A 144179-nucleotide genomic window follows, 5' to 3' on the forward strand; every position below is an offset into this window, starting at 1 on the left:
AAAAAAAAATCTGGAGGGAAACACAAGGTAAATTCCCCAATGGCAGTGTACATACAAAACCGTGCTCAAGCAAAAATGTAGATAAATCTCAAAAGCACAATTTTGAGTGAAAGACTATAGGCTACAAGGGTTACCTACTATATGATTTCATTTGTATAAAGCACAAAACAAGCAAAATTGGTCTATCCAGGTTGAAGTTAGGATAGTGGATACCCTTGGCAATGGTCATGACTTTAAGTAGACAGTAGAGATCTTCTCAGTTGCTTATAATATACTCTTTCTTAATTTCTGTTTCACTGTGTTCAGTTTCTGAAAATTCAATAAACCATTAAATTCTGATCCATGTACTTTTCTTTGTATTACAATTTAATAACAATATTTTTAATCAATCAGATTATCTTAGGTTATGTTCAAATTCCAATAAGATTCCAGAGAACACGTTGAATTCGCATATAAAGTGTCCAAGCAGAAAACAAGTTTGCTAGCCTTAAAACCTTATTATGAAAGTTATGACATCTTGAATTCACATATAAAGTGTCCAAGCAGAAAACAAGTTTGCTATCCTTAAAAACTTAATATGAAAATTATGACATCTTGAATTCGCATATAAAGTGTCCAAGCAGAAAACAAGTTTGCTAGCCTTAAAAATTTAGTATAAAAATTATGATTATTTTGTTAACCCTGTGAGTTTGATTTTAAATATCATTTTGTGAATGGTTTCCTTTAATCCTGGCATTCTCGATGTAAAAAACAGAAAGGAAAAAATGTCATTTTAATTTCTTATACACATAGAAATGGATATTGAGAAATTTCACTTGAAAATTGTACAGCAGATCTAGATAAGTACATATTGATGCGTATTTCTGTGGTTTATTGTGTGATTCGAATTTACTTTTAAAGTAAGTAGTAATTTATGTAGCCAATAATGATTTGTATAGGTTATTAAAAATTTATCCTCAGTATGAATATTAAACTAGAAAATGAAATACATAAAAATAAATATAAAATGGCATATATTTATTTCATCAACTGATAACCATTATTAAACATTTTTCACCCTCCAAATTTGTTTCTATGCAACTAGACCCTTTGGTAAACTGTGTCAGAAAAAAGGAAAAAAATCTTTGAAATGGGCCAAAAAATATTACTAAGAGTCTTGTCAAGTACACCATTCAGAATTATCTGTGCCTGTCATTGTACTTAAGTTACTTTACCAGTCAGTAAGTTGTAGAATACTGGCAATAAAGTAAATGACCTTTGTGCAAAGAAAAACTATTTTAATCCACTGGAGATGCTATTGATTATTGCACTTGTATATTGATCAATTTGGAATATTTTGTAAAGCAATTTTAGCATTGCTTATGGCTTACATAGGTTAATGTGTTTTCTAAATTCTTCTTTGAATTAGTTATAATAACCTATAGGTTCCTAAATTAGTTGATGTTAAAGCATTTGAAACAAGTTTATATTTTTATGAGTCATAATTTTATATTTGAAAGATTCATCAACATTAGCTTTTTTAACAAAATAGGTCATGTATATATTTTCATGTCATTAAATACATATTGGCATCATTTCTTTAGTGGCTCCATAATATTCCATTGTATAGATTTATCATGTCCTGTACCATTAGTCACTTATGTCACTGCCAATTTTTATTATAAAGGCAATAATTAAAAAAATAAAAATTGCAGCTACTCCACTATAATGTAAACTCTAGGAAACATTTTTTTCTGTTTTCTTTTTTAACCTATCTATTGCTGTGCCTGCAAAGGCTCTTAGAACATAATACATATAAGCAGCTATTAACTGTGTTGAATATATGAAAGAGTACACTTAAAACCCAGAAATGTGCATCAGAAGCTATGTTTCATCTGTCACATTGACAAAATATAAAAGCATTTACAATATCCAGTGCTGGCAAGGGTGTAGAAAGGAATGGTATCACCCACTCTTGATAAAATTCTAAATTATGGTACATTTTCTGGAGGAAATATGACTGTACCTAACAAAATGTAAAATGTGACTATCTTTGGAATCAGTATTTATATTTCTGAGAACTTACCTTATGGGAGAAAAGTTTAACTTCGCATGCAGATACACAAGATACCGATTATTACAGCATCATTTATAACAATGAGAAGTTGGGAGCAATCTTCATGTCAATCAATGAATTGTTAGTAAAGAAATACTAGTATATCCAGTATTCATGAATTCCAATAAGTGATATAAAAAGAGTTATGTACAAAGATATTTAAAGGTTCCCATATATATGATTAAGTGAAAAAAAGTACATCATAGAACCCAATGTATAATGTTATATGACACTAAAAAAATGCTTCCTGTATATGGATAAAAAAGAAATCTTAAAAGAAATATATCAAACCTTTACTATGATTATTTCTGACGGATAAGATGGGAAAAGGATCATGAGAGACGTTTTTTTCCACAATTTATACCTCCATATCATTTTAGTTATTTTTGTCATAAACATTAATTGATCTCCTAAATAAAAAGAAAAATAAATAATTTAATATCAAACTTAAGAATTTAAGACCATGTCATCCTCAAACATGCTACTCCTGGATATTGATTATTTTGAGTTAAAGACACTTGAAAAAATACAGCATCAAGACCACTCTGACTTTCCTTCTCTTTCTTAAAAGCAAGTGATGAGATTCCCATGTGAAAGATGTCCTCTCTACACCACAAGGAAAGTATCATTTTTTTTTTTATCATCAAGGATGGGACACTGGGCAGGTACTTAAAAATAAGTACCTGAGAGGGGCCCTTCCGTTTTGATTGTAATTGATCCTCAGAAGATTCTTCTCTCCAGGGTTTTAATAGAATTTCCATATTCTTGAAGGGCCTTTTGGACCTGGCCTAAATTCCAAAAAGGGGGGTATAGTGAGGTATGTCTGATATCCTGTTTCTTTTCACGGCCTAAATTTGTTTTTCAGGCTTCTTATTGTCAATTAAATGTTCTAGGCCAGACAAGAAGCATGGTGGGCAGGCACCCATTTGTTCTTAAAACACTTTTTAAACAATATAAGAGACAAAGACTAAAAGCCAAAAATAAGGTTACACATCAAGAAAAACCAAGAGTATAGCGTCAAGTTATACTGGAGAAAATCATTGCTTTTATATACCTCTAAGATGAAATATTTCAGCAACAGGCCATAACAACTGTTAGAACCAGAGGATAAAAAAATCACAGAAGCTGAAAAAAAAGCTAAAGAAGAGAGTCATCCTCCTCTCCTTTTTATGAGAAAATGGATAATAAGCATTTGCCAGTGAATGAAATACAACAAAAGGAGTATATTTATTAAAGTCTATAAGAGGGTGTAAAAACAGAATGACAAGATGATCATTTTGAACTTTAGAGCAGAAAACAGACAAGGCAGTACCAAAAATCGGAGGTGGTTTAGAGGCCCCCTAGAGTGGGCCTCTAACTCACAATACGTCTCTAGAGTAGGCCTCTAAACCACAATATCCAATGTCAAAAACCCCAGAGCACGTGGGGATGACCAACACTGAAGGTGGAACTCTAACTCACACTTCTAGAATGAACACTCTTGCAATCAGGTGTCCTGCCTTCTACAATTGCCCAAATGCAGTTAATGGGGAGCTAAAGCAAAAACTGCAAATGAAACATATATTTCAGTGTGGAAGGTAAATTAAAATAAAATTTCCAATCAAAAAATTAAAATGGTGTTAGAGGAGAAATGGCTGAGAGAAGGGGTGACAAGGACAAAGCTGATCCATTGTGCAACTGTTCAGGGCACTCAAATGGCAGGGGATTTTGAATGGACTACCAACCAAGGTCTTATTTCCAGGCTCACCCAATGTTGAAAGGGGGGCAGATGGAACACTTACCCATCCACAGGAGTCAAAATGATACTGACCTGTCTCCAATGTGGGGCTTAGGTGAAGGTCTCCACCCAAGCTTTACAGCTTGGGCTGGCTCAGCTGCCATGAGAGGATTGGCGTATGATCCTGTAACCAGCCAGCCAGAATGGTGGGTCTTTTTATATGAGGTGACACTGTGGCTGCTTGCCCATCTGTCTGCTCAGATCTACTTCCACCACCTGCCAGGAAAGATGATGGCTCTGAGAAGAGCCTTTGGCTAGAGTTACAGCTCTACAGTGTTATGCCTCATCAATCATAATCTTGCTGCCTCACCATCTCACTGTCTCACCAATCATTGCCTTTCACCTTCTCTCCACCCAACTGTTTCACCAATTGACGCCTCTCGCCATCTCACCATCTCATTGTCTCACTGATTGCCAGTTGCCAACTTGTCATCTCGTCAATCACCAATTGCCATTTTACCATTTTGTTTCATCCCTTTTTGATCACCAAGATGATACAGGACAAGTGAGCCCCAAAATTGAGACTTAGCCTGGGAAGTTTCTTGGCTTCCCTCAGGAAAGAATACAAGGGTGAATCAGAGGTGAGAGAGGGCAACTTTTATTGAACCAGTGCTGCTCCTTGCAGAGCAGGGCTAACCCACAGCCAGTGTGCCCAGAGTTGGCAGCATATGGGCTGTTGGCAGTTGCATTTATATCCACTTTTACTTACATGACAATTAAGAGGCAGATTACTTAGAACTTTCTAGAAAAAGGGAGGAGAGTCTCTGGAATCATGTAAGATAACTTCTGGGCCACTGTCATGGTCCATTGCCATGGCATTTGTAAACTGTCACTGTCCCAGTGGGAGTGTCATTATACTAATGAGCAGTGAGGGCAACTAGATGTCACTTTCATTGCCATCTGCAGCTTTGGGACAGCTTCCTCACTTCACCCTGAGAGTCAACCAGATTCTGCTTCAATTAGCAGGATCATTACTGGAAAACAAGTCTTGCCAGCCTCCTACCTTACTGTTTATAAATTAAATTAGATAAATTTGTATGCTTTTCTCCTGATAATCTGTCTTATGTTAGTTTAACTCTTAGGCCCAGTTTAAAAAAAAAAAATCTAAGAGTGTAGAAGTAAATTCTGCCACCACTCGTAAGACATTGGTTAAAAGAAAATGTACATAATTCAGTTAGCACAAGAGAGATTTTGAAATTTTCAGTCACTGCTTTTCAAATTTATGTCTCTTATTAAGCAGAGGGTCATGTATATTATCCAACTCAATAAATAATAGTTCAATATAGTGTAAACTATTTTTCTCATTAAAGATTTAAAAAGTGTAAAAATTGCAGCAGCTAGGGATAATGGTATATTCTCTCCTGGATTTTGGAGCTCCACAGATTTGTGTTTTGAGTTCTCTCAGTTTCTTTGAGCAAATTTCTGATCCAAACTGTCTTTGGAAGTCATGACAGAAACTGGACTGGGTCCATAATTGGATTTAATTAAGGAATTAACTGGCTTGGATCCAGTTAGAGGCCTCTTACATCTGAATGGGTCAGAAAGAAACAGATAGTAAATGGTAATATTGCAGAGGGTATAAAATTTGGCTTTTTGGAAATTCACAGGGGTTTTGTCTTCTACTCTTTTGTTTCATTTTTCTTACATGCTTAGATAGGAAAAAAAAAAATTGGCTAAGTTAATCTAGGAACCTGAGAGCAAAGCCAATATCTTAGGTAAAAATGGGATTCTTAATTTCTGAAGAACTGAGCAGAAAATTCTTACAGAAATGGCAAAATCTTTCTAAAGATGACTTCCAGTAGAATGTTCCAAAAGAGCAAAACTGCACTGAAGTGCGTTTGAAAATGAGAGTTCCCAAATTAGTTTCATCTAGGGATGCCTATTGACGTGCAGAAGCTTCTAAAAAGTTTTCAGTATTTTTATTTAAAGACTTTACATAAGGCAAATAAAAACTTGAGTGACTAATTGATTAAAAAAAGGAATCTGCCTTGCAATTTTTCCTGATGGCAATGAGTGACAGGATTAGGCATGTACTGGACCATGGCAAATGGGAAACATTTTCTCCTCAAAGGGGAAAAATTGAGAGCCGATGGGATTGCTGGAAAAGACTCCTTCATGACTACCAAGCAGCCACCTGAACTTTTGATTCAGGTTCGCTACAATGGGTGGGTTTTTCTCTAACCTCCTTGAGCTAATCACCTGCCACAGGCAGGGTGCTCTCTCTCTGTGCAAAACAGTTGAGGGAATGATAAAATTCCCTATATCTTGGAAAGTTTTAATTAATGAGAAAAATGATTTATGAGACTACTCTTAAGCTGTAGTGATCTGGTAAACTTTGTGGTATGAATTTGTCTTTTTGTGTTGTTCTGTCACGAAAGGGGTACCTTATGATAGAACATGAGCTTAGCTTTCCATAAGCTCACTCTTCAAGATGGCCCAGCAAGCTAGTCAGTAACAAACTTTGCTGCAAGTCTCTGAAACAAACAAAAAACTGGATGAGTTCTCCATCTTGTTTTATGTCCTTAGGAGCTTGATCTTGTAACTACATTGTGGTACTTTCTCTTGGTCTTTGCCATCTAGGGAACAGGAATTTGGTGGTTCATGTAGCAGTTAGCTCTACAAATTATCTTGAGTAGTGGAGGCGGAGCTTGCAGTGAGCCGAGACTGTGCCACTGCACTCCAGCCTGGGCAACAGAGCAAGACGCCGTCTAAAAAAAAAAAAAAAAAAAAAAAAAAAGTCATTGCAAGCTCGAAATTGACTGCTCTAGACTTCTTCCGGGAAGAGCAATGGAAACTTCCCAATGCTCCTTTACCTCAGCAGCTAAGGCTTTGCCATTTCAAAATGGTGGCCTGGGTTCAATCCTGGCTTAGGGAATTAGTATATTTCTTGTTGATATCTGTGTGACCTTTAACATTTGTTGATTCTCTTCCCCTCCATGAACAACTTCTAGGTTCCCTTCTTAAGTTTTCCTTTCTCTGAGCTACCTTTGAAGATTCCAACTTCTGTAACAACTGTTTACCACCTCTTTGAAAATAACTCATACACTTGTACACTCATGGTTAAGCCATAACCTTTTTTAAAGCTTGTTAGTTTTACCCATGAGGTTAATTTTGGTAACATTTAAAAGCCAGGAATATTTCCTGTTTGGCCTGGCTAAAGAAGGGTAATAAGAAATTTACAAGGAATTTTTTTTTTTTTTTGCAAGCACTGTAGTTAAAAGTCAGCTTAATTAAAAGTGGCTATCCAACCTCTACGTATATTTTAAGAGATCTTTTTTTGTTTTCTTTCTCTTCTTGAATCTTATTTTTCTGAAGCAAAGGGTGTTTTCTTTTCTTCTCAGTGGACTGAATTGTTTTTATTTATTTTTTTCTTCTTGCCACTCATAATGCACACCTGAGAGGACCTAAGATAACTTCTAATAGCATGGGACTCCTTGGGAAAAACAGAGTAGCCACCACAGATCCTGTTTTAGGAAAAACCTCTGTTTTTCTTGTGAAACCCCAGGAATTGAAAGTATATAGATCCCTCTCAAAATTTAAGGCTGTGTTCTGTTTTTCATTGTGTTATCTGTTAAGTTTGAGTTAAGGGATTAACAGAAATTACTTCTCATTATGAGAGAACTTTTGTGTGTAATAACTGGGTAGGAAATGTACTTTTAGGGATGGCTAATTGCATTTATGTCAGATACTCAGCTCTTTGCATGTTTGGGTTAGAAATGCATATGCTTGGCCACCTAGAATGTATGAAAATGTTCCCACCTGGCACTGAGAGATAAGACTCCCGTTGGTAATAGGCTGATTGTAAGATGGGCTGATTGCAAAATCAGCTGATTGGCTGGGTTGCCATGCAATGAAATGCAAGGTAAAAGCATTACACTGTCTTCTCCCATAGCATTTCTGTTTCAGGGGATCTAGAATGTGATATAAAAATGGGACCCTTAATTTTGGAAATCTGTTTTTGTCTTCAAGCTCTGCCTGTTTATAAGGCCCTAGAAAATGCATGCTTTTCTGGCCCTCTTCCTTGAAGAACTCCATCTTGAAGCCAGTAATCCATTTAAGAAAGTTAAAAACTGGCAAATGAAAAATCTGACAACTACTGGATCTTCTTCTGTCTGAATGCATAGTTATATATGTGTTGTGTTTGTGATGTTTATATAAAAGAGCTCTAATTAATTGGCTTAAAGAAAAAATAAGCAAATTGATTTCAAATCAAATAATTTAAAGACTTTGTCAAAAAATTAAAACTAATGCTTTTTACTCATGTGACTTAATAAGCTTTCAGAAATAAAGAGCTTTAAAAATTATTGGTAATATAAAGACATTTTGTCTAAATCAAGCAGGTCAGATATTAGGTTTGCTAAATGATTTTAGGTAATAAACTGCTTTTTTGGCTTTTAAAAATTCTTCAACTCGCCGCTTTACAGCTTGGTAAGGTAAGGTCTGGGACGCATGGAGTTACCCACGCCCCTAGCTATGCTGGAAAGAATCAGACCGTGTCTGCATTTCGGTCTGGTGACCTAGGCTCCAAACCTAGTATATAATTAAAATCACTTGCTTACTAGGCTTTTCATCAAAGATAAAAATTGCTAAAAGTTGACATTGTAACATGTGACTAAGACTACTAAAAAATGTTGTACATGCAAGGTGTGTGAAGAAAGTGAAATATGCTTTTAATAAAAGATTATAAGAAGGCATGAAAATGTAAATTTTTGCCTGGTTTAGAGGATTAAAGGATTGTTTTAAATCAGATAGGATAAAGCTGAAGTTTTCAGTCAGTTATGAAGGATTCGAGAAAAATTGATCTTGTAAAAAATTCTGTGCAATATATATTAGCTAAATTTAAAAGGGTATTATTTTTTTTTCTGTACATTGAACATTGGAATAAAAGCACAACAGGGAACTGATCTGCTCTTTAACAAAAATTTGTAGAGGATTAGAGAAAGTTTTTGAGCATCTCACCTTATGGTCAAACTGATTAAGATTGACAGATTTATCTATAAGGTTTTATTAAAGATTGGAGTTGACATTAGAGTACACTAATAGAAAGGTGAAATTTGGCTTTCTTTCTTGAACCAGATACTCATGTAATATTAAAGAATAATACAAATTTTTGTTTTACTTTTGAACAAAATACTGAACAAAGAAAAAAAGACAAGGGACAGATTGTTTTGAAAGCTAAATTGTCCCTCTCTCAATGAGTAATGATTTATGCCTTTTTAAGGTTTTTGGGTCATTATTTTGACCAACTGAATGACTTATGGTGACCTGGAATTCTGTTTCATAATATCAAGTGGTTTAAACCTTTAACATATTTTATAGGCTTTCCAAAATCAAATTTCAGCTTCGAAATAGTCTTTTCTGACCTCTAACTTTGGGATGCTACAGAGAACCCTTGAAGCATCCAAAAGAGAGGTAAACAGGATTATTTAACATGTTAAGTTACATGAGAAGCATTGTCGAAACAAAAAATTATGTTTCACCTTCTTTAGGTTATAGTTTAGTGAATGACATTAACAAATGTTACAAAATTGTATGGGATTGCCAAAATTCAAATATGTCTAAGTATATGTTATCAATCATAATTATGGTTATTATGTTAAGTTATTGTAGGCCACAGAAATAGCCAAATTTCCTTGTCAATTGTGCTTTTAACTATAACCATTTAAAGTCATTTCCATATTAATTGCTTAATGCTAACACAGTGTCTGAAAACGTCACAAACACACAAAATCCTACAATATAGTGTCTTCTAGGAGGTTCTTGAAAAGATGGAAAGAACCCTGAAAGCACTCTTGAATACAGATTTCTAATAACTCTAAAATCATTATCATTTGGACTGAGTAAGAATTCCTGAAACTTTAATGAAAAGAAATTGTCAGGAGGCTTTCATCCTTCTAGATGGATATCATTTGTTAGGTCCTTTTTCTATGATTTGGATTCAGAGAAGCAATAATTAGAAATGTATCTCCCATGATGGGATCTATTGCAGATCCTACTGGAAAGGCTATGGTTACACAACAAACTTTAAATTCTCTTGGGAAACTTCTGCTAAATAATAGAATTCTTCTAGATTACTTTCTGGCTAAACAGAAGTATCTGTGCAACTGCCAGCCCTTGTGGACAATGGAAAAATATATTACATCAGGTATTATAGAGATCCAGTTGTAGGGGATTAACAAAGAGACTGCTTAGTTAAGAGAGTAGACTCTATCAGGCTCATTCTTTTGTCTGTTTGATTTTAGGTGGTTTAATTTATGGGGACCCTGGGTTAGAAGCATACTCCAAACTCTTGACATTATCCTCCTGATAGTCATAATAGTAGTCTCCCTGGTGTGTTGCATTTCCTAAAACATTTTAAACGTTTGCATGTAACCATCTCTAGAATGTGAAACAGTCTCTCTTCAACTGGCATGACAAGAGCTAAAAGAAATGTGTGACCATGAGGACATCATAACCTATGAATGACATGCTGAGACTGGAACCCCAAAATGACGGTAACTGAGATTGGTACTAAGGCATTAATTTTTGGTCACACTTTCACCTAAGTGAGAACCTGACCAAAAAGGGGGAATTTATTTAAACACAATTATGAAAGGTTATTGTTTTGGACTGAGCTCATGCACTAGGCCCCAACAGACAAAACCAAATAATAATGGAATCGTTCATGCTAAATGTGATGTAATCAAACTGAGACTTTAAGGAAAAGCATAGGTTCTGGAACAGACATGGTTTTGTATTTCTCCTATAAACAGTGTTTTCCAGCATAAGGAGATAACCTCTACTCAGTCCTTGTTCCACCTTGCAAAACCTATTGTTTTACTATTTCCCAGTGGGTTTCTAGACCAAATAAGTACATTTACAATGGTGATAGTGACATCAATGACTAAGGTTTTGGTCGATCTCACAAAATTGAGAAAATTACCAAATGGGGAAATTGTTAAATCAAGTTTAGCCTAAAGCTGCCTTCTGACGTAATCAAGTTTGGCCTAAAGGTTTCTCCGTACATCTTGAACTATATCAAGTGGAGGTCTAAGGAGACCATTGCCTACACTTGTGCTAATCAATGATATTTGGCCAATTAAATGTAGCCAATTGTTCAAACCATGTTGAAATAAGGCAAATGCTGAGCTGTAACCTATCCAGCTGTTTCTGTACCTCACTTTCATTTTCTGTACTTCACTTTCCTTTTCCTCTCCATAAATCTTCTTCTACCACATGGCTACATTGGAGTCTCTGAGCCTACTGTGAATTAGAAGTCTGCCTGATTTGCAAATCATTCATTGCTCAATTAAACTCCTTTAAATTTAATTCAGTTGAAGTTTTTTTTATCACTAGTAAAAAATATATCTCTATTCTGCATATTCCTTGATTTTTTCTGGGAAAGATATTTCTCACTTGACTATTAGTTTACATTAAATGTAAAGTTAATCATAATTATACCACAGATATTAGAACTGTGTTATAATTTTACATAGTCATTTATTAGTAGACATATGTTATTTTGTATATATACATAAACATTTTTTCAGAAAAACAAAGTTTCATTTTTAAATGAAGAATTTTTAGACATATTTGCTGACAAAAACACAAAATACAGATAGCTAGAAAATCATTATTATATTTCTTAAAATAAGAAGAAAAATATTCAGTTTTAATATGAGAATTTTGTCTACAATGCATTCAGTTCAGTTTAGGTATTGTCACCTACTGCCTGAATAAAATACCACACATCTTTCTTGAACATTGAAGGTTCTTTTCTTTCCAAACAGAACATTCTTAAATTTTCTCAACTCCTTCATTTAAATTATTCATTTATTTATCATTAGAATATGAGATACTTTCATACAGAAATAATTACTTTTTCAAATGTAAATCCTTCTGCTGAGCCCAGTAGAATTCAATTAATGTCTATCAAATTGAATTAAAGCACAAATTCATGGTAAAAATATAATTAGTTAAAAGATTTGTTTACCTATTTTTTCCTGCACTTCTTACTCGCTCATTATATAATATTTATGTAATAGTATAACATACATTAAAGCATACTTAAAAAGTAAATCATTTCAATTAATAGAATGTATTATGTCTTCTCCCTGAGTTCAAATCCTAGTTCTGCCCCTTCCCCTTCTCTAGTTGTGTAGCCTTTGATAAATTGTTCAGCCTCTTAATGTTGCAATTTTCTTATTTGCAAAATGGGGAGCACAAAAATGGGTCCCACCTTATAAAGTAATTATGGCAGTTATATGAATTAACGTATGTACATATATATTTATAGTAAGTGTTTTATGTGTTTGTATTTAGTTGATGTTTGAAAAATGTTTTTCACATATAAACTGTGAATAACTAGAAGCAGAAGACAGTTGAGGTTCCTTAACAAAAAGCATATTACCATGAGAAAAAGAAACAGTAGTTTATTAACATGTATATCTCATATATACATAGATGCTATCTTGAAAAATGAATAATGTCAAAGAGGTGGCCTAGAACTCTGATGTGTTAGCATCTTCAAGTGAAACAAACAAAAACGGGTATAGAGGAGGCAAGACATGGAACAGTAACCAGAAAATGCATGATAAACAAGAGTAAGGTTTGTTATGCAGTTATAAGTTAATGCCTTCTCTATTGATAAGAGTCTCTTGTGATTTCATCATCCTTCTTTTCTTGGTACATAGGAACCCTTACAAACGGAGATTTCCTTTAAAAGTATAAAATTTTCCTTATAAAAGGGTAAACCGTGCTGGTTTTAGAATTTATCCTGTGTCTGCTATTTCTCAAAATAACCAGATAAAAAAATTATGCCAAAAAGGCATATTTTGATCTCCTACAGTTATATTTTAGGACGGAATATGTTGGAATCCTGCATATCAAAAGTCCATAGTTATATTAGTCCATTTTCACACTGCTATGAAGAAATATCCGAGATTGGGTAATTTATAAAGAAAAAGAGGAATAATGGACTTACAGTTCCACGTGGCTGGGGAGGCCTCACAATCATGGTGGAAGGTGAACGAGATGCAAAGTCACATCGTACATGGAGGCAGGCAAGATAGAGCATGTGCAGGCAAACTGCCCTTTATGAAACAATCAGATCTCAAGAGACTTATTCACTATCAAGAGAACAGCACAGGAAAAACCCATCCCTATGATTCGATTACCTCCCACTCGGTTTCTCACACATGTGGGAAATATGAGAGTTACAATTCAAAATGAGATTTGGGTGGGGACACAGCCAAACCATATCAATAGTTTACATTAGGATTCACTGTTGGTGTTATACATTCTATAGGTTTTGACGAATGTATAATGACATGTATCTATTATTGCAATATCATACTGAATAATCTCGGTACTATAAAATCCTCTGTGCTTTGCCTGTTCTTCCCTCACTACCCTGTAACCCCTAGCAACCACTAACCTTTTCACTGTCTTGGTAGTTTTGCCTTTTACAGAGTATCATATAGTTGGAATCATATACTATGTAGCTTTATTTCACTTAGCAATATGTATATAGATTTCCTGCATGTGTTTATATACCTTGATAACTTCTTTCTTCTTTCTTTCTTTCTTTCTTTCTTTCTTTCTTTCTTTCTTTCTTTCTTTCTTTCTTTCTCTCTTGCTCTTTCTTTCTTTCTTTCTCTCTCTCTCTTTCTTTCTTTCTTTCTTTTGACAGAGTCTCACTCTATCACCCAGGCTGGAGTGTGCTGGTGCAATCTCATCTCACTGCAATCTCCGCCTCCTGGATTCAAGCGATTCTCCTGTCTCAGCCTCCAGAGTAGCTGGGACTATAGGTGCACACCACCATGCCCAGCTAATTTTTGTATTTTTAGTAGAGGAAATGTTTCACCATATTGGTCAGCTGGTCTCGAACTCCTGACCTTAGGTGATCCACTTGCCTTGGCCTCCTAAAGTGCTGGGATTACAGGCATGAGCCACCAGGCCTGGCCTGCTCATTTCTTTTTAGTGCTGAGTAATATTCCATTGTTTGAAGACACAACAGTTTATCTATTCATTCACCTACTGCGTAACATTTTAGCTGCTTTTAAGTTTTGACAATTGTGAATACAGCTGCTATAAATATTCTTTTGCAGGCTTTTGTGTATACACAACTTTTCAGTTCATTTGGATAAATACCAAGGGGTGTGATTGCTAAATCATATGCTAAGATTATGTTTAGTTTTGTAAAACACTGCCAAAGTATTTCTCCCAATGGCTGTAATATTTTGCATACCCATCAGCAATAAATGAAAGTTACTCTTGCTCCACATCTTCACTACCATTTGATGTTAGTGTTTTTGAATGTGATCATTCTAATAGGTCTGTAGCGGTACAATGGCATTTTGGAATCAATGCTTCATTTAAAGAGTAATGATTCTTGTAGAAAATGTAGGCCTCTGGAAATAATTCTGAAAAAAATCGGACTTTGCAATATCACTCAAGTACTAAAACACTTTTAAAGTGTTGTAAATGGTGTCATAATTAAGACACAAATTATCTTATGATTTGTTAAAGAAATTAAGTAACACTTAGAAGAACATTATCATATGTGTGTCAGGTGAGATACAATGAAAAAATGAAGCCAAACTGCATGAAATAAAAGATGTTTATTATTCACAGGTCAGGGAGATTATAAGTGTGTACAAGAGGCTGATGAGAAGTCCAGAGACAGCAGGTTGCTCAACCTGTAAGTGGTAAACAAGGAAGAGAGACAGAGAGAGAAAGAGAGAAAACTTATAGAAGTATGCCCTTATTAAGGACCATAGGCATTGTTTTTTATCCTTTTCCAAAAGGGTTGTAGAATAGCTAGTTTACGTAAACCTGCATGAAGGAGAAACATATTTACAGGACTGTGGTGATGATCATTAGGTTTCACTGTGATTAGCATCTGTGGGTTGTGTGGGGTCAGTGAGATAAAAAACAAGCAGGTGCTGTTACAAACAATCATGTGGGAAGAGGAAGTTTTAATTAGACTAAAGCTGATGAGGCATGACTGGACTACAAACAACTTGTGTCTGTCCTAAAATGGATGCTGAGGCAACAACTATGTTAAACAAACTCACAGCATCTTATTACACATTACTTTATCTATATCTGTATCTATATTTATGTATATTTATCATAAATTGTGTATATAAATTTATATATAAAATCCTCTGTGCTTTATATGTATATAACATGCCTTATATGTGTATATGTATAATGTGCTTTATATGTGTATAATAAATACAGAATTTATATATAAATATATACATAATTTATTTTCTACATCTTTATAATGTTACAACTACATTATAAACCATCTAGGAACAAGTACTGCTGTTTAGAACTTTTGAGTGAAACCAAAGGATCTAGCCCAGTGTCTTGTATACAGTAAGTGCTTAATACAGACTATTAATGATGACTGTGCTAATTTGTGTATGAAAGCATACTTACATGTATTTTATATGTAGTGAATATATATTTACAAATAATTGAAACAATAAAATGGAGTTTTAATATACATCTTTAAACTATTTATAATAAACATAAATCTAAGTAATTATTCAGTAAAAGTTTAATAAAATATATTAATGTAATTAGCAAATAACATTTTCTGTCGTTCTGACATTAGAATGTATTTGTGTGCTTTGTACAATATGGCCAGAATAACTACAAATAACTCTTCATTGTTTCATTTGTATGCTTATACTGCATTTACATCTGGAAGTCCAATTGCTTAGAATCTGCTATAGGACTTCTACGGATATATTTAATAAGGACAACTTGGCCATGATGAGCTTAAATTTTGAACTGTCAGAAGCAGATGGATTAGAATGTGTGGTTCATTGATTATGTATAAATACAGATTCCACCCCCTCAGAGACTCCCGTTTTACATTCTCAGAAAAACATAAGAAAGAAAAGATCAAAAGCCACAGACCTTTTGAAACATGCTAAGTTAGCCTATAAAATAAAACAAAGAAATTATATTTCCTAGGCTCCTGTGGCTTTAAAAGTGCTATAAATTTTCCTGAGGCATGTTTGAAGCAAGCATTCCTAAGAAGCTTAATAGAAACTCTTTTAAAAAAACATCTTTCCATCCCTCCTTATTTTCTATGATTTATTTTGTTTCTACTCATTTAACAAAATAGTTTTTCATTTGTCTGTGTATAAAAACCTTTTATTTCAGAATTTTCCATTGAAGATTCTATTATGTACTTATTGTATGCTACTAATTATCAAGTAGGCACAAAAATTTACTCAATTTAAAATTTAGAAATATCTAATTTTCTGTTTTCCTGTTGCCATTATTTGCTTATAGTTTTACTAAGTTTACAAACAATATTAAGTATCACAAAATTTATATTTTTGACAGCTATTCGTAGAAGCAAAAAAAGGCTGTATTTTAATAGCATATTTAATTACATGTCATAATATTTTTACATGTGGACTTGATTATTTGCATTAATTGTGTATTATTGAATTATGCCTGATTTTGAGTTATAACATAATAAGCCTTTTCTTAAAAAGGTATGCGTTTATCCACATACATTTCAAAGCAAAAAGGGATTTTTTTCTTTTATACCTATTATAGATGAGAGAATAGAAAATCTCAATGAAATAACTGGACTTAATGAAGCACATACAGTAGGATACAAATATTACAATCTTTAATATAGTCTTTTAATTTCTCAACTTTGTAAATTTGGTAACCATCTAACAATGTGAATCTAATGTACAGCCAATTTCCTCGTTGCAGCCAAAATTTTGTAAGGAAGGTTGGAAGTGAGAAAATAATGAATCAATTTTCTTAGCCTACAAACATTTTACAATAGCATATTGGAAAATATTAGAAAAGAGTCAGTCTTAGTTTCGCTAAATTCAGCAGGTAACTTTGAACAGTCAGTCACTTTTCTGCTGCTCTCATTTTCTTCATCTAGGAAACAAATTGACAATCATATGTCAACTCTGGACAAACAAAATTTGAAATCAGGTCTATTTGGGAAAATATCACCCGAATATTTTGATATACAAGTAGCTGGCCTCATATATTTTAAAGATCTGTGTGGAAAAGCAGATAAGGCTTGGGAATTCTATCATATACTAAAGTGAATCTAGTGTAGAAACTAAAAATATACCAGAAAATAATGAGAAACAGCAACATTTAGAACAAGTGCAGAAGAAGTAAATCAAAGTTATTTATCGTGATAAAAAGATAGTTTTCAAATGTAGCAGGTAGATGCATTATGTGAAAATCACCCTTTGGAAGGAGCCATATTATATATTTAAAATTATATATATACTAATAATATATTTTATGTATATTATTATACATAAAATATAGTCTTGATTAGTTGTATTAATTGTGTTCCATTTAATTATGCCTGACTTTGAGTTATACCATAATAAAGCTCTTCTAAAAAAGGTATGAACTTATCCACATGCCTTTCAAAGCAAATAGAAATTTTGATTTTCATTGTTATGATATATAACAATATTCATTAAATATAAATTACATTCAAATATAATAAATATAATATTTCTTATAATATAAAATAATTTAAGTTATGTAAAACAGTTTATATTACCTTATTATAATATATTATATAATTATTTTATATATTTCTATTCATACATGAATATATATTTTAATATATTTATTATATATAATGATATAATGCATAAATGATATATAATAACATAAATATAGATTATACCTATAATATAATTATATTATTTTATATATTATGTTTGTAACATATTTATATTATTAAAATATAATATAATGTTTATATAATAAAATATATTATCAAATATATATTTAATAGGTTTTCAATTATGCATTTAATAATATATTTTAAATTTTATATATATATATATAATTTTTAAATAACCACTATTTATTTATCAGGTTACTAAATATTGCCCCAATACTAGTGTTGCAGGACCTTTCCTTGGTTCAGCTAAGGATAAGGTTTTTTGTCCCATGGCCATGAAAATTCAGGCTGGCAGACAATTTAAATGGTGAGTGAGACAGGGTTTTCTTGGGTGAAAAGGAAGAAAAGGGGGAAACAGAGACTCTTGGCAGGCCAGAGTTCCTGCTAGAGAGCTTCCTGCCCACTGTTCGAATTTCAGAATCCACACAGTTTTGTGGATATCTATCAGATCCTCTTGATGTAGTGCTGAGTCCAGGTCCTGAATATCTTTCTTAATGTTCTGTTTCAATGATCTGTCTAATGTTGACAGTGGGGTGTTAACATCTTCTACTACTATTGTGTGGGAATCTAGGCCTCTTTGAAGGTCTCTAAGAACTTCCTTTATGAATTTGGTTGCTCCTGTGTTGAGTGTATATATACTTAGAATAGTTAGATTTTTTTTAGTTGAATTGAACCCTTTACCATTACGTAATGATCTTCTTTGTCATTTTTGATCTTTGTTATTTTAACGTCTGTTTTGTCAGAAACTACAGTTGCAACTTCTGCTTTTCATATTTTCTATTTGCTTGGTGGATTCTCCTTCATCTCTTTACTTTGAGCCTGTATGTGTTATAGCATGTGAGATGAGTTTCTTGAAGACAGCGTACCAATGGGTCTTGGTTCTTTATCCAGCTTGTCACTCTGTTTCTTTTAATTGAGACATTTAGCCCATTTACATTTAGTGTTAGTATTGATATATGTTTATTTGACTTGTTTATGTGATTGGTTTATAGTGTCACTCATGTGTTTACTTAATGTGGTTTTGTAGTGGCTGGTAATGGTCTTTCTTTTCTATATTTAATACTTCCTTTAGGATCTCTTGTAAGGCAGCACTAGTGGTAACAAATCCCCTTATCAGTTGCTTCTCTGAAAAAGATTTTATTTCTCTTTCACTTATGAAGCATAGTTTGGATAAATATAAAACTCTGTGTTTGAATGTCTTTTATTTAAAAATGTTGAATATTGGCCCCCAATTTTTCTGGCTTGTAGGTTTTCAGCTGAGTGGTCCACTGTTAGTCTGAAAGGCTTCACTTTGTAGATGACCTGGCCTTTTTTCTAGCTGTCTTTGACATTCTTTCTTTCATTTCCACTTTAGAGAATCTGATGATTATGTGTCAAACCAAACAGCCATAAATTTGGTCTCTTTACGTAATCTCATGTTTCTTGGATTTTTTATTTCTTTTTATTTTTTATCTATTCTTGTCTGCCTGTATTACTTCAGAAAGGTAGTATTCAAGCTCTGAGATTCTTTCTTTTGCTTGGTCTATTTTGCTACTAATATTTGTGATTGCATTATAAAATTCTTGGAGTGTGTTTTTAGCTCTATCAGACCAGTTCTGTTCTTTTCTATACTGGCTATTTTATCTATCAGCTCTTGCAATGTTTTCTCATAACTTTTAGCTTCCTTGCATTGGGTTATAACATACTATTTTAACTCAGTGAACTTCATTTTTATCTATATTCTGAATTCTACTTCTGTCATTTCAGCCACCACAGCCTCAGCCTGGTTTTGAAAACTTGCTGGAGTGGTGATGTGCTTTTTCAGAGGAAAGTGATCATTCTGGCTTTTTGAGTTTTCAGCGTTCTTACACTGATTCTTTTTCAATTTTGTGGGCTTATCTGTCTTTAATCTTTGAGGTTGCTGATCTTTGTATATTTTTTTCAAAAACCTGACCACTTTTCCATAAGGCTGCTGTGATATGCTGGGGGTCCAATCCAGTCTGTAGTCACCTCATATTTTCTAGTACCTGAAGGTATCATCAGTGAAGGAGGTGAAACAGCAAAAATGACAACCTTTTCCTTTCTCTGTAATCTCTGTCTCAGGGAGGTAAGCACCTGTTGCCATCTTGAATACACCTGTAGGAGGTTGTTGAAAATCCCAGATGGGATTTTTTTGCCCAGTTAAAAGGAATGGGATTGGACACCCACTTAACAAAGTAGTCTGGCCAAAATTATGTTGAATACCTGTGGGGTACTGGGCATCCACTTCAGTCCCTGATTACCTCAGACACTCTAAAGCCTGAAGGCTGAAACAGCTAAGTCACCCAAATAGCAAAGATTGTGGCCTGCCCCTCTTCCTGGGAGGCTTATTCAAGGGAGGTCTGAAACCTCTGTCAGCTGGGGAACACCAGTGGGGGTAGTTGTATAACCTCATTAAGGGGATCCACCTGATGATGAGAAACAGTGTTGGGACCTGCTTAAAAAAGCCATCTGGCCATATTTTCATGGGGCCGCTGTGTTGTGCTGGGTACTGTTTCACTCCCAGATGGTTTGTCCTCTCCAAATCCTGAAGGTTGGAACTGCTAAGTCACCCAGACACCAAAGATGGTGGCCCACCCGTCCCTGTGGGAGTTCCATCTGAGGAGTTTCCAAATTTCTGTAGGCAGGGGAACACTGGTGGGGATGGCTGGAGGCCCCAATTAGGTGGTCCTGCCAAGTGAGGAGTAATGGCATCAGGGACCCACTTAGAAAAGTTGTCTGAGCCTGATTTTATAGAGCAGCTGAGATGTGTATGGGTACCACTTTTGCCCCAGCCAGCTTGGGCACTCCAAAGCCTGGAGGCTGGAATGACTAAGTCACCCAAACAGCAAAGATGGTTTTTTGCTCTTCCCTCTGGGAGCTCTGTCTTAGGGAGTTTTCGAATCTCTATTGGCTGGAGAATACAGACAGGGGTGGCTGGAGGCCCCAGTTGGAAGGTCCCACCCAGTGAGATGGAATGGATTTGGGACCTGCTTTAAAAAGTAGTCTGGCCACATTTTGGTACAGCAGCTGTTCTGTGCTAGGGGATCCCTTCCATCCACAGTTAGCTTGGGTTCTCCAAAGCCTAATGGCTGGAATGGGTAAGTCTTCCAAACAGCAAAGAAGGTGACCTGCCCCTCCCACTGAAAACTCTGTCCCGGAGAGTTTTCAAACTTCTGTTGGCTGGAAAACACTGGTGAAGGTGATTTGAGGCCCCAGTTGGGAGGTTCTATCTAATGAGGAAAAACAAGATTGAGAAAAGATTAAGTAAACACACTGGCCACACTTTCGTAGAGCCGCTGTGCTTGTACTGAGGTACCACTTTCACCCCAGTCAGCTAGGGTTCTGCAAAGCTCAAAGGCTGAAATGACTAAGTCACCCAAATACTGGGATTCAGACTCTTTCCTTAGGGGTATGTATGGAGGTCTAACCTTCTGCTTTGCAGGAGTTGCAGATACTTTTGCTGGGAAGACAGGAGCTGGAGTAGCTAAAGCTCCCAAGTATCTGCATATGTCTGAGTGTCTTCTTTGCCAAGACCCCACGTAGTTCCACGTGTCAGACTTGACAGCCTTCATGAAGTGGATTCACGAGATGATCTCCTAATTCAACAGTTGCAAAGATCCATGAGAGAATTGTGGTTTCCCAGGGTCACACATTCACTCACCACTTCCCCGGGTCGGGGAGGTTTCCTTGGCTCTGCATCACTCCCAGGTGGGCCGTTGTCTTGCCTTGCTTTTCTCCATTCTCCATGGGTCAAGTTGTTTCCTTGATTAGTCCCAACGTGAGTACCTGAATGTTTCAGTTGAAGGTGCTGTATTTATTTGCCCTTTTAGTTCCTCTCCATGAGAGTCACATATCCTAGCTGTTTCTAGTCAGCTGTCTTGGCCACCTGTCCCAATAATTATACTTTAAACACGTTTGGAATGAGTAGATCTTACTATAATGTAATAACAATCAACTTTATTTAGTTTATGACAAACCTAGTGAAGTGGGTAAAAGAGTTATTTTTCCTTATTTATAGACCAATGAATTACATTGAATAAATTGGAGATCCTTAGTTTCTCTTCAAAAATGCAATTAAGGAATACATGTTGAGAAATACAAATACAATTCTAAGCTGCTCGAATGATTGAATAGACCTCTCCTTGTCCAAGGGGACCCCAGAGAAACTGTGGAAGCTGCGTTACCATTAAGCTGTTTTTTCTAAAGGCTGAACATAAACCAGACCTTTGAAAAGACTCCACCACTAATTTCAATCAACCCAACTGCCTGCCTGCTGCCCATCCCTGTTGCAGTTTTGATACAACAACTGGCCAGCATTCTTTTCTTCTAAGAGACTAGCAAACACGGAATGATTCTGGCCAGTCTATGGAGAATGAGCAGTGAGAGTTTCCATGTCCTCTGCTTCACCTTTTGATGGCAGAGGCCCAAAAGCTCCAACCCCAGATTATACTAAGCCCACCATTTTTTAAACATGGGACCCATGAAGGGGTATGGTGGTTTTGATTTGCATTTCCATTATACATCTTTTCATATACCTGTTGGTCACTTGTATGTTATCTTCGAGGACATATCCATTCACTTCCTGAGTCCATTTTTTTAACTGTTTTTTTTTTTTTTTTTTTTTTTGCTATTGAGTTATACTAGTTATTTACTAATTTTAGATATTAATCCCCTGGCAGATAATGGCTTGCAAATATTTTCTTGCATTTGTTAGGTTGTCTCTTTATTCTATTGATTGTTTTCTTTGCTGTGCAGAAACTTTTTAGTTTGATATAGAATTGAAATCATAATATCTATCAAAGAGACATTGGCACTTCCATGCTCATTGTAGCAGTATTCACAAAATCTAAGATATAGAAACAACCTAAATGTCCATCAGCAGATGAATAGGTAAAGTAAGTGTCAAATATACATACAGTAAAATACTATTCAGCCAAGAAATTCTCTTATAGGTGGCAATATGAATGGGTCTGGAAAACATTACACTAAATGAAATAAGTCAGTTACAGAAAAATATATACTGTATGGTGCCACTTATATGAGATATTTAAAAGAGTCAAACTCATAGAAACAAAAGTAGAATAATAGTTAACAGGGAGTGTGAGGAGGGAAAAGTGGAGAATTGCTATTCAAAGTCTAAAAAGTTTCAATTATGCAATATGAATAAAGTTTTAGAGATCTACCATACAAATGTATGCCTATAGTTAACAATACAGTAGATGCTTCATATTTATGGGTACTGCATCTGTGTATTCAACCAAGCAAAGATCAAAAATATTCAAAAACAATAAAATAATATGCATTAAAAATGTAGTATAACAACTGTTTGCATACCATTTACATTGTATAAGGTGTTACAAGTAATCTAGAAGGATTATTTAAAGTATACAAAAGGATATGTATAGGTTATATGCAAATATTATATCATTTTATATAAGAAACATGAGCATCCACAATTCTGGCATTCACAGATGTGGAGTGGGTAAGGGACCTGAAATCAATGCCCCATAGACACTGAAAAATGGCTCTACTACGTTGTGTACTTAAAATTGTGTTAAAAGGGTAGATTTTATGTTAAGTGTTCTTACCACAATTTTAAACAAAAGAAATAACATAAAAAAGAGTAAATTTTTAGTATTTAAAATAATATAAGCTGCTATGGAAAAAATAAAAGCAAGGTAAGGGTAATAGGAAATATTTAGTTATATAAATAAAGATAATTAAGGAAAACTTCATTGACAAAGTAATATTTGAGTAAAGACTTGAAGGCAGGGAGGGAGCTCTTTAGGTAAATATCTTATATTTGGAGGAATAATATTTCAGGCAAAGGAAACTTCAAGTGTTAAGTGCCTGATGTGGAAGCATACACTGTGTTTTCATTGAACAACAAGAAAATCAGTGTGAAGAACAAATTAGTAAGAGTGGTAACAGTACTCAGATCACAGAGAGGTTTGCACACCTTTTTAAATATTTGGTGTTTACTCAAAATGACATGGGAAGACATTTAAATGTCTTAAGCACAGAAGAAATATAATCTGTCCTATGTCTTAAAATGAAAATGCTGGAGGCTGTGTGGAAAATAAAGAGTAGTAGAGATAAGGACAGGAGTAGGGAGACCAGAAAACTGACTCCAACTTTCTTCCAGGAAAAAAAAATATGGTGCCTTGAATCGGAATAGTAGCAGTAAAAGTGGAGATAAGTGTTGAAATTGGGATGCATTCAAAAGCAGAACTTAAGGAATGTGCAGATGGATTGAATGTAGAGTTTCAGAGAAGTAACGACAACCAGGATTACCCCCAAAGTTTTTGGCCTGGGAAATTGAAAGAAGGACATTTTTATTCACTAAGAGGCAAAAGACTTTAAAAGGAGCAAGCTTAGGTGGAAACCAGAGTTGACTTTTATTAACTTTAGTAAAAAGTCAAGTGAAGTCAACTTAGTTGATGTTTACATGTGCTGATGTTGAAAAGGCTAAGAGACAGCCAAGTAAAGACATTGAATATATAGTTTCATAAATAATTTTGAGTTCAGGAGAGAGGAACACACTGAGCATTTAAATATGGTATGGTATTCAATTCCATGGGACTAGATGAGGTCACCTTATAGATGAGGTGACCAAGAAGAGTGGCTTTCACTTTTGATCATAAATTATAATTAAAAAGTACATTTTATATTGTGACCCAGCACATATGAAAAATACTTGTTTTTATTAAGTACAATGAAATGTAATATTTCCTGTTCTATTCCCCCACCCCTCATCAACCTAGTTCTGTCCCACAAGATTTTATGACTCATTAATAGATGTCTACCTAGAGTATGAAAAAAAAGCCACCTACAGAATTCTTGTCAGTACAAAAAAGGACTGTCTGAAGATTGTGTCTTGCAGCATACTTATTTTTAAAGGTAAGGTTGATGCAGTACAACCAGGCAGAAAGATCTTTAGTAAGAAAAAGGAGCCTCTAATGAAGTAAGAGAAGAATGGCATCTAGAAGCCAAAAATGAAATTTTCTTAAGAAAGAGAAAGCTATGAACTGTGTCCATTGTTATTATTAGGCTGTGTAACGTGAGTAATGAGAATCGATCACTGGATATAACAGCACAGAAGCAATGGGTTTCCTTAGTTAGAGCAGTTTCGTTGTAATGCTGATTACAATAGCCTTATTTGCCTGGGCATAAGACAGAATAGTAGGAGAGAAAGTGGAGACAAAGAGCGAAGATCCTTTTAGGGAAATTTTATGTAAAGAATATCAGTGAAATGAAGTGGAAACTGAAAAAAAAAGATGGGGAGTCAAGGGAAGTGATCTTTTTGGCATGTTGTGTGTTTTTAACACGGAAGACACACACACCTAAAAAAGTCTTTGAATAGGCAAAAAGACATGGCACTTTTGCACAGAACTGATGTATAGTAGTAGGTGGCAAATGAAATTATATGGACCCCAATAAAATAAGATGATAAGTGAGAAAGGATGAAAGCATGAACGGTATTTTACATTGCTTCTACATTCATAGTAAGTAGAAAAGCATTTTCATGAGCTGAAAATAGAAGGAGAAAAGGTGTTGAAGGTTGGAGCAGAGAGGAGAAACTGTGAAATAGTTACCTAGATTCAAGAACAATGGGTGAGGTAAATGGAGTAGGACTGCTAGACAGCATTAAGGTGCTCCCTTATGGTTAGTGGTTATATCCATATTCATAATATAACTGTTCATCTACTTTTCTGTTTCCTTTCTCTGCTTCTCTCATTCTCCACTTCTTCTTGTTATATATTCATATATTCTTGCTACTTCCAAGTGTAATCTTAAAGCATAATTCTATCATGCCATCATCTTATTCATTTTTTTTAAATTTTCTGGCATGGATTACAAAATAAACTATAAAAAGATGATTGTCACCTCTTAGTTTTCAAGGTTGATCTTTTACTTTTTTGACTATATTCACAATGCTAGTTCAAACAGGATTACTTACTGTTCATAAAAATGCCACTCATTGGTTGGGTATGGTGGCTCATGCCTGTAATCCCAGCACTTTGGGAGGCCGAGGCGGTCAGATCATGAGGTCAAGAGATTGAGACCATCCTGGCCAACATGGTAAAACCCCATCTCTACTAAAAATACAAAATTAGTCAGGCATGGTAGAGTGTGCCTGTAGTCCCAGCTACTTGGGAGGCTGAGGCAGGAGAATCGCTTGAACCTGGGAGATGGAGGTTGCAGTGAGCCGAGATCACGCCACTGCACTCCAGCCTGGTGACACAGCGAGACTCCGTCTCAGAAAAAAAAAAAAAAAAAAAGCCAGTCATTATTACCTCCTTTGCATACAGTGTCTTCTTATTGCTGGACATTTGACTTTTTAATATTAACTATGTCTGTTATCACCGCATATATATTATACCTCACCCAGTTAAAAATTGTATTTACTTTTCTTTTTATCCTAGCAACCTCTGGAGAATAAAAATCAGCATGGATATTGAAACAAATGAACATAACCTCACAACATCTTGCTTTATGTCTGCAACACCCATCTGTTGCGATTATATATGGGATTTCCTTATTAATGCTGAATATATGATATATAAGTACTGCTTACAACCCAGAGGTTGAGGGGAAAGAACACTCCATAGGGTAAATTATTGATCAGTAAGAGACTGGAAGATAAATTATTCTCCCTTCATATTTAGACAGATTGCTTTACTATGTAATAGTTTATTCAGCCCCCTTTGAAGACAGTCCTGGTGATTGATTGATTTGTGTTACTCAGCTCAATAGCACACACTTATATTAGTACTTTCTTCTTTCCTGATTCCCTTTCTACCTTTTCACTCCTGCTTCCCTGGTACTTTACTACCAAAATAGTGACACTTATGTTTTTGCCTCACGTTCTGTTTCCTGAAAAACTCAGGATAATACAATACTATTATTTGATCTTTACAACAACCCTGTGAAGAAAGATATATCATTATCTCCATACAATGCATAATCAAACTGAAACACAGAATATGTCAGCGATTTTCCTAAATTATTTGAGGTATTCAGATATTAGAACTGAGTCTCCTGACTACAGCTGCACTGCTATTTCTACAATTTCTACTATACATCTTCAAGGCCCACTTTTAGTGCTCTGGATTCCTACTTAGTGATCGCTTCTCTCCGTAGGTAAAAAATAATTAACTTTAATTTTGTTAAACATGTTTTGAAGTATCAATTTATTTGTTGGTGAGGCTACCACTTCCACTGTATTGTTAACTGAGAGAAATATCTTTATTGCCCATAATGATCAGCACAGTAGACACTAAATGATTGTCTCAAAATAGAGAATGTGTTAGTGTTGAGGAAGTGAAATGAATAAATGAATGAATAAATGGATTAAATGTCCCAATCTTTTCAACCCTTGACGTATACACATTTAGAGTTCATATTTTTATATTATTTTCAGAACAAGTAAACTAAAAATGTTTTATCTCAATAATATGAATATTATTAATATTCTCATTATGTCTCAATATGAACATTATTAATATTCTCAATATATCTCAATAATATAATATTATAAATATTAATGTAACAACATTAATATTAGAAATCCATTCAAACTGGGATTTTTATTTACTTAGAAGTCCGTGAATGCTTTTAAAAATATCTATGGTCTTAGATTCATTTCTTGGAGATTTGTCCTAAGCAATTTATAAAAAGAAGTTTTATCTACAAACATCTTTACTGTCACAAGATTTATAACAATGAAAATTATGGAAATAGAACAAATATAAAACAATTCGTGAAATGAAGTAAATATTAATAAAACCAGTCAATTTAATAGCATGAAACCAACAAAAATTATATTTGTGTAAGTTAAAAACTACAGAAATATAAGGCATATTAAATTTTTATACTTTGGAATCACAAGTATGTAGAACAAAAGTACAAACAGGAGAGACAGAGAAAGATGGCTGTATAGAAGATTTCATTGATCACCACCCCCTTGCAGAACCAACAAATTTAAAAACCGTCTACACACAAAAAGCACATTAATAAAAACTAAAAATCAGGTGAGCACTCACAGTACCTGGTTTTAATATTATATCACTGAAATAGACACTAAAAATGGTATAAAACATAGACTGGAATCACTGATGCCACCGTTCCCCCTTTGCTCAGCAGCAACCATGGTGTGAAGAAAAAAGCTATGCACATGGGAGAGAGAGAGTGCAGTGATTGTGAGAACTGCCATTGAACACTGTGCTTACAGTGGAAAGCAAAACCAGAAGAAACTAAACTGACTGGGTTGGTTAAGTTGCCAACCGATGGAGAAAACATTTAAACCATCCTAGGGAGAGGGAAAGTGTGCATCCTGGTGGTCAGAATTTGAGTATGAATAAGCCATACAATGGGCTAAAGTGCTCTGGGATTCTAAGTAAACTTGAAAGGCAGCATAGACCAAAAGGAATGAAACTCCTAAGTAAGTCCTGGTGCTGATCTGTGTTCAGAGCCAGTGGACTAAACAAGCATGCAACTGACTCAGACATCAGCAGGGATGGCTAAGAGAATGTTTGCACCACTGCTCTAGCAAACGCAGGCAGCATAGCTCCTGAGTCCAAAAGACACTTCTTTCTCTCTCTTGAGAGGAGAGAGAAGAATAAATAGGACTTTGTCTTGAATCTTGGCTACCAGCTTAGTCACAGTAGGATAGGTCATGGGTCAGAGTCATGAGGCCCCCGTTCCAGGTCCTAGCTCCTGGAGGACATATCTAGACACACCATGGACAAGAAGGAAACCAACTACATTGAAGGGAAAGACACAGTCCTGGCAAGACCCATAACCTGCTGACTAAAGAGCCCTTGGGCCCTGAATAACCAGCAGCAATACCCAGGTAGTACACCAAAGGCCTTGGGTGAGACTTTGAGACTTGCTGGCTTCAGGTTACACTAAGCAAATTCCCAGCTGTAGTGACTGTGGGGCAAGAGTCCTTCTCCTTGAGAAAAGCAGAGGGAAAAGTAAAGGGGACTTTTTTTTGCAACTTAGGTACCAGGTCAGCCACAGGGTTATGCAGCACCAAGCAGGCTCTTAGGGTCCAGAATTTGAGGTCTTGGCTCGTGGATGGCACTTACGAATCTTCCTTCAGCCAGAGGGTAGTCCACTGCCTAAAAGTGTGAATCCCAGGCCTGGCAGCATTTACCACAAGCCGAATGAAGAGCACTGGAGCCTTAAGTGAACATTGGCAATGGCCTGGCTATACTCTCTGTGGGCCTGTGGTGGTGGATGGCCACAAGGGGAGGCTTGTCTGCCTGTGGAAAGAGTCTGCCTAAGGGAAGAGTGAGAAAAACTGTGTCTTTTTGTTTGAGTGCTAGTTCAGCCATACTACAATAGAACTATGTCTATTGTTTAAGGTTTTTGTAAATGTCTAAGGTTTTTGACTCCCTGGCTCCTAGATGGTACCTCTGGACCTGCCCAAGCCTGGGGAGCTCATCAACAACAAGGGAAAAACACAGGCCTGGCTGGCTTTACCATCTGCTGATTGTAGAGACCTAGTGCGTTCACAAACATAGGCAGTAGACAGGGAGTGGTCATAGCAGATGTTGGGAAAGACCCAGTGATATTCTGGCTTCAGGTCAGACCCAGCACAGTCCCTTTGGTGGTGCCCACGGGGTTGCTTGTGTCATCCCATTCACAGCTCCAAGTGGCACAACACACACACACACAGACTTTGTTAGTCATGTTGACCATTTTTTCTTGTACTTAATGGTCATTTGTATATCTCCTTTGGAGAAATGACTATTCAACTTTTTTGCCCATTTATTACTCAAGTTGTTTTGTATTTTCTTGTTACTGAGCTGTAGTTCTTTGTATGTTCTGGATATTAACTCTTTATCAGATATATAATTTGAAAATATTTTTCCCATTATGTAGGTTGCATTTTTCTTTCTGGTAGTATTTTTAATGCAAAAATATTTTTAATTTTAATAAACTTAAATTTATCTATTTTTTCTTCTTTCGCCTGTGCTTTTGGTATCATATTTCAGAAATTATTGCCAAATCTAATGTTACAAAGATTTTCCCTTACGTCTTTTCCTGAGAGTCTTATGCCCTTAGCTCTTACATTTAGGCATTTGATCAATTTTGAGTTAATTTTTGTATATGGTATAAGGTTAAGTATCAGACATGATCCTTTTTCATGTAGGATCCTTTTTCATATCCAGCTTTCCCATCACCATTTGTTTTCTCAATTCAACGACTTTGTCTAAAATCATTTGCCCATATAGGCAAAAGTTTATTTCTGGGCTTTCTATTTTATCCTATTGGTTTATTCTACAAACAGAATGTTTCTTTTCCCCTCAAATTTATATATTGAAATTCTAACTCCCAACGTGATGAAATTAGTTGGTAGGGCATTTAGAAAGTAATTATATCATGAAGTTTGAGCCCTCATGAATGGTATTGGGGCATTAGAAGAAAAGGTTATAAGAAAAAAGGTGAGAAGACTAGCTTGCTCTTCACTCCCCATTTCTCCTCTCTCTCTCACTCTCTCTCTCTCTCTCTGCCACGTGAGGATACAAGAACTGCCTGTCTGCAAATTAAGAAGTGTGTCCTCCTAAGACACCAGTTTTGCTGGTACCTTGATATTGGGCTTCACAACCTTCAGGCATATAGCTAATAAATTTCAGTCATTTAAGCCACCCAGTCTATAGTATTTTGTTATAGCAGTCGAACAGATTAAGACAGAAATTGGTACCAAGAAATGAGCTGCGGCTGTATTAAACACCTAAAAATACCTTTGGAACTGGGTAATGTATAGAGGCTGGAAGAGTTTTGAAGTACACGCTAAAAACACCCAAGTCTCCAAAGAGACTTTTAAAGGTAATTATAATGAGGGATCAGAAAGAAAGAGGAGAGCTGTAGATAAAGCATTTGTCTTCTTAGAGAATACATAAATAATAATATACAGAATGTTTGTGGAACTGTGGATGGTAAAAGCCATCCTAATGAGGTTCACATGAAAAGGAGGAATGCATTAATGGACAATGGAGGAAAAGCAATGCTTGTTATACAGTAGCAAAGAACTTGGCTAAATTGTGTTTGAGTTCCAGTGTTTTTTGAAAGGTAAAACTGATGAGCAATGAAGTTCAATATTTACCTGAGGAGATTTCTAAGTGAAGTGTTGAATGAGCAGTCTGTTTTTCCCAATTGATTATAGTAATATGTGAGAAGAGAGAAATAAGTTAGATAGAAAATTATTTTTATATATAAATTTGTTTTCTTTATAATTTTAAGTTCCCAGGTACACATGCAGGATGTGCAGGTTTGTTACATACGTAAACATGTGCCGTGGTGATTTGCTGCACTTATGAGCCCATCATCTAGGTATTAAGCCTGGAATGAATTAGCTATTTTTTCTGATGCTCTTCCCCTACCCTCCCTCAGCTGGCCTCAGTTTGTGTTGTTCCCCTCCCTGTGTCCATGTGTTCTCATTGTTCAGCTCCCACTTATAAGTGAGAACACACAGTGTTTAGTTTTCTGTTCCTGCATTAGCTTGCTGAGGATAAGGGCTTCCAGCTCCATCCATGTCCCTGAAAAGGACGTGATCTCATTCCTTCTTGTGGCTGCATAGTATTCCATTGTGTATATGTACCACATTTTCTTTATCCAATCTATCACTGATGGGCATTTGGGTTGATTCCATGTCTTTGCTATTGTGAATATGCTGCAATGAACATACATGTGCATGTACATTTATAACAGAATAATTGACATTCCTTTGGGTATATACCCAGTATTGGGGTTACTGGGTCAAATGGTATTTTTGATTCTAAATCTTTGAGGAATTACCACACCATCTTCCACAGTGATTGCACTAATTTACATTCCCACTAACAGTGTAAGAGCATTCCTATTTCCCTGCAACCTTGCCAGCATCTGTTGCTTCCCGACTGTTTAATAATCGCGATTCTGACTAGCATGAAATGATATTTCATTGTGGTTTTACTTTGCATTTTTCTAACGATCAGTGAAGTGGAGCTTTTTTTCATGTATTTGTTGGTCACATAAATGTCTTCCTTTGAGAAGTGTCTGTTCATTTCTTCTGCCCACTTTTTAGTGGAGTTTTTTTTTTTTTTGTAAATTTGCTAAAGTTTCCTGTAGATTCTGGATATTATATCTTTGTCAGATAGATGGACTGCAAAAATTTTCTTCCATTCTGTAGGTTGTCTGTTCTCTCTGATGATAGTTTCTTTTGCTGCACAGAAGATCTTTAGTTTAATTAGATCCCATTTGTCAATCTGTGCTTTTGTTGCAATTGCTTTTGGTAATTTCTTCATAAAATCTTTGCCCATGCCTATGTCCTGAATGGTATTGCCTATATTTCCTTCCAGGGTTTTATAATTTTGGGTATTACATTTAAGTCTTTAATCTACCTTGATTTAGTGTTTCTATAAGTTGTGAGGAAGGGGTCCAGTTTCAATTTTCTGCATATGGCTAGCTGGTTTTCTTAGCACTATTTATTAAATAGGGAATCCCTTCCCCATTGCTGGTTTTTGTCAGCTTTTTTGAAGTTCATATGGTTGTAGATGTGTGGTTTTATTTCTGAGTTCTCTATTGTGTTCCATTGGTCTATATGCCTGTTTTTGTACCAGTACCATGCTGTTTTGGTTACTGTAGCCTTGTAGTATAGTTTGAAGTCATGTAGTGTGATACCTCCAGCTTTATTCTTTATTCTTTTTGCTTAGGATTGCTGTGGCTATATGGGCTCCATTTTTTTTTTTTTTGGTTCCATGTGAATTTTAAGATAGTTTTTTCTAACATTTTGAAGAATTTCAATGGTAGTTTAATGGAAATAGCATTGAATCTATAAATTGCTTTGAGCAGTATGGCCATTTTCATGATATCGATTCTTCCTATCTATGAACATGGAATGTTTTTTCACCTTTTTGTTTCCTCTCTGATTTCTTGAGCAGTGGTTTGTAGTTCTTCTTGAAGAGTTCCTTCACTTCCCTTGTTAGCTATATTCCTAGGTATTTTATTTTCTTTGTGGCAATTGTAAATGAAAGTTTATTTGCAATTTGTCTGCTTGTCTGTTGTTAGTGTATAGAAATGTTTGTGATTCTTGCACATTGATTTTGTATCCTGAGACTTTGCTGAAGTTGCTTATCAGCTCTTGAAGAATGATAGTGGATTATCATAAGCTTAACCAAGTGGTAACTCAGATTGCAGCTGCTGTACCAGATGTGGTTTCATTGCTTGAGCAAATTAACACATCTCCTGATATCTGGTATGCAGCCATTGACTTGGCAAATGCCTATTTCTCTATTCTTGCCCATAAGGCCCACCAGAAACAATTTGCCTTCAGCTGGCAAGGCCAGCAATGTCCATTTACTGTCTTACCTCAGGGGTATATCGACTCTCCAGATTTGTGTCATAATCTTATTAGGAGAAACCTTGATCACTTTTTGCTTCCACAAGATTTCACACTGGCCCATTACATTGATGACATTATGCTGATTGGATCCAGTGAGCAAGAAGTAGCAAACACACTGGACTTATTGGTGAAGCATTTGCATGCCAGAGAATGGGAAATAAATCCAACTAAAATTCAGGGAACTTCTACCTCAGTAAAATTTCTGGGGGTTTAGTGGTGTGGGGCTTGCTGAGATATTTCTTCTAAAGTGAAGAATAAGTTGCTGCATTTGGCCCCTCCTAGAACCAAGAAAGGGACACTATCTAATCAGCTGCCAGTGCAGCTAGAATATAAGCAGGCAGGAAAATGTGAAAAGAGAGACTGGCCTAGCCTCCCAGCCTACATCTTTCTCCAGTGCTGGATGCTTCCTGCCCTCAAACACTGGACTCTAATTTCTTCAGTTTTGGAACTCGGACTGGTTCACCTTGCTCCTCAGCCTGCAGATGGTCTGTTGTGGGACCTTGCGATAATGTGAGTTATATATATATATATATTCCATTAGTTCTGTCCCTCTAGAGAACCTTAATACATCACCTTAAGAAGCTTTTGGGCTGAGTCGATGGGGTTTTCTAGGTATAGAATCATTTCATCTGCAAAAAAGACAATTTGAATTTTAAGTATAAAAGAACCAGTGACTGAACACAGTGACTCATGTTTGTAATCTCAGCACTTTGGGAAGTCAAGGCAGTAGGATTGCTTGAGGCCAAGAGTTCAAAATTAGCATAAACAACGTAATGAGACCCCCATCTTTACAATAAAAAATATGTTAAAAATAGCTGGGCATGGTGGCACATGCTTGTAGTCCCAGCTACTTGGAAGGCTGAGGTGGGTGAACTGCTTGAGCCTAGGAATTCAAGGCTGCAATAAAGTTTGATTGTGCCACTGCACTTCTGCCTGGGCAACAGAGAGAGATTCCATCTGTAAAAAAATAAGAATTAAAAATAAATAAATCAGCCAAAACCTGAAAAATATAACTTTTTCAATCTGTTTATATTGCAAAAAGTGAGAAAGCATGTTTTAAAATATGTTATAGAGCATTGAAGGTGTGACAAAGCAAACATTTGATAAGGAGATTGAGATAAATGGATGTGAACCATGGAATTAATCAACCATCCCAGCAGGAAAACTGCCAGTTTGAAGCACAGACTCAATTAGTCAACTAAAAATACCCAGGAATAGATATCTGATTATACCAGCAGAATCACTGCCAGCTGGAAATAAAAAATTAAAAAAAGAGAAAATGTAATAAAATTAAAAAGGCTGAAACTGTGTGCTAACTTTCAAGATAAAGAGGACCTTAAAGGTAATTCAATGATCTGCAAGGCAGACAGTGCCCAACAGAAGCTAAGGGAGCAGGGACACTCCATGCCATAGGGATAGTGACATCCATGGAGCCTGTGGAGGCAATTTTTGCATGGCAGAGTGTCAGCATAGGCAGAGCCCTGGCAGAAAGCCCCATCATGGCCATAGGTCAGACACTGCAGACAGCCATGACATAGGCAGTGCCCTGCTGAGCCGTGAGGGTGACATTGCTACCTAGTGGGTCCAGAAGGCAGAGCATTGGGACAGAAAAAAATTTTTTCTCCACCCTTAAGATTTTACAGAGTTTGCCTAGTTAGGTTTTGGATGTGCTTGGAACTCATAATCTTTTCCTTCTTTCTTGTTTTTCCTTTTTGGAATGAGAATGTCTATTCCATTGCCTCTCCCACCATTGATTTAGAAGCATATAACTTCTTTAGTTTGACAGACTTACAGCTAGAGAGGAATTTTGTCTAAGGATGAAAGTCTTACTCACATCTGATTTAGATGATATGATATTTAGATGAAGTTAAGAACTTTAGATTTTAGAATTGATGCTGGAATGAGTTAAGAGTTTTAGAAATGTTAGAATGAAAGGAATTAATTTGGCCTGTGATTAAAACAAGCATTTGGTGGGGATCAGGGGTAGAATGCTGTGGACTAAATGTTGTTTTTCTCACAAAATTTATGTTAAAACCCTTAGCCCCAATGTGAATAGAAGAAGAGCCTTTGGGAGTTAACTAGGTTGTGAAAGTGAAGCGCTTATGGGTGGGAATACTCCCTTTATAAGAAGAGACATAAGTGAGTTTTCTCTCCCTCTCTCAGCCATCATTTTGATTGGGATTATGTTGAATTTTTGTACATCAGCTTTGGATACTCTACACACACTAACAATATTGTTTTCAAATTTATGAAAACAGGATTTCTTTCCATTTATTAATATATTATTTAATTTCTTTCATCAATTTTTTTCATTTATACTATAAAAATATTTTGCCTCTTTGACTAAGTTATTTCTAAGTATTTATTCCCTTTGATGTTATTATAAATAAAATTGTTTTTAATTTTTATTTCAAATTTTTCAATGTTAGTATATAGAAAGGCAATTAATTTTTTGTGGATTTTGTATCCTGCAGCTTTTCTAAATTTATTATTTTTAAAAAATTGTGTGTGTGTGTGTGTGTGTAGTCTTTTCCAATCACAATGCAATGAATAGAAGTCAACAGCTGACTGTAATTGGAAAACGTATGTTGTATGACTTAAATGTTTTTAAATTTATTGAGACTATTTCGGGGGGCCTAAATATATGGCCTCACCTTGAAAACAATCAATGCATATGTGGAAAAAAATGTACTTTGCTGTTGTTGAGTGGGGTGCTCTCTATGTCTATTAGGTCTAAATGTTCAAGGTATTTTTTAAGTACCATTTTACTTTATTGATTTTCTGCCTGGTTTTGCTGCCTATTTTTGGAAGTAGGGTACTAAAGTCTCCTCATATTATTGTAGAGTTGCCTACTTTTCTCTTCAATTTTGTTAAGAATTGCTTCTTATATTTTGGAGCTCTGATGTATAGCACATGTATGTTTATAATTGTTATATCTTCCTTGTGAATTGGTTTTTATATCATCAAATAATATTGCATTTTTCCCTCTTGTAGTAGTTTTTTTTTTTTAATTTAAGGTTATTTTGGCTGAAATTGGTACAGCCACCCCTACTCTCTTCTTGTTCGTTTGTATTTTCCATCTTGTTTTTCAATGCTTGTATTTCTTTAGATCTAAACTGTCTCTAGTAGACAGCATATAGTTTGATCTTATTTTTATCCATTCTGTCTTCAGATTGAAGACTACATTTTATATGCCTTTAGGATAATTATTGACAGGGGAGCACTATCAATACTTTCCATTTTGTAATTTGATTTGTGTGTGTGTTATAGATATTTGTCTTTATTCCTGTATTACTGACCTCCCTTGTGTATAGTTTATTTTATGTGAATACGTTTTGAATCCCTTCTTATTTCCTTTTGTGTATATTTTGTAGTTATTTTCTTTTTGGTTACCCAAAAAACATATGGTTCTTTGGTTACCATGTGAGTAATATATAAAACATCATAAGGCTATAAAAATCCATCCTAAATTGATACCATCTTAACTTCGATTGCATACAAAATTTCATTGCAGCTTACCACCTGTCCCAGTTTATGTTACTAATGTCGTAAATTATAATTGACATTTGAACAATATAAGAGATAAGAATGCCAAGTCCCTACAAAGTTGAAAATCTGCATATAACTTTCTATTCCCCCAAACTTCACCACTAATTGCCTACTGTTGGACAGAAATCTTACTGATAACATAGTCATTTAACATGTTTTGTATTTTATATGTGTTATGTTCTGTAAGTAAGCTAGAGAATGCATTTTATTAAGAATATCATAAGGAAGAGAAAATATATTTACTATTCATTAAGTAGGTTTAAATCATCACAAAGGTCTTCATCCTCACCAAGGCTAAACTGTATATCTTTATATGTTATGTAACCATTACCATTATCATATAAAGATTTTAGATTAATAATCTTTATTCATTTATAATTTAAATCCTACAGATAATATAAGTGGTGATACAAGTAAAAATTAAAATAATAACACTTATTTATATTTGTTATTTGTTCATCTATTTACCTTTTTCATTACTCTGTTTTGTACTGACATAACAGAATACCTAATACTGGGTAATTTATAATGAACAAAGATTTATTTCTTATAGTTCTGGAGATTGGAAAGTTTAAGACTGAGGGGCTTGCATTTGTCAAGGACCTTCTTTCTGTATCATCCCATGGCAGAAAGCAGGCAGGAAACAGAGCACATCTTTTAGACAAAGCAATAGGGTGCAAAATTCATTTTTAAAAGATACACACGGCCTGGTGTAGTGGGTCACGCTTGTAATCCCAGCACTTTTGGAGGCTGAGGTGGGCAGATCACGAGGTCAGGAGATTGAGACCATCCTGGCTAACACGGTGAAACTCCGTCTCTACTAAAAAATACCAAAAAAAGGCCGGGTGCAGTGGCTCACACCTATAATCCCAGCACTTTGGGAGGCCAAGGTGGGTGGATCACGAGGTCAGGAGATCGAGACCATCCTGGCTAACATGGTGAAACCCCGTCTCTACTAAAAAAATACAAAAAATTAGCCAGGTGTGGTGGCAGGTGCCTGTAGTCCCAGCTGCTTGGGAGGCTGAGGCAGGAGAATGGCGTGAACCCAGGAGGCGGAGCTTGCAGTGAGCCAAGATTGCACCACTGCACTCCAGCCTGGGTGACAGAGCGAGACTCTGTCTCAAAAAAAACAAAAAACAAAACCAAAAAAATTAGCCAGACATGGTGGCAGGTGCCTGTAGTCTCAGCTACTTGGGAGGCTGAGGCAGGAGAATGGTGTGAACCTGGGAGGCGGAGCTTGCAGTGAGCCAAGATTGCACCACTGCACTCCAGCCTGGGCGACGGAGCAAGATACCATCTCAATAAAAAAAAAAAAAAATACACACTTTTCCAATAAGTAAACCACTCCCATTATAATGATATTAATCTATTCATGAGGACAGAGTCCTCATAACCTAGTCTCCTCTTAAAGGTTCCAATTCTCAAAATTCTTGCATTAAAGGTTACGTTTCTAACACATGAATTTTTGGGGACACAGTCAAACCGTATCACCTTCTCTGGAGATGTTTATATTTTTCCTTATGGCTTTGAGTGATTGTCTAGGATGCTACTTGAAGGACTCCATTCTACTTGAAGGACTCCATTTAATATTTCTTGCAGGGAAGGTCCAGGGGTGGTAAGCTACTTCAGCTTTTGTTTGTATGAAAATGTCCTGACTACTCATCTATTTTAGAAATATAGTTTTGCCAGGTATAGAATTCCTGGTTGGAAGTTCTTTTCATCAATCTCTTTAAATATATCATGCCATTATTTCTGTTCTCCAAGATGTCTGATAAGAAATTCATTAGGATAGTCATATTAAGAGCTCTTGCATATGATGGGTCCATTTTACGTTACTGTTTTCAATGTCCTTTTCCTGTCTTTGCATTTCAGCAGTTAGATTTTAATGTGTCTTAGGGTCTCTGATTTTGTCCTACTTGGAATTCATTGAGCTTCTTGTAATTGTATATTTATATCTTTTTTCAAATTCGGGAAGTTTTCCATACTTATTTCTTCAAATGATTTTTCTGTTTTTTTTTCTTTCTCTTCACCTCCTGCAAGTTTCTGATGTAGTTTGCATGCTCATCACCTCTAAATCCCATGTTGAAATGTGATCCCTAATGTAGGAGATAGGGCATAGTGGGGAAGGTTTGGGTCATGGAGGTGTTTCTCATGAATGGTTTGGTGCCCTTCTCACAGTAATGAGTGAATTCTCACTCTATTATGTCATGTAAAAGCTGGTTGTTGAAATAGCCTGGTACTTCCTCCCTTCCTCTCTCACCATGTGACATGCTAGCTCTCTTTACACCTCCTGCCATGATAGTAAGCTTCCTGAAGCCCTCACCAGAAGCAAATGCCAGCACTATGCTTCTTGTATAGTCTGCAGAACAGTCAGCCAAAATAAACCTTTTCTCTTTATAAATAACCCAGCATTAGATATTAATTTACAGCAACGTAAAATAGACTGACATACCACCCCAAGATATATTTTGGTCTGCTTGATGATGTTTTACCTCTCTCTTCCCTCCTATTCACTTTTCTTTACTTTTTTCTTACTTCTCATACTCAATAATTTCTAGACTATAATTCAAGTTTTATGATTGTTTCTTTTCCCTGTTTGAGTTTGCTGCTTAAACCCCCTAGTGAATTTTATAATTGAGTTCGTGTCTTTTGCAGCTCCAGAGATAGTTAGGTTTTTTAAATAATTTCTATCACATTGTGAATATTTTTCATACATAGTTTCTAATTTCTTTTTATATTTAGTTTATGTTTCATTTTAACTATTTGAGTATATTAAGAAAGTGGTTTTAAAGTTTGGTTTTTTAATTCCAATTCATGTCTTCTTTTAGGGAAGCTGTCTTTTTTAGTTTATGCTGCTCCTTTAAATGGGTCATGTTTCCATCTGCTACCTGTAATGTCTTGCCCTCAGGCATATGTGGATTTGCAATTCCCTTGCAGGTTTTATGTGCCATGGAACTGGCCCTGCCTTTTGAAGCTTCTGTCAACTGAAGATAGAATTTATACTTATGTTCTTCATATGATCTTTGATGGAGATCATATTCCCATAATATATCAGAGTAATGCAGAGAATAATCTTTTAGGTAGCCCATAGACGAGTCAGAATGTTGCAAACATGTTCTACTCTGCTACTTTTGCCTAACCAAAGGAACACATGATTGCCTCATTTTCTCCTGATTACAGTACTATGACAGGGATGAGATGAAGCAAGAGTGAATAAAAATACCACAGAATTTTCTAACATATTGAATGTGTCTCTTTCTTGGCTGTGCATTCAGTTAGTGGTTATCATTCTTTAACTGGTTTCAGAATTTCTGTAATTTTTTTTAGTCAGTCTATAGCTGTTTTCTTAATGTTTTCATGGGAGAATGATGAACTGTGACTTCCTAGACTGTACCTTTTAGACATCACTCTCAAAGGCATATTTTAAGATCTAAAAAGTGCTTAGCATGACTCTCATCTTTTCAAATACATTGAATATATGAACTTAAGGCAAAAAATTTAACATATTTAGAAAAGGTTAAAAAAGGAGAAAATATGAGAGCATGCTCAAGTAACTTACTACTATGCAGACATCTGGAATTTTAAAATAGTGATCCTCCTGCCTTTGTCTCCCAAAGTGCTGGGTTTACAGAAGTGAGCCACCAAACCAGGCCTAAATTTTTAATGTGGTTGTTTGGTTTTATGCTTGTTAATTTGCTTTACTTTCTTATAGATGCTAAATGTTAGGCTTTTGTCAGTTGCATAGTTTACAAAAATTTTCTCTCATTCTGGAGGTTGTCTGTTTACTCTGTTATTTTGTTGTGCAGAGGCTCTTTAATTAGGTCCCATTTGTCATTTTTTGTTGTTGTTGCAATTGCTTTTCATGTCATTGTAATGAAATCTTTGCTGGGTCCTATGTCCAAAATGATATTTCCTAAGTTATCTTCCAGGGTTTTTAAATTTCTAGGTTTTACATTTAAATATGTAATCCATCTTCAGTTGATTTTTCTATATGGTGTAAGGAAGGAGGTCCTGTTTCAGTTTTCCACACATTGCTAGCTAGTTTATCCCAGCACCATTTATTGAATAGAAGTCCTTTTTCCATTGCTTAATTTTGGAAACTTTCTCAAAGATCAGATGGTTGTAGTTGTATAGCATTATTTCTGGGCTGTCTATTCTTTTATTGATCTATGTATCTGTTTTTATATCAGAAGTATGCTGTTTTGCTTACTGTAGCCTTGCAATATTGTTTGAAGTCAGGTAATGTGACACATCCAGCTTTGTTCTTTTTGTTTAGGATTGCTGTGGCTATTTGGGCTTTCTTTTTGGTTCCATAGGAATTTTTTTAAGTTTTTTTTTTTTTTTTTTGTAATTCGTGAAGAATGCAATTTGTAGTTTGAAAAAAATAGTATTGAATCTGTAAATTTTTTTGTGCAGTAAAGCCATTTTAACAATATTGATTCTGTCTTTCATGAATATGAAATGTCTTTTCATTCATTTGTGACATCTCTGATTTTTTGAGCAGTATTATGTAATTTTCATCGTGGAGATCTGCTACCTCTCTGATTAGCTGTATTCCTAGGTATTTTATTTTTCTCATTGTGAATGGGATTGCATTCTTCATTTGGCTCTCAGCTTGGATGTTGGTGGTATATAGAAATGCAACTGATTTTCATACATTGCCCTTGTATCATTTAACTTTGCTTACATTGTTTATCACATCAAGAAACTTTTGGGCAGAGGCTATGGGGTTTTCTAGGTATAGAATAATATAATTTTAAAAAAAGGATAGTTGGATTTCCTTTCTTTCTATTTTGATGCCAATTATTTCTTTCTCTTATCTTATTGCTCTGGCTAGGAATTCCAGTAAAATGTTTGAGTGGTGAGAGAGAGCATTAATGTCTTGGCCTGCTTCTCAAGGGAATGTTTCCAGCTTTTGTCATTCAATGTGATGTTGGCCATGGATTCATCACAAATAAATTTTGTTATTTTGAAGTATGTTCTTTTAATTATTTTGAAGTAAAGTTTCTAGTTTTTTGAAGATTTTTAACAAGCAAGGAGTTGAATTTTATCTAAAACCTTTTCTGAATCTATCGAGATGATCATGTAGTCTTTGTTTTTAGTTCTGCTTATGGGATGAATTAAATTTATTTATTTACATATGTTAAACCAACCTTGCATCTCAGGGGTAAAAACCAACTTGATTATGGTGGATAAACTTTTTGATGTGCTGTCTAATTTGGTTTGCAAGTAATTTGATACATATTTTTGCATCTATTTTTCTTCAAAGATATTGGCCTGAATTTGTGTGTGTGTGTGTGTGTGTGGTGTGTGTGTGTCCCAGGTTTTGTCATCAGGGTGGCCCTGGCCTCATAGAATGAGTTAGAGAGGAATTTCTCCTCCTCAAGTTTTTTGAAATATTTTCAATAGAAACAGTACCCCCTCTTCTTTGTACGTCTAGAAGAATTTGTCTATGAATTTGTCTGCTCCTGGGCTTTTTCTCTTTGGTAGACTTTTTATTACTGATTCAATTTTGGAACTCATTATTGATCTGCTGAAGAATTCAATTTACTCGTGGTTTAATCCAGGAAGGTTGTGTGTTTCCAGGAATTTATCCATTTTTTTCTAGGTTTTTTTAGCTTGTGTTCATAGAGATGAAAGAAAGAAAATAGAGAATGTGCCAGCTTCTAAATCCATGGATTGTTCATACTCATAATGTAGAAGATGTACAGTTAAACAGTCTCTAGACAAGTAATTTTCAGATAGCATATGTTTTCCTGAAAATTCTCAGGCAAAAATGTAAAGACTACCAAGGAAGACGAGCTCTTTCAAATAGCCTTTCTAAAATTGTGAATAAAGTTCTAAAATTTAAACTCACAATAGGGTTTCCCCAACAGTTTGATTTTCTTCTTCTATGTGTATCTGTAAATAGAATTCTAGATAGATGCTTTAATGTGACCAAATCCATTTGACAACTTTTCAAAATGTTATAAAGTGTGTGTGTGTGTGCACGTGCACATGTGCATGTGTGCATGTGTGTATGAGAAGGGAATAAAGAAGAGTAGAGAGAGAGAAAGGAATGACAATCCAGACAATCCAGTACCATATCTGATTGTAATTGGCTGTAATATACATTATCTTTATTTTGTAAGGCGTTGTGATTTTTAACTATTATAATACTATGAATAGGCCCTTAGCCAAATTTTGTGTGCAGAGTATGGTAGTAGAAATTTATAGATATAAAGATGCTCCAATTTTATAGAGTGAAACATTAAAGATTATTTACTTAGTAGCAGAACTATTGGTAGAATACAGATTTACTCCCTTTTAATATTGACCTTTTCACCTACCAATGGATCATTTGTTGTTTTCCTTGTATCATGAAACATGTCTTTTAAAAGTAAATATTGGTACAACCAGGAAGAACTGAGTTTAAGACATATTATATTGCTTGCACTCACAATGTTGAATTTCAAAAGATAATAATACCTGGTGGCATATAGTAGTATCTCAGTGGTTTTGTTTCTGTGATATTAAGCTTACTTAGTTGAAGACCACTAAAATAATATAATCTCCATAATTTTAAATGATTGAACTCTTACAGAATAAATTAAGAGTGCTATTAGTATTATTCAAGAGATTTTAGTGCATGAGCAAGTGAAATCAATGAGTAGATGTACTAAGACAACAACGCCTGACTTTAAAGGACCAGCACTTCAACTTTTATTTTATTTTCTATACTGTTGTATAAGAGTGCCTTAGTATTTCTGACAAATAGAAATTATTGGTTAGAATTTATTTTAACTATATGATGAATGATCAAATCATATGAAAGTTATTAGGTCAAAATATTATAACAGATAAGAGCAATTCCATGTCTAGTTCTAGTCAAGTCTTTGGCAGATCTATCATTTTAGTTACCTTCATTAGAAAAAATATAGAAATTATTTTTTATGTAGCAGTTTTTGACAACTGGAAATTGGGGAACCAAGTTGATTTCACTATTCATAGTATATATGTCACATTTTTACTCCTGGCTGTTGGCAATGCTTGTCAGTCATAGCCCTGTGATTTTACTGTATCCACATTTTAATACAAAATGTAGATGGTGATACTGGTTGTTGTGGTGATGCTGCTGGTGATAGAATATCGTTGCTATTTTTCCTCATGTGAGGAATATGTAATATAAAATGTTTAAGAGACTATTTTTTCTTTAGATATTTTAAATAACACACTATACTTTTTGTTCTGAAAATAGCTATCCTTTAATTTTGTTCTTAATGTATTAAAAATATTTTACAGTTTTACCTGGATACTAAATTTGGATAAGCTAATTTATAGAAAGAGTATGTGTGGTATCTAAATGCCAAGAACAACTTAAAATATATGATGTGTTTGCTTGAGTGCCAAAATTGCAATGTGCCAATTTTCTATGAAATAATATGCATTCATGTGTGGGGTCGGGGGTATGATGCGTTTAAGATGCCTCTTTTCTTCTAAGTATATTTATGTGAAAATTGTTGTTGGAGACAGCAATCTTAGTTTCCTGTCATCTTGAATGAATAATAGTCTATTATTCAGATGTAAAATGTAGAAAAGAGGCCACTCCACAACCCAAATATAGTTCAATGAGCTGCAGTATGATTGGTTGACACATCAAACATAAAAGCTTTTTATGCATTGATTTCTCTACATTCCTTGCAGTAATTTATCTAATTTGTTTGATCGATTGATTCTTTGTATTGCAGTATGCATTTATTCAATAAAGTACCTACATCATAAAATCAATATATAGTTGCATTCCTGCATTAAGTACCATTTTAGAAAGTGTGATTGAATTTTCACAGAAATTAATCAATGTGAGAGATGTATTTACTATTTGGATTAGACAGAAAATAAGAAAAAAGTCGTGTAAGTGTATCTTTTTTATTATAAAAATATATTTTTTATTTTCAAGCTCTTGTTAGCCCTTAAATTTTATAAATTTTATATAAGGTAGTTTTCAAAAGCACAGTATCTAGGTAATAAAAATTAATTATTAGTATTTTGAACCAAGTAGGTCAAAAATTATACAGTTTTTCAACTGAATGGGGAGTTGGTGCCCTTAACCTTTATGTTGTTCAAAGGCACATATACTTATGTATATGTACACATACACACACACACACATAGATGGAGAGTGGGAGAGAGAAAGAGATAAATTTTCAGAAACTGACTCAGGCAATTATGGGGTCTGGCAAGTCTGAAATCTGAAAGGCCTCTGAGCAAGCTGGAAAAGGAGACAAGATTTTCAAATTAGTGTTGAGGCAGAATTTCTTCTTCTCCAGGACACCTCAGTTTTACGTCTTAATACCTCCAACTAATTGTGTGCTATTGAGAGTGGTATACTCTGCTTAAATTTAACTGAGTACAAAAGTTAACAAAAGATGGATTGTGCAATTTGGCACCAAAGCCTGGCTAATAGGACATAAAAATTAATCATCAGTGCATCATTTAAATAAAATGGATCATTGTTTTCCTTTTTCCTTTTAAAAAAGTCAGCTATTAGTTACCAGTACACTGTGTAAGAATCATGTTAATTATATGGTTATAATAAATATATAAGAAAATAGCTCATTGGAACAACTGACTGGTATTTGGCTAAGTTGTTACATTCTGGATTGCTTAATAACCAGCCTATAAATAGAAGCTATTAATTTTACTTCAAATAAAAGTAGATTTACCAAACTCTTTTTGGGGTCAAATGGATATATCAACACATTTTTTAATAATCTCTTTTAATCACTGATAATAACATTGGGATATAAGGTTTTTTCATTTTTTTTAACAAATTCCCTACCAAAACTATTTATAGCCTTATTTCTATCATAACATAATTGAAATTTTACCCAGCAGTTTATATAGTTTTACATTTGACAGCTTTTTGTATTTGAAACACATTAGAAATTAATGATAAATCATCCACAAAATGTTATAGTTGTAATTTGTAAGTAAAGTAATATTTTAATTATCAAAATTAGTGGGATAATAATTGATTTAGCATTTTTATATTAAAAAGCCTCCTAAATGGTTGACTTTATACTTGATTATTAATAGAAATTTACATGTAAATTTTCAAATGTAGTTTTTGAAAAATATATGATAAAATACACTTTTTGGGAAATGAATTTCCAGATAACATTACTTCTTGGAATCCAAAAAAATTGTAACTTCTCCTTGTTCCTTTATGACCAGAGATTAAAAATCCTTGTTGTTACCCCTATTTTTATCAGTTGCGTTGGATAAAATTTACATCTATAAACAATATCACACTGCCTACAGAGATTATGATCTTGATATTTTGGCTTATCCTTTACTGGTTCACACATAATCTTCGAATTGGGTGATATCATATATTTTTATATTACTGTAATAATCCTCCCTATTTTGCTTTCAATCTTTCAAAGCTTTTGTTGCTTTTTCCAAATGCTGTTCATTTAGGCCAGTGTTTCTGAAAATTGTGCATGCATCTGAACCAGTTGGAAGTCTTGTTAAAACACAGATTGCTGCACTCCATTCTAAAGCTTCTGATTTACTAAATGCAGGGTGTAGTCCCAAAGTTTGCTTTTCAAATGAGTTTCCATATGATATTGATATTACTGATCTGGGAACCACAAGTTGAAAAACTATAATTTAGCCTTCCTGTTTCTTGAACTCCATGTTTTATGTCTGGTAAATGGGGAAAATCTGAGAACACTAAGAAGGAATTAGAAAACATGAGAAAATTTTCTAGATCAGTGATTTTCAATCTTAGCTACACATTAGAAATACTTATATAGCTTTAAGAAATAAGGATGCCTGGATACTTCCTTCAGAGATTTTGAGGTTTTTTAATTAATTTTTTATTATACTTTAAGTTCTGGGAAACGTGCAGAATGCGCAGGTTTGTTACATAGGTAATACAGGTGCCATGGTGGCTTGCTGCACCCATCAACCCATCATCTAGGTTTTAAGCCCTGTATGCATTAGGTATTTGTCCTAATGTTCTCCCTCCCCTTGACCCCCACCCCCCAACAGGCCCCAGTGTGTGATGTCCCCTTCCTGTGTCCACGTGTTCTCTTTTTCAACTCCCATTTATGAGTAAGAACATGCGGCATTTGGTTTTCTGTTTCTGTGTTAGCTTGCTGAGAATGATGGTTTCCAGCTTCATCCATGTCCCTGCAAAGGACATGAACTCATTCTTTTTTATGGCTGCATGGTATTCCATGGTATATATGTGCCACATTTTCTATATCCAGTCCATCATTGATGGACATTTGGGTTGGTTCCAAGTCTTTGCTATTGCGAATAGTGCTGCAATAAACATACATATGCATGTGTCTTTATAGTAGAATGATTTATAATCCTTTGGGTAGATATGCAGTAATGGGATTGCTGGGTCAAATGGTATTTCTGGATCTAGATCCTTGAGGAATTGCCACACTGCCTTCCACAATGGTTGAACTAATTTACACTCCCACCAACAGTGCAAAAGCATTCCATTTCTCCATATCATCTCCAGCAACTGTTGTATCTGACTTTTTCATGATCATCATTCTAACTGGCATGAGATGGTATCTCATTGTGGTTTTGATTTTTGTTTCTCTAATGACTGGTGATGACGAACTTTTTTTCATATCCTTTTGGCCACATAAATGTCCTCTTTTGAGAAGTGTCTGTTCATAACTTTTGCCCAGTTTTTGATGGGATTGTTTGCTTTTTTCTTGTAAATTTGTTTATGCTTCTTATAGGTTCTGGATATTAGCCCTTTGTCAGATAGATAGATTACAAAAATGTTCTCCCATTCTGTAGGTTGCCTGTTCAATCAAAATATCCCAAAATAATAAGAGCTATTTATGACAAACCCATAGCCAATATCATACCTAATGGGCAAAAGCTGGAAGCATTCTGTTTGAAAATTGGCACAAGACAATGTTGCCCTCTCTCACCACTCCTATTCAACATCGTATTGGAAGTTTTGGTCAGAGCTATCAGGCAAGAGAAAGAAATAGAGTATTCAAATAGGAAGAGAGGAAGTCAAATCGTCTCTGTTTGTAGATGACATGATTGTGTATTTAGAAAACCCCATTGTCTCAGCCCCAAAACTCCTTAAGCTGTTAAGAAACTTCAGTAAAGTCTCAGGATACAAAATCAATGTGCAAAAATCACAGGCATTCATAAACACCAATAATAGAAAAACAGAGAGCCAAATCATGAGTGAACTCCCATTCACAATTGCTACAAAGGAATAAAATACCTAGGAGTACAATTTATAAGGGACATGAAAGACTGCTTCAAGGAGAACTACAAACCACTGCTCAAGGAAATAAGAGAGGACATAAACAAATAAAAAAAATTCCATGCTCATGGATAGGAAGAATCAATATCAAGAAAATGGCCATAGTGCCCAAAATAATTCAAAGACTCAATGCTACTCCCACCAAGCTACCATTGACTTTCTTCACAGGGACTGAAAAAACTATTTTAAATTTTATATGGAACCAAAAATACCCCTATACCCAAGACAAACTTAAACAAAAAAAACAAAGCTGGAGGCATCACACTACCTGACTTCAAAGTATACTACAAGGCTACAGTAACCAAAACATCATGGTAATGGTGCCAAAACAGATAAGTAGACCAATGGAACAGAAGAGAGGACTCAGAAATAGCACCACACATCTACAACCATATGATCTTCTACAAAGCTGACAAAAACAAGCAATGGGGAAAAATTTTCGTTTTTAATAAATGGTGCTAAGAAAACTGGCTAGCCATATGCAGAAAACTCAAACTGGACCCCTTCCTAACAGCTTATAAAAAAATTAACTCAAGATGAATTAAATACTTAAATGTAAAACCTCCGACCATAAACACCTTTGAAAAAATTCTAGGCAATACCATTCAGGACGTAGGCATGGGCAAAGACTTCATGACTAAAACACCAAAAGCAATTGCACCCAAAGCCAATGTTGATGAATGGGATCAAATTAAACTAAAGAGCTTCTGCATAGCAAAAGAAACTATCATCAGAGTGAACATGCATTTGAATTTTTAAATTTCTTTGGGTACTTCTGATATAAAGCCAAAATTGAAATCCTATCTTGTATTTCAGTAGAGATTACAACTAGCTCTTCTTACTATTAGATAGAAATGACAATGGGGTAAATCACATTTTTTTTGAGAGAAGACTTTTCTAGAAATATTCACATTAGGGGGGTGGAGCCAAGATGGCCGAATAGGAACAGCTCCAGTCTACAGCTCCCAGCATGAGCGATGCAGAAGAGGGGTGATTTCTGCATTTCCAACTGAGGTACTGGGTTCATCTCACTGGGGAGTGCAGGACAGTGGGTGCAGGACAGCAAGTGCAGTGCACCGTGCGTGAGCCGAAGCAGAGTGAGGCATCGCCTCACCCAGGAAGTGCAAGGGGTCAAGGAATTCTCTTTACTAGTCAAAGAAAGGGGTGACAGACGGCACCTGGAAAATCGGGTCACTCCCACCCTAATACTGCGCTTTTCCAATGGGCTTAACAAACGGCACACCAGGAGATTATATCCCGCACCTGGCTCAGAGATCCTATGCCCATGGAGACTCACTCATTGCTAGCACAGCAGTCTGAGATCAAACTGCAAGGTGGCAGTGAGGCTGGGGGAGGGGCACCCACCATGGCCCAGGATTGAGTAGGTTAACAAAGTGGCCGGGAAGCTCGAACTGGGTGGAGCCCACCACAGCTCAAGGAGGCCTGCCTTTTAGGCTCCACCTCTAGGGGCAGGGCACAGACAAACAAAAGACAGCAATAACCTCTGCAGACTTAAATGTCCCTGTCTGACAGCTTTGAAGAGAGTAGTGGTCCTCCCAGCACACAGCTTGAGATCTGAGAACGGGCAGACTGCCTCCTGAAGTGGCTCCCTGACCCCCGAGTAGCCTAACTGGGAGGCACCACCCAGTAGTGGCGGACTGACACCTCACATGGCTGGGTACTCCTCTGAGACAAAACGTCCAGAGGAGTGATCAGGCAGCAGCATTTGCAGTGCACCAATATCCGCTGTTCTGCAGCCACTGCTGCTGATACCCAGGGAAACAGGGTCTGGAGTGGACCTCCAGTAAACTCCAACAGACCTGCAGTTGAGGGTCCTGACTGTTAGAAGGGAAACTAGCAAACAGAAAAGACATCCACACCAAAAACCCATCTGTACGTCACCATCATCAAAGACCAAAAGTAGACAAAACCAAAAAGATGGGAAAAAAACAGAGCAGAAAAACTGGAAATTCTAAAAATCAGAGCACCTCTCCTTCTCCAAAGGAATGCAGCTCCTCACCAGCAACAGAGCAAAGCTGGATGGAGAATGAATTTGACGAGTTGAGAGAAGAAGGCTTCATAAGATCAAACTACTCTGAGCTAAAGGAGGAAGCTCGAACCAATGGGAAAGAAGTTAAAAACTTTGAAAAAAAATTAGATGAATGGATAACTAGAATAACCAATGCAGAGAAGTCCTTAAAGGACCTGATGGAGCTGAAAACCACGGCATGAGAACTACATTACAAATGCACAAGCCTCAACTGGAAGAAAGGGTATCAGTGGTGGAAGATCAAATGAATGAAATGAAGCATGAAGAGAAGTTTAGAGAAAAAAGAATAAAAAGAAATGAACACAGCCTTCAAGAAATATGGGACTATGTGAAAAGACCAAATCTACATCTTATTGGTGTACCTGAAAGTGACGGGGAGAATGGAACCAAGTTGGAAAACACTCTGCAGGATATTATCCAGGAGAACTTCCCCAATCTAGAAAGGCAGGCCAACATTCAAATTCAGGAAAGACAGAGAATGCCACAAAGATACTCCTTGAGAAGAGCAACTCCAAGACACATAATTGTCAGATTCACCAAAGTTGAAATGAAGGAAAAAATGTTAAGGGCAGCCAGAGAGAAAGGTCGGGTTACCCACAAAGGGAAGCCCATCAGACTAACAGCTGATCTCTCGGCAGAAACTCTACAAGCCAGAAGAGAGTGGGGAAAAATATTCAACATTCTTAAAGAAAAGAATTATCAACCCAGAATTTCATATCCAGCCAAACTAAGCTTCGTAAGTGAAGGAGAAATAAAATACTTTACAGACAAGCAAATGCTGAGAGATTTTGTCACCACCAGGCCTGCCCTAAAAGAGCTCCTGAAAGAAGCACTAAACATGGAAACATATCCAGCATTGCAAAAACATGCCAAATTATAAAGACCATCAAGGCTAGGAAGAAACTGCATCAACTAACAAGCAAAATAACCAGCTATCATCATAAAGACAGGATCAAATTCACACATAACAATACTAACCTTAAATGTAAATGGGCTAAATGCTCCAATTAAAAGACACAGACTGGCAAATTGGATAAAGAGTCAAGACCAATCACTGTGCTGTATTCAGGAAACCCATCTCACATGCAGAGACACACATAGACTCAAAATAAAGGGATGGAGGAAGATCTACCAAGCAAATGGAAAACTAAAAAGGGCAGGGGTTGCAATCCTAATATCTGATAAAACAGACTTTAAACCAACAAAGATCAAAAGAAACAAAGAAGACCATTACATAATGGTAAAGGGATCAATTCAACAAGAAGAGCTAACTATCCTAAATATATATGCAAACAATACAGGAGCACCCAGGTTCATAAAGCAAGTCCTGAGTGACTTACAAAGAGACTAAGATGCCCACAAAATAATAATGGGAGAATTTAACACCCCACTGTCAACATTAGACAGATCAACAAGACAGAAAGTTAACAAGGATATCCAGGAATTGAACTCAGCTCTGGACCAAGTGGACCTAATAGACATCTATAGAACTCTCCACCCCAATTCAACAGAATATACATTCTTTTCAGCACCACACCACACCTATTCCAAAATTGACCACATAGTTGGAAGTAAAGCACTCCTCAGCAAATGTAAAAGAACAGAAATTACAACAAACTGTCTCTCAGACCACAGTGCAATCAAACTAGAACTCAGGATTAAGAAACTCACTCAAAACTGCTCAACTACCTGGAAACTGAAGAACCTGCTCCTGAATGACTACTGGGTACATAACGAAATGAAGGCAGAAATAAAGATGTTCTTTGAAACCAATGAGAACAAAGACATGACATACCAGAATCTCTGGGACACCTTCAAGCAGTGTGTAGAGGGAAATTTATAGCACTAAATGCCCACAAGGGAAAGCAGGAAAGACCTAAAATTGACACCCTAACATCACAATTAAAAGAACTAGAGAAGCAAGAGCAAACACATTCAAAAGCTAGTGGAAGGCAAGAAATAACTAAGATCAGAGCAGAACCGAAGGAGATAGAGACAAAAAAACTCTTCAAAAAAATCAATGAATCCAAGAGCTGGTTTTTTGAAACTATCAACAGAATTGATAGACCTCTAGCAAGACTAATAAAGAAGAAAAGAGAGAAGAATCAAATTGACGCAATAAAAAATGACAAAGGGGATATCACCATCGATCCCACAGAAATACAAACCACCATCAGAGAATACTATAAACACCTCTACGCAAATAAACTAGAAAATCTAGAAGAAATGGATAAATTCCTCAACACATACAACATCCCAAGACTAAACCAGGAGTAGTTGAAGCTCTGAATAGACCAATAACAGGCTCTGAAATTGAGGCAATAATTAATAGCCTACCAAACAAAAAAAGTCCAGGACCAGACAGATTGCAAAAAGAGGGAATCCTCCCTAACTCATTTTATGAGGCCAGCATCAATTATCCTGATACCAAAGCCTGGCAGAGACACAACAAAAAAAGAGAATTTTAGGCCAATATCCCTGATGAACATCGATGCAAAAATCCTCAGTAAGATACTGGCAAACCGAATCCAGCAACACATCAAAAAGCTTATACACCATGATCAAGTGGGCTTCATCCCTGGGATGCAAGGCTGGTTCAACATATGAAAATCAATAAATGTAATAAACCATTAAATGTATAAACAGAACCAAAGAAAAAAATCACATGATTATCTCAATAGATGCAGAAAAGGCCTTTGACAAAATTTAACAACTCTTCATGCCAAAAACTCTCAATAAATTAGGTATTGATGGGATGTATCTAAAAATAATAAGAGCTATCTATGACAAACCCACAGCCAATATCATACTGAATGGGCAACAACTGGAAGCATGACAGGGATGCCCTCTCTCACCACTCCTATTCAACATAGTGTTAGAAGTTCTGGCCAGGGCAATCAGGCAGGAGAAGGAAATAAAGGGTATTCAACTGGGAAAAGAGGAAGTCAAATTGTCCCTGTTTGCAGATGACATGATTGTATATCTAGAAAACCCCATTGTCTCAGCCCAAAATCTCCTTAAGCTGATAAGCAACTTCAGCAAAGTCTCAGGATACAAAATCAATGTGCAAAAATCACAAGCATTCCTACACACAAATAACAGACAAAGAGAGAGCCAAATCATGAGTGAACTCCCATTCACAATTGCTTCAAAGAGAATTAAATACCTAGGAATCCAACTTACAAGGGATGTGAAGGACCTCTTCAAGGAGAACTACAAACCACTGCTCAATGAAATAAAAGAGGATACAAACAAATGGAAGAACATTCCATGCTCATGGGTAGGAAGAATCAGTATCATGAAAATGGCCATACTGCCCGAGGTAATTTATAGATTCAATGTCATCCTCATCAAGCTACCAATGACTTTCTTCACAGAATTGGAAAAAACTACTTTAAAGTTCATATGGAACCAAAAAAGAGCCCACATTGCCAAGTCAATCTTAAGCCAAAAGAACAAAGCTGGAGGCATCATGCTACCTGACTTCAAACTATACTACAAGGCTACAGTAACCAAAACAGCATGGTACTGGTACCAAAACAGAGATATAGACCAATGGAACAGAACAGAGCCCTCAGAAATAATGCCACATATCTACAACTATCTGATCTTTGACAAACCTGACAAAAACAAGCAATCGGGAAAGGATTCCCTATTTAATAAATGGTGCTGGGAAAACTGGCTAGCCATATGTAGAAAGCTGAAACTGGATCCCTTCCTTACACCTTATACGAAAATTAATTCAAGATGGATTAAAGACTTACATATTAGACCTAAAACCATAAAAACCCTAGAAGAAAACCTAGGCAATACCATTCAGGACATAGGCATGGGCAAGGACTTCATGTCTAAAACACCAAAAGCAATGGCAACAAAAGCCAAAATTGACAAATGGGATCTAATTGAACTAAAGAGCTTCTGCACAGCAAAAGAAACCACCATCAGAGTGAACAGGCAACCTACAGAATGGGAGAAAATTTTCACAACCTACTCATCTGACAAAGGGCTAATATCCAGAATCTACAAATTTACAAGAAAAAAACAAACAACCCCATCAAAAAGTGGGTGAAGGATATGAACAGACACTTCTCAAAAGAAGACATTTATGCAGCCAAAAAACACATGAAAAAATCCTCATCATCACTGGCCATCAGAGAATGCAAATCAAAACCACAATGAGATACTACCTCACACAGTTAGAATGGCGATCAGGAAAAAATCAGGAGACAACAGGTGCTGGAGAGGATGTGGAGAAATAGGAACACTTTTACACTGTTGGTGGGAATGTAAACTAGTTCAACCATTGTGGAAGTCAGTGTGGTGATTCCTCAGGGATCTAGAACTAGGTATACCATTTGACCTAGCCATTCCATTACTGGGTATATACCCAAAGGACTATAAATCATGCTGCTATAAAGACACATGCACACGTATGTTTATTGCAGCACTATTCACAATAGCAAAGACTTGGAACCAAGCCAAATGTCCAACAATTATAGACTGGATTAAGAAAATGTGGCACATATACACCATGGAATACTATGCAACCATAAAAAATGATGAGTTCAAGTCCTTTGTAGAGACATGGATGGAGCTGGAAACCATCATTCTCAGCAAACTATCACAAGGACAAAAAACCAAACACCACATGTTCTCACTCATAGGTGGGAATTGAACAATGAGAGCACATGGACACAGGAAGGGGAACATCACACACTGGGGACTGTTGTGGGGTGGGGGGAGGGGGGAGGGATAGCATTAGGAGATATACCTAATGCTAAATGATGAGTTGATGGGTGCAGCACACCAACATGGCACATGTATACATATGTGACAAACCTGCACATTGTGCACATGTACCCTAAAACTTAAAGTATAATAATAATAAAAAAAGAACTGTAACACTGAAAAAATAAATAAATAAATTAACATTCTTTGAAAAATATTTAACCAAATAGTTTGATATTATCTGTAGAATTATTAGAATTATTTAAGCTTTGAAGTCAGAAAGACTCTTTATTCATTCATGCAATGTGTTTTTGAGATTGTCAGTTTTTAAGGTTCAGTGGTAGAACTAAATCTGGAAAAGAAAACAGCATAGGAACAACGTTTGCAGAAAGAACTGGTACTCTTATCAGAATATTCTATCTTTATTCATTCTAGCTGGTAGACACCAAAAAACTTCAGTTTCCATAAATAACATAGAATGTAGAATTTTCAGGTCCTGGGAGAAACTACTATTAACTAGGACTTCGACAAGAAACAAAGAATTAGTATAAAGAACATCCATTAGCTGAATATGAACATATATGAATGAACTAAGAGTTTTTTTTTCATCATGGCCTGCCGAAACCCCTATTTTTTAACATAAAATTTTAATTGTTTGGGGAACAGTGGTTTTTGACTACATGGATAAGTACTTTAATGGTAATTTCTGAGACTTTGGTACACCTGTCAAAAGAGTGTATACACTGTATCCAAAGTGTAGTCTTTTATCCCTCAGCACCCTTCCCCACATTTCCTTGAGTCCCCAACATCCATTATATCATTCTTATGCCTTTGCATCCTCATAGCTTAGCTCCCAATTATAAGTGAGAACAGACAATATTTGGTTTTTGATTCCTGAGTTACTTCACTTAGAATAATGGCCTCCAGTTCCATCCAAGTTGATGCAAAAGTCATTATTTCATTCCTTTTTATGGCTGAGTAGTATTTCATGGTGTATATCTATCACATTTCCTTTATCCACTCATTGATTGATGGGTATTTAGGGTGGTTCCATATTTTTGTAATTAGGAATTGTCCTGCTATAAATATGCATGTGCAAGTGTCTTTTTCATATAATGACTTCTTTTCCTCTGGGTGGATACACAGCAGTGGGACTGCTGGATCAAACGGTAGTTCTACTTTTAGTTGTTTAAGGAATCTCCATACTGTTTTTTCATAGTAGTTGTGCTAATTTGCATTCTCACCAGCAGTGTAAAAGTGTTCCCTTTTCACCACATGCATACCAACATCTATTTTTTTATTTTTTAATTTATGGCCATTTTTGCAGGAGTAAAGTGATATCTCATTGTAGTTTTAATTTGCATTAACCTGATAATTCATGATGTTGAGAATTTCTAAAATATGCTTGTTGGCTATTTGTATATCTTCTTTTGAAAATTGTTTATTTATACCTTTGCCTATTTTTGATGAGATCTTTTTTTTTTTTTTTTTTTTGCTGATTTGTTTTTTGTTCCTTGTAGATTCTGGATATTAGTCCTTTGTTGGATGAATAGTTTGGGAATATTTTCTCACCTAGTCTGTGGGTTGTCTGTTTGTTGATTATTTCTTTTGCTGTGCAGAAGATTTTAGTTTAATTACATATCATTTATTTATTTTTGTTTTTGTTGCATTTGCTGTTGTGTTCTTGGTCATGAATTCTTTGCCTAAGACAATGTCTAGAAGAGTTTTTCTGATGTTATCTTCCAGAATTTTTATAGCCTCAGGACTTAGATTTAAGTCTTTGATCCATCTTGATTTGATTTTTGTATAAGGTGGGAGATGAGCATCCAGTTTCATTCTTCTACATGTGGCTTGCCAGTTATCCCAGAACCATTTGTTGAATAGGGTGTCCTTTCCCCACTTTAAGTTTTTGTTTGTTTTGTTGATGATCAGTTGGTGTAAGTATTTGGCTTTATATCTGGGTTCTCTATTCTGTTCAGTCACTCTACATGCCTATTTTATATGAGTACCATGCTGTTTTGTTAACTATATCCTTGGAGTATAGCTTGAATGTGAGTAATATGATGCCTCCAGATTTGTTCTTTTTGCTTAATCTTTCTAGGCTATGTGGGTTCTTGATGGTTCTATATAAATTTTAGGATTTTTTTCCTAATTCTGTGAAGAATGATGATGGTACTTTGATGGTAATTGCATTGACTTTGTAGATCGCTTTTAGCAGTATGGTCATTTTCACAATATTGATTCTACCCATTCATGAGCATGAGAAGTGATTTCATTTGTTTGTGTTGTTGGTAGTTTCTTTCAGCAGTGTTTTGTAGTTTTCCTTGTAAAGATCCTTTACCTACTTTGTTAGGTATATTTCTAGTATTTTGTAAAATTTTTTTGTAGCTCTCGTAAAAGGGATTGAGTTCTTAATTTGTTTCTCAGCTTGTTTATTTTTGGTGTATAGCAGTGCTATTAATTTGTGTACACTGATTTTGTATCCTGAAACTGTACCAAATTCATTTATCAGATCTAGAAACTTTTTGGATGAGTCTTTAGGGTTTTCCACGTATATGATCCTATCATCAGTGAACGGCAACAGTTTGACTTCCTCTTTCCCAATTTGGATGCCTTTCATTTCACTCTCTTGTCTAATTGCTCTGGCAAAGACTTCCAGTACTATGTTCAATAGAAGTAATCAAAGTGGGTATCCTTGTATTGTTTCAGTTCTCAGGAGGAATGCTTTCAACTTTTCCCCATTTAGTATAATGTTGGCTGTGGTTTTGTCATAGATGGCTTTTGTTACCTTGAGGTGTGTCCCTCCTATACCAACTTTGCTGAGGGTTTTAATCATAAAGGGATATGCTAGATTTTGTCAAATGCTTTTTCTGCATCTATTGTGATGATTATATAATTATTGTTTTTAATTCTGTGTATGTGATATATCACATTTATTGACTTGCATATGTTCAAACATCCCTGCATCCCTAGTATAAAACCCACTTGATCATGGTGAATTATCTTTCTGATATGCTGTTGAATTTGGTTAGCTAGCATTTTGTTGAAGATTTTTGTATCTATGTTCATTAGGGATATTGATCTGTAGTTTTCATTTTTTGTTATGTCCTTTTCTGGTTTTAAAACTACAGTAATACAAGCTTCATAGAACGATTCAGGGAAGAGTCCCTCTTTCTCTATATTTTGAAATAGTTTCAGTAAGATTGGTATCAATTCTTCTTTGAATATCTGATACAATTCAGCTGTGAATCAATTTGGTCCTGAGTTTGTCAGAAATTTTTTAAATTACTGTTTCAATCTAGCTACTTGTTATTGGTCTATTCAGAGCTTCTATTTCTTCCTGATTTAATCTGGGGGGGGCAGTTATATATTTCCAGCAATTTATCTGTCTCCTCTAAATTTTCTACTTTGTGTGTAAAGGTGTTCATAGTACCCTTGAATGAACTTTTGTATTTCTCTGGTATCAGTTGTAACATCTAATTGAGCTTCTTTGATTCTTTTCTCTTCCTTTCTTGGTTAATCTCACTAATGGTTTATTAATTTTATTTATCTTTTCAAATAACCAGCTTTATTTAGCTTTTGTATCTTTTTATTTTTGTTTCAATTTTATCTAGTTCTACTCTGATCTTTGTTAGTTCCTTACTGCTGGGTTTTGGTTTGGTATGTTCTTGCTTCTCTAGTTCCTTAAGGTGTGACCTTAGATTGTTGCTATTTTTGCTCTTTCAGACTCTTGGATGTAGGCATTTAATGCTATAAACTTTTAGCACAACTTTTGCTGTATTCTAGAGGTTTTAACAAGTTTTATCACAATTATATTCAGTTCAAACAAATTTTAATATTTATCTTGATTTCATTTTTGACCTAAAGATCATTCAAGAGCAGATTATTTAATTTTCATTTATTTTCATAATTTTGAGCATTCATTTTAGAGTTAATTTCCAGTTTTATTCCACAGTGGTCTAAGTGGATACTTGATATAATTTTGATTTTTTTATTTTATTGAGATTTCTTTTCTGACTCGTCATATGGTCTGTCCTGGAGAATGTTCATATGGTAAAGAAAAGAATGTACATTTTGTCATTTCTGGGTAGAATATTCTGTAAATATCTGTTAAGTTAATTAGTTCTAGTGTATAATTTCAGTCAATTTTTTATTGTTGGCTCTTTTTTTGATGACCTGTCTAGTCCTGTCAGTGGAGTATTGGAGTGCCCTGCTGTTATTGTGTCACCATCTATCTCATTTCTTAAGTCCAGTATTGTTTTGTAAGTTTGGAAGCTCCAGTGTTAGGTGCATATATATTTAGGATCGTGACATTGCCCTGCTTGACTATTCTTTTTATTGTTATATAATGTCCCTCTTTGTCTTTTTTACTGTTGCTGCTTTAAAGTCTATTTCGTTTGATATAAAAATTGCTGTTTATGATTGCTTTTGATTTCCATGTGCATGAATTTTTTTTACCCCTTTACCTTAAGTTTATGTGAGTTCTTATGTGCTAAGTGAGTCTCTTGAAAACAGCAGATACTTGATACTTGATTGGTGAATTTATATCCATTCTGCCACTCTGTATCTTGTAAATTAAGCATTTAAGGCATCTACATTCAACGTTAATATGGAGATGTGAGGTATTGTTCTATTCTTCATGTTATTTGTTGCCTTAATACCTTGTTTTTTTTCTCATTGTGTTATTGTTTCATAGGCCCTCTGAAATTTATGCTTTAAGGAGAATCTATTTTGGTGTATTTTGAGGGTTTGTTTCAAGATTTAGAACTCCTTTTAGCATTTCTTGTAGTGCTGGCTTAGTAGTGGTGAATTATCTTAGCATTTATTTGTCTGAAAAAGAATTTATTTCTCCTTCATTTATGAAGCTTAGTGTTGCTGGAACAAATTTCTTGTCTAATAAATATTTTGTTTCAGGAGGCTAAAAACAGAACCCCAATTCCTTTTGGCTTGTAAGATTTCTTCTGAGAAATCTGCTGTTAATCTGATAGGTTATCCAACGTGATGGGATTACAGGTGTGAGCCATCGTGCTTGGCTGCTTTTTTAAAACAAAGCCATCTTTTGGTTTCACATTTGCTTTACTTTATTTTTCAATTTTTCATTTTATGCTCTTATATTTTATTTCCTTACTAACAGCAGATCTCTCAGCAGAAACTCTACTTCTGCTTATTTTGGATTTAATGTGATAATTTTTAGGTTTTTTTGGGGTGGAAACAGATTATTTAAGATTTTTTAAAATTTCTAATACAGCATCGAATGCCACTATTTTCCCTATAATCATTGCTGTAGCAGCATTTCCATACATATTTTTATGTTATGTTTTTATTTCCATTTAATTTGAGATTTTTTATAATTTTACTTATAATTTCTTCTTTGATCCATGGAATTAAAAAAATTATTATTTAATTTCCTATTATTTGGCATTTTTATCAGATAGTTTCTATTGTTTCCAATTTGACTGCATTGTAGTAAAAGAATCTGTATGATTTCAATCCTTTAACATACACTGGACCTTGTTTAATATCCAATACATAATCTATTTTCGTGAATATTTCCTATGAACGTTAAAAGGATATGCACTGTACTTTGTTGTTGTTGGATGGAGTGTCCTATAAATGTCAATTAGTCTTTCATGGTTGATAATGTTGTTCAGGTGTTTTGTACTCTTACTGATCTTTCTGTATACTTGTTCCTATCGAGTACCCAAAGAATAGTATTTGAATTTTCAACTATTACAGTGATTTTGTCCCTTTCTCCTTTTAGTTTTAATCAGGCTTTATATTAGTAATTTTTAAACTATATATTGTGCAGACACATTAGGATTTTAATGACTTCTTGATTGGTTGACTTCTTCATTAAATGAAATGACCCTGTTTACTACTGGAGTTATTTCTTATTCTGAGGTCTAAACATTTCATTTTTATATCAACATTACAGCTTTCTTATGCTTAGGGTTTGTCTTATATACCATTTACTATGTTTTTTGGTTTTAAGCAAATCTATTACTGGTTAGAGTCAATTCCTTGTAAACAATATATAGTCAAGTGTCACTTTTTAAAACAGTCTGTTAATCCTGACTTTTCATAGATGTGTTTATACAGTTTACATTTAATGCACTCACTGATATGTATAGATTGAAATTAATCATTTAGTTATTTGTGTTCTATTTATCCCATCTGTTCTTTCTGCATTTTTCTGGTTTCCTGCCTTCCTTTGAATTAAGTAGTTTTTAGTATTTTAATTTAACCACCATTATTTGCCTCCTGCTTATTTTTTGGTGATCAATCTTGCATTTATAATATAAATATAATATAAATTAACACACAGATTTTACTTTATTCTTTATGTATAATATCTGACTGTTTAGCACTTTATTTTCATTTGCCCTCTTCTGACTATTGTGTTATTATTGTCATAGAATTTACTACCACATATACTATAAAATACACAATACATTGCTAATGTTTTGTGCTTTGAGTAATTTTATTTTAAAAATTGTTTAATGAGAAAATATATCTTTTGTATTTACCCACAAAATTATTTTTTTCAACACCATTCATTTTTTAGAGCAGATAAAAGCTTCCATCTGGTGTCATTTTTATTCTGTCTAAAGAATGTCCTTTAAGAGTTTATGTAACTCGGATCTGCTGTGGAGGAATTTATTTTAGTCCCAACATAGTTTTACTTCTAAGGAACAACACTTGAGGATCTCTACTGAGAGACATCATGTATTCAGAAGGTCTCCCCATGTTGCACTTTTTAAAATTATAAGTTTTATTTTAGGTTTAGGGATACATAAGCAGTTTTGTTATATAGGTAAACTGCATGTCATTGGGGCTTGGTGTAGAGATTATTTTAACACCCAGGTAATAAGCATAGTACCCAATAGGTACTTTTTCTGATTCTCTCCCTCTTCCCACCTTCCACTTTCAAGTGGGCCCCAGTATGTGTTGTTCCCCTCTTTGTGTTCATGTGTTCTCATTGATTAGCTCCTACTTATAAATGAGAATGTGTTATATTTGGTTTTCTGTTATTGTGTGAGTTTGCTTAGGATAATGGCCTTTAGCTCCATCCATGTTGCTGCAAAGAACATAATCTAATTCTTTTTCTGGCTGTGTAGTATCCAATGGTGCATATGGACCATATTTTTTTAATTCAGTTTACTGCAGATAGGCATTTAGGTTGATTCCATATCTTTGCTATTGTAAATATTGCTGCAATGAACATACATGTGCATGTGTCTTTATGGTAGCACAATTTATATTATTTTAAGTATATACCCCAAAATGAGATTGCTGGGTTAAATGGTAATTGTGTTTCAAGTCATTTGAGGAATTGTTATGCAGGTTTCCAGAATGACTGTACTAATTTACAGTCCCACCAACGGTGTAAAAGCATGCCACTTTCTTCACAACTTCATCAGCATCTGTTATATTTTAACTTTTAAAAAATAATTGCCATTCTGACTGGTGTTAGATAGTATCTTTTTTTGCTTTTGATTTGCATTTATCTAATGATTAGTGATGTTGAGTATTTTTTTCATATGCTTGTTGGCCACACAAACGTCTTCATTTGAAAAGTAGACACTCTTCAAATCTTTTTTTGAAAGTGATCATGTCTTTTACCCACTTTTTATTATTTATTTATTTATTATTATTATTATTATTTTTTTGAGACAGAGTCTCGCTCTGTCGCCCAGGCTGGAGTGCAGTGGCGCGATCTCAGCTCACTGCAAGCTCTGCCTCCCAGGTTCACGACCTTCTCCTGTCTCAGCCTCCTGAGTAGCTGGAACTACAGGCGCCTGCCACCACACCTGGCTAATTCTTTGTATTTTTAGTAGAGACGGGGTTTCACTGTGTTAGCCAGGATGGTCTCCATCTCCTGACCTCGTGATCTGCCCACCTTGGCCTCCTAAAGTGCTGGGATTACAGGTGTGAGCCACCGCACCCAGCCGCCCACATTTTAATGGGGTGATTTGTTTTTTGGTTTTTTGTTGTTGTTGTTGTTGTTGTTGTTTTGGCTTATAAATTTTTATAAGTGTCTTATGGATTCTGGAATTTAGATATTTTCTGGATGCATAATTTAAAAATATTTGTTTATGCTATTGATAGTATCTTTTGCTGTGCAGAAGCTCTTTAATTGAGTTAGGTCCTTTTTGTCAATTTTTGCTTTTGTTCCAATTGCTTTTGGTAAATTCTTCATAAAATCTTTATCAGTTCCAATGTCCAGAGTGGTATTTCTTAGGTTATCTTCCACAGATTTTCGTTTTAGGTTTTATGTTTAAGTATTCAATCGATCTTGAATTTATTCTTGTATGTAATGTAAGACAGGGATCATTTTTAATCTTTTGCATATGGCTAGCCAGTTATCCCAGGACCATTTATTGTATAGGGAGTCCTTTCTCTATTGCTTGCTTTGATGAACGTTGTCAAAGATCAGATGATTGTAGGTGTGCAGCATTATTTCTAGGCTCTCTATTCTGTTCCATTGGTCTATGTGTATATTTTGGTATTAGTCTCTTTTGCTTATTGTAGCCTTCTAATACAGTTTGAAATCAAGTAACACAATGTCTCCAGCTTTGTTTGTTTTCATTTTTTTTTTTTGCTTAGGATTGCCTTGGCTATTCAGGCTTTTTTTTGTTCCATATAATTTTTAAAATGCATTTTTGCTAATTCTGTGCAGAACATCATTGGTGGTTTGATGGAAATAGCATTAAAACTATAATCGCTTTGGGCAATATTGTCATTTTAACAATATTGATTCTTTCCTCACATGAGACTGGAATGTGTTTTCATTTGTTTGTGCAATTTCTTATTTCTCAGAGCAGTGTTTTGTAGTTCTCTTTGTAGACATAATTTACCTCCCTGGTTAGCTGTATTCCCAGGTATTTAGTTCTTTCAATGGCAATTTTGAATGAAATTACATTCCTGATCTGAGTCTCAGCTTGTATGTTGTTGGTGTTCAGAAATGCTAGTAATTTTTGTGCACTGATTTTATATCCTGAAACTTTGCTGAAGTTGTTTCTCACCTGATGGAGCTTTTGAACCAAGACTATGGGATTTTCTGGATATGGAATGATGTCATCTTCAAATAGGGATAATCTGGCTTTTTATTTTCCTATTTGGGTGCCTTTTGTTTCTTTATCTTTCCTGATTGCTCTGGAAGGGACTTTCAGTATTATGTTGAATAGGAGTGGTGATAGAAGCCATCCTTATCCTTTTTTTGTTTTCAAGAGGAACGCTTCCAACTTTTTTCCATTCAATATAGTGTTGTCTGTGGGTTTGTCATAGATGGCTTTTTATATTTTGAAGTATGTTCCTTTAATGCCAAATTTATTGAGAGTTTTTAATATAAATAGATCCTCATGCTATTGAAAGACTTTTCATCTATTTAGATGATCATGTGGTTTTTGTTTTTAGTTCTGTTTATGTGATGGATCACATTTATTGATTTGTGTATGTGGAATCAACCTCGCATCCTAGGTATAAAGCCTACTTTATCTTTGTGGACTTGTTTTTGATGTGCTGCTGGATTCAATTTGCAGATTTTTTTTGAGGACTTTTGTATCATAAAGGATATTGGCCTGACATTTTTGTTTGTTTGGTCTCTGCCAGGTTTTAATATTGGAATGATGGTGGCCTCATAGAAGGAATTGGGGAGGAGTACCTGCTTGTAAACTTTTTGGAATAATTTTAGTGGGAATGTTATCAATTCTTTATATATTTGGTTGAATTTGGCTGTGAATCCATCTGGTCATGGGCTTTTTCTGGTTGGTAGGATTTTTGCCATTGATTCAATTTTGAAACTTGTTATTGGTCTGTTCAGAAATTAAATTTCTTTCTGGTTCAGTCTTGGGAATTTGTACGTGTCCAAGAATTTATTTATTTTTTCTAGGTTTTCTTGTGTGCATATAGATGTTTATAGTAGTGTCTGAGGGTTCTTTGTAATTCTTAATGTCCTCTTTGGCATTTCAAATTGTATTTACTTGTAATATCTCTCTTTTTTATTTATTACTCTTGCTAGTGGTCTATTTTATTGATTTTTCAAAGAATAAACTCCTAATTCATTAATCTTTCATATGGTTTTTCATGTCTAAATTTCCTGCAGTTTGGCTCTGATGTTGGTTATTTGTCATCTTCTTCTGGTTTGGGGTTGATTTGCTGTTGATTCTTTTAGTCCTTTAGTTGTGATATTGTTGCGGGAAGTCAGGGACCCCAAACAGAGGGACCAGCTGAAGCCATGGCAGAAGAACGTGGATTGTGAAGATTTCATGGATATTTATTAGTTCCCCAAATTAATACTTTTATAATTTCTTATGCCTGTCTTTACTACAATCTCTAAACATAAATTGTGAAGATTTCATGGACACTTATCACTTCCCCAATCAATACCCTTGTGATTTCCTAGGCCTGTCTTTACTTTAATCTCTTAATCCTGTCATCTCGAAAGCCGAGGAGGATGTTTGTCACCTCAGGACCCTGTGATAATTGCATTAACTGCACAAATTGTAGAGCATGTGTGTTTGAACAATATGAAATCTGGGCACCTTGAAAAAAGAAAAGGATAACAGCGATATTTAGGAAACAAGAGAGATAACCTTAAACTCTGATCGCCAGTGAGCCAGGCAGAACAGAGCCATATTTCTCTTCTTTCAAAAGCAAATGGGAGAAATATCGCTGAATTCTTTTTCTCAGCAAGGAACATCCCTGGGAAAGAGAATACACACCTGGGGGTAGGTCTGTAGACGGCCCCCCGGGTGTGGCCATCTTCTATGGTCTGTAGACTGTAGGGGTGAAATAGACCCCAGTTTCCCATAGCGCTCCCAGGCTTATTAGGAAGAGGAAATTCCCGCCTAATAATTTTTGGTCAGACTGGTTGCTCTCAAAATGCTGTCTCCTGATAAGATGTTATCAATGACAATGGTGCCCAAAACTTCATTAGCAATTTTAATTTCACCCCTGTCCTGTAGTCCTGTGATCTCACCCTGCCTCCATTTGCCTTGTGATATTCTATTACCTTGTAAAGTATGTGATCTTTGTGACTGACACCCTATTCATACACTCCCTCCCATTTTGAAAATCTCTAATAAAAACTTGCTGGTTTTTGCGGCTTATGGGGCATCACAGAACCTACTGACGTGATGTCTCCCCCGGACGCCCAGCTTTAAAATTTCTCTCTTTTGTACTCTCTCCCTTTATTTCTCAAGCCAGCTAACGCTTAGGGAAAATAGAAAAGAACCTACATGACTATCGGGGCAGGTTCCTCGATGTGATATGAGGGTGTCAATGTGAGATCTTTCTTTTTGATGTGAACATTTAGTGCTATGAACTTCCTTCAGAACACATTCTTAGCTATGTCCCAGAGATTCTGGTGTATCTTTATTCTCATAAGTTTCAAAGAACTTCTTGATTTCTCACTTAATTCCATTAGTTATTCAAAAGTCATTCAGTAGCAAGTTATTTAATTTCCATGCAATTCTATGATTTTGAGCAATTTTATTAGCACTGAATTTTATTTTTATTGCACTGTGGTCTGATAATATGGTTGGTATGATTTTGATTTTTTTGAATTTGCTGAGGTTTGTTTTGTGGCAGGTTATATGGTTAATTTTAGAGTATGTACCATATGATAATAAGAAGAATTTATATATTGTTATTTTCCAGTGGAGAGTTCTGTAGAGTTCTATAAGATCCATTTGGTTTAGTGTTGAGCTCACGTCCTCAATATCTTTGTTAGCTTTCTGCCTTGATGATCTAATAATTTAAGTGGAGTGGGTCACATTGGAGACAGAATGGCTTCTTCTCTTTAGGGCAACTGAAGATTGCTGGAGTTATGATTAAAATACTCAGGGTATTTGCTCCTTTCTAAGTCTGAAGACAGCAAGGGCGGTAGCACTGCAGTGGCAGTGGCAGAGTGGCATTTGTTTCCCTCTGGAAGTTTCACCTCGGAGAAATGCAGAACCACTGCTACTGCGAATGTTCAACCATGGGTTGGGGCAGCTGCTCTGCTGGGCTGAACTGGGGGCTCTGCTTGTTGAAGAGCAGAAGATCAAGGGCTGACAGGGATCAAAGACTGGGCTCCTCTGTATCGTGATTGTGGCATGGTGGAAGTTTGATTGAAGCCCTCAGAGTTGATGCTTCTTCCCCAGACAGTGGGCAGCAAGGGCAGAGCCTTTGCTGTGGCAGTGTCAGAGGAGATGTTGGTTGCCTCTGTGAGTCCCTACCTAGGAAACACAGAGCCAGTACAAGTAGGCATGCTCAGCTGTGGGTGGGGTGTCTGTTCTGCAGTCCTGAACCTGGGGCCCTGCCTGGTGAAAATTGGGGTGTTGGGGCTCACAGGGAAAAGAGACTGAATTCCTCTCCATATGGTGGCTGTGATGTGCTGGTGGTGCCAACATAGCAACTTGTCTCTTTTTTCCGTCCGGCAGAGGGCAGTTAGGAGGGTACCACTGCAGCTACAATGGCAGAGGGGTTGTAGGTTATCTCTGGGATTTCCTCCTCAGAGAAATGCAGAGTCACTTTCAATTGAAGTGTTCAAGCAGGGGCAGGGTAGTTGTTCTGGAGTCTCAGGTCAGGACACCCTGCCAAGCAATGAGGAGCCCGTATGAAGGCCCATATGGAGAAAAAGCTGACCACTTTTCTGTGGGAAGGCTGCACTGTGCTGGGGAATCGGGTCACTTCCTAATGGTTGCACACTCTTTAGAGACTGAAGGCAATAGTGGCAGGTGCTTAGAGACAGCCAAAATAGTGGCTGGACTCTTTTTCAGGAGCTCTGTTCCAGGGAAGTTCAGGGCTATTACCAGCCCAAGAGCCTCAGCAAGGTTTGGCTGGAGCCTCAGTTTGGGGTTCCTACTCAGAGAGGAGAAGCAGGATCAGGGACACACTAAAAAACATTCCAGCTGCTTTTCCATGGGACAGCTGCATATTGCTGGAGATCCACACCACTCCCTAATCCCCATGTACTTTCCGAGGCCTGAACGCTATACAAGCAGAAGCTGCAAGGCAGCAAAAATGGCAGCTGGCATCTCCCTCATTGAGCTCCATTTCAGAAAGTGCAGAGCTGATACCGGCTTAAGAGCCCTGGTGCAGAATGGCTGGAGTCCCAGGTCCGGGATTCTGTCCAATGAGAAGAAGTGGGATCAAGGACCTACATTAAAAAAAAAAAACAAAAACAAACAAACAAACAAAAAAAAAAACCCAAAAAACAGCCTGGCCACTTTTCCATGGGATGGCTGCGTTGTTCAGTGAATTCGTGCCATTCCCTTATCACCACATACTCCCCAGAGCCTGAACGCTATAGCAGTGGAGGATACAAGAAAGCAAAAATGGTGGCTGACCTCTCCTTCTGGGAGTTTTATTCTGGGGAACTGCAGAGCTGCTACTAACCAGAGAGCCCAGACCGGGTGGGGGCAGAGCCGTAGACCCAGGACAGTGGGCCTTAATCTTCAAAATGCATTGGTGGTGAGGCATGCAGTCTGTTGCTGGTCAGCTTCCTGGATTCAGTCCCTTTCTGGCTGCATGCTAGGGAGCCCTACCTCTTGCACTGCCAGAACTGCAACCACTAGTACTGGGATGCCCAGGGATTCAAAGCTCCCAGGACTTTAGGTGTGACTGAGCAGTGGCTCTGCCCAGACTCTATGTAGTTCTCCACGTAAGTCTGGTGGCCCCAGCTCGGTGAGCTCATGGGAGGATCACCTGAGCCCAGGTTTGCAAAGGTTCATGGCAGAAGTGTAGGTCCCAAAGGAGTCTTACTCACTTACCATTTACCCATGGTGGGGAAGTGTCTCCTGGTTCCATGTCATTTCCTGGTAGGCAGTCATCCTGTCTCACTCCTCTCCATTCTCTGTGGGTCGAATTGCTTCCTTGATGAATCCCAGTGTATTCTCCTGGATGTTCCGTTTGAATATGTGGTAATTATTCATACTGTTTCTTCTCTCCACGTGAGTGGTGTACACTAGCTGCTTCTAGTCAGCCATCTTGGCCCCTCCTCCTCCACGATGAGTATGAAAAACTTAAGTTTTTCTCAGACATGTGAGTTTGTGAATTGTATTTTTCTTACACTTCGTTGATGATCATACTTAAGGTTTTTTTTTTTTTTGTCCGATCTCATGGGATGTCATCTACACATGCACAGATTGGCATACAGCAAAGGCTCAGTGGAACACTTAGGCAGATTTATAGAACTCTTTCCTTTCCTAAATCTCTCTTAAGGATATGCTGCATCTTAAAGTTTAGCCACCTTAATCTCTCCAAACTCCACTGTCTGTTTGCTTAGCTAATCAAGATTCTGGGCCTTTTTTTGGTCTTTCCTTTTTGCCCTGCAATGCAAAAATTATTTCCAGCACAATTTTTGATGAGACAGCCAGCTCCTCTTTGAATTGCCATGACATTTTTATAGTATAAAATGACTAAATACATGTGGTTCAACTACAGGATTCTATTCTATCTCACTGGTCTATCTGTCTATAATTGGTGGCAACAAGGTACAGTCTAAGATACTATAGATTTATATTATGTCTTGAAATATTGCAGTGTAATCCTTCAATTTTGTTTTTTTAAGTATGTCACAGGTATTCTAAGTGCATTACATTTCCATATACATTTTAATTTGTTAATTTCTTCAAAACTCTGGAGATTTATTAACTTTTTACCTTTTAACTTTATCAAGGTATAATTTGCAAGTGGTGAAATACTCAAATGTTAAATACAGCTCATTCAGATAACAAAATTTACAGATGCACAATTTTTCATAAAAAATGGCATAGTATTTGTATATAACCTACACCCATTCTCCTATATACTTTAAATAATCTCTACATTACTTATGATTCCAAATGCAATGTAAATATGGTGTAAATAGGTTTCACGTTATATCACTTTTTAAAATTTGTATTATTTTTATGGTTGTATTTTTACTTTTAATGTTTCTTTAAAACATCTTTGAACTGTGGTTGGTTGTATCTACAAATGCAAAATTTGTGGATATGAAAGACTGACTACATATAGTTTGTTCATTTTTGACAATGAATATTTTTATGCCACCCACACTTTTATCAAGATATGGAGAATTTCCATACTTTCGGAAAATGTCTTCAAATGCCTTCCCAGGGAATCTTGTTCTGAAGCTAACAATTATATGATATTTACATGTACAGAGTTTTATTTTAGAATTTATAAAAAAATAAATTATATAGTATGTCTGTATTTTGTCAAGTTTCTTTATTCAGCATGACTTTTCTGAGATGCATCTCACATTATACCTAGTAGTGCTTTTTTTCATTTTGTTGCTATGCAGCATTCTATTATATAAAGAAACTTCAGTTTATTCATTCTACTTTTTGCTTTATTTAGGTATAATTGAAAAATAAATAATGACATAGGTATATATGGTGAAATGCTTACCACAGTCAAGTTAACTAACATATCCACCACCTCACACAGTTACTCTTTTGTGTTGAGAATAAAGATCTACTTACTTTCTTAGCAAATTTCAAGTATACAATACATTATTACTAACTGTAGTCACCATGTTGTATATTAGGTCTCCATAATTTATTAATCTTACAACTGAAGTTTTTTCTCTTTGATTTCTTACATTTTCCCCATTCCCTGGCCCTTTTAACCAGCTTAAACTCTCTGCTTCTACTGGGCTGGTGCAAAAGTAATTGCAGTTTTTACCATTACTTTCAATTGAAAAGCAATTACTTTTGCACCAACCTAACATTAGCTTGATTTTTATGTATTTCACACATAAATGGGATCATGCAGCATTTGCCTTTCTTTGATTGGTTTATTTTACATAGCAGAATATCCTCCAGTTTCATCTATGTTATTGCAAAGGCAGGATATTAGTACTTATAAGGGCAAATAATATTCCCCTGTGTGTTTGTATGTGTGTGTGTGTCACATTTTCATTATTAATTCACCCATCAATAGACACATAGTGTGTTTTCATACCTTGTGAATAATGGTGCAATGACCGTGGGAGTGCAGATAACTCTTCAACATGCCGTTATTATTTCCTTCGCACATATACCAAGAAGTAGGGTTGCTGGATCACATGGTAGTTCTATTTTTTTAAGAACCTCCATAATGATGTCCATAATAGTTGTATTAGTTTATGTTTCTACCAACTTTGTACAAGAGTTTTGTTTTCTACGTACCCTTGTCAACACTTGTTATTCTTTGTCATTTTTCATATTAGCCATCCTAACTGATGTGTGGTGATATCCCATTGTGTTTTTGGTTTATACTTTCCTAATGATTAGCAATATTAAGCAACTTTTCAAAAACTTGTTGGTCATCTGTATGTCATCTTTGGAAAAATATCTATTCAGGTTTTGGCCTATTTTTAATCAGGTTTTTTTTTTCTTGCTTATTCATGTGTTTGCTTTGTGCTATTGAGTTGAATGAATTTCTTATATATGTTGGATATTAACTTGTTACTGGATATACAGTTTATAATTTTGTTACTTATTTTATAAGTTGCCTTTTCATTTTGTTGAATATTTTCTTTCTGTGCATAAAATTTTTAGTTTCCTGTGATCGCACTGATTTATTTTTGCTTTTGCTACCTATGATTTTGGTGCCATATCCAAGAAATTACTCCCAAGACTGATACCATGGATCTTTTCGCCTGTTTTCTTCAAGAAGTTTTATGGTTTCAGAACTTACACTGAAGATATTAATCTATTTGGAGATACAAGATCAGAATCCAATTTTTTTTTTTTTTGCATATGGATATTCAGCTTTCTTGGCACTAATTATCAAAGAAACTGTGTTTTCTCCCATTGTGTGGTCCTAGCACTTTGTTAAAAACCAAATGACTTTAAATGTGTGCATTTATTTCTGGGCTCTCAATTTTATTCAATGTGTCTTTTTTTATGCCAATACAATATTGTTTTGATTTCTATAGCCTTAAGTGGGTTTTGAAATCAGGCAGTGTGATACCTCCAGCTTCCTTATTCTTGGTTAAGATTGCTTTGGGTATTTAGAGTATTTTGTGATTTTATATAAATTTTAGAATTGCTTTTTCTATTTTTATAAAAAATGTCGCTGAAATTTTGAAAAAAAATTGCATTGACTCTGTAGACTGCTTTAAGTAGTATAAATATTTTAACAATATTAATTCTTCCAATACATGATCATGGGATATCTTTTCATTTATTTGTGTCGTCTTTATTTTCACATATCAGAGTTTTATACTTTTAGTGTACAGATCTTTCAAGTCTTTCGTTAAATTCTTAAACATTTTAGTATTTTTTTATTCTATTGTAAATGGGATTGCTTTCTTAATTTTTTTGGTCAGTTTTGTTTTTAGTGTATATAAATGCAACAAATTTTATATGTTGATTATGTATCCTGCAACATGACTAAAATTTATCATTTCTAATAATTTTTTCATGTAATCTTTTTGATTTTCTATATATAAGATTTTGTCATCTGTAAACAGAAATCATTATGCTTGTTTCTTTCTGATTTGGATGACTTTGTTTCTTTTCCTTGACTAATGTCTCTAGCTAGGATTTCCAGTATTATGCTGGATAAAAGTAGTGATGAGAATGAGCATCCTTGTCTTCTTTTAGCTTATGGAGGAAAAAGTTTCAGCATTTCAACATTGAGTATGATGTCAGCCCTGGGTGTTTTTTATATGGCTTTTATTGTGTTGAAGTACATTTCTTTTACACTTAAATGACTAAAAGATTTTTAATCATAAAATGGTGTTGAACATTCTCCAGTGCTTTCTCTGCATCTGTTGAGATACTAATATAATTTTTATTCTTTATTCTGATAATGTGGTGTATCATAGTGGTTGGCTTTCATATGTTGAAACATCTTTGCATCCCAGAGATGAATCCCACTTGATCATGGTGTATAATTATTTTAACATAGTGTTGAATTTTTTCCTAGTATTATGGAATGATTTTTTTGCATCTAGGTTTACCAGGACTATTGGCCTTCAAATTAATTTTTGTGTGTGTGTATATCTGTCTGATTTTGAGAATGAAGTAAACTGCCCTTGTTAAATAAGTAAATATGTTCCCTTCTTTTCAATTTTTGGAAGAATTGTAAAAGTATTGGTATTAATTATTCTCTAAGTATTTGGTAGAATTCATCAATGATATTGCCTTGTGTTAGGGTTTTCTTTGTTGGGAGATTTTTGATAACTCCTTAATCATTACTGGTATGTAAATATTTTTTATTTCTTCATTATTTAATCTTGGTAGGTTTTATGTTTCTAGGAATTTACCCATTTCTTCTAGGTTATCTACTCTGTTGACATAGAATGGATCACAGCAGTATCTTACTATCCTTTGTATTTCTGTGGAAGCAGTTGTAAAATTTCTCTCATTTCTGATTGTATTAAGTTTTTCCCTTAATCTAGAAGATTTGTGTATTTTATTTATTTTATGCAAAAAAATCTTAGTATTGTTGATTTTTTCTACCATTTTTCAATGCCTATTAGATTTACTTTTACTCTGATTCTTATTATTTCCTTTTTTCTACTAGCTTTTAATTTAGCTTTCTCTTGTTTTCTTGATCCTTGATGTGTAATGTGAGTTAATTTATTTGAGATCTTCTTTCTTTTTACTATCAACTCACTCATTGACTAGCATAGAACTTTGAGAACACTAGGAATTATGCAAATATTTAGTGAAATAATTATATAATTAATTTATACTGTGTTAAAGACAGGGTATGGGCTGGGCGCAGTGGCTCACGCCTGTAATCCCAGCACTTTGGGAGGCCGAGGTTGGTGGATCATGAGGTCAGGAGATCGAGACCAAGGTGAAACCCTGTCTCTACTAAAAATACAAAAAATTAGCTGGGCGTGGTGGCGGGCGCCTGTAGTCCCAGCTATTCGGGAGGCTGAGGCAGGAGAATGGGGTGAACCCGGGACGCGGAGCTTGCAGTGAGCCGAGATCGCGCCACTGTACTCCAGCCTGGGAGACAGCGAGACTCTGTCTCAAAAAAAAAAAAAAAAAGACAGGGTATGTAATTCCATATTAACAAAATTCTAAGGAATTTCACAGGCTTTTCTCTTAATATATACTAAATAAAGCTGATAATCAATTGATTAAACAAATATTTTTTGAGTGCTACTATGTGCTAAACAGTGTGCTAAGCATGAATGAATAGAGGAAGATTCCCTCATGATTCAGTGTTTCCAAGTGTTAAGTTGAAATATCACAATCATCAAATAATACCATCAATTAAAGTACTAACAGTGAGAGTGCCTCATCCACTTGGAAATAGTAAAAGAATGTGTGGAAATTCATGCTGTGAACTTTTACCTAGAAAGAAACATGGGCATTTAACATAAAGGTAAAATAAACTTTGGATACTGGGAAAAATATGGTGGACAGCAACACATATAGGGGATACAGGTGAAAACCATGAGTAAATTTACAATGCAAAAGCGGAAGAGTATCTCTGTGATACACATTCCCATTGGGGAGTCAGGCAATCCAGGCAATGGGAGAAGTTTTTGACCATAACTAACACTGGATCTGACTTGGTGAGCAGTTGGGAGACAGTGAGAAGGAATAGCACTGGGAAGTACTCCAAGCATGCTCCAAGATCCCAATACCAATAGAAGAAGACAATTCCTAATTGATATTGGGCTGCTCAGAAGCCTGTTAGCCAGCACAGGACATAATCAGTTGTTTAGAGAGTCTAGGGATGAGGTTTTGTGATCTAGTCTCAAGCGGGAGAGGAGCCACCACGGACAGAACTGAGAGGTGAGTGTAGTTTGGGCTCCAGTTGTGAGGATGAAAGTTGACCATTCCCCTTTGTAGGGCTGCACTAAAAGAGATTTTGCCTGGGAGCAGAGATTGTGACCCAGACAGTGAGTTTTATGGCCTGGGGCAGTTTTGCAGTCTAAATACAAATGGTTTGTGACTTGGCTGGCTGTCCCAGCTTTCATGCAGCAACAGTCCATGAGAGGGATCCTTGCTGGATTAGGAAGCATGAGAGCAAAGTGGGTCTCACAACTGCCTGATAGACTGTAGAGCCCAAAGCCCCCAGTCTTTCTCTGTAATGACTGGTATGGCAGCCGTTGCTCTGCTCCTCCCTGTAGCATTGCTCCAGGGACTTCAGAATGGCCTTCCAGCCCCCATTGGAGTTATTGCTTGCACATACCTTTGGAGCATCAGAGTTCTGGCTTGCCTGTTCTAGCCCTGCCCAACTTTGTCCCTCTCCCCATCTTAGAGGCAGAGCCTGGTTCAAAGACCAATGAACATTCCATGGCCCTGCTTGTGTCCTGGAACATCTGAGTATTTCTCCTAGTTAACAAAGGTCAAGCATAAACCCTACTGCCACCACTGCAGATGGCTCTCACATGCAAGTGCCATCCGCAAGCATTTATTCTTTGTATTACAACAATCCAATTATACCCTTTACTTATTTTTAAATGTACAACTGGATTATTATTGACTATAGTCACCCTTTTTTGTTATCAAATACTAGGTCTTATTTACTGTTTCTAATTCTATTTTTTGTTCCCATTAACCATTTCTACTTCTCCTCAAGACTCCCAATACCATTCCCAGTCTCTAATAAACATCATTCTACTCTCTATATCCATGAGTTCAATTGTTTTGATTTTTAGCTCTCACAAATAAGTGAGTACATGCAAAGTTTGTCTTCATGTGCTTCACTTATTTCACTTTACACAATGACCTCCACTTCCATCCATGTTGTTGCAAACGACAGAATCACATTACTTTTTATAGCTGCATAGTACTCCATTGTGTGTAGGTACTGTATATTCTTTATCAAATTATTTGATGATGGATATTTAGGTTTCTTCCAAATTCTGGGTATTGAGAACAGTGCTGCAACAGACATGAGAGTACAGATATCTCTTCTATATATTGATTTTTCTTTTTTCTAGGTATATGCCCATCAATGGGATTGCTGGACATTATAGTAGTTCTATTTTTAGTTCTTTGAAAAACCTCCAGACCATTCTCCATAGTGGTTTTACTAATTTACATTCCCACGAACAATGTCCTAGTGTTGCCTTTTCTCCACATCCTCTTTAGCTTATATTACTGACTGTCTTTTGGATAAAGGTCATTTTAATTGGAATGAGATAATATTTCATTGTAGTTTTGAATTGCAAGTCTTTGATTATCAATAATGTTGAACACCTTTACATATGCTTGTTTCACATTTGTATATCTTCTTTTGAGAAATGTCTATTCAAATTGTTTGCCCATTTTAAAAGTCAGATTATTAGATTTTTTTCCTAGAGTTGCTTGAGTTCCTTCTATATTCTGGTTTTTAATCTCTTGTTAGATGAGTAGTTTGCAAATACTTTCTCCCATTCCGTGGGTTTTCTCTTCATTTTGTTGATTGCTTCCTTTGCTGTGCAGTAGCTTTTTAACTTGACGTGATCCCATTCATCAATTTTTGCATTGGTTGCATGTACTTGTGGGGTATTGTTCAAGAAATTTTTGCCCAGTCCAATGTCCTAGAGGGTATCCCCAAAGTTTTCTTGTACTAGTTTTATAGTTTGAGGTCTTAGATTTAAGTATTTAATGAATTTTGATTTTATTTTTGTATAAGCTGCAAGATAGGGGTCAAGTTTTATTCTTCTGCATGTGGATATCATGTTTTCCAGCACGATTTATAGAAGAGACTGTCATTTCTCCAATGTATGTCCTTGGCATATTTGTGGAAAATTAGTTCACTCTAGGTCTGTGGATTTCTTTCTGGGTTCTCTATTATGTTGTATTGATCTATGTTTCTGTTTTTACGCAAATATCATGCTATTTTGGTTGCCATAGCTCTATAGTATAATTTAAAGTCAGGTTATGTGATTCCTCCAGTTTTGTTCTTTTTGCTCAGGATAGTTTTGGCTAATATAAATCTTGTGGATCCATATAAATTGTAGGATTGGTTGTTTATGTTTCTGTGAAGAATATCATTGGTAATTTGATGGGGATTGCATTGAATCTGTAGATTGCCTTGTGCAGTATGGACATTTTAACAATATTGATTTTTCCAGTTCATGAACATGGAATATCTTTGCATGTTTTTGTATCTGCTCCAATTTATTTCCTCAGCATTTTATAATTTTTATTGTAAAGATCTTTTCCTTCTTTGGTTATTTTCTAGGTATGTAATTTCATCTGTAGCTATTATAAATGAGATTACTTTCTTGATTTCTGTTTTAGATTGTTTACTGTTCACATAAGAAATGCTATTAAGTTTACATGTAAATTTTGTATTCAGCAACTTCACTGAATTTGTTTACAAGTTCTAATAGCTTTTTGATGGAGCCTTTAGGTTTTTCCAAATATAACTCCATATCATCTGCAAATAAATATACTACTTTTACTTCTTCCTTTCCAATTTGGATGTTCTTTATTTCTTTATCTTATCTGATTGCTCTAGCTAAGACATCTGATAGTGTGTTGAATAACAGTTGTGAAAGTTGGCATCTTTGTCATGCTCCAGGTCTTAAAGGAAAGGCTTTCACTTTTTTCCCATTCAGTATTATACTAGCTGTGGGTCTGTTATATATGGCTTTTATTATGTTTATGTACGTTTCCTCTATACCTAGTTTTCTGATGGCTTTTATCATGAAGGAATTTTGAACTTATCAAATGCATTTTCAGTATCAATTAAAATGATCATATGGTTTTTGTCTTTCTATTGATAATGACACATTACATTGATCAACTTGTATATGTTGAACCACCCTTGCATCTCTGGGATAAATTTCACTTGGTCATTTGAACGATTTTTAATGTATTGTTGAATTGGTTTATTAGTAATTTGTTGAAGATTTTTACATCAATAGTCGTCAGAGATATTGGCCTGTAGCTTTCTGTTTTTTGATATGTCTTTGACTGATTTTGGTATCTGTGTGGTACTGTCTTCATAGAATAAGTTTGGAAGTACTCCCTTCTCCTCTATATTTTTAGAATAATTTGAGTAGGATTGATATTCTTTAGATGTTTGTTAAATTCAGCAGTGAAGCCATCAGGTCCCGGGCTTTTATTTACTGGAAGCCATTTTATTATGGCATCAATCTTGTTACTTGTTGGTCTGTTTGGGCTTTGGATTTCTTCACGTTTCAAACTTGGTAGGTCATATATGTCTAGGAATTTACCCATTTCCTCTAGATTTTCCAATTTGTTGGCATACAGTTGCTCATAGTAGCCATAATGATCCTTTGATTTCCGTTGTAATGGCTATTTTTTACATCTCTAATTTTATTTACTTGTGCCTTTTCTTGTTTTTCTTAGTCGGGTTAAAGATTTGTCAATTGTATTTATCTATTCAAAGACCAACTTTTCATTTTATCTTTTGTATTGTTTTTTCATGTTGAATTTGTTTATTTTTGCTCCTATTTTTATTGTTATTTTTCTTTTCCTAAATTTGGTTTTAGCTTGCTTTTTCTTTTCTAGGTTTTTAACATGCATTGTTAAATTATTTATTTGAAGTTTTTCTTCTTTTTTTGATGTAGGTATTTATCACTATAAATTTCCCTTATTGCTTTCATTTTATCTCATAGCTTTTGGAATGTTGTGTTTTCATTATCATTTGTTTCAACAAATTTTTCAATTTTCTTCTTAATTTCTTTATTGGCCCATTGGCCATTCAGGAACATCTTGTGTAATTTCCATGTGTTTGTATAGTTTCAAATATTTCTCTTATTGATTTGTAGGTTTATTTCATTGTGGGCAGATAAAATACTTGGTATTATTTTAATTTTTTAAATCTTTTAAAACTTGCTTTGTGACCTACCATGTTATCGAGAATAACTCATGTCCTGAGAGGAATGTTTATTCTGCAACTGTTGGATGAAATGTTCTATACATATCCACTGGGTTCATTTTGTCTCTAGTGCAGATTAAGTCCCATGGTTTTCGTTTGTTTGTTTTTTCTTTTTCTGTCTGGAAGATCTGTCCAATGCTTAAAGTCAGGTCTTGAAGTCTCCAGCTATTATTGGATTGAGGTCTATCTCTTTAGCTCTTATAATATTTGCTGTATATATCTCTGTGTTCTGGTGTTGGGCGCATATTGATTTACAATTGTTACATCATCCTACTGAATTGACTCCTTTAATGCTATGTGGTGACCTTCTTTGTTGTTCATACAATTTTTGTCTTGAAATCTATTTTGTCTGATATACATTTAGCTACTGCTGCTCTTTTTTTGTTTCCATTGACATGAAATATCTTTTTCCATCCCTTTACTTTTCACCTATGTGTATTTTTATAAGCATTGTATTTTTTTTTGTAGGCAACAGATTGTTTTGTCTTTCTTTTTTTTTTTTATCAATTCAGCCATCTCTGTATTTTGACTGAAATGTTTAGTCTGTTTTCTTTTAATGTTTTTATTGATAAGTAAGAACTTATTCCTTCCATTTTGTTATTTGTTTTCTGGTATGTTTTATGGTCTTCTCACTATTCCTGTCTTCCTTTTAGTGAAGGTGACTTCCACTGCTGGTATTATTTAATTCCTTGCTTTTTATATTTTGTGTATCTATTGTATGTTTTTCAATTTGAGGTTACCATGAGGCTTGCATATACTATATTATTTTTACTGGTGACAATTTAACACTGATTGCATAAACAAACAAGTAAGAAGACAACTAATAAAAAGTCCACACTTTAAGTTTATCCCCCACCTCCACTTTTTAACTTCTCATTTTTTCTCTTTATGTCTTATTGCAATGTTTCTTGAAAAATCATAGTTATTATTTTAATTGTTTCATTATTTAGTCTTTCTACGTAAGAGTGTTTTACACACCAAAATTACAGTGTTATAGTATTATATGTTTTGCTCTGTGCTATTACTAGTGAGTTTTGTACCTTCAGATGATTTTTTATTGATCAAGAACATGCTTTTTTTTCAGATTGCAGAACTTCCTTTAGCATTTTTTATAGGACTGGTCTAGTGTTGATGAAATCCCTCAGCTTTCCTATGTCTGGAAAAGTTTTTGTTTCTCTTTCATGGTTGAATAAGGCTTTTGCTGGACATACTATTCTAGGATAAAAGTTTTTTTCTTCATCACTTAAATAAGTCATACCACTCTCACCTCTCCTGTAAAGTTTCCACTGAAATGTCTGCTGCCAGATGTACTGGAGCTCCATTGTATGTTATTAGGTTTTATTTTTTTTCTCTTGCTGCTTTTTGGATTTTTTTTAAACCTTTGACATTTGGAAGTTTGATTATTAAATGCTTTGAGGTATTTCTTTTTGGGTTGTGTTCTATTTCTTGTACTTAAATATGGATGTCTTTCTCTAGGTTTGGGAATTTATCTGATATTATCCTTTTGAATAACCTTTTTACCGCTCTTTTTTTACCTTCTCTGTAAGACCAGTAACTCTTAAATTTGCTGTTTTGAGGTTATTTTTTAGATCTTAGATCTTTAGGCATGCTTCTTTTATTTTTTTTTAATTTTGTCTCTTCTGACTATGTATTTTCAGTCTGTCTTGAAGCTCACTATTTTTTTCTTCTGCTGATCAATTCTGTTAATAAGAGACTGATACATTATTCAGTATGTCAATTGCATTTTTCAACTTTAGAATTTCTGCTTGATTCTATTTATAAATTTTAATCTCTTTGTTAAATTTATCTGATAGATTTCTGAATTCCTTCTCTGGGTTATTTTGAATTTACTTGAGTTTTCTCAATTTACTATTTTGAATTCTCCATCTGAAAAGTCACGTATCTCTGTTTCTCCAGTATTGGTCCTTGATGCCTTATTTAGTTTGTCTGGTGAGGTAATTTTTTCTTGATTGGTCTTGATGCTTGTAGATGTTCATTGATGTTTCAGCATTTAAGGGTTAGGCACTTATTGCAGTCTTTGCAATCTGGGCTTGTTTGTGCTTCTTAGGAAGGCTTTCTAGGTATTTGAAGAAACTTGGGCCCCAAACTCAGTAATGCTGTGGTTCTTGCACATTCACAGTGATACCGCCTTGCTGGTATTGGATAAGGATTCAGAAGAATTCTCTGGATTATCATAATGCAGAAACCCTTGTTCTCTTACCTTATTTTCTCCCCCGCCAAAAAAGTGTCTTTTTCTCTCTCTCTGCTGAGCCACCTTGAACTGGGGATATGGGGACGTAAGCATTGCTGTGGCCACCACCACAGGGACTGTGCTGGTTCAGACCTAAAGCAAACACAGCAATGGGACTCTCTCAAGGCCTCCTGTAACCACTAACTCACTGCCACCTAAGTTAACTCAATGCCCTAGGGCTTTATAGTTAGCAGTTGGTAAAGCCAGCCATGTTTGTGTCCCTTCCATCAGGGTTGCAAGTTCTTCCAGGCCACCTTTGTGTCCAGAGATGTCTGGGAGCCAAGTATTGAAGTAAAAAACCTTGGAAATTTACCTGGAGTTCTATTCTGCTGCAGCTAAGCTGGCACTTAAACCATAAGACAAAGTCCTTCGTACTCTTTTCTCCCCTTTTCATAGGCAGAGGAGCCTCCTGCTGTGGCCAGCACCACTACTGATTCACAAACGGTTCTTCCATTCCACTGCTGATGTTCATTTAAAGCCCAAAGGCTCTCAGTCACCTTTTGATGAATACTACCAAGCCTGGAATTTACCCTTCAGGGCAGTGGGCTCCCCTCTGGCCCAGGTAATGTCCATAAATGTTGATGAAGAGAGTCTAGGGCCGGACTCAGGGACACCAAGAGTGGTGGTGCTCTACTACTGTAGCTCAAGTGGTACCCAAGGTATATGACAAAGTCCTCATTACTTTTTCCCCAGCTTTTCTCAAACAAAAGGAGTTTTTAATTACAGCAAACATTGCTGTAAATCTGCTGGGTTACATCTTAAGCCAGTACTTCTCAGAGCCCAAGGCCCATAGCATATTAACTGGGTATCGATGTTGATTATTTTGGGCCCAGGGTCTCTTTAGTCAGCAGGTGATGAATCCTGCCAGGTATCTTCTTTGACTGGGAAGCTGCAAGTTCAATGTAAAGTCTGCCAGCCTCTGTGCTCTCTCTGTACCAAGAGTCCTGATTTATCTGTGCCTTGTGGCAACTACCACTGAATGAAGTAGGAATGGTGCAAGCATTCCCTCAGCCACCCTAACTGGTCTCTCATTAGTGTTCCCCTAGCCCACAGCCTCTGAGTCCAGCTCAGCACTATGACTTGCTTAGGAATTGCTGTCTTTGTGGGCTTCAAGTTTACTTAGAGCTCCAGGGTACTCCAGCTCTCAGTGGTGAAGCTTGCCAGAACTCAAACTCTGAGTGATGAGATGGCAATTCCCCTCTGACTAGGGCTGGTCCAACTGTTTCCACCACTGGAGGATATCAGTTGAGTACAGACCAGTTCTGTTTTCTGCTGTGACAGCGCAGAACTTAGTTCAAGGTGAAGCCTCACAATTGCTGCACTCTCCCTCTGCCAAGTGCACAGATTCTCTGCACTGCACAGCTATTGCCATGGGATGGGAAACAAGTGATGTTGGTGATTCAAGATTGTCTTCCCCGCTCTTTTCAGTGTGTCTTTCAGTGATATGAAGTTAAAACCAAGTACTGTGCTTGTTCACCTAATTTTTGTTTCTTCTGATGGTGCTTTCTGTGTGAAGTTGTTAAAATTTGGTGTTCGGAGGGGGAGTAGGGCAAATGATGTAAGCTACTATTCATTTATCTTTCTCTGCCTCTCTTTCTTTTATTTTAACCTTAAATAGTAACCTAGGAAATTCACAGCTGAAATTCTATATTCTATTATTTTCTTCCTCCTTGTTTCTATTTTTTTTTTTTTTTGAAGACAGAGTCTCACTCTGTTGCCCAGGCTGGAGTGCAGTGGTGTAATATTGGCTCACTGCAACCTCCACTTCTCAGGTTCAAGCCATTCTCATTCCTCAGCCTCCTGAGTAGCTAGGACTACAGGTGTGCACCACAATGCCCGACTAACTTGTGTATTTTTAGTAGAGATGGGGTTTCTCCATGTTGGTCAGGCTGGTCTCGAACACCTGACCTCAGGTGATCCACCCACCTCGGCCTCCCAAAGTGTTGGAATTACAAGCGTGAGCCACTGCGCCCGGCCTCCCTGTTTCTATTTCTACATCTCCATGTTCTTTCTCCAACCATCAGAGAGGCCATACTTCTAGCATGTGACAATCTTCTTTACTTCACATTGTCATCTTTTTGATTCTGCGGTTTACTCTGGTAAAATTAGAGCTTTGAGAATGTCAAGAAAGGCCTATAACTTAAGCTGAGCAATAACTTTTATGCACTTACAAGAATTTAGCATCTTTTTCTTTCTTCATGGAAGGACTATTGATGAGAAAAACAAAAACAAACAACAATGTCTTCATTTGTACCATAAACTGGGTGGCTTATAAACAACAGATATTATTTTTTCACTGTTTTGGGGCCTTGGAATTTCAAGGTCAAGGGGACAGCAGATTTGCTGTCTGATAAGGGCCTGCTTTCTTGATCACAAAAGGGGCAAGGCAGCTCTTTGGGAGCTTCTTTTTTTTTTTTTATAAGGGGACAAATTCCATTCATGAGGTTCCTGCTCTCATGATTTAATCATATCCAAAAGGCCTCACTTCCTCACTTTGGGAATTAGATTTCAACATTTTTGGGGAGACACAAAATTCATACCAAATCAAACAGTAAGAATGACCAAAGTGGAGAAATACATCAGACCTTATCTCTATACCTATGTTTGTAAATCTATACAGTTTTATTTTATTTTCATTGACTCTTGTGATATATTTCTATATTTCTGAGCCAGACTGCCATAGTCTAATTCTAGTCTTATCACTTGTAAGTATATGCTTTTCAACTAGTTAATAATCTCTCAATGCCTCAGTTTCCCATTTGTAAAATGGAAATACTAATAGTATCTACATCATAAGGCTGGAAAGATTACCTGGGTTAATATATGTACCTACATGTAAAACTTTAGAGCAGTATCCAGCATATAGCCAGCACTAGATAAGTATCAACCTTTCAAATCTAAAATGTGTGTGTTTATATGTTTGGATTAATGTACATCCTGTGGTGATTAGTAATTGAGGAATTATTTAAAGCTAACTTATACAAAATCGCTGATTTTAAATCTGGTGTTTCTAATAGCAAAGACTTGGAACCTACCCTAATGCCCATCAATGATAGACTGGATAAAGAAAATTGGCACACATACACCATGGAATACTATGCAGCCATAAAAAAGAATAAGTTCATGTCCTTTGCAGGGACATGGATGAAACTGGAAACCATCATTCTCAGCAAACTAACACAGGAACAGAAAACCAAACACTGCATGTTCTCACTCATAAGTGGGAACTGAACAATGAGAACATGGGCACAGGGAGGAGAACATCACACACTGGAGCCTGTCAGTGGGTGGGGGGCTGGGGGAAAGATAGCATTAAGAGAAATATCTAATGTAGGTAATGGGTTGACGGGTGAAGCAAACCACCATGGCACGTATATACCTATGTAACAAACCTGCACGTTCTGCTCATGTATCCCAGAACTTAAGTATAATTTAAAAAAAAAAAAGAAAGAAAGAAAAAATCATATGGTAACACTGGATTAAAAAAATATATATTTACTTAAAAATAAAAGAATAAAAAATAAAATCTGGTGTTTTTACTTATTTATTTAAAATTAGAATTGTAACTCCCAATTGGATAAGGGCACTTTTTCTGATTAAAAAAGTGAATACATGTTTTCCCAGAAAGAGCAGGCACAACAAGGTTACTTAGGCAGGAGTGGAAAAGGAGGCACTTAATATAGAATTAGTAAGTGGGATGCCTTGAAATCATGCTTTCTAGAGGACAGGCAGATAGGAATTAACTAATTAGAAAAATATTGTGCATACTGCTAGTTATCACAGAAGAATAAGTTCAAACAATGACATCTCAAGTGTCAGCTTATCACTATAACATTAAGGAATCAAAGTACAGAAGAAAACAGAATGACAAAATCTGTTCTAGTTCAGAAATATAACCTAGGTATTTGATCATGTTTTCTTATGTAACAACTAACAATTTTTGTAACACTAACTGAGGATTTTGCAAAATCCAGTACTATGATATTGTAAAAATAGCTTGATTATTTATAACTGTGATTATATTCACTTGAATGACTACCCCATTTTAGATATTTCCTTTTTAATTAGAGAGTAAAAGCAAATGTGGTTGTATGTGGAATTAAAAATACCTTATACTTGAGAGAACACAGTAGCTAAAATTAATCTCCTTGCTAATTTTAAAAATAAATTATATTCAAATTAAATTCAAATGTCCTATGTTGGGTATGGCTTTTAATGGAGGCATTACTTTCGGATGTCCAGACCATAAATATTTTCTTTAAAAACTTTTAATCAACCCTGAGATACCAAGAAGAATAAAATTTATTTTTTTCTCTGACAAACTGAATTACAGATATGTTTATTTGCATTAGCAGGTGATAAGAAAAAATAGCTTTCAACACCTTAGAAAACACAAATATAGTTACAAGTGCCCCAAATAAATTAAAGAAAAATCATTTCAAAAACAACGTGAATTATAATGAAGAGACAGGAAAACCTGTAATATTGAGTGAATTCAAGTTGTGGACCCAGAAAATCAGAGACAGGTCTCTGTTAATTTAGAAAGTTTATTTTGTGAAGGTTGAGGACACATGCCCATGATACAGCCTCAGGAGGTCCTGATGACATGTGCCCAAGGTGGTCAGAGAACAGCTTGGTTTTTTACATTTTAGGTAGACATGAGACATCAATCAATATATGTAAAAAGCACATTGGTTCTGTCTGGAAAGGCAAGATAACTCAAAGCAAAGGCAGGAAGACTTGAAGTGGGGAGGGGGCTTCCAGGTCACAGGTAGGTGAGAGGCAAAAGGTTGCATTCTTTTGGAATTTCCGATTAGCCTTTCCAAAGCAGGCAATCAGATATGCATTTATCTCAGTGAGCAAAGGGATAACTTTGAATAGAATGGGAGGCAGGTTTGCCCTAAGCAGTTCCAAGCTTGAATTTTCCCTTTAGCTTCGTTATTGTGGGAGCCCAAGATATTTTCCTTTCACAAAAATAACATTGTGCAAAATGTCTTTCAGAAACAATATGGGATTTATATGTGTAAGTAAAAAAAGAGCATATCCTATCAGAGATTATCTTTTGCCTTCATTAAATATTTCCAATTGGAGATTTTCTTTACTTTGCCCCTGCCTCTATATTTTCTGTCAACTTCTGCCAGCCTCATGAATATCTGTGATCCATATTCTAATTATACGCTCTGCTCCAGGTGAAGCCCCTTATGCATATTATTGATGTCCATATTACTAAGATCAGTAATCGCTTTACCTAGAACTTACTTATACATTTATATCTAAGCTTTAATGAATTTTGTTCATTTACCCAGTTATGCCGTTTTCTTATGAACCATAAAGCTCAGAAATATGGAGCAAAGAAAAGATGATGGTAGAAATAAAAGTGCTTCCCCTGTTAGGTATTTTGATTCCTCCTATCTTGTTCTTAGATCTGTCAGCAAGTGTTCCCTAAAATCTCCAACATTCAATACTCTCACAAGCTTATTTTAAACAGTCTTCACTTCTGACCCGTAAACAGAAAAAAAAAAATTGCGAGAGAAAAATAATTCTAAACATTCTCACTTTAAACATGCATTGTTGTTTCTCAGATGAAGTTCTTAGAATCATAATTTGCAGAAGAGTTTATCTTAAAACTTTAAGCTATCATATTGATCATATCTCATTAAAAACACATTTTCTTTCAAAGTCTTGAAATGCTAGCAAGCTTGTAGGTTCATATTTTACTTTATCTTATTTCATTTGAACTCTCCCAAGTAATTTAATTTCTTAAATTCACCTTAAGCAAACTATTTTTTGCTATCTGCCAGAAAGCAGCTACCATAATCCAACACCATGGTGGGCAACGTGATTTCTCTAAAGATAAATTCATTCTTATTATCTGATCACCTCTGGAGGATGAATTCCCCATGCTGTATGAATCTAGAATATTATTAATTAAACCTATTGAGCCTGCAACATGATCAAATACAGATAGTACCTGTATAAAACCAATGGAACTGTTGGAGTCAGGAAAATATAGTTCAGTTCACCACAGGATATTCCAATGACTATAAATTAATCAGCTTGCCTTTAGTACCTCCTCCAGATCCCAAGAGAGACAATACAAAGTAGGCAGAAATTGATTTGGGCCTAAGTTTAGAAATATCTCATTCTTGGTAGATTCAAACTTTGTAATGGTAGTTTCAAAAGACATTTTCACAATTCCCACATTTCTAAAATAATTTTAGACTTATCTGAATTTTTGTATTTAAATCTCTAGAAGTTCAGAACTGAGGATTATTTGACTTAGGTTAAAGTTTTTATTTATACCACCTATATAGTGGAGATAATTCAAAGCTTCTTGTCAGGGTTTTAGATTCCAAGCTTATGCTGCTGCTGACTCAGTGACCAGAGAGAGTTTCTTAAACTTTTCAGCCTCCATTTTCTCATGCATAAAATTAGTAGTATAGCAAGAGTGATACTTTAATTATTTAACAGCCAATATTATATAGGCACTGGCCAATCGAAATAATTTCAATCAGAATAGATACTAGCCAATAGGTGTAAATCAGGTTAAGTCAGCTGGCTTTATAAATTGTATTCAAATGGAGTCATTATACTAAGGCTAGAAATGAAGTTTCATCTCCTATGACATATGTTACTTATTATGAATGGCTTCTTAAAATAGTATGTTGAGAAGAACAGTTAAGTCATATTTGGCTTCTGAAGAGAAATATTGCTCTGATAAACTAGCCACATTTTCCAGATGTATAGGAAAGTGAAATGGTGTTTGTAGTGCTCTATTATAACATCTCTGGTGTTAAAAACTTGCTTAGAGGCTGCTTAATCTTAACACACAATTCTAGCTTATTTGGTTTCTGAGATTATAGCACAGTGTCAGCTGAGAGTAATATCATGCCTCAGGAGGTGTTTAGAAATCTGGAGTTGTTAAGTAGCTAAGGGCTAATAATTTTTAATATTCTGTAAACTTTTAGATAGCCCCACACACCTGAAAACATTGTTTTATCCTAAATGTCATAATGCCCCCTGCTGGTCAACACTGCTATAGTTTAATAGAGGTTTAATGGAAGAAGCAATACAGAAAGTAAGGAAGGGGGCTGCTGTAAGTTTATATGATGACTTTCTTGAAAAGTAGCACTAATAGGAAGAGAAAAAGCAGAAAAAATACAATGAGAAAACATACACAATAAATCAAAATGCACAATATAAGATAATATAAGGAGAGTAGTCTACAAACATTGGCAGGTCCTTCAAATAGTATATTATTACAATACTGGAGAGTAATTGATTATCACATTGATTGTCTTGATTTATCAAATGATTAATTTATGTATGTGTAAGGTAAGAGTATAGAATAGTTTGTAATACATTTTCCAACAAATTTCATGCAAAATGAGTAACAGACATTTTAAAAGGCTTCAATGTTTCAAAGAAACTCCAGAAAATATGGTCATCTACAATTGCTTTTCTTCATTTTGCAGAGGAGTTCATTAAAAAATGAATTGATTCTCTACTCTTGTTCACACCTCAAATCACTACAAACTTGCTTTCACTCTATTTATCTGAATCTGCTTTCACCAAGTTACTAATAAACTCTCTAGAGCTAAAGGCAATGGACAATTCCTATGGAATGATTCCAATATTTGATACTTGTGAAAGGAAAATAAATCTTGGGATTTCAAAATCACTAAGCCAAAGGGGAAAATCAATGTGGGAACTGCAAATCTACCTCCCATTTTATTCCTAAATAAGACACTTATAAAGATAAAATAGCTATACACCTCCCTCACAATTTCCCACTAGGAAATGCCTTGTGAGCCTCAAGATCTTTATCTAAAATGGTTCTGTTGAATTTTACTCTGACAATATAAATTGACAGCTTATCTTCACAGGTGCAACACAAAAGATAAAATGCTGTATTCTGTCTGCTTACCTGAGACAAATGTATATCTGATTACTTCCTCTGATATAAAAATGAAGATTTACTGAGCTAGACAAAGGCATAAGTGACTATGCTACACCTCTCTCGAATTTAAATTGTGTATTCAGTGAAAGGCTAATCCAAGACTCAAAAGAATGCAACTTTTTTGTCTTATCTACCCACAACTTTTTTAACTGTCTTCCTCTTTCCCCATATCCACCCTCTACCCTATAAATATTAAAGCCCTCAAAATCATCTTTGGAGACAGACATAGACATGCTTCTCAGGCATGCGTCCTTAACCTTGGCAAAATCTTTCTAAACTGACTGAGAGCTGCCTCAGATACTTTTGGTTTACATACTATTGACCTCTTCTTTCTGCCTGAGATATCTTTGTCCTTGATTTCAACACCATTATTCTTTTGTTATTTTTTAATTAAATTCTTGGTTCTCTCATTCTCTATCTCCATTGTGAGTGCTTTTTGTATCTGCCACAGAATTATCCATGAACCTCTCTTCTCCTTTTACTTTTGCGTGCTTTCTGGGCAGTATTATCCATTGATGCTTCAAGTAACACTTACATATTATAATTCACATCTTCATTTTGAGTCTTAACCACTCTTCTGGACTCTACTAATAAAAGCTTAAGTCTCTTCATATCTAGATCTTTACTTCAACTGCAGAGGCATAATCCAGAGACCACCTTGGCATGTCATATGTCTATGAAAGTTGTGCAATACAACAAATAGCAACTTCTTAAAGAACTGAATCACCTAATACTTTGTAAGCCAGTGTGGCTTGAAAACCACTTATAAATTTTAGTTAAAAAACAAGAATGACATCAATGGAACAACTTTTCCAAATATATCAGCTTCTTAGAGCTTTCTGACATTTCAGCCGTGTATTAGTCAAAGTGACATGATATTTAGAAGAAGATTTGTTTATTTCAGTCTTTGGTAATTTCCTGTAAACTAATTGGCATTTGGCATCATTTTCTACATAGCTGAAAGGGGCATCAATTTAAAGATTACAAGATAAATCATTTGGGAACATTAGTCATTTTCTGAATCACATAGCTATTTACGTAATTCTATAAATGTATTTCTAATAACTACCTGTTCAATGAAAATATTGTCTAACTCTGGTTTCCTTTTATGGATTGATAATTGCTCTATAATATCTTAATAATTGGGTAGCTAATATGCTATCATGTTATTTCCTTTTGCATATATTTTTACCTTTTATGAAATACATTTCCTCCTTATGTACAAATTTATAAGTGCGTAATCATAGGCAAGATGTGACTTTACTGACTAAATCTGGTATCTACCTTTTTTAACTGCCTGATATTTTGTAAATTTATTTTTTACTTACTTACTTACTGTGATGGTTAATATTGAGTGTCAGCTTGACTGGATTGAAGGATGCAAAGTATTGTTCCTGGGTATTTCTGTGAGGGTGTTACCAAAAGAGATTAACATTTGAGTCAGTGGACTGGAAGAGGCAGACCCACCCTCAATCTGGGTGGGCACCATCTAATCATCTGCCAGTATGGCTAGAATAGAGCAGGCAGAAGAAAGTGGAATAAGGAGACCTGCTGAGTCTTCTGGCCTTCATCTATCTCCCATGCTGGATGCTTCCTGCCCTCGAACATCAGACTCGAAGTGCTTCAGCTTTTGGATTCAGACTTATACCAGTGATTTGCCAGGGTGAAGGCTGCACAGTCAGCTTCCCTCCTTTTGACGTTCTGGGACTCGGATTGGCTTCCTTGCTCCTTAGCTTGCAGAGTGCCTATTGTGGGGATTCACCTTGTGATTGTGTGAGTCAATGCTCCTTAATAAACTACCCTTCATATATACATAAACCCTATTAGTTCTGTCCCTTTAGAAAACCCTGACTAATACACATACTTATTATTTACTTATTTTTTTCAGTGTCTTTTGGAAAGGATGTCATCAGAAATTTCATCCTTATTGCTAAATTGCATGTTGCCAGAAACGTCCTAAAATTGTTTTACAGATTTTTTATAATCTTTGTCTACTTTTGTTGTTGTTGTTTTTCTGCCTAGCTAGTCATTAAATGCACAAATTTATAGGCTGTAACATATATTTATTGGTCAAAATTGAAGTACTAACAATTACAACCTAGTAGTTCTAAGAGGCTATTCTAGTGACCTAACATCATAAAAACTATTTGTAAATAGTTTCTCAGTTGATTTTCTGTCTCATACCTAACTGGTTGTCTTTTCTCACTCTTCTTGGCTATATACTCTTTCTCTTGCTGCTTTGAATGTTTAAGTGTCCTAATGCAGAGTTCTAGGACGTCTCTATCTACATTCATTTACTACGTCATCTAATTCAGCCCCATGGTTTACAAAACACGCTGTCTTCATGATTCCTGAATTCATATTTCCAGAACAGACCTTGCCCCTGAAATTCCCATTACAATATTCAACTGGATACCCAAAAGCTTCACTTATACATATAAAAGTGACTTTAAATTTAACTTCTCTGCAACTAAATCTTTGATTTCCTCCTAAATTTGCTCTGTTAACAGGTTGTCAAAGTTCAGTAAATGATACTGTTAACTCATTCAGGTTCTCAGGCCAAAACATTTGAGAAGATCCTTGACCACTTTCTTTTTCTCATCCCCCCAAATCCAGTCCATTCTCAAGGCCATTGGGCTCAGCCTTCAAAGTATATCACAAATCTGATTACTTGTCACTACCTCCACTGTTACCACCCTAACCCAAGCCACCATCGTATTTTACACAGAAAACTGCAAGAGCCTCCTAACGGTCCTTCCATTGTTTACTCTTGACCCTCTTGACTATCTATTTTCAACATAGCAATTACAGCAATCACATTAAAACATGAGGCATTCAGTGTCTGTGACACAATAGGTTTTCTCACTGTAGGCCCTTGGAACATCATTTTTATTATTTGAAATATTATTTACCTCAGTCGTGTTCTATTGGTTAAAAGCTGTACTTCCCTTGGCTCTCAGCTTGGCATCTGTATTAGTCAATTGTCCAGAGGGACAGAACTAATAGAACATATGTGTATGTGAAAGGTAGTTTATAGGGAGAATTGGCTCACACAATCGCAAGACAAAGTCCCATGATAGGCCATCTGCAAGGTGGAAAAGAAAGCAGCCACTAGTAGATCGGTCTGAGTTAAGACTAACAATTTATTATATCATCTCTAGACTTTTTTTGTTAGGGAAATGGGAAAAGAGATAAATGGTGTGCCATGAATTGAAGAGTATAATATTTCAAATAACCAACTTTCCCACTTCCATTTCCAAACATAGCCCCATCTGAAAGTTAAACGTATCCTTCTTTTATAGACAATCGAACCTCTATTATGTTCCATTAGTTAAAATTCAAAAGTATGATTGCCTTTATGTGTAGTTGATTATGGACAAAGTATCATCCTGAATATATATGCCAATGAATGGATTCTGAGACATCTAATGAATTCTTGCCATTTTGAATAGAGAAGCCATATATTATGTTATTTTTTACCTTTATAAGAGCATGAAATTTATAAAAACATTTAATCTAGTATGAAAATATAAGGTAGAATGCTGGTCCATTCTTTTGTTATAATTGTTTGCTTTGAACCTCAGATTAAGTTAATTACATTTTTCATTTCATAGTGTACTACCCTTAATACATGAATTACTCTTCTATTTACTATTAACATTTTCTCTTTCATACCATGTTCTTTCAATCTACCCTCCATAAGACTACCTATTGAAAAAGCCTCTAGAAAAACCAGTGTTTTAGGAAATAAGCATTTTTTTTTTACTTTACTTAAATGATCTCATGCTTTGATCTTTATTTTTGCCAATTTTCAGTGAGTTCCTTGTAATATTCTAGAGATTATTAATGCTTTGCCAGTCATTAATATTGCAAATATCTTCTCCCACTCAACCATCTTTACCTTAATTTTGATTATGGTATCCTTTGCAGAATAGATATCTTGAGTTTAGCATAGTCAAATCTAATAATGTTTATCTTTATGTTTGGTGCTTTTAAGGCTTTGCTAATAATAACTTTATCCACCTCTTCTTCTGGAACAGAGGCTCTTCAGATTTTTATTGCATGTTCCTTTACATGCCAAAGAAACTGACCTTGGCTTTTTCTTTTCTCGCAGCAGGATCACAAAACTCTTGACAGGTCCTCTGTGCCTTATCGATCCACAGACACCATAGAGACATCTTTAACATCCTGCCAACTCCACACTCTTTCAAAGTTCTACTCAACAATTTATCAAACTAATGTCCTCCCCCATAAATGTCCTACAGTTCACACAAAAGACACTAGCCTCTTGAGGGAGGCCTTTACAATTTTCATTGACACCAGTCCTTTCAAGTTACTCCATGCAGCTAAAATAAAGCCATCTTTTCTAAATGTGTTACTGTGTAACCTAACAGAACCTTGCCCCTGCTTGTGGTCTCCTTTCCTTTACAGGGTTCACTCAATATAAGCTTTCTCTATAACTCACAGACTTACCCACTAAGATAGGAAGAGTATTCCTACATGTGCACATAGCTGACCAAAGATGTGATCTCTGAATCTCAAATAGTCTTCATTCCCTTTAAGCTGATTGATTGAACAAAGGAAATAGACATCACATTCTAGGCTCTTTCAATTTGAAATTATATGACTTAACATATCACAATTTCCATAAATTTATTTCATTCACATTTTATCAAATTAACAATAGTAGCTCCTACCATTATACATAACTAGTTACTTAGCAGGGCTCCAATATGGTACACAAGTACAAACAAAATTGGACCTTAAGCTTACAGAGATCCGAAAGTTCCCTTGGGTTCACCCTTTAAGGAAAGCGATTATGCAGGATTACTTTCAGAGGGACTTCAATAATTTCACTTAAACATTTCATTTTTGTTTGAAATGCTTCTTTCCCAGTGCCATTAAAAAATAGCACTTGAACATAAATTTAATTTATTTAGTAAGGCTATTTTTACTTCCTGCAGAAAGGGTATACTTGCCAGAAGTTTTGCCATGAGAGTACACCGAACAAAGGAGACAGGGTCATTTATAACCTGATGCGTCCACCCTACTGCTGTGTCCGGCTTCCATTGGCTGGAACAAGACCTCACATTCTGTGTTTGTCCCAATTGTCTAGCAACTTAGAACTTTTTAAAAGAGGCAAAGGGAGAGGAGAACAAAGGAAGGAGGAAGTAACTTGTGGAATGCTGAGAAGGGTGAAAACGCTTTTAATTAAGGAAGAGGAACAAGCTATGACCTAATGCTTGCTTGGACCAGTATAAGCATGCCAGGGCAAATATTTAGGCTAAATTGTGGGAGCTAAGAACATAAAGTACATTGATTTCTTTATTATGGCTAGCAGATATTTAAGAATGTTAGCACAGGTATTTGAATACATTTTGCTTCTAAGAGAAGTTACTATTTATTTCTAATTAGATGGGGAGGAAAGTCTTTGAAGAGGAACCTCTACTTTACTTTTTACAATTTACATTTTTATTTCATCGTATTTTCAGTTTAAAAACTGATCATTATCTAAGACTAGTTTCATCATAAAAGAGTTTTGTTTTGCTCAGAAAGCACAATCTACTAGAAGGAGGTTATTACTTTATGATCAAATAGTCACCAAACTCTTCTCATGCTGCTAAACAACAAATTATGTATTGAATGCCGTCCTAAGTAAGCTTATAAATCTCTGCCCCCATTCTGGAATAGTTGCCTTTTATAGAGGACCCATACAGTGAATAAAATCCCTACAAATTATGGACCCATTTCACCAACAGTGGAAACCATTCTAACTTGAACATACACACTCCCACATACACATCTGTGCATGCACACACACACACACATACGCATCATGTTTAAAGAACATTCTCATTACTTTGAACAATTTTTTCTATGTAACTTCTCTTCAGACTTTATCTAAAAACCTGGCATCCCTTTAAACTTATTAATACTTTTTCCATCTTGGGAACTTGAGAGAATCCCAAAGATTTTTCATCTTATTACAGAAATGTAAGTTTCATAGAAAGATTCTAAATATTTTATATTAGCCAACCATTTAAAGAAGACTCTTCAACTGAAGATATACAAAATTCCTTAAAAAGAGTTGCTTTGATTAACCAAATCAGCCTCTCTGGCAATGTTTTATTCAAATTACATTTAAATGTCTATGCTTCATAGGCAAATTCTTTAGACACAGCAAATTCACCATAACTTTGCCTGTCCTTATACACACATCTACCATATAACAGGGCCTCCAGCAAGGAAAAGTAATAAACAAATTCAAGAAGGAACTATTTGTAGTCAAAAGCTGTTTCTGACCTATGCTGCATATTCATGGGCAAAATGAACAAATCTGATATTTGATGATATATTTGCTAGAATCTGGTACCATATGAGGAACTTGTTCATATATTACTGACATTGCAATTTCAATATGAGTTTTCCTGTCCTTCTACATATACCTGCCGCATAATATGTCCTGTAGATCACAATTATACACTTCTTGCTCTCAGGCACTTTTAGGTCTAGGTTGCATATTCCATATAAAAGCTAGCATGTGTGACCACTGATGTTCTCCTGCTCTTATCAAGAACATCAGATGTTTACTGAGCTTTCTGAACTTTCCTGAATCAACAACATAGATAAGTCCTCTATATCACCCAGTTTTTAAGACAATTTCAAAGGTTTTCATGTAATTTCTAAAGCATAGGTATTTATGTTCGTACCATAAACAAAAGCCCTTGAAAAGGTTCATTACATTTTTAATTGCACCCATTATTTGTGCAATTAAATTGCACCAATTAATTGCAATACTAGGTTCCCTTTCCCCATTTTGTACTATGCTGTTTTTTACAGAGATCCAACAAATGAGATTCTACTTTGAATACACAAGAAGATATTTTTTGCTTTTTGCTACATACCTATTTTTAGCTCATAAAGCAATTTCTGTTTCTCATGACTCATTAATTAAATTAAATTGAAAATTTCAATACCTAAAATTTCCAATGCTTCCCTCACATTTTTAAACAACTTGCACCCCTATTGTCCTCTCTTAACAGTTATAAACAGACCATTCCTTTAAATATATCTGTACCAAATATGAAGACTTAATGATGTCCAGGAGAATTTATACATGAGTCCTCAGAACTTTACAATAAACAAATCCTTAACAGGGTTTTCTTTTTTAATCTTATAATTCATAAACCACATCCACAAAAGAACAGCTTTGATTTATAAAATTTCACTTCTTCTGCCATCAGGTCAGGATATGTTCAGTTATGAGTAATAGCAAACTCAAAGAATACGGCTAAACAGAGAAGAATTTATTTTTATGACATGAAAAGAAGCCCAGTGGCAGGAAGTTCAGGGTTGTTAATGAGATTCACCAATGCCAACAGGGAGCCAAGATCTTTCCAACTTTCAATTCTGCTTGTCTTAGAGTGTAAAGGCTTTCATGCTCAAGGGTATCCAGTAGTCATATAAGACCTGCTGGCTTTAAAACCAGTTAGACAGGCAAAAGGGCAAAAGGTGAAATGATGAAGAGATTCTTCCTAGAGACATGTTGCCTTTTTATTAAAAATGGATTTCCTCCCCAGAAATTCCTGCCTATATCTCATTGGCTAGAATTGTGTCACAAATTCACTGCAGCTTCAAGGGAGGCTGGGAAATTAGGTATTTCTATTTGGACTCATTGACACCCTAAATAAACTTGAAGTTCTTTTAATAAAGAATGGAGTAGTGGTTTGAGCGCAATGGCTTATGCCTGTAATCCAAGCACTTGGGACGCTGAAGCAGGAGGATCACGTGAGTCCAGGAGTTTGAGGCCAGCCTGGGCAACATAGCAAGACCCTGTCTCTACATAAAAAAAAAAAAAAAAATTAAAATTAGCCAGGTGTGGTGGCATGTGTCTGTAGCTCCAGCCACTTGGGAGGCTGAGGTGAGAGGATCACCTGATCCTGGGAAGCCTGTGCTACAATAAGCAATGATTGTGCCACTGAACTCTAGCCTGGGCAACATAATGAGACCCTGTCTCAAAAAAAAAAAAAAAAAGTAATTGACTTTGGGTAGGGCCATCAATAATTTGATTATTTTGAAATTACAGTGAAGTGATATAACAATGGTAGAGAATTACATATTAAAAATTTATGGCATTTCTTCCCCTTATGTAAACATCAGCCAGCCACGTATCAAAGCCTATAGCATGCCATAGATATATAAATAGTTGGGGATTATAGATGTAGTTTAAAGGTACTTCATATTCCTATCCTTTGTCTTTGACATGTAGAAGATAGTTGACATTGGTAGATACATTGCATTCATCAGGAATTGATCTTCAGTAGCCTTTATTTTCCTTTCCTATCACAGACACTATAGGAAATCAAGAACTTTCATAAAGGCTTTATATCAGAGATTGTCAAACTTCAAAATTTTTCTGTGTCTATTTGCATTTCTTTGCATATATTGGATATAATTATTGAGTATATATTGATTCTTTCTATGTCAGAATAAGGCACACCTGAAACTTAATTTATAATTCTGTACTTTAATGAGTCAATATTTACAAGATTCTATTTTTTTCAACTTATGCAGGTAACAATAATGATTCTTCTATAATGTGGGAGCAAAACAAATTATGACATAGTATATCCTGAAATTTACATACCGATAATTTAACAGAGCTTCTATTATTTTTTTCAATTTCAAGACATTTCAAACCCATGTGGTTTGTCTAATTTTAATGCTGAAATTGTGTGATCATTGACAGAATATTCCTGATAGAAAACAGATTATCTATCAGCCAGCTCCTCTAGACTTTACTAATGGAGTTACATGAAAAAGTGTCTCTACATCATGCTGATTATATAATTTTTATAAAACACCTTTTTAATTAAAAAATAAAATATCTACATAAAACTATTTTTATTCAAGCCAAAACAAAATACCTTAAAATGGATACCATATTTGCAATTTTATCTATCATTTGAAGTTTCATTGTATAACTAAAAGACACAGTACTCAAAATTGATGTAGTCTTGCACACTGTTATACGTCCCTGTCCTATCTTAGATTTTCTTGTACTTTGCCAAGAGAAAATCCAATAAATGTAATTCCTACAATTTGCAAACACATCATACTATTAAATTTAACTGCTAAGAGTTTTTCTTATGGTTGTGATTTAGATAGGATAGAAAAGATCTTTTATCTTGGGTTCACACATGAAAAATCAGACAAATTAAAACTTACCCTATGGGGCTAATGAAGAGTGGTGAATTCAACAATGTCTTGATGAACTGAATCCAAGAAAGAAACAAACCCTTGGTGTGTAAACTGAGATTCATGGTAGCTTTTATACCTGGGGCAGGCAGCCAGGCTGGATATGATCATATTTGCCATTAATAGACAGACTATGCCGGGAAAAACGAAATCAAACATGTTTAAACAACAGTGGCCAAATCATGAAGAAAATGAACAATATTTTACTCTGCATCAAATATGTTAGTCTAATTGAAATACTTTCAGGAGGAGAGAAATTATACATTAGAACTTATAGATTCATTTATTGTTTTGGAGAGTCTATATATATTTGGGCTGATTAGTTACAATTTATTTAAAAAGTAGTAGAGTCCAAGATGGAATAGGAAAATACTAAAACTTTTATTTCATGAAGAGAATAAATTTCACAAAGATGTATATAAAAATAACTTTATGTCACAATTTTTCAATTTATTGAAGTTTACCTGACATACAATGAAAAACATATCTTAAGTATTCAGCCAGATAAAATTTTAATATATATGTGTATATTTGACATATATTTACATATATACACATGCACATAGTTATGGACGGAATTGTGTCCCTCCCAAATTCATATGTTGAAACTCTAATCCACAATATGAGTGTATTTGGAGACGTAGCATTTAAAGAGTTAAAGTTAAATGGGGCCTTAATCCAATATGGCTGGTGTCCTTATAAGAAGAAGAAGAGATACCAGGGATGCTATCTTAGAATTGGCAAATATTCCAGATACTATTCCTGAGTAACAAATAACTCAAAATCTTAGTGGCTTAAAACAGTATTATAGTGCTCAAACATTTGCAATTTGTGCAGCATGTGACTGAGATTAGCTCATCTCTGCTCTACTTGGCATAAGGTGGAATGATTTAAAGTATGGATTTGGGGGCTGGATTTATCTAAAGTCTTGTGTATTCATATGTTTAGTAGTTGATGTGTGCTGCTGGTTGAGACCTATGTCTATTCTATGTTACCTGGGCTTCCTCATCACATGGTGAGTGGGTGATAAGGACTATCATTCCAAAATAAGGAGGAAGATAGAAACCATAGTGCATTTTATAATTATATTGGAGATCAAAGCAGTATGACTTCCATCACATTATATTTTTTGAGGCAAAAGCGTAGGCCTGCCTAGGTTAAAGGGAAGGGGAAGTAGATTATACCCCTTAATGAAGAGTAGCAAAATTCTAGAAGAACATAAGAGAATGGATCTCTGATCTAAATGATGTGGCAATTTTTGAAAAATACAATATGCCATAGCAAGTTTCTGCATTTGAAGTAAAATCTTCAAACGTGTATATTAATTAATTTGGAGTAACTCTGAGAAGTGGGACCAAAAATTGAAGTGGAAAAAAAGCAAACTTCTTATTTTGAGATCATACATTTTTATATTTTTGAATTTTAAACATAATCTTCAAGCATACTTTTTAAAAATTATGCAAATAATACTGGCATTACTAAGTACAAGTATTACTGGAAGTCAATGCATACACAAATTGTGAAAGAAACTACTCGTTTTATAAATGGGTAGAATCAATTCTACTGCTCTGATTTTACAAATGAGATAATAGCTACCCATTAATGGTGGCCATCTGCTGGAATTGTCAGATATTATCTACATTTTCAGATCATTGCTGAAATGCTTGCTCAGTTGCTTACTACACAGAACTGCTGTGCTCATAGATATATACTTATATTGTTGCTCTCAGGCCACAGCGTCACGTACCATATGCAAAATGTTTGCAGAACAGCAGTAGAGAACTATAGAGAATGGCATAAAAGGTCAACTTGATTTGTTAACTTTATAGAAACGGGCAATGTGATTAGTAGGGCTGATCTCTAGAAGCAATTAATAAAGTTACTTGCCTTGTGGAATTCATTAGGCTCCTTCGCCTTCTTCTTGACTTCAGAGCCCTGTCAAAGGGATGGTTTCTTTTCTGACCCTATTTTCATTTCCAAAACAGCAATTCAAGGTTTGTCTGCTTTTAATCAATATAGTAATATGACAAATATACCTAGAACCTTCTAGGATATCAATGTAAAATGCTTCATCCCATATTTCCTTCTTTCATTAAGAGATGTGATATTTAAAACTAATAAGGTGATTTGGGAAGAAAAATATAGAAAAAAGGGCATGGATAGTAGTGTAAATAAAAAAGGCCTAAAAAGTGTGACTAGTGAGATGTAGGGGGTTAGTAATAGAAGAAAATACTTCAGTTTCACTATACAAAGGGTAATCACACTACTCTGTACTATATCAGCATTTCTCATGCTATCACAAGTTTTTTTTTTTTTTCCTCCCCCTAGGTAACTAGCACATTTACTGTCATGGGTGACAACTTTTTGAGTTATGGTTGGAGAACCTGACTTGTGAAAGCACCCTTCATTGTGCTGGAAGAAACTCAGCAGTGTATCCCAGAGAAGAATCCACATCAGTAGCATCCATTTCTCAACAGTGTAAGCAATTTCTAAAGGAAGTGTTTGGCAGTACCGTAGGTAGATGTTGGAAAATAAGTTAATGCAATTCTATGCCAAGCTGAGTTAATTCAGCACTGCAAAGTTACATAATTAGGTGTGAACCCTAAATACCTGAGACAGGTCTCAGTCAATTTCAGAAGTTTAAGAAGTTTATTTTGCCAAAGTTAAGGATGAGTGCCCACAACACAACCTCAGGAGGTGCTGACGACATGTGCTCAAGGTGGTCAAAGCGCAACTTGGTTTTATACATTTTAGGGAGATAGGAGACATCATTCAATGTATGTAAGATGTACATTGCTTCCGTCCATAAAGGCAGGACAACTCCAAGTAGGGAGGAGGCATCCAGGGTAGATAAGAGACAAAAGTTGCATTATTTTAAGTTTATGATTACTCTTCCCAAAGAAAGTAATCAGATATGCATTTATCTAAGTGAGCAGAGGAATGACTTTGAATAGAATGGGAGTCAGGTTTGCCCTAAGAAGTTCCCAACTTGACTGTTCCCTTTAGCTTAGTGATTTTGGGGTCCCGAGATTTATTTTTCTTTCACATAGGTAATAATAACCAATAACTGTTTTTTTTTTGTTGGCATATATGGCTTAAAATTTTAAGTGAAACAGAAACATTTAGAAATATCAGCTTGCTGTTACCTAAAATGGAGATACTAAATAAGAGGGTATTCTACCATTTTCCCATTCTATAGCCAATATTTCATATTATCCAATCAATTCAGACAAATGGGGCATAATTACTCAAATTATTTTGAAAATACAATTTTTAATTACTAAATGCCACAAAACAGTGAGTTTCTTTTTACTTTTTCAATGACTAGTAAAACACTATTTACAGAAATAGATATATACATATCAAAGGACATTGTATTTAATATACTTAAAGCCATTCCAGTGGTTTCTTGTGTGGTTTTGTGAAATAAAATAATATAATTTTCAGTGTTTACTTACTTAAATATTCAACATGGTAAAATATTATCTTTTAATATTTGATGGAAGAAATTTCATTTCAGGATCAATATTAAATGTTATATATGATTTACTTTTCAAGTCCCAAAGTTTTTATTAAATGGCCATATTGTAGTGCCTGTTGTTCCCTTCTTTGTGTCCATGGAGAGGGGGCTTGGGCATGGTGGGCTGCTGGTCCCGAGCCCTGCCCCACAGGAAGGCGGCTGAGGCCCCATGAGAATTCAAGCACACCCTTTGCAGCTACTGGCCCAGGTGCTAAGCCCCTCACTGCCACGCAGCCTGAGCCTCCCGGAAGGGTGTCGCCCCTTGCTCTGCCGTGCCCAGTCTCATCAACCGCCCAAGGGCTGAGGAGTGCGGGAGCTGGTGGGCAGCTCTGCCCGTGGCCCCGGCGTGGGATCCACTAGGCAAAGCCAGCTGGGCTCCTGGGTAGGGACTTGGAGAACTTTTATGTCTAGATAGAAGATTGTAAATGCACCAATCAGCACTCTGTGTCTAGCTAAAGGTTTGTAAATGCACCAATCAGTGCTCTGTGTCTAGCTAACGTAGTGGGGACTTGGAGAACTTTTGTGTCTAGCTAAAGGATTGTAAATGCACCAATCAGCACTCTGTGTCTAGCTCAAGGTTCGTAAATGCACCAGTCAGCACCCTGTCAAAATGGACCAATCAGCTCTCTGTAAAATGGGCCAATCAGCTCTCTGTAAAATGGACCAATCAGCAGGATGTGGGTGGGGTCAGATAAGGGAATAAAAGCAGGCTGCCCAAACTAGCAGCAGCAAACTGCTGGGGTCCCCTTCCACGCTGTGGAAGCTTTGTTCTTTTGCTCTTTGCAATAAATCTTGTTGCTGCTCACTCTTTGGGTCTGCACTGCCTTTATGAGCTGTAACACTCACCGTGAAGGTCTGCAGCTTCACTCCTGAGGCCCACGAGACCACAAACCCACTGGGAGGAATGAACAACTCCAGACGGGAGGAACGAACAATTCCAGATGCGCCGCCTTAAGAGCTGTAACAGTCACTGCGAGGGTCCACAGCTTCATTCTTGAAGTCAGTGAGACCAAGAACCCACCAATTTCGAACACATTACCTTACTTCGAACCATGCTACAAGGCTACAGTAACCAAAACAACATGGTACTGGTACAAGAAGACACATACAGAAAAATAGAACAGAATAGAGAGCCCAGAAATAATACCACACCCCTACAACTATCTGATCTTCAACAAACCTGACAAAAAAAAGGAAAATATTTTCTATTAAACAAATAGCGCTGGGATAACTGGTGAGCCATATGGTGAAGATTGAAACTGGACCTCTTCCTTACACCGTATACAAAAGTTAACTCAAATGGCTGGAATACTTAAATGTAAAACCCTAAACTATAAAAACCATGGAAAACAACCCAGCCAATACCATTCAGGACATAGGCACGGGCAAGAATTTCATGATGAAGACACCAAAAGCAATTGCAACAAAAAAATTTAAAAATTAGATCTAATTAAACTAAAGAGCTTCTGCACAGCAAATGAAAACTATCAACAGAGTAAACAGATAGCCTATAGAATGAGAGAATTGTTTTTGCAAACTCTGCAGCCAACAAAGATCTAATATCCAGCATCTATGAGGACCTTAAACAAATTTACAAGAAAAAAACAACCCCAGAACAAAGTGGGCAAAGGACAAACAGACATTTTCTAAAATAATACTAGCTTACTTTAATATTTTTCTTTTGCATTGACCTTTGGTTAAAGCGATTACTGTGTGTCTTTGAGATGGTTGTTCTCTATAGGATCTCACAAGATTCTCTGAATTTTTTGTTTAAAACTTGACCTCTCTGGTGAGGTTGGAAAATTTGTTATGCACAACATCTTCAAATATGCTTTGCAAGTTGCTTGCTTTCACTCTCTCTCTCTCAGTGATGCCAGTGTGTCATAGCTTTGGTCTCTTAATCATATATTTATCAGAAAATTTGCTGATTCTTTTTTATTTTCTTTATTTTTGTATGACTTAGTTGATTCAAATACCCACTCTTCAAACTGTGAGATTCTTTCCTCTGCTTTACCTGTTCTACTGTTAATACTTTCAATTGTAATATGAAATTATTGTAGTGAGTTTTTCAGTTCTAGAAGATCAGCTAGGTTCTTTCTTAAAATGACTTTTTTGTCTGTCAGTTTTTGTATTATTTTCCTGGAGTCCTTGGATTGGATTTCAACTTAATCCTAAATCTCTATGATCTTCATTGCCATTGAGATTCCAATTCCTATGTCTGACATTTAAGCCACTTAAGACTGGTTAAGAACCATTGCTGGGGAGCTAGTTCAGTCATTTGGAGATAAAAAACAATGGCTTTTTTAGTTGCCAAAGATCTTGTACTGTTTCTTTCTCATCTTGGTATATGAATGTTCCTTTAATTTTTGAAGTCGCTGTCTTTTGAATGGGGCTTTTAGCTTTTATATTACTTTACACCCTTCAGTGTTTGACTGTGATATAAGTTGGGTTCAGTCAGGTGGCTTCATTTCTAAATAATTTCATGGGACCCAGGCTCAGCTCAACACGCCTGGGCTGCATGCTCCATCCCTGAGGAGCTGGGACCAGATCCACTGCTTTGTTCTCCTACCCCTTGAGGTTAACCACTTGCTAAGCTGGAGGGGCCAAGGTGTTCCCAGTCCACTAGCCACAACACTCAAATTGGAGGTGCCAAAATAAGTGCTTTGTAGGCGCAGTAGCAGTGAGGTCTGTTTTTATGCACATATGTCAGCAGCAGCGGGGCAGCAATGTGTGTGGCATATCCTGTGCAAACATTTTTTTGTGTGTGTGTGTCCTTGGCTGGCTTTGATATCTGGGTAGTGCTGGTCTCATAGAATGAATTTGAAAGTGTATTCTTCTCTTCAAATTTTTCAGAGTTTGAGCCAGAGTCATGTTAATTCTTATTTAAATGTTCAGTGCAATTCATCAGGGAAGCCATTTTGTCTAAGACTTTTCTTGCTGCAAGTTTTTGATTATGAATTATCAATATATGTACATTTTTATTCTTTATTGTTTTGATAAGTTATGTGTATCTAGGAATTTGTCCATTTCATCTAGATTATCCAATTTGTTGGCATACCGTTGTTCATAGAACATTGTTTTAAGCCTTATATTTACTAAATCATTATTTTATTTATCCTATTTATTTTATGAAGTCAGTAGTAATGTACCCACTTTCAATGCTCATTTTAGTAGCTTGAGAAATCTCTCTTTTCTTATTAGTTAATTTACCTAAATGTTTCACAACTTTGTTTATGTTTTTGAGGAACAAACTTTTGGATACATAGATTTTTCTATATTGTTTTTCTATTTTCTCTTTTTAATTCCTCTGCTCTTATCTTTATTATGTATTTTTTCTACTACTTTTGGGTTTAGTTTCTTCTTCTTTTTGTAGTTCCTTAACATATAAAGTTATGTTGTTGATTTCAGATCTTTCTTCTTTGATTTAATGCAATTATTTACAGGTATAAATTTTTCCCTTAGCACTGCTTTTGCTGCACTCTTCTTATTTACAGTTCTGTCTACCCTCATTCTATGGTATTGATTCCACAAATGGTATTTGTGGCCACCAACATGTGTTTATAATTTTTTATTTATTTATCCTATATCAAATAAAAAGTGAAGTTACAAATAAAAATTACAACAATACTGGTTTTTGTATTTAATCATGTATTTACCTTTGGTGAAGATATTTATATTTTCATAAATCTTTAATTTACTCTCTAGCATCATTTTATTTCAACCTGAGAGACTTTCTTTAGCAATTCATGTAAGGAAGTTCTAGTGAAAATAGCATTTTTCAGTTTTGGTTTACATGAGAATGTCTAAATTTTCTTCAATTTGAAGGGCAGTTTTGTCAAATATAAAATATTTCATTAGACAGTTTTTTTCTTCCATACTTTAAATGAATCATTCCATTGTCTCTGTTCTCCAATGTTTCTACTGAGAAATCTGCTGCATCTTTTTTCGAAAAATATATACCCATTGTATATAAGTCCCTTTACTCTTGCTGCTTTAATATTTTTTCTTTGTTTTTGCCTTTTGATGGTTTTATTATCATGTATCTTATTGTGGGTCTTTATGGGTTTACTTATATAGAGTTTGTTTAGCTTCTTGGATTTGACGCTTTATGTCTTCCCTCAAATATGCAAAATTTTGGGCCATTCTTTCTTAAAATAAGCACTCTTCCCCTTTCTCTGTCTATATTTTCCTAGAACTCCCATAGTGCAAATATTGTTTTGATTAACAGTGTTTGATTTTTTTTTAGGCTCTGTTCACATTTCTTCATCCTTAATTTTCCTTTTGATCCTCAGACATGAAATTATCAAATATCTTATATTTCATTAATTATTTCTTTAACCTGTTTGAGCCTGCTGCTCATTCTGTCAGGGAAATTTTTAAATACAGTGTTATATTTTTATCTTCAAAATTTTTGTGTGGTTCCTCTTCATAATTTATATTTCTTATTGGTATTCTCATTTTGTTTATAGATTATTTTCCTGGTTTTCCTTAGTCCTTTGTTTATGTTTTTTATTAACTATTTGATTATATTTATAATTGTTTTATGTTTTTTTGGCTGGTAAGTCAGATGTGTGTCTATTTTTCAGAAAAGATTTCTGCTCTTTTATTTTCTTCCTTTGGACAGGGCATGTTTATGTTTCTGTGTATGCCTGTGGATATATTTTGTTGAAAGTTGGGCATTTTTAAAAAAAATCAGTCACCTCTCCTAGTCTTTTTGAACTGGCTCTGTGCCTGGAAAATATCCTTCACTAATTAGCTGGGCATGTTCTAGGCTGTGTTAGATCAGGTTCTCCAAACAAACAGGACCATTAGGAGATACACACACACACACACACACACACACAATTTATAAGAGATCGGTTTACAGTATTATGGCTTACAAAATTATTGGCTTACAGAATTATGGAGACCAAGAAGTCCTGCAATCTGCCACGTGCAAGCTGGCAACCCAGGAATGTTGGTGGTGCAGTTTGAAGGGCTGAGAGCCAGAGAGCCAATGGTGTAGATTCTGGTCCAAATTTGAAGACCTGAGAATCAGGAGCACCAAGGGCAGGAGGATATTGATGTCCCAGAGCAAGCAGTCAGACAGAGAGTTAATTCAAGCTTACTTTGCCTTTTTGTTCTATTAAGGCTCTCAAGAATTAGATAATGCCACCTATGTTAGTGATGGCAATCTTCTTTACTCACATCACCAACTCAAATGCTAATCAATTCCAGAAGCACCCTTAGAGATATGCTCAAAAATAATGTTTAAGAAGTTATTTGGGCATGTCATAACCCAGTCAATTTGACACATAATATCACCCATCACATATGTCTTGTGATTAGCCAAATTGAAATGATTAAGGTCTGTCAGACATTTTCTAAGTATACATCTTTACTGGCCTGTGTGTGGCTTTTTGATTCTCTCTATACATGGTTACTTTTAAATGTCTTAATCTTCTAAAGTGTTTTACCTCAGCCTCCTCTCGGGCCTTAGATCCTCTATTCCAAGTCTCCACCCATAATCTCTTGCTGCAGGCATCTGTGGGTCTTGCTCACTTTGAAGATTTTCCAAGAAGGGCCCACTGCTTCTCCCTGCCTGTAATCTGAGTTATGCAAAATAGAGACCAGTTACTTAAACACCCAGACAGGTTAGAACATTATAAATCAAATCTGCCCTACTACCTTCCATTGAAGAATGGCATTGGTAACTGGGATGCTGCCTTATATTGTTTGCTGTGGGGCTCCACCTATAATCTCTTACTCCAGACATTTGTTGGTATGTGTCCCCTTTCGTGTTCCTGGGCAGTGCCTGTGTTTCTTTCTGCCCGAGGCTTGAGTTATGCCACTTCACCTCCCCTCTACCTGAGATCTGAGTTATGCAATACAAAGACAAGTTATTCAGAAAGCCCTCAGACATATTAGAAAGTAGAAAATAAGGTTTCACTTGTAACCTTTAAATTGATACAAATATAAAATAAAATAATAATAATAATAAAAATAAAAGAAAGTAGCAAATAAGGTCTGCTCTACTCTCTCTGGCTCAAGGGAGGGAATTGGAAATTAGATAGCCACACCATGCTGGACAGGGTGTAGGACATGGTGGCCAGAAATGCAATGAAATTTCCTACTGTTTTTAAAATGGCTTTTAAAAAAATGAGTATTTGCTTTGTTGCTGTAGACCTCTGATTGTTTCCCAGGGCTCCGATAAGATAATTTAAACCATTTTATTTTCTTTTGTTTTGCTTTTGATGTCTTAATGGGGTCTTGGATCTTCCTTGTCTGTTGTTTTGCTGACAACATTACTTATTAGGTTGATTTTAAACTAATGATGATAATAATGATCTTGACATTTATGGAGTGCAAATCCCATGTTTAATTGCCTTACATGCATTCTCTCGTTTAATCTTCACAATATTATTAGTGTATTTTATTTTAAAAATCTCTCTGAAGCATGGAGAATTTAAGTAAACATCCTAAGTATACTTATATAGTAAGTGATAAAACCACAAATCTTATTTAAGCATTCCTGATACTGTACCCATTGTGCTAATGACTAGAAGATATTTCTCTTAAGGAAATGATAATCAAATTTACATGTAAAATATAATATACACAAGTTATTATCAGTGCACAGAAGAGCAAACAAAAAGTTAAATTTATTTTTTTTCCAGAGTTAAAAAAATGATATTTGTGTTGCTACACTTTATTCTAGAACCACAGAATCTCTCTCAACACAATAGTCTAGCCACATCTTCATCAGTCAATCAGAAATAATAGTTGGGTTAAACACATTTTTCACCTTATAAAATATAACAATATTTATGATTTTAAGAGTCATTATAAATCTAATATTTTATAAAATTCTGAAATACATGGAAGCTATAGCTAAACAAAATGGAAGTCTTTGGATTCCAGAAGACTTGACATCAAGTCATGATTCTGCCACTTGCTAGTTGTATGGTTAGCAGCAAGATATTTTTTCTCTGATCTTTAATTTTCATATTTAAATGGGGCTAAGAGTACTTCCCTCTTAAAACTGTATTGCTGGTATTACCAGAGTGTGGTATAATTAAAATATATATTTGCTTTTTGTCTCCAGTTTCTCACACAGTACATAAAAAACCCTTGCAATTTTCTGAGTGATAAAAGCATCTTTTGATTTTCACAACAGGATCCTTTTGACCATACCTGAGTTTATGCAAACAAGGTAACTCATTGTGGGAACTTAGATAATATTTTCAAGGGAGGGACTGGCCATGCAGGTGATTAGAGGGTTGAAAGTTTTAGCACCATCCACCAACCTCTGGGGATGAGAGGAAGGATGGTGACTGAGTTCAGAATTGAATATTCCCAATACAAAGAAATAATAAATATTTGAGTTTATGGATATGTGAATTACTCTAATTTGAACCAATTACCAATGATTTAATCAATCATGCCTATTTTACAAGGCCTTGATAAAAATCTTTTAACAATGAGTTTTGGAGAGATTCTGAATTGGTAAGCACAGTGGATGCATATGTGCTGGGAGAGTGGCATGCCAGAAGAAGTCATGAAAGATTTCCCTTCGTCCCCAATTCCTTGTCCTGTGAATGTCTTCCTTTTGGCTATTCCTGGTTGGTTTTCTTTATAATAAAATTGCAGTCACAAGTACATCACTTTCCTGAGTTCTGTGCATAATTCTTTTTTTTTTTTTTTTTTTAAACAGAGTCTCACTTTGTCAACTAGGCTGGAGTGCAGTGACGCAATCTCCACTCACTGCAACCTTGCCTCCCAGGTTCAAGCAACTCTCCTGCCTCGGCCTCCTGAGTAGCTGGGATTACAGGTGGCCACCACCATACCAGGCTAACTTTCATATTTTTAGTAGAGATAGGTTTTCACCATGTTGACCAGGCTGGTCTCGTACTCCTGACCTCAAGTGAACCTCTCGTCTTTGCCTCCCAAAGTGCTGGGGTTACAGGAGTTAGCCACTGCGCCTGGCTTGCTGTGCCTAATTCTATCAGATAATTGAACTTGAGGAGAGATTCATGGGAACTCTCAAATCTGTAGTAAGCTAAGTAGAGTGCAGTTAACTTGGGGATACTCAAGACTTGTGGCTGAGGTGGTGATCATTTTGTGGGACTGAGCCCTCAGCCTGTGGGTTCTCTATTGACCCTGGGCAGTTAGTATCAAAATTAAATTGATTTGCAGGATGCCTAGATGATCAGTGTTGAAAAAGCTTCACATAGAGATAAAAATAATAAAGTGCTAAGTTGATTTTCTGTTAGATCATAGATGCTTAATAAATCATAGCTAATATCACCTTCAGATGATTTAGGAAGTAACCAATTATTTAAACATTCCTATATGTCCTGAAATGCTCTGAGTAGGGGTGTTTTATCCAGAGTGTTATCTTATGCTATAAATAGATATATAATTTCAAAACGAAAAGACAGGCAAATAAAAATGTTCTCATTAAAATTAAACTGAATATAATTTGAAAATAATTATTGTACAGGGTACTGGATATAGACTTATATACAACTTCAGAAGGTAATTTAAAAACTATTTTGTTAATAATAAAATACTTAATTACCATTTCTTTATGGCTTATAGAAATAGAATACGAAAAATGTTTAATGTTTAATGTCTTAAAATGTTAAAAATGTTTAATGCTTTAAAATGTATAAATATTTGGATTCTGAATAAATGAGAGCACACAATAAAATTTGAGTACATTCTTTAGAACAATTATTCTCAACCAAGAGTTAGGAGGAAGTTTGAAGCGTATTATAATAATCTGGGATTTTTTTTTTCCAGTCCACAGCTCTTAGAGACTCTATTGTCTCCCAAAGTGGTGGAGTTCCTTTCATTATCACCTCCATCCACCTTCCTACCTTCTATTTCTTTAGAGAATCACTGGCATTCTAAAGCTTTGTTACTGAAAGAAATACATTATATCTCTGACATATATAGAGGTGGTAAGGAAGCTGATAATTACTATGCCTGTGTTTGACATTCTATCACTTATAAATGAGAGAAACGAACTCTCAAGTACTTACAAGGTGTAGTCACAAGGAGAAAATATAATTACAATGTCTTTAAATATCAAGATTTAAGAAGCAAGTACCTGTATATGTGAATATTTATGCATCTTTAATAAACGATCAACATGTATTTCCTCCAATTGACATATTTAAATTATTTGAACTCATAAAGAAAATGACATCATATTTTCTGTTCCTTTAAATAATATTGCATAGTTCCACTGTAAGAGTAAATATCACTAAACTTTTTTTTTAGGTATATAAGAATAACTTACAGTAAATAAATTCTGGAAACCAACCTCTTTCATAGTAACATTTTAAAAGTAGGGGGTAAAGTTAGCATACATTACCTGAAAACTTGTAATTGTGAAATGTTTAAGTCTAAATATTGTCCATTAACAGCATTCCCTAGTTACTTCTTTTCCTGCTACATTTAATACTGCTGCTTCTGTTATAATTTTTTTTCTTACTATTTTTTTTTTTTTTTTTTTTTTTTGAGAACGAATCTCCCTTTGTTGCCCAGTCTGGAGTATAGTGGCACAATCTTGGCTCACTGCAACCTCCACCTTCTGAGTTAAAGCAATTCTACTGCCTCAGCCTCCCGAGTAGCTGGGATTACAGGCATGCACCACGGCGCCTGTCTAATTTTTGTATTTTTGGTAGAGATGGGGTTTCACCATGTTGGCCAGGCTGGTCTCGAACTCCTGACCTAAGGTGAGCTGCCTGCCTCAGCCTCCCAAAGTGTTAGGATTACTGACATGAGCCACTGTGCCCAGCCTTTTTTTCTTTCACTTTTATCCTGTAGTCCAAGCCAAACTGAAAAAAAGTCCAAACTGAATAGTACTTGATAATGTATCAAACTCTCTCTCAAAATTGTATATTATACCAACCCTGATACTGAGTTAATAAGAAAAACATGACCGGGAGTGGTGGCTCACACTTGTAATCCCAGCATTTTGGGAGGCCGAGGCGGGCAGATCATCTGAGGTCGGGATTTCGAGACCAGCCTGACCAACCTGGAGAAACCTCATCTCTACTAAAAATACAAAATTAGCCAGGCGTTGTGGCGCATGTCTGTGATCCCAGCTACTTGGGTGGGTGAGGCAGGAGAATTGCTTGAACCCAGGAGGTGGAGGTTGTGGTGAGCAGAGATCGCACCATTGCACTCCAGCCTGGGCAACAAGAGCGAAACTCCGTCTCAAAAAATAAAAATAAAAAAAACATTTGGTCATAAGGTATCATTATATTACTATTATAGCAAATTTATCAAATATTATGGCTTTGTAGGAGATGTGTTGTGACTTTTGGGACAAAATAAATAAATGATTATCATTGGAAAATAAATTATCTAGAGTTTTATCTATTGTTCTTTAGAACATTTTTATAGCACCTTAAAAAAAACACCTTTTATTTTAGTTACAGTAGGTACATATTAAAAATATTTACATGAATATATTGGGCCTGAAAAATGAGCATAGTACCCAATAGGTACTTCTTCAACTCATGGCCCCCATCCCCCATCCCCCCAAGTATTCCATCATCTCTACTGCACTCATGTTATTGTACATGTTTGCTACGTGTTTAGCTCACACTGTAAATGACAACATGTGGTATTCAGTTTTCTATTCCTGTGTTAATTTGCTTAGAGTTATGGACCTCAGCTCCATCTGTGTTGCTGCAAAGAAAATAATTTCATACTATTTTATGGCTATGTAGTATTCCATGGTATATATGTATCACATTTTCCTTATCAAGTACAACATTGATGGGCACCGAGGTTGATTCTATGTCTTTACTATTGTGAATAGCATGGCAATGAACATACACATGCATGTATCTTTATGGTATAATAACCTATTTTCTGGTCAGGCACGGTGCTTCATGCCTGTGATCCCAGCACTTTGGGAGGCCAAGGTTGGCAGATCATCTGAGGTCAGGAGTTCAAGACGAGCCTGGCCAACATGGTGAAACCCTGTCTCTACCAAAAATACAAAAATTAGCTGGGCATGATGGCGGGTGCCTGTAATCCCAGCTACTCAGGAGGCTGAGGCAGGAGAATTGCTTGAACCCAGGAGATGGAGGCTGCAGTGAGGTAAGATCACACCATTGCACTCCAGCCCGGGCGACAAGAGGGAAACTCCTTTTAAAAAAAAGTTACATTCCTAGGGCATATAACCAGTAATAGGGCAGCTGGGTCAAATGGTAGCTGTGTTTTAAGTTTTAAAATAAATCTGCAATATGCTTTCTGCAGAGGCTGAACTAATTTACATTCTCATGAAGAGTATACATGTGCTCCCTTTTCTGGGCAGCCTCACCAGGATTTCTTACTGTTTTAGTTTTCAATAATAGCCATTCTCACTGGTGTAAGATGGTATCTCATTGTGGTTTTGATTTGTATTTCTCTAATGAAAGGTGATAATGGTCTTACTTCATATGTTTATTGACTGCTTGTATATATTCTTATCAGAGGTGTCTATTTATGTCCTTTGTTCATTTTTAAAGAAGTTATTTGTTTTTTGCTTGTTGATTTGTTTCAAAAAAAAAACAAAAAATAGAGTAATCAGACAACCTACATAATGGTAGAAAATATTTGAAAGCTGTACATCTGACAAGGGTCTAATATCTAAAATATATAAGAAAGTAGTTTGTCTTGGCTAACAAGAAAATCAAGGTGGGAACTTGCTCAGGGCCAACCTGTCTCCCATTCTATTCAAGGTCATCCCTCTTCTCACTGAGATAAATGAATATCCGATTGCCTCCTTTGGAAAGGCTAATCAGAAACTCAAAAGAATGCAACCATTTTTTCTCATCTACCTGTGACCTGGAAACCCCTTCCCCACTTTGAGTTGTCTCACCTTTCTGGACCAAACCAATGTTCATTTTATGTGTATTGATTGATGTATTATGTCTCCCTAAAATGTATAAAACCAAGTTGTGCTCTGACCACCTGGGGCACATGTCATCAGTACCTCTTGAGGCTATGTCATGGACATACATCCTCAACTTTGGCAAAATAAACATTCATTTTCTTTTTTTTTTTTTTTGAGACGGAGTCTCGCTCTGTCACCCAGGCTGGAGTGCAGTGGCGTGATCTCGGCTCACTGCAACCTCCACCTCCCAGGGTTCAAGTGATTTTCCTGCCTCAGCCTCCCCAGTAGCTGGGACTGCAGGCAATGGCAACCATGCCCAGCTAATTTTTTGTATTTTTAGTAGAGACGCGGTTTCACCATGTTAGCCAGGACGGTCTCGATCTCCTGAACTCGTGATCTGCCCACTCTGGCCTCCCAAAGTGCTGGGATTACAGGCATGAGCCACTGCGCCCAGCTCAATGGCAAAATAAACTTTCTAAGTTAACTCAAACCTGCCTCAAATTTTAGGGGTTTACAGGTCATTTTACAGGAACCCATATTTTTTGGAGGTTTTAATCATTTTTCTTAATTTTTGTTAGACTGAGTTGATTCGAAGAGCTGACCATCAAACTCTGAGATTCTTTTCTCAGCTTGTTCTATTCTTTTAGTAATACTTTTGATGTATTATGAATTTTTTTTTGGTAATTTTTTTTAGCTCCAGGAAGTTCAGTTTGGTTTTGTCTTAAAATGGTTGTTTTATCTTTCATCTCTTGAATCATTTTACTGGATTTTTTAGATTCATTAGATTGGGTTTTTCACTCGTGTCTGCGTGAAGAGACCACCAAACAGGCTTTGTGTGAGCAACAAGGCTGTTTATTTCACCTGGATGCAGGGGGGCTGAGTCAGAAAAGAGAGTCAGCGAAGGGAGATAAGGGTGGGGCCGTTTTATAAGATTTGGGTAGGTAAAGGAAAATTACAGTCAAAGGGGGGTTGTTCTCTGGCGGGCAGGGGTGGGGGTCACAAGGTGCTCAGTGGGGGAGTTTTGAGCCAGGATGAGCCAGGAGAAGGAATTTCACAAGGTAATGTCATGAGTTAAGGCAAGGACCCACCATTTTCACTTCTTTTGTGGTGGAATGTCATCAGTTAAGGCAGGAACAGGCCATTTAAATTTCACTTCTTTTGTGATTCTTCAGTTACTTCAGGCCATCTGGATGTATACGTGCAGGTCACAGGGGATATGATGGCTTAGCTTGGGCTCAGAGGCCTGACAGGGTTTCTATTTACTTCTGAATCACTGTGTGTTTTTTTGATATCTGGACTCTAAATTCTATTTCTGACATTTCAGTCATTTCTGATTGGTTAAGAACCACTGCTGGGGAAAATCGTGGACTGATTTGTGAGTAATAAGACACCTTGGACTTCTAATTTCCAGAGTTCTTACACTGATTCTTTCTCATCTGGGATGGTTGGTATTTTTTTAACTGTAGTGTGAGTTGAGTATAGTCAGTTGGCTTCATTTCTGGATGCGTTCAGAGGGCTAGGGATCTGTATAGAAACTATATGTGGGTAAGTTCTTGCACTTGGTTTTACAGGTCTATATATTAGCAGGATAAATTTTGGGTGTTGTAGTTTGGGCTGCAATCCAGTATATGGTGCTCAAGAGTAATGACTGGTAGTTAGGTTAATACCCAGCCATGCAGCTCTTTTGTACTTCCTTGCATTTGCAGTTATGCTCTCTGATGGGGAGAAGAGAGAGATTACCTCATCACAAGGTCCACACCTGGACCTTGATGGGGGCCTCTCAGATCATTGGCACTGTAGCCACGTTTCTTCTGTTAGGTTCAGAGGCTGCAGCAGAAAAATATGCTACACTCTCTGGACTGGTTCTTTGAAGGGATGCATGCCCTATTCCCACCCTAGATCAGGAGCCTGCACATCTTTTCCAACTCAGTTCTCTGAGGGTGGGTGATCTCAGTGCTCTGAGTGATCTTGGGGGCCCCAAGATATTTTCTTTTCACACTATAATCTTTTATTTTTGAGACAGAGTCTCACTCTGTCGCCCAGGCTGGAGTGCAGTGGTGCGATCTCTGCTTACTGCAAGCTCCACCTCCCGGGTTCACGCCATTCTCCTGCCTCAGCCTCCCAAGTAGCTGGCACTACAGGTGTCAGCCACCACGCCCGGCTAATTTTTTGTATTTTTTTTAGTACAGACAAGGTTTCACCATGTTGGCCAGGATGGTCTCGATCTCCTGACCTGGTGATCCGCCCGCCTCGTCCTCCCAAAGTGCTGGGATTACAGGCGTGAGCCACCACGCCTGGCCTCACGCTATAATTTCTTATAATAACTATTGTGTAGTCTTCTAATTGGTGTCTTTGCTTCAATCACTGTCTCCTGCTAGTCTTTCTCCAATGTAGCAGTCAGAATAATTATTAAGCAATATTAATCTCTATTTAAATGTCTAATTATTAATCTTTCCAAGATACAATATATGAAAAGATTTTCTGTCATTTCTCCATTCTCTTAATCCTCTTTACATTTTTTTTCAAATCATGTATCAAACCTGACATATATTTTCTTATATTTTTGTCTATCTTGCTAAAACGTAAGCTCTATGAGAGCAGGAACTTTGTTAGTTCAGTTCACTGCTATACTTCTGAATCTATCATAATTTCTGAGGCATAATACATTTATTACCTCAACATCTTACTATGAAAATTTCCAAAGATACAGTAAAGTTGAATAAATTTAACAATGAGCACTCATATATTGAACATCTAGATTCTACCACTAATATTTTAGTTTTAAAGTTGATTTGGGAGGTTAATTTTGTGGTCTAAAAAACGTATTCTTACATGTTGTAAGCAAAAAGGGCAAGTATTATTATGTTCAAGTCACAAATAATGAAACTAAGTTTCAAATAAGGAAAGCAGCCACTTTCTAGTTTAGTACTTTGCAAAGCTCCATACATTTATAGCATGTATCGTGACCTTGGTGACACACAGTAGTCACCTGGAAAGCTTTACAAACATTGGTGCCTGGGTTTTACTCCCAGAGATCTTGACATAATGAATCTGGGCTTGAAAAGTTTTGAAACCTCCCTAGGTAATTTCAATGTGCATTTAAGGTTGAGAACCCCTGTGTTAGTATTTTTTTAGTGGTTAGTAAATTAATGCTGAATAAACCATTTTTTCTTTGACAGCTTGAGTTCTAATTGCCATGCCATACAATTCACCCATTTGAACTGTACAGTCAACCATTGTTAGTGTATTTTCAGAAATGTGCAGTCAGCAGTACAGTTTTCAGTTACTTCATTTCTTACTTCCATTCAATCTCCTACCCACCAGCCCCTGGTAACCACTAGTCAGATTTCTGCCTCTATAGGTTTTTGTTGTTGTTGTTATTGTTGTTGTTGTTGTTTTTGCTAGACATCTCATATAAATAAATCACATAATATGTGGTCTGTTGTAACTGGCTTCTTTCATTTGATATGTTTTCAAAGTTCATCCATGGTTTGGCATGTATCAGTAGATTGTTCCTTTTTATGGCTAAATGATATTTTATTCTATGAATATGCCACATTTTGCTTATTCATTCATCAGTTGATGGACTTTTAAGAAGTTTTCACTTTTTGGCTGTTATGTATAATGCTGCTAAAAACATTTATATACTAATTTTCATGTAAACGTATGCTTTCAATTTTTTTTAGTGTATACCTAGGAGTAGAATTGATGGGCCATATGGTAACCCTATGATTAACCTTTTAAGGAAGTTTTTTTCTAAAGCAGCTCTGCCATTTTACATTCTCCTTAGAACGTTATAAAGGTTCCCATTTTGCCACATCCTCACTTATGCTTATAATTACGTGTATTTTTTATTATAACCATCCTAGTGGGTGCGAAGTGGAAGCTCAATGTTAGTTGTTCAACACATATTTGTTGGATGAATGTATCTAGAAAGATTAGAAGTACTGGGCTGTTTCCTTAAAAGATTATTTACCTTTGATTAAATACCAGAACAGGTAGCTCTTGACTTTCTGATCCTCTCTGGTTTTTCTGACCCATGATAACGTCCATATTTTTCTTGCCTTTCTCATATTTGAGTTCCAGTGAGGCAACTTCTTTCCATACCATTTGGAAAGCTGATGCAAGAGTCACTTATGTGGATTCCTCAAGCTCTCACTTCTGCTACTTATGAAAACCTAAACCTAAGCTTCTTGCATTCACTTTTTACTACCTCAGGTTGTTTCAGGGAACAAAGAGACTCAATGTGCCTGTGGAAAGGAGGTGAGAATCATGTCTTTATTTGAGGAAACAATAATGAGACCTGGATGCCATGCTGGCTATTGCAATCCCATCTTTAACCATATAAGTACATATGGACAAAACACTTATCTTATAAAGGACAGGCCAGGCACGGTGACTCATGCCTGTAATCCCAGCACTTTGGGAGGCTGAGTCAGATGGATCACAAGGTCAGGAGTTTGAGACCATCCTAGCCAATATGGTGAAACCCCGTCTCTACTAAAAAGACAAAAATTAGCTGGGCGTGGTGGTGAGCGCCTGTAGTCCCAAGTACTTGGGAGGCTGAGGCAGGATAATCTTTTGAACCCAGGAGGCAGAAGTTGCCGTGAGCTGAGATCATGCCACTGCACTCCACCCTGGGTGACAGAGCGAGACTCCATCTCAAAAAAAAAAAAAAGACAACGATTTTCATAAGAGATATAGAAAAATGAGAGTGCCTAGTGCAATGCATTCATACTTAACATGCTCATCTAAACACATATCAGACTTTTATGTTTTCTACTTTTTTTTTTAAACTTTTATTTTCAATGCAGGTTTGTTATACAAATAAATTGTGTGCCATAGGGATTTTGTATACATAGTAATTCATTTCCCAGGTAATAAGCACAGTAGCTGCATTAGTCCATTTTCACACTGCTACAAATGACTTCCCCGAGACTGGGTAATTTATTAAGAAAAGAGATTTAATTGACTCACAGTTCTGTATGGCTGAGAAGGCCTCCAAAAATTTACAATCACTGCAGAATGTGAAGGGGAAACAAGCACCTTCTTCACAAGGCAGCAGGAAACAGAGCAAAGGCAGAAGAGGCCCTTAAAAAACCATCTGATCTCTTGAGAACTCACTATCATGAGAACAGCATGGTGAAAACTGCCCCCATAATCTAATCTCCTCCCACCAGGTCTCTCCTTCAATACCTGGGGATTGGAATTCAAGATGAGATTTGGGTGGGGTCAGAAAGCCAAACCATATTCCACCTCTGGTCCTTCTTAAATCTCATGCTCCTTTCACATTTCAAAATCAATCGTGTCTTCCTATCAGTCTCCCCAAAGTCTTAACTCATTCTAGCATTATCCCAAAAGTCCAAGGCCAAAGTCTCACCTGAGACAAGGTAAGTCCCTTCCGCTTATAAACCTGTAAAACCAAAAGCAAGTTTGTTACTTCCAAGATACAATGTGGGTACAAGCATTGGGTAAATATTCCCATTTCAATTGAAAGAAATTGGCCAAAACAAAGGGGCTAAAGGCCCCATGCAACTCCAAATCCAAAATCCAGTGGGGCAGCCATTGAATCCTTTTCTTCCTTCAACTTTTATTTTATGTTCCAGGATACATGTGCAAGATGTGCAGGTTTGTTACATAGGTAAACGTGTGCCATGGTAGTTTGCTTCACAGATGCACCTATCACCTTAGTAATAAGCCCAGCATGAATTATCTATTCTTCCTGATGATCTACCTTCCCCTACCCTCACTCCCAATAGGCCCCAGTGTGTGGTGTTCCTCCCATTATATCCACGTGTTCTTATCATTCAGATCCCACTTGTAAGTGAGAACATGCAGTGTTTGGTTTTTTGTTCCTGTATTAGTTTGCAGAAGATTGAGCTTCCAGCGCAATCCATGTCCCTGCAAAGGACATAATCATGTTTCTTTTTATGCTGTATAGTATTCCATGGTGTATATGTACCACATTTTTTAAATCCAGTCTATCATTGATGGGTATTAAGGTAGATTCCATGTCTTTGCTATTGTGAATAGTGCTGCAATTGATATACACGTGCATGTATCTTTATAATAGAATGATTTATATTCCTTTGGGTATATGCCCAGTAATGGGATTCCTGGGTCAAATGGTTCTTCCACCTCTAGGTTTTTGAGGAATTGGCACACTTTCTTCTACAGTGGTTGAACTAATTTACACTCCCACCAACAGTGTAAAATGTTCTTTTTATTCTGCAACTTTGCCAGCATCTGTAGTTTCTTGACATTTTAATCACTGCCATTCTGACTGGTATGAAATGGTATCTCACTGTGGTTTTGATTTGCATTTCTCTAATGATCAGTAATGTTGAGCTTTTTTTCATATATTTTTTGGCCACAAGAATGTCTTTTTTGGAGAAATATCTGTTCATGTTTGTTCATGTCCTTTGCCCCCTTTTTAATAGGGTTACTTGTTTTTTCTTCTAAATTTGTTTCAGTTTCTTCTTGATGCTGACTATTAAACCTTTGTCAGATGGATCTATTGAAACAGATTTCTCTCATTCTATAGGTTGTTTGTTCACTCTGATGATAATTTCTTTTTTTGTGCAGAAGCTCTTTAGTTTAACTATATCCTGTTTGTTGATTTTTGCTTTTGTCACAATTGCTTTTGGCATTTACATAATGAAATCTTTGCCAGTGCCTATATCCTGAATAGTATTGCCTAGATTTTCTTCTAGACTTTTACAGTTTTGGGTTTTACATTTAAGTCTATAATCCATCTTGCATTGATTTTTGTATATGCAGTAAGGAAGGGGTGCATTTTCAGTTTTCTGCATAGGGCTAGTCAGTTTTTCCAGAACAATTTATTAAATAGGGAATCCTTTCCAAATTCCTTGTTTTTGTTAGGCTTATCAAAGATCAGATGATTGTAGGTGTATGATCTTATTTCTGAGTTCTGTATTCTGTTCCATTTCCATGTGTCTCTTTTTGTACCAGTACCATGCTGTTCTGGTTCCTGTAACCCTGTAGTATTGTTTGAAGTTGGATAGCATGATGCTTCCAGATTTATACACAAATCAATAAATGTAAATTCATTACATAAACAGAACTAAAGGGAAAAACCACATGATTATCTCAATAAATGCAGAAAAAGCCTTTGATAAAATTTAACATCCCTTCATGTTAAAATCTCTTAATAAACTAGGTATTGAAGGAACATATCTCAAAATAATAAAAGCAATATATGACAAGCCTGCAGCCGATATCATACTGAATGGAAAAATCTGGAAGCATGGCCCTAGAAAACTGGCCCAAGACAAGGATGCCCTCTCTCACCACTCCTATTCAACACAATATTGGAAGTTCTGGCCAGGGCAACCAGGCAAGTGAAAGAAATAAAAGGTATTCAAATAGGGATAGAAGAAGTCAAATTATTTTTGTTTGTAAGTAACATGATCCTATACCTAGAAAACACCATCATCTCAGGCTAAAATCTTCTTAAGCTGATAAGCAACTTCAGCAAAGTCTCAGGACTCAAAATCTATGCAAAAATTGCTAACATTTCGGCCGGGCGCGGTGGCTCATGCTTGTAATCCCAGCACTTTGGGAGGCCGAGGCGGGTGGATCACGAGGTCAGGAGATTGAGACCACAATGAAACACGTCTCTACTAAAAATACAAAAAATTGGCCGGGCGTGGTGGCGGGCGCCTGTAGTCCCAGCTACTCGGAGAGGCTGAGCAGGAGAATGGCATCAACCCGGGAGGCGGAGCTTGCAGTGAGCCGAGATTGCGCCACTGCACTCCAGCCTGGGCGACAGAGCGAGACTCCATCTCAAAAAAAAAAAAAAAAAAAAAATTGCTAACATTTCTATACACCAACGACAGGCAAGTGGAGAGACAAATCATAAATGAACTCTCAGTCACAACTGCTACAAAGAGAATAAAATATATAAGAACACAGCTAACAAGGGAAGTATAGGACCTTTTCAAGAAGAACTACAAACCACTGCTCAAGGAATTCAGAGAAGGCACAAATAAATGGGAAAAACATTCCATGCTATGGATAGAAACAATCAATATCATGAAAATGGCCATACTGCCCAAAGTAATTTATAGATTTAAGGCTATTTCCATTAAGCTATGATTAACATTCTTCACAGAATTTGAAGAAATTGTTTTAAAATTCATATGGAACCAAAAATAAAATCCTTAATAGCCATGGCATTCATTAAATATTAAAGCCCTAAAATAATATAATTTGACTCCATGTCTCACATCAAGCACATGCTGATGCAAAGACTGGGTTCCCAAGACCTGGGCAGCTCCATCCCTGTGGCTTTGCAGGGTTCAGCCCCTGTGGCTGTTCTCATGAGCCAGTATTGAGTGCCTATGGCTTTTCCAGGTGCATGGTGCAAGCTGTTGATAGATCTACCATTCTGGATTCAGAAGGACAGTGCCCCTCTTCTCACAACTCCACTAGGTAGTGCCCCAGTTGGGACTCTGTGTGGGAGCTCTGACCTCACATTTTCTTTCTGCACTGCCCTAACAGATGTTCTCCATGAGGCCTCCACTCCTGCATCAGACCTCTGCTTAGACATCCAGGCATTTTCATACATCCTCTGAAATTTAGGTGGAAAACGGGACTTTCGAGTTGATGTTGGAATATGTTAAGACATTTTGGGATTATTGGAAAGATATTGTATTCAGCTATGTGAGAAAAACATAAGATTTGGGGGGCTAGGAGTAGAAGAATATAGTTTGGATATTTTTCCCCTCCAAATCTCGTATCAAAATATGATCTCCAAGGTTGGAGTTGGGCTCTCATGGTAGGTGTTTGGGTCATGAGAATGGATTCTTCATGAATGGCTTGATGCCCTCCCTACAGTAAGTGAGTTCATGTTAGATGTGATTGTTAAAGAGACTGGGATCACCCTATTCTCTCTTTCTCTCTTTTATGCCATGTGGCATTCCTGCTCCCCGTTTACCTTCCACCATGAGTGTAAGCATCCTGAGGCTTTCACTAGAAGCAGATGTGATCACTATGCTTCTTCTATAGCCTGTAGAACTGAGTCAAATAAACGTCTTTTCTTTATAAATTACCTAGCCTCAGGTATTTCATTAGAGCAATGCACAATGGACTAACACAGAAGGGAATGTTGCATCTGGTTTCTCCTAGACATGGCCTCATGCCCCTTTCCTCTTTACTTATTCTGATCTGTATCCTTTTTCTGTAACAAACAATAACAATAAGAATAACAGCTTCTGATGCAGTGATTCAGAATGGAAAAGTGGACTTGGGAACTCCCAACACAAATATTTGAAAATTATAAATGATATTTGTGGTTAAAACAGATTGACTGAACAAGGTTTTTCACTGTGGTAGAAGAAAAATACAAATATAAAATGTGTTAAATCAAGAATGAACCCTGGGGGATGGATTTGTATTAGAGGTATTAGTATAAACTATTTCTATCTGTGTAACTGTGTGTCTATCTATGTATCTATCTATCCATCTGAACATATTCATGGAAGTGTATGTGTACATGTACATATGTGTATTAACATGCATATATTTTCTATCCCTAGCACTGAGACAACCTAGAAGCAAAGTCACTCCAACAGCAATGGGCACAACTAACACCTAAATTTTGATTTCTAGTACCATTCTATAAGGAACTAGGGGTTCCCTGACGGAAGCATCTGATTTCTGGCCTGCTGCAGTATGTGTATAAAATAAACTTAGAACATCTTGTTAGGTTGGGAATGTGGTACAATGAAAGAGGTTCTAGCTTGAAAAATGTGTCACTAGTCAAATCTGGGCAATTTAATACCAAAGTAAGTATAGTAATAAATTATAAACCAGTGGATAAAATACAAAAACCTATGAGTTCATCCTATTAATAAATAGATACATAAATAGAATATCAAGGAATAACCTATACATAGAATTAGAAAATTATAATTTTGTAACTATCACAAAAGAGGTTTCATGCAAAACAGATGCTAATTCTCAGAGAATATTTTGGGTTTTTAAAAATTTTTTTACTTCAATAGCTTCTGGGGAACAAATGCTTTTGGCTACAAAGATAGATTATATTGTGGTAAATTCTGAGGTTTTAATGCAACTCTCACCTAAATAATTTTTATTATACCTAATATGTAGTCTTTTATCCCTCAAATCTCTTTCTCTCTCCCACTTCTGAGTCTCCAAAGCTCATTATATCACTGTGTATGCCTTTGCAATCTCATAGCTTAGCTCATACTTGTGAGAACATATAGTATTTGGCCTACCAAATTTCATTCAGAATAGGGGCCTCCAGCTCCATCACAGCTGCTGCAAAAGACAATATTTTACGTCTTTTTATGGCTGAGTAGTATTCCACAGTGTAAATATACCCCATTTTCTTAATCCACTAATTGGTTGATGGACACTTAGATTGGTTTTATATCTTTGCAATTGTAAATTGTGCTGCAATAAACATTCATGTGCATGTGTCTTTTTCATATAATGACTTATTTTCCTCTGGGTAGATACCAAGTAGTGGGAATCCTGGATTGAATGGTAGATCTACTTTTAGTTCTTTAAAGAATCTTTACACTGTTTTTGATAGTTTGTACTAATGTACATTCCCACCAGCAGTTTAAAAGAATACCCCTTTCACCACATCCATGCCAACATCTTTTTTTCTTTTGACTTTTTAATAACAATCATTCTAACAGGAATATGGTGGTATTTTATTGTGGTTTTAATTTGCATTTCCCTGATAATTAATGATGCTGAGCATTTTTTATATGTTTGTTTTCCACTTGGATATCTTTTGAGACATGTTTATTCATGTTGTGAAAGGAAAATAAATCTTGGGACCCCAAATTACTACACTAAAGGGAAAAGTCAAGCTGGAAGCTGCTTAAGGAAAACCTGATTCCCATTCTATTCAAAGTCATCCCTCTGCTCACTGAGATAAATGCACTATCTGATTGCCTTCTTTGGAAAGGCTAATCAAAAACTCAAAAAAAAAAAAAATGCAACCATTTGTTTCTCACCTACTTATGACCTGGAAATCTCCTTCATGCTTTGAGTTGTCTCTCCTGAACCAACATGCAACTTACACGTATTGATTGATGTCTCATCAAAAATGTATAAGACCCATCTGTGCCCTGACCACCTTGGGCAATTCTCATCACAACCTCCTGAGGCTGTATCATGGGCATGCATCCTTAATTTTGGCAAAATAAACTTTCTAAGTTTACTGAGACCTGTCTCGCATATTTTCAGTTCGTATTTGGTGACCGATGGAAGGAACTCTGAGTGGAGGTGGCCCTGACCTTTGACAAATCTCTTATGGGGGCTTGGTACCAGCTTGAGCTATCTTTATGGCTCAAACCTATAAGACAATTTGCTGAGGCTTGGAAGCTACCCTCCCTCCAGAGGACCTCTGGTCTCCCAAAATTTGCTTGAAATCGACAGTTTATTTTGCTGTATAACCCCTTCTCTGGAGTTTTACTTACTTCCAACAATGAAGGCAAGATTTCCTGCTTCCATGAGGATGCAAAGCAGATAACTCTTTTCTGGAGTTTGAGCTCACGTCTAAAAGGGAAGGCAAGTTGGAGGTTATTTTTTCTGCTTCTAGGATGGTAGAGAGCAGTCTTCAGCCTGAGACGTATCCCTATGTAAGTAGCTTAATTGGGGTTTGGTCTCAGCTAAAGTTAAGATTAACAACCAGCTGGTCTTAATTTCTCATTACCATTATAGTGCTCAATCATTTCTTTGTTTTGCTTAACTGCTTTTGCTGTTGTTGTTGTTGTTACTTGTTTGTTTCTGTTTTGGTTGTTGTTTTCAGTCTTTTTCCCATTGGGTTTTACCAGCTCTATCTGACTTTATCAAATCTGAAGGAAAGTTCCAAATTATTGGGAAGAAGACATCTGAAGTGGCTAAATTTCTGCCAAAAAAAAAAAAACAAAAACAAAAACGGGGGTGTGGAGAAAAACGGCCAGCAAAAGAAATAAGGGAAGATTTATATTATGACTACTTAAGGGGCTTCATTTACATAACAAGGCCACCTTTTTGCTAGCCAAGCCAAACTGAAAGAGCAATGGCTGTTGCCCCATGCTGCAGTTCCACAGCTAAGGTTCTGCTTGCCTTTTTTTTTTTTTTTTGTCCGCCAGGACAGCCTATCTTGGTTCCTACATCAAGCCCTTTCTAGTTTGATACCTGTTACTTTTAAAATATTAGCAATTTGTTCTAGCTAAAATATAGCAAATAGATTTAAAAAGATTTTTTAAAGGAGCTCAATGGTTAAAAGCCAGCTTAAAGTTAACATCCAAGATGTGTGTGTGTATGTGTGCATGTGTGTGTTTGTATTAAAAGGCCTTTATTTTTTTTCTTTTTCTCTCCTTGTACCTTGTCTTTTTTTTTTTTTTTGAACAAAAGTTGTTTTCTTCTCAGCTGACTGAATTATGTTTCTCCATTTACTTCTGCTGTCTCTCCTTTCTCTTGCCACCCTCTGCTGCATGAGAGACCTAAAATAGTTTATAACAGCCTGGAATTTCTTTAAAAAAAAAAAAAAGTAGGGGGAGATGGTGCCAGACTCCCTTTTGGGGCGTAACCTCTGTTTTTCTTTATGGTACTCCAAGGGTGTAAACAGACAAGTTTGGCTCAGATCTTAAACTGCTTGTGTTAGCTGATTTTTGACTAAAATAGTTATTACAACAGAAGCTATTCTTGAGCTTTTAAAGAAGAGTGTAGTTTAGACACTTAAAATGTTTTTGTTTAAAATATTTTTTTTAATTGCACTGTAAAAGCAACATGTGGTCTAGCCTCATAAAAATTCTCCCTTTTTGGAGCCCCAGGATTCAATGTGGGCTCTGCCCAGAGCTTAGGGATCCAATGAAAAGATAGATGGTCCCTATCTAAAAACAAATGGGTCTCCTTATACAATCCTGTATTTCTATAATTTCATGTTTGGTTTGGCATCTATCTTTAATCTTTCTCTAGCACCACAAGACTCTCTCTGCACTTTGAGATGTAAATTTTGCTATCTGATTTTTCACCAAAGAGTTCCTTTAATATGCACATTTAGGGCTATCTAGCTGACAATTGCCTAGGGTAATAAAATAGGTTATCAAGAAATTGGAAATCTAAAATAGGAGAAAAAATAGAAGTCTTCTAAATCTATAAGATCTACTTCTATCTACATGTCTAATACGTCTATGCATTTATGTGTCATGTATATGATGTTTCATACTAAAAATGTATAAAGAAGTTCTAATTAACTTGCTCACAAAAGCTTAAATCAAATACTTTATCAGAAAAATAGAGGCTTTGAGCCTAATGCTTTTTAAAGTTCACATGACAAGTAAATCTTTATTAAATAAGCTGGTTTTTAGAATTTTTAATAAAATAGAATTAGAAATGGCCTCAGAATTGTCAGTGCACATTATTTATCTTTGCTATTTATCAAAATTTGTCATGAGGTTTATAAAGCTATAAATGCAGCTCAAAAGAAAGTTATTCTTGTTTATGTAAAATTTAACAAATAAGATAATATTGTTTGGTTAATGAAAATAGGTAAATCCGGAGTTATTGGCAAAAAAAAAAAATTATCTAAACTTAAATTTCTTACTGAGGAAAACCTGAAATTCACAGGTTGTAAACATAGACAACAAGGAAATAACTTTAAATAATTATCAAAGTTTTCATAAGTAACCTGGGTAAACTATTTTTAAAAACTAATTAATTAGGTAAATGTAATGGAATAAATGCTTTTAGATAATCTTGTCATATAATTTAAAATCTAAAGTTATATTAAATAATAGATATTCATTAAATGTCTAGGCCATTTGTATTTTTATGTAAGAGAACACAGTTGGAGAAACTGGTTATTTTACCAAGGTTTTGACTGGAATAGAGTGCTTTCTTTCAAGGAAACAAACTTGACTTATAGAGCCAATAAAAGCCCCTTGAGAAATCGGGCCTTATACCTTGTCTACACAGTCCCTGTACAGGGCTCCTTACCTGTACTAAGTAAAGAATGTCACTTTCTGACAGGCCTGGGAGCTCCAAATTATCTTGGGATCTCAAGAGCAGAGGAATACCACGGTGAAACCCCGTCTCTACTAAAAATACAAAAAATTAGCCGGGCCTGGTGGCGGGCGCCTGTAGTCCCAGCTACTCAGAGAGGCTGAGGCAGGAGAATGGCGGGAACCCGGGAGGCGGAGCTTGCAGTGAGCCGAGATCGCGCCACTGCACTCCAGCCTGGGTGACAGAGCGAGACTCCGTCTCAAAAAAAAAAAAAAGAGCAGAGGAATTTACCCAACTCATAGGTATTTGATGTTACAAAGCCATGGCTTGGCTCGACTTTGAAAAATTTTATCTGAGATTTCTTCTACGGAATGAAGTTTCATCAAAGCCAATTTTTAAAAAGCCTATTTAAAAAATAATTGTTCTTCCTGCAGTTTTCTATAATCAGGCCAAGTATAATAAAGCAAGTAAAATAAAATTGAAAAATGGGAAACTGAAGAGAGAAAAATTATGTTTCAAAAACTATAGCAAACTTGTTAGATTCTAGTCCTGCCTAATGTTTTTACATTTTTATTATTTTCTACAGTTTGGACTGAATTCTAATTTTTCCTGGCTATAAGCCTCCAAAATAACGTTTTTATATTTTTTCCTTCTTTCTTTTCTTTTCTCTCAATTTTTTTCTAATTTGAAACCACTGAATACTAAGCTGTGCTTTCTTAAATCCCTGCAAACAGAAGCTATACAACTTAAACTTCAGAAGAAAATAACAGCAACCTATTTACATGTATATGCCACTTTTATACCTACCTACTAATGTATGGCAGAATAATACAGCCTATATCAACTTTCCAGGATTTCTATTTTTTGTTCATTTTTTTTTCTCTCTTTCTCCCTCTATTATCTCTTCCTAGAACATTGGACTTCACAACCTGCTAAAAGTGAGTTTGTCTAATAACATGGGACCTACCTATCTAGAAATAAATGACCCTGGCCATGAGAAATAAGAGGAAACCTGAGACCAGAGACAAAAAAAAAAAAAAAAAGATTTCTCTGAAAGATTTTATAAAGAAAAGGGGAGAAATGTAAAAGGAAAATGAATCTTGGGCCTCAAAATAACTACACTAAAGGGAAAAGTCAAACTGGAAACTGCTTAGGGCAAATCTGACTCCCATTCTATACAAAGTCACCCCTCTGCTCACTGAGATAAATGCATATTTGAGGCTGGGCGTGGTGGCTCACACTTGTAATCCCAGCACTTTGGGAGGCCGAGGCGGGCAGATCACGAGGTCAGGAGATCAAGACCATCCTGGCTAACACGGTGAAACCCTGTCTCTACTAAAAATACAAAAAAATTAGCCAGACGTGGTGGCAGGCACCTGTAGTCCCAGCTACTCAGGAGGCTGAGGCAGGAGAATGGTGTGAACCTGGCAGGTGGAGCTTGCAGTGAGCTGGGATCATGCCACTGCACTTCAGCCTGGGTGACAGAGCAAGACTCCGTCTAAAAAAAAAAAAAAAAAAAAAAGAGAAAAAAAAGTCTGGGGGGCTTAGAAGAAGACAGGAAAATGAGGGAAAATTGGGAACTTCCTAGAGACTGCTTAAACTGGGATCAAAATGCTGATAGTAATATGGACCGTGAAAGCCAGGCTAAGGAGTCTTAGATGAAGATGAGGAACTTGTTGAGAACTGGAGCTAAGGTCACTTTTGTTATGCCTTAGCAAAGAAGTTGAAGGAATTTTGCCCCTGCCCTAGGATTTTGAGAAACTTTGAACTTGAGAGAGTTGAGATAGATGATTTAGTGTATTGGGTGGAAGAAATTTCTGAGCAGCAGAGTGTCCAAAATGTGACCTGGCTGCTTCTAACCACCTGAGTTTATACATGTGAACACACAAATGACCTGAGACTGGAACTTATATTTAAAAGGGAAGCAGAGGATAAAAGTTTGGAAAATTTGCAGCTCACTCATGTGATAGAAAAGAAAAGCCAATTTTCAGGGGAGTAATTCAAGCAGGCTGTAGAAATCAGCATAACTAAAAGGAAGGCAAGCAGTTATATCCAAGACAATGGGAAAAAGGCCTACAAAGCATTTCAGATTCCTTCACTGCAGCCCCTTTAATTACGTGCCCTGAGACTTAGGAGGGAATAATGATTTCCTGGGCTGGTCCCAGAGCCCCATCGCCCTATGCAGCCTCAAGACACTGCTCCCTGAATGCTAGGTACTTCAGCTCCAGCCATCCAGCCATAGCTCAAAGGGGTTCAGGTAAAACTCAGGGTGCTGCTTCAGAGGGGGCAAGCCATAAGCCTTGGCAGCTTTCACGTAGTGTTGAAGCCTGTGGGTGGACAGAGTGCAAGAGTTGAGAATTTGGATCTTTCACCTAGATTTCAGAAGATGTATGGGAAAGCCTGAATGTCTAGGCAGAAGCCTGATGCAGTGGCAGAGCCTTTATGGGCAACCTCTAATAAAGAAGCATGAAGGGGAATTGTAGGGTTGTATCCCCTACATAGAGTCCCCATTGAGGCATTGCCTAGCAGAGATGTAAAAAGAGGACCAGCATCCTCCAGATCCCAGAATGGTTGATAACGCTGGCAGCTTGCACTGTGCTTCTGGAAAAGCTGCAGATCCTATAAGAAGCAGCTGTGGGGGCTGAACCTGGAAATTCACAAGTGTGGGGCTGTCCAAGGCCTTGGGAGCACACTCTTTGCACCAGTATGCCCTGTATGTGAGACATGGAGTCAAAGTGTTACCAGGGGGTCCTTGCTCCCAGAGCTCCCAAGATGGTGGCGGGTCACTTCCAAAATGGTGGCGGGCCACTTCCCAGGTGGTGGCAAGCCTCATGTTCTCTGACCTGGGGTTCTTGGCCTCACGGATTCCAACAAAAGGAATCTTGGGCCATGCAGTGGGTGTTATAGCTCTATTAGAAGCTGTGGGTCACAGAAGAGAACCGTGGAACCCAGTGACTAGTGTTCAGCTTGATTAGAATGAACCCGGGCACTTAGCAGTGCAGGAACAATGGCAAGCCTTTAGCCCAATCGGAAGCGGCAATGGGCGCCTCACTGGATCAGGAGCACAGTGAACACCCTGCCTGATCTGGACAGATGGAAGTCAGTGGTGGGTCTGTGAGGGCGGCAAACAGCAGTGGTGGACAGCGAGCGGAAGCTCAGCTCAAGCCATAACAAACACGGACCAGAAGAGTGCAGTTGCAAGATTTAATAGAGTGAAATACAGTGAAAACAGAGCTCCCATACAAAGGGAGGGGACCCAAAGAGGGTAGCCGTTGCCGGCTTGAATGCCTGGGTTTATGTCCCGATCATTGTCCCTCCCACTGTGCTCTCAGGCGATAGATGATTGGCTATCTCTTTACCTCCTGTTTTTGCCTAATTAGCATTTTAGTGAGCTAGATTATTTTGGAGCTTTAAGGTTTAATGACAGACCTGTTGGGTTTTGGACTTGTATGGGTCCTGCAGCTCCTTTTTTTGGCCAGCTCCTCCACTTTAAAATGGAAGTATCTGTCAAATGCTTGTATCACCATTGTATCTTGGAAGTAAATAACTTGTTTCTGATTTTAGAGGCATATATAGGTGGAAGACACTTGTCTTATCTCAGATGAGATGCTTTTCACTTGCGTGCATGTGAAGAGACCACCAAACAGGCTTTGTGTGAGCAACAAGGCTGTTTATTTCACCTGGGTGCAGGTGGGCTGAGTCCGAAAAGAAAGTCAGCAAAGGGAGATAAGTGTGGGGCCGTTTTATAGGATTTGGGTAGGGAGTGGAAAATTACAAAGGGGGTTTTTCTCTGACTGGCAGGGGCGGGGGACACAAGGTGCTCAGTAGGGGAGCTTTTGAGCCAGGATGAGCCAGGAGAAGGAATTTCACAAGGTAATGTCATCAGTTAAGGCAGGAACGGGCCATTTTCACTTCTTTTGTGATTCTTCAGTTACTTCAGGCAAGCTGGATGTATACATGCAGGTCACAGGGGATATGATGGCTTAGCTTGGGCTCAGAGGCCTGACAACTTTGAACTTTGGACTTTTGAGTTAATGCTGGAATGAGTTAAGATTCTGGGGAACGGTTGAGGAGGAATAATTGTATTTTGAAATGTGAGAAGGACATGAGATTTGGAGAGGCCATGGTCAAAATAATAAGGTTTGGATCTGTGTTACCCCAAATCTCATGTCTAATAGTAAGCCCCAGTTTTGAAGGTGGGACCTGGTGGGAGGTGACTGGATCATGGGGGTGAAGTTCTCATAAATTGTCTAGCACCATTTCCTCAGTGCTCTTCCTATGATAGGGAGTGAGTTATTATGAGATCTGCTTGTTTAAAAGTGTGTAGCACCTCCTTGCTTTCTTTCTCCTACTCCAGCCATATGTTGTGCTGGCTCCCATTTCAACTTTTTCCATGAGTGTAAGTTCCCTGAGGTCTTCCCAGAAGCTGATGTCACCATGCTTCCTGTACAGTATGCAGAACCAAGAGCCAATGAGGCCTCTTTTCTTTATAAATGTTCTGGCCTCAGGTATTTTTTTATCACAATGGGAGAAGAGACTAATACAGGATATTGGTCATGAATTCTCTGCCTAGGCCAATATCCAGAAGAGTTTTTCTAAGGATATACTCTAGAATTGTTATGGTTTCAGGTCTTAGGTTTACATCTTTCATTCATCTTGAGTTGATTTTTGTATAAGGTGAAAGATAGGTATCCAGTTTCATTCTTCTACATGTGGCTAGCCAGTTTTCTTTTGTCTTGCTTTGTTTTTTTGTTTGTTTGTTTCTGAGATGGAGTCTTGCTCTGTTGCTCAGGCTGGAATGTAGTGGCATGATCTTGGCTCACTGCAACCTCTGCCTCCCAGGATCAAGCAATCCTCCTGCGTCAGCCTCCTAAGTAGCTGGGGTTACAGGCACATGCCACCACACCCAGTTAATTTTTTATATTTTTAGTAGAGACAGGGTTTCACCATGTTGGCCAGGCTGGTCTCGAACTCCTGATCTCAGATGATCCACCTGCCTCAGCCTCCTAAAGTGCTTGGATTACAGGTATGAGCCACTGCACCCGGCCTGGCTCATCAGTTTTCTAAGCACAATTTATTAAATAGAATGCCTTTTCTCTATTTTATGTTTTTGTATGTTATATCAAATATCAGTTGTTTATAAGTATCTGACCTTATTCCTGAGTATTCTCTTCTGTTTCACGGGTCTGTGTGCCTACTTTTATAAAAGTATCATGCTGTTTTGGTAAATACAGCCTTGTAGTATAACTTGTAGTCTGGTTGTGTAATATTTCCAAATTTGTTCTCTTTCCTTAGCATTGCTTTGCCTATTAAGGCTCTTTTTTGATTCCATACAAATTTTAAGATTGTTTTGTCTAGTTCTGTAAAAAATAATGTTGGTATCTTGATGGAAATTGCATTTAATCTGTAGATTGCTTTGGGCAGTATGGTGATTTTCACAATATTTATTGAGTTTCTATCCATGAGCATCAGATGCATCTACATTTGCTTGTGTCATCTCTGTTATTTTTTTTTTTTTGAGATGGTGTCTCATTCTGTCACCCAGGTTGGTGTGCGGTAGCATGATCTTGGCTCACTGAAACCTCCGTCTCCTGGGTTCAAGCGATTCTCCTGCCTCAGCCTGCTGAGTAGCTGGAACCACAGGAGTGTGCCACCATGCCTGGCTAATTTTTTGTAGTTTTAGTAGAGACGGGGTTTCACTGTGTTAGCCAAGATGGTCTTGATCTCCTGACCTCGTGATCTGTCTGCCTCATCCTCCCAAAGTTCTGGGATTACAGGCGTAAGCCACTGTGCCCAGCCTTTCATCTCTGTTTTCTTCCAGCAATGTTTTGTATTTCTCCTTCTACAGATTCTTCACTTTCTTGTTTTCTTATATTCCTAGATATTTTTATACTTTTTCAGCTATTGTAAAAGAGACTTCTTGATTTGATTCTTAGCTTGGTCATTGTTGGTGTATAGCAATGCCATTGATTTGTGTACATTGATTTTGTATTCTGGGACTTCACTATATTTGTTTATCAAATCTAGGATTCTTTTGGGGGAATCTTTAGGGTTTTATAGGTATAAAATTATATCATTAGCAAATGGTGATAGTTTTACTTTTTCTTTTCCAATTTGGATGCCCTATGTTTTTTATCCTGCTGGATTGCTGTGGCTGGAACTTCCAGTACTCTGTTGAATAGAAGTGGTCTAAGTGGGTATCCTTTTCTTATTCCAGTTCTTAGGGTAAGTCATTATATTCAGTGTGATGTTGGCTGTGGGTTTGTCATATATGGCTTTCATTATTTTGAGACAAGTTCATTCTATGCCTAGTTCGTTGAGTGTTTTTATCATAAAGTGATACAAGATTTTATCAAGTGCTTTTTCTGCCTATATTTAGATAATTGTATAATTCTTTTTAGTTCTGTTTATGTGATGTGTCACATTTATTGACTTGTGTATGTTAAGCCATCCTTGTATCCCTGAGATGAAACATAATTGATCATGACATATTATCTGTTTGATGTGCTGTTGGATTAGGTTAACTAGTATTTCTTTGAGAATTTTTGCATTTCTGTTCATGAAGAAAATTTGTCTGTAGTTTCCTTTTTTTGTTATGCTCATTACTGGTTTAGGTATGAGGGTGATACTGGGTTCATAGAATAACTTAGAGAAGATTACCTCTTTCTCAATCCTTTGGAATAGTTTCAGTAGAATTGGTACTAATTCCTCTTTCAGTGTCTGATAAAATGTAGCTCTAGATTTATCTGGCCATGGGCTTATTTTCTTCTTGGCATTTTTAAAAAATTACTGATTAAATCTTGCTGCTTGTTATTGGTTTGTTCAGGGTTGCTATTTTTTCCTCTTTTATTCTAGGAGGGTAGTATGTTTCCAGGACTTTATCTATTTCCTCTAGATTTTCTAGTTTGTGTACATAGAAATGTTCACAGTAGTCTTGAATGGTCTTTTGTATTTCTATATTATGTTGGTTGTATTTCTATATTATGTTGGTTGTATTTCTATATTGTGTTGATATTGTATGTTGGCTGTAAAGTCTCCAGTTTCATTTCACTATAGCTCATTTGAAATTCTCTTATATATTGGTTAATCTAGCCAATGGCTTATCAATTTTATTGCTTTTCAAAGAAACAGCTTTTTGTTCTTTGATCTTTTGGGATTTTTTGTTTTAATTTCATTTAGTTCTGCTCTAATCTTTATTTATTTTCATATGTTAGCTTTGGATTTGTTTTGCTCTTGTTTCTCTGGTTTTTTGAGCTGTGAAATTAGGTAGTCAGTTTGTATCCTTTCAGACTTTTTGATGTAGGCATTTAGCACTGCAAACGTTCCTCTTAGCAGTGCTTTTGCTGTTTTGTAGGGATTTTGATAACTTTTGTCACTATTATCATTCATTTCGATGTTTACATTTTTAAATTTTTGTCTTGACATTATTGTTAACCTAAAAATTATTTAGGAGGAGATTGTTTAATTTTCATGGATTTGTGGCTTCTTTTGGAGTTGATATTTTATTCTATTTTACTGTGGTCTGAGAAGATATTTGATATAATTTTTATTTTTAAAAATGTATTGAGACTTGTTTTGTGGCCTCTCATATGATGTATCTCAAAGAATGTTCTATGTGCTGATGAGAAGAATTCATATTCTGTATCTCTTTGATAGGATATTCTGTAAATATGTGTCAGGTTCTATCTCAGATACTTTTCAGTTTACACTAGCTAATATTGGCAACAATATTGTTTTGAGTGTTGTTTATATATGTAGTCATAAAGCTCACAGCTCACATTTATTTGGGGGAATATGTATTTTTTTCATTATACACAAGAAATATAAACAATGAAAATTTATTTTAATATTGATACATCTTGAATTTCATAATGGGGCAGAATAAGTTCGGTTAGATGGCAATACTGACTTGATCCCTTGTTTGAAGCCCTGCAGACTCCATCCCTAGCACCCTTCTGTGTCAGCACCTAACTCTTTTGCAAGATAAGCAGTCCCACAGGATACCAGCAGAGTGCAAGATAGTTACAAGATTCTGATACCTGATATAGGTCCAGGAAAAAGAACAAAAACTCCTTATTCCTGATGTATCTTCTCCAATATCCAGCCAGTCTGCACAAGAATCCCAAGAAATTAATAGCTACAAATTCCTGACTTGGAGCTAACAATTTTCTTTTTCTTTCTTTGTCCTACTTGCTCAGCTGGGCTCAAGTTTAGCTTATAGTGACTTTTTTCTCATTTTAACAGTAAAACACACATTTAGGTGCAGGTTTTATATGTTAATAACACATGTGATGTATGTTAGAGTTTGTAGACGCTAAGTGCATGTGCCAACTGCAGATCTGCCTTTGCATAGTTTACCTCACCAGTATTTTATAAATATGTAGGGAGAGGGTCAAGATGGCTGACTAGAAGCAGCTAATGTGTGCCGTCCTCATGGAGAGAAGAAACAGTAGTGAGTAAATACTATACCTTCCACTAAAACATTCAGGTGAACACAATGGGATTCATTAAGAAAACAACTTGACCCACAGAGAATGGAGAGAAGCAAGACTGAACAAATGCCAACAAAGAAGTGGCACTGAGCCAAGGGAGTCCCCGCCATGGGGAAATGGCAAGTGAGTGAGAACTCTCAGGGACCTACACTTCTTTTATGTATCTTTGCCACTGTTGGGTCGGGAGATTCTCTCAGGAGCCCACTCACCCAGGGCCTTCAGACTGCTATGCAGAGCTACGTGGAGTCTGGATAGAGCCACCACTCAAGCACACACAGTGTCCTGGGAGCCTTTGATCCTGGGCTTCACAGCATTAGTAGCTGCAGTTCCAGCAAAGGGGGAGGTTAGTCTCCCTTACACACTCTGTGGAAAGGGGCTGAACCCGAAGGGCTAAGCAGCACCAGTCTGAAGACTTTGCTTCCACTCTACTTCAGAGAATAAAGACTACTAATTTGGGACTCCAGCCACCTCCTACTGGAACTCTGAGGCCAGTAATAGCTCCACACTTCCCTGGGACAAAGTTCCCAGAGGGAGGGGTGGGCTGTCATCTTTGTTAGCTCTCACGCTTTGCTGTCTGTTACCTTCATGCTCTGGAGATTCTGAGGTAACTAGGGTCTTTCTGGGACCCCCAGCACAGTGAAGCTGCCTTATAAAAAAGCATCCAGACTGTTTTTAATGCAGGCCTTTATCCCAGTTCTCCTCACTGGCCAGGACCTCCGGATCTGAGAATCCAGCCATTCCTTGCTGGAGTTCTTGGGCCATCAGCAGCTCTGAACCTCCCTGAGACAGAGATCCCAAAGGGAGGAGTGGGTTGCCATCTTTACCTATTTACATACTTTGCCACTGTTGTCTTCAGCCTCTGGAGAATCCATGGCAACTAGAACTCGGCACAGACCCCCAGTGCAGTGCAGCTGCCCCACAGAAAAGTGGCCTGACTGTTTCCCATGCAGGTCCCTGTCCACACTTGTCCTCACTGGGCAGGACCTCCTGACCTGGGACTCCAGCCTAACCCCTGTCCTTGCCTTCTCCAAGGAGGAAATCCCAGATTCAATCCACAGCCCCTCCACCATTGCAGCTGCAGTAGTACTGCCTTAATTGCCTTCAAGCTGGGAAAAGAACAAAGACAATAGTCATTACACTGACCTCCAGTACAGTGCGGCCAGCATACATAGAGGAGTCCAGTCTTTCTTCCCTGAGAGCCCCCATGCCCCCTCTTCACCAGGTAGGTCCCCTGGCTCAGGAATGCAAAACAGCCACCCCAACCATTGCTGAGCATACCCACTGGTAGTGGCTCTGAGTTTCTGTGGGTAGGAGCTCCCAGAGCCAACTGACAGCCCCTCTGCCACTGCCACAGCAGTGGTTCTGTCCCATCTGACCTCAGTCTGCAGAAGAAACAAAGAGCTTGAGGGCTTTACCTGGGCTTACAGCATATCTCAGCCAAACATATGGAGAACAACCCTGTCTCTCTTCCCTGTGAGCCCTAGACACCCTTCTCCCTGACAATGACAGCCCCTAGCTCAGGCTCAGGCCAGCAGTAAAGCTACCCCCACTCACTGGCCGAATACTCCCAGTAGCAATGTCTCTGCCTTTCTTTTAGGTGGAGCTCCCAGGGAAGACGGAAATCCCCCTTGCCATTGCCTCTCCAGTGAAACTGCCCATGCTGCCCTTGGACTAAGAAAAGAGCACAGATCCTGAGTGCCTTATCCATACCTCAAGCAAGCTGTAGTTGCCCTAAGGAGAGGCCAGGCTGTCTCCCACAGATCACACACACTCCACTGCTTATCACCAGGAAGTGACCCCCAGTTTGGGCCCACAGTGCAGCCACCCCATTCTGAGCGAATCACACTGATTGACTGAAGCTTTACATCTCTCTTGGTTGGAGCCCCAGGAACAAGTGGAATAGCATTGACCACAACTGCTGCTAAGCTCCCTTTCCCTGCTGCTTCCAAGCTAGGGAGGAAAAATGAAGCCTGAGATTATTCCAGGACTTGGGTGTGCAGCCCGAAACTGCTAAGCTGAGATCTGTAACTAGCACTCAAATGGGAGAGGAGACCACATTTTCAGAGCATTGAGAGAGAATGTAGCTGCAATCAACAGAAAAAAAAAAAAAAAGAAAAACAGGAGCCACATAACAGAACCAGCACTTACTTACTAACCATTATGCCTAAGCAGCACCTACTGGATCACACACCAAAACTACATTCTAAGCATACCTTCCTTTGAAACCAAAGATAAGAATTCAGTTTCTGATAAAGGCCATGTACAAAGCCTCAACCATCTGAAAACACCAAGAAAAGGAGTCTACTGACTACTCAATTTACACTGCAGTTAAAGAAACATCCACAAGTGCAGATGAGAAAAATACCAACACACTAACTGGCAACTCAAAATGCCAAAGTGTTTCCTTTACTCAAAATGACTACAGTAGTTCCCCAGCAAGGGTTCTCAACTGAGCTGAGATGGCTGAAATATCAGAAGTAGAGTTCAGAATATGGATAGAAATGAAGATCATTGAGATTCAGGAGAACATGAAAATTCAATCTAAGGAAGAAAAGGATCACAAAAAATGATGGAGGATCTTACAGATAAAACAGTTAGTGTTAAAAAAGAACCAAACTAGTCTGATAGAGCTAAGAACACACTATAAGAATTTCATAATGAAATTGCAAGTATGAACAGCAGACTAGACCAAGTTGCAGAAATAAACTCAGAGCTTGAAGACAAGCTCTCTGAAACAAGACAGACAGAAATAAAAATGAAAAAAATAAAAAGGAACAAGCAAAACCTCCGATAAATATGGGATTACATAATGAGATAAAATCTATGACTTATTGGAGTATGTACTTGAAAGAAATGAGGAGAAAGCAAGCAACTTAGAAAACATATTTCAGGATATTGTCCATAAAAACATTCACAAACTCGCTGGGGAGGCCAACATTCAAATTCAGGAAATGCAGAGAACCCCTACAAGATACTACACAAGAAGACCATCACCAACACATCTAATCATCAGGCATTGCAAGGACAAAATGAAAGAAAAAATATTAGAGGCAGTTACAAAGGGCAAGTCACCTAAAAAGAGAACCCCTTCAGGCTAACAGCAGATCTTTCAGCAGAAATTCTGTAAGCCAGAAAAGATGAGGGGCCTGTACTCAACATTCTTAAAGAAAAAATCTTAAACAAGGAATTTCATATTCAGCCAAATAAACTTAGTAGGTGAAAGAGAAATAAGCTCCTTATTAGATATCCATACAATACTAGTTGGAGGCTTCAACACTCCATTGAAAGTATTAGAGCCAAGCAGAAAAATAACAAACGTACTCAGGACCTGAACTCAACACTTGACCACATGGATCTAATAGACATCTGCAGAACTCTTCATCCAAAAACAACAAATTGTCCATTATTCTCATCACCACATAGCACATACACCAAAATTGACCATATAATCAGACATAAAATAATCCTTATAAAATTCAAAAAAATGAAATCATACCAATCACACTCTCAGACCACAGCACAATAAAAATAGAATTCAATACACGGAAAATTGCTCAAAACCATACAATTATATGGAAATTAATCAACCTCCTCCTGATTGACTTTTGGGTAAATAATGGAATTAAGGCAGAAATCAAGTTTTTTGAAACTAATGAGAATAAAGAGACAAGATAGTTGAATCTCTGGGAAACAGCTATGTCAGTGTTAAAGGGAAATTTATAACAAGAAACACTCACATCAGAAAGTTGAAAAGATCTCAAATTAACAACCTAACGTCACAACTGGAAGAAGTAAAGGAGCAAGAGCAAACCAACCCCAGTGCTACAAAACGACAAGAAATAACCAAAATAAGGCTGAATTGAAGGAGACTGAGGCTTAAAAATCCATACACAATCAACAAAACCAAGAGTTGGTTTTTAGAAAATTAATTATAAGACTGACCACTAGTTAGACTAATAAAGAAGAAAAGAGAGAAGATAAAAATAAACACAATTAGAAAGAATAAAGCCATTACCAATGACCCCACAGAAATACCAATAACCATCAGAGACTACCATGAACACCTCTATGCACAAAACCTAGAAAATCTAGAAAAAACAGGTAAACTCCTGGACACATACACCCTTCAAAATCTGAAACAGAAAAACACTGAATCCCTGAATAGGCCAATATAAAGCTCTGAAATTAAAATAGTAATAAATGTACTAACAACCCAAAAAGGCCTAGAACCAGATAGATTCACAGTCAAGTTATACCAGGTATACAAAAAAAGCTGGTACCATTCCTAATGAAACTATTCTTAAGAAAATGAGGAGGGACCCCTCCCTAACTCATTCTATGAGGCCAGCATCATCTCAATATCAATACCAGACAGAGACACACACAAAAATGAAAACTTAAGGCCAATATTCTTGATAAACATAGATTCAAGAATTCTCAACAAAATATTAGCAAATCAAATCCAGCAGCACATCAAAAAGCTAATCCACCATGATCCAGTAATCTTTATCCCTGAGATGAAATGTTGGTTCAGCATACAAAAATCACTAAATTTAATTCATCACATAAACAGTGCTAAAGAAAAATACATATGATTTTCTCAGTAGATGCAGAAATGGATTTCAATAAAATTCAACATCCCTTCATGTAAAAAAAAAAGATCAATAAACTATGCATTAAAGAAACATACTTTAAAATAATAAGAGCTATCTATGACAGACCCACAGCCAACATCATACTGAATGGCAAAAGCTGAAAGCATTTTGATTTATAGCCAGCACAAGACAAGGATACCCTCTTTCACCACTTCTATTCCACATAGTACAAAAGTCCTGACCAGGCAATCAGGCAAGAAGAATAACTAAAAGACATCCAAACAGTATGAGAGGAAATCAAACTATCCCTTTTTGCAGATGACATGATTCTATGTCCTAAAGCACCCCATAGACTCTTCACGAAAGCTCTGAGAGCTGATAAACAACTTCAGCAACATTTAAAGATACAAAATAAACATACAGAAATCAGTAGCATTCCTGTACTCCAACAACATCCAAGCCAAAAGCCAAATCAGGCACTCAATCACATTCACAATTGCCACAAATTAGATAAAATATCTAGTAATACAGCTAACGAGGGAGGTGAAAGATCTCAAGAAACATAGAATTCTTGAATCTATGTTTATCAAGAATATTGGCCTTAAGTTTTCATTTTTGTCTGATCAAAGAAATCAGAGATAACACAAACAAATTTAAAAAAAATGCTTATGGGTAGGAAGAATTAATATCTTTAAAATGGCCATACTGCCAAAACCAACTTACAGATTCAAAAGTTATTCTTATCAAACTGCCAATGACATTCTTCACAAAATTAGTAAATGCTATTTTAAAATTCATATGAAACAAAAAAGAAGCCTGCATAGCCAAATCAATCTTTAGCAGAAAGAACAAAGGTGAAGGCATTATGTTACCCAAATTCAAACTATACTATAGGGTTAAAGTAACCAAAACAGCATGGTACTGGTAAACAAAACAAAAAACAGACACATAGAACAATGGAACACAACAGACAGCCCAGCAATAATGCCACACACCTACAATGATCTCATCTTTGACAAAGGTGACAAAAACATTCAATGGGGAAAGGACTCTCTTCAATAAATAGTGCTGAGACAACTGGCTAGCCATATGCAGAAGATTGAAACCGGATCCCTTCCTTACACTACACATAAAAATCAACTCAAGATGGATTCAAGAGTTAAATGTAACAGCTAAAACTATAAAATCAACATAAGATCACCAAGGAAATACCATTCTGGAAATAGAAACTGGCAAAGATTTCATTACAAAGACACCAAAAGCCATTACAACAAAAGCAAAAATGGATAAATATGATCTAATTAAACTAATGAGCTTCTGCACAGCAAAAGAATTTATCAACAGAGTAACAGACAACCTACAGAATGGGAGAAAATTTTGCAAACTCTCATCTGACAAAGGTCTAATATCCAGAATCTAGAAAGAACTTAAATTTACAAGCAGAAACAAACAAACAAACAAACAACAACAACAACAAAACATTAAAAAATGGGCAAAGGACATAAACAGACACTTTTCAAAAGAAGACATACATGTGGCCAAGAAGCATATGAACAAAAGCTCAGTATCGCTGATCATTGGAGAAATAAAAATCAAAACCACAATGAGATACCATCTCACCCAGTCAGAATGGCTAATCATTAAAAAGACAAAAAATAACAGATGCTGGCAAGGTTGCAGAGAAAAGGAATCACTTTTACCCTGCTGTTGGGAGTGTAAATCAGTTTAATTATTGTGGAAAAGAGTGTGCTGATTCCTCGAAGACCTAAAAACAGAACTATCATTTTACCCATCAAACCCATTACTGGCTATATACCCAAAGGAATGTAATAAATTGTTCTACCATAAAGACATACGTATGTGTGTGTTCATTGCAGCACTATTCCCAGTATCAAAGACATTTAATCAACCTAAATGCATGCACATCAACGGTAGACTGGACAGAAAAATATGGTACCTATAGGCCATGAAATACTATGCAGCCATACAAAGAATGATATAATTTTCTTTTCAGTAACATGGGTGGAGCTGGAGACCATTATTCTTAGCAAACTAATGCAGGAATGGAAAATCAAATACCACTTGTTCTCCCTTATATGTAGGAGCTAAATAATGAGAACACATAGAAACCAAGAGGCTAACAGCAGACACTGGAGCCTACTCGAGGGTGGAGGGTGGGAGGAGGGAGAGGATCAGAAAAAAAAGATCTATCTTAGTATCTCAGTGATAAAATAATCTGTACACCAAACCCCCATGACATGTGTTCACCTATATAACAAACCTGCAAATGTACCCCTGAACCTAAAATAAAAGTTAAAAGAACAAATACAAATAAGCATAAATAGATAAATAAATAAATATGTAGGTATGTATGTACAAGTCCCACACAAGGAATTCCTCTTAAGGCGATAGCTGCTGTCTCTCCCTTTGGCAGCCAGCATACTCTCAGAGTATGCTTTCTGTTTACAATAAGCTTCTCTGCCTACTCTTACTTTGAATTTGCTCTCAAATTGTTTTGTGCAGTTAAATCAAGAACTTGAACTGGCCCACTGACAACAATAGCAGTGATGCATAGTAAATTAGCATTTGTTTTACTTGCAATATGAATCAGACAATAATGCTTTCCTTAGACACAATCATTGCATCATTCATCATTCACAATGGAAATAGTGTTTCATGAATTTGTGTTTTGTTACGGTTAAAGCTCATATTATCATTTTGTGAATCCAAATATTCTATGTTTTACTTATTTTATTTCTCCTTGATTCTCTCACATACTGCCCTCTTTAAAAATTATTAACTAATATTTATGATTGTGTAGTCCTACGAAGCCCAAGATATTTTCCTCATTGTATTACTTATCTTTTCTTCCTTTTCCTTTGCGGAAAATGATCTGAAACTATTATTTATCTTTTATGATTAACTTACCAAATATTCTTGCTACTAAATCAGCTTTGCAAACTTCCTTTTAGTTTAACGTACATTTTCCCTTACAAGTTCAATTTTGTATTTTTGTCTTTCTCGATTTTATTCCTTTGTTTTTTTATTCTATGTATCGTCGTCAGGACCAGATAACCTGCTGTCTTCCACCCTCTTAAGAAAAGCAATTAGTTGGCCGAGCGCGGTGGCTCTTGCCTGCAATCCCAGCACTTTGGGAGGTGGAGGCGGGCGGATCACAAGGTCAGGAGATCGAGGCCATCCTGGCTAACACGGTGAAACCCCATCTCTACTAAAAAAAGATACAAAAAATTAGCCGGGCGTTATGGTGGGCGCCTGTAGTCCCAGCTACTCCGGAAGCTGAGGCAGGAAAATGGCAAGCTCTGGGAGGCGGAGCTTGCAGTGAGCCGAGATTGCCACTCCAGCCTGGCCGACAGAGCGAGACTCCGTCTTAAAAAAAAGAAAAAAAAAAAAGCAATTAGTTCTGATTTAGTGTTTTCATCCTTCTTTATAATTAGAATATGCATTGCTTTTCTTATTTATTATTTTCTAACTCCCATGTATAGTCACTATATGTAACTATGTAACTTGTTTCCTTATAGATTCAGTTATGTCCAAAGCTATCACTTTTCTACATTTTTTTTTGCAATTTCAGTGTGAAATCAAATGTTCCAGCTTTTCTGTGAATCCCCATATTTCTTTTAGATAAGCTAAGTCTCTGAGATTTGAGCCCATTGAAATATATTCTGATTCTTCTCTTTTAGCAGGTTATATGCTATGTTCCTTTATTCTTTTCCAATATCTTTGCTTGACATTAGTCTTAATAATAAATATTTATTTACCGGGCATCTCCAAAGTTTCTTTATTTGTTAATATATTTGCTTTTGTAATTTTGACCCCATATTTTTTCAGAGGGGA

The sequence above is a fragment of the Symphalangus syndactylus genome, chromosome X, assembly GCF_028878055.3.
Source record: "Symphalangus syndactylus isolate Jambi chromosome X, NHGRI_mSymSyn1-v2.1_pri, whole genome shotgun sequence".
NCBI lineage: Eukaryota > Metazoa > Chordata > Mammalia > Primates > Hylobatidae > Symphalangus > Symphalangus syndactylus.